The 144179-nt window shown below is 32.9% G+C and overlaps 1 protein-coding gene and 1 pseudogene across 2 annotated transcripts; both read right to left on the bottom strand.

The window, feature by feature from the left end:
• Positions 1-42226: 42226 nt before the first annotated feature.
• On the bottom strand, positions 42227-46300 carry LOC139897738 (uncharacterized). Of its 2 annotated transcripts, none has more exons than XM_071880431.1 (2): positions 44493-46300; positions 42227-42483 (listed from the first exon to the last, which is right to left on the bottom strand). In XM_071880431.1, exon 1 carries the CDS (start codon positions 46168-46170, stop codon positions 44497-44499), a length of 1674 nt encoding a protein of 557 aa, XP_071736532.1. In that variant the 5' UTR covers positions 46171-46300; the 3' UTR covers positions 42227-42483; positions 44493-44496. The 2 variants fall into 2 exon arrangements, with proteins under 2 accessions (XP_071736532.1, XP_071736531.1); XM_071880430.1 differs by having other exon boundaries at positions 42227-42486; positions 44493-46299.
• Positions 46301-47615: 1315 nt separating this feature from the next.
• On the bottom strand, positions 47616-125361 carry LOC139901370 (probable pre-mRNA-splicing factor ATP-dependent RNA helicase DEAH5; annotated as a pseudogene).
• Positions 125362-144179: the final 18818 nt, after the last annotated feature.

The following is a 144179-nucleotide window of genomic DNA, read 5'->3' as shown; positions in this document are numbered from 1 at the left end:
AATTGGGGACTTAAACTGTAACGAGGTTTTAATACTTTGTTTAATAATTACACCAGGTTATCGACTGCGTGTAACCCAAGGTTTTAATACTTTGTTATCAATTATGCCAAGTGTCCTTGTACATAATTTCACCCTTGTTTTAATAAGTCCATAGACTATTAATCCATTCCCGTGTCCGGTTAAATGAACTATTATTCGTACATATAAATATCCCGCCCATCATGTCCGATCGAGTATATATGATTATTTATAGGGACGTCCAATTGTAAATCTTTATATTAAAATTAACAAACTATCATTTAGTTAAACAAATATAAAGCCCATTAATAGCCCATAGTCTAATTTCCACAAGTGTCGTTCTTTTGTCCAAACCCCAATTATGGTACAAAGCCCAATTACCCAATTTTAGTAATTAGCCCGACATCATGATTACTTCGGTATTAAATAAGCATAATAATAACTTAGCTACGAGACATTAAATTAAAAAAGTTGAATATAACTTACAATGATTAAAAATAGTGTAGCGTTACACGGTCAGAATTTCGACTTACACCCTTACAACATTCGCTAACATACCCTTATTATTAGGATTTAAAATTAAAATTAAAATATAATATATATATATATATATATATATATATATATATATATATATATATATATATATATATATATATATACGTTTACATATAGATAGAGAGATTGATGGATTGTTTTTTTACGATCAAAATGCGTTGGCTTTTATAGGCATTTTTGTCCAGGGTCTCTCCGCGAGTCGCTGCATTTTTCCACTACAAACTTCGCAAGTCGCGGAGTTCGTAAAACCAGCTCACACAAGTTTGGATCCTAGTCTGCCGACGGTTTTAATATATAAATATAATATATATAATTTATATAATTAATTATATATTATATTATATTTATATACATTGTTAACTTGTAATTTTTAGTCCGTTGCGTCGAGCGTTGAGAGTTGACTCTGGTCCCGGTTCCGAATTTTCGAACGTCTTTGCGTACAATTTAATATCTTGTACTTTGCGTTTTGAATCTTGTACTCTTGTAATTCTGAGACGTTTCTTATCAATAATTGGAACCACTTTGATTGTACTTTGTACTTTTGAGCTTTTTGGTCGTTTGCGTCTTCAATTTGTCGAATCTGTCTTTTGTCTTCACCTTTTATTATTTAAACGAATATCACTTGTAAATAGAACAATTGCAACTAAAAGCTTGTCTTTCTTGAGAGATAATGCTATGAAATATATGTTCGTTTTTAGCATTATCAAACTCAACGACTCGAATGCAACGTCTTTTGAAATATGTCATGAATGACTCCAAGTAATATCTTTAAAATGAGCAATTGCACAGCGGAAGACTTCTTTCATACCTGAGAATAAACATGCTTTAAAGTGTCAATCAAAAAGGTTGGTGAGTTCATTAGTTTATCAAAAAGAATCACTTCATAATTTTTAATAGACCACAAGATTTCATATTTCCAATTCTCATAAACATACGTCCCATGCATAGAGACAAAAATATCATTCATATGGATTGAACACCTGGTAACCGACATTCACAATATGCATATAAGAATATCCCCATCATTCCGGGATCCTCCTTCGGACATGATATTAAAATTTCGAAGTACTAAAGCATCCGGTACTTTGGATGGAGCTTGTTGGGCCCGATAGATCTATCTTTAGAGTTCGGGTCAATTAGGGTGTCTGTTCCCAAATTCTTAGATTACCAGACTTAATAAAAAGGGGCATATTCGATTTCGATCATTCAACCATATAATGTAGTTTCAATTACTTGTTTCTATTTCGTAAAACAGTTATAAAAACAGCGCATGTATTCTCAGTCTCAAAAATATATATTGCAAAAGCATTTAAAAAGGGATTAATGAAACTCACACTACTGTATTTTGTATTAAAAATACATATGACGTCATTGAACAAGTGTAAGGTTGGCCTTGGATTCACGAACTTATATCATTCGTATATATATATATATATTAAAACATATAATAAAATCTCATAATTTCGTTTATTAACACATATGATTTATATATATATATATATATATATATATATATATATATATATATATATATATATATATATATATATATATATATATATATATATATATATATATATATATATATATAATGCTAAAAACGAACATATATTTCATAGCATTATTCCTCAAGAAAGATAAGCTTTTAGTTGCAATTGTTCTATTTACAAGTGATATTCGTTTAAATAATAAAAGGTGAAGACAAAAGACAGATTCGACGAATTGAAGACGCAAACGACCAAAAAGCTCAAAAGTACAAAAGACAATCAAAGAGGTTCCAATTATTGATAAGAAATGTCTCGAAATTACAAGAGTACAAGATTCAAAACGCAAAGTACAAGATATTAAATTGTACGCAAGGACGTTCGAAAATCTGGAACCGGGACCAGAGTCAACTCTCAACGCTCGACGCAACGGACTAAAAATTACAAGTTAACTATGTATATAAATATAATATAATATATAATTAATTATATAAATTATATATATATATATTATATTTATATAATAAACCGTCGGTAAACAAAGAGCCAAAATTGAGTGAGCTGTAATTACAAACTCCGCGACTCGCGGAGTTTGAAGAAGGAATGGGCCGCGAGTCGCGGAGCCCCAAAAACTGAAACTCCCTATAAAGCCCAACGAATTCTGATCAATTTTTCATCCAATATCCATCAATCTCTCTATCTATATACGTAATATTTATATTTATAATTTATATTTTAATTTTAATTTTAATTTTAATCCTAATAATAAGGGTATGTTAGCGAATGTTGTAAGGGTGTAAGTCGAAATTCTGTCCGTGTAAAGCTACGCTATTTTTAATCATTGTAAGTTATGTTCAACCTTTTTAATTTAATGTCTCGTAGCTAAGTTATTATTATGCTTATTTAATACCGAAGTAATCATGATGTTGGGCTAATTACTAAAATTGGGTAATTGGGCTTTGTACCATAATTGGGGTTTGGATAAAAGAACGACACTTATGGAAATTAGACTATGGGCTATTAATGGGTTTTATATTAACTAAACAATACCTTGTTAATTTAATATACAAACTTATAATTCGACGTATTTATATATAACCACATACGCTTGACTGGGTACGGTGGGCGGGATATCTATAAATACCAATAATTATTCATTTTACCGGATACGGAACTGGATTAATAGTTAATAGACTTGTTGAAACAGGGGTGAATTACATTCAAGGGTAATTGGTGTAATTGTTAACAAAGTAGTAAAACCTTGGTTTATACGCAGTCGATAACCTGGTGTATTCATTAAACAAAGTATTAAAACCTTGTTACAATTCGAATCCCCAATTAGTTGGAATATTTGACTTCGGGAATAAGAATAATTTGACGAAGGCTTTCGCTCTTTATATTTATGACTGATGGACTATTATGGAAAAAATCCGTATGGACATATTAAATAATCCAGGACAAAGGACAATTAACCCATGGGCATAAAACTAAAATCAACACGTCAAACATCATGATTACGGAAGTTTAAATAAGCATAATTCTTTTATTTCATATTTAATTTCCTTTATTTTATATTTAATTGCACTTCTAATTATAGCACTTTTATTTATTGTTATTATATTTAATTGCACTTTTAATTATCGTACTTTTTAATTATCGCAAGTTTATTTTATCGCACTTTTATTATTCGCAATTTCATTATCGTTATTTACTTTACGCTTTAAATTAAGTCTTGTATTTATTTATTATTTTACATTTGATTTTAACTGCGACTAAAGTTTTAAAATTGACAAACCGGTCATTAAACGGTAAAAACCCCCCTTTATAATAATAATATTACTTATATATATATTTGTATTTTTATAAATTTAAACTAATATAGCGTTAAGCTTTGTGAAAAGGATTCCCTGTGGAACGAACTGGACTTACTAAAAACTACACTACTGTACGATTAGGTACACTGCCTATAAGTGTTGTAGCAAGGTTTAAGTATATCCATTCTATAAATAAATAAATATCTTGTATACAATTGTATCGTATTTAATAGTATTTCCTGCTAAAATTTAAAAGCTATTTTATATACACCTCGCATAATATCAAGTATTTTTGCCGTCGTTGTCGGGGATTCGCTTAAAAGCCGGAAGCGCAATGCTAATATATAAAAAAAAGATTTTTATTTTTAGTTTACTTTTATAAAAATACATTTTTGTAAAAAATACGTTTTTAATTATTCGAAAATATAAAAAGAAAACAAAAATATAAATATTTTTAAGAGTTTGTTAAATATTTAAGTTTTATAAAGTTTCTTTATTTTTATTTTATAAAAATATAAGTTTTATTTAAATATTTTGTGTTTATTTAGAACATAAAAAAAACTGGAAAAAAAAAATTTAATATATATATAAATCTATTTTTAAGATATTTTTAAAATTATAAAGTAGTTCTATTTTTATTTTAGTTTTTAAATATAAGTTTTTATTATATAAATATTTTGATTTAAACAGAAAATATAAAACAGAAAAAAAAAACGCGTCGAATTTTAAACTGTAACTGAGTTGAAAATTGGAACCCCGCGACTCGCAGAGTTTGCAGCCTCGAATACCGCGACTCGCGGAGCCTCCCTGACACACGTGACAGAACCCTAATTTCGCATTAATTACGGATTTTATTATTATTATTATTAATAAACCCTAATTACTTAATTATTATTATAATTAGTTTAAGTTTTTAAATTAAATTGTATTTTAAATTTTAATTAGTTTTATTATATATAAAATTAATAGTTTTATAAAATAAATAATATAAAAATAATATTTTTATAAAAATTGTACTTTTTACAACTTTTAATATATTTTTATATTTTGTCCCTTTTTAATTGTTTTAGCGTAATATTTGTATTCTTCGCTAGTATTTAGTTTTAAACTTAGTTTTTGCCATAGTTATTTTTACTTCTAGATTTTTAGGCTTTGCCGTAAAATCTCTTAAGTGCTTTTTCTTTAGACTAAGATTTAGGTACTTTAGAATTTTGCGACGCCTTTTTAAGTTTTAGTTTCTTTTTAAGTTATTGCCATTTGGGATTTAGTTTTTCCTGTAAGCTTTAATATTTTTAGACGACTTTTACCTATGTATCAATTATCATTCCAATTAATAATCTCAATTTGCGATTATAATTTTAAGTTAGTTGTGGTAATAAGGTTAGGTTAGTCGAGTGTTTTTAAGTTTTATAAGTCATTTTTTTTTCTTTTTCTTATTTTTCGACGCCTTTTATTTTTCACCCCTTCTCTTTTTCGATCTTTTTCGACGCGCTCTTTTTCTTTCTTATTTCTCGCTATTCTAGTTTTTAGGACATAGATTTTTATTCTACTTCTTATCTAAATTTCTTAAAATTACGAAAATTTATTTTAAGTGGTTAAATTGATAGACATCAAAATTTTCTGGTTCGTAGTAATAGTTGAATTTGTACGTGGACCGGGTTATTGGAGCCAAACAGTCCTCAATTATATTGAGACCAAACGAATCCTGCCCTTCTGCTGCATCTTTTGGTTATTCGAAACGTGGGCAAAATCATAAAAGTCTATTAATTGGATAACTTATATAATTTTTCTTTCCTTTTTAAAAAAACTAATAGGATATTCAGTGAATGCACCAAGCAAGACGTTCACCACCTTTTGTACGTTCACCACCTGTAACTAGATCAAGACATTTAGCAAATATTACCGCGACCAAGTACTCCAGTTCAAATTTCCGATAATCCATTTTTTGAACCCGACCTCACAATTGAGAATCCGGAGAATATTCAGGGATGATTCGTAGATCCTGAACCATTAAATTTTCCTCCGGAACCACCAATCATTCAAACAGAGATTGTTGAGGAACGAACCATTAAATCAGAATCCTCTAGTGATTCCGATTCAACAAATTCAATTATGGAGAATCTGGAACCTTTAAGTATGGAAGACCAAATGAGAGCTAAACGCACTGGCCAAGGTCACGCAATTACTCATCCAGACATTAATGCGCCAGATTATGAAATCAAAGGACAAATTCTACACATGGTGACTAATCAATGCCAATTTAGTGGTGCGCCGAAGGAAGATCCAAATGAACATCTTCGTACCTTTAATAGGATCTGTACACTATTTAAAATCCGAGAAGTGGAGGATGAACAGATATATCTCATGTTATTTCCCTGGACTTTAAAGGGAGAAGCCAAAGATTGGTTGGAATCGTTACCTGAAGGGGCGATCGATACATGGGATGTTTTAGTTGAAAATTTTCTTAAACAATTCTTTCCGGCATCTAAAGCCGTAAGACTTCAAGCAGAAATTGTTACGTTTACACAGAAGCCAAATGAAACTCTATATGAGGCGTGGACAAGATTTGGAAAGTTATTAAGAGGATGTCCGCAACATGGTATAGACACCTGTCAAATAGTACCAATATTCTACCAAGGATGCGATATCACTACAAGGAAAGACATAGATATAGCAGCTGGTGGTTCTATTATGAAGAAAACCGAAACTGATGCTTACAAAATTATTGATAACACTGCTTCCCACTCACATGAGTGGCACCAAGAAAAAGATATCGTTAGATCATCTAAAGCAGCTAGAGCCGATTCTAGCCATGACTTAGATTCCATTTTCGCAAAGATAGATGTTGTTGAGAGATGAATGGAAAAGATGACTAAAGATATTCACTCAATACGAATTAGTTGTGAGCAGTGTGGAGGACCACATTTGACAAAAGATTGTCTCAGTATTGAACTAACAATGGAACAAAGAGAGAACATTTCATACATAAACCAAAGGCCGAGAAATAATTATCAGAATAATTATCAACCGCCAAGACCTATTTACAATCAAAACCAGAACTATAACAGAAATATTCCATACAACAACCAACAAGGTCCTAGCAATCAACAAGTATCCAATAATAATTACAATCAGCAAAGACCTAATTTTCAAAACAAACCACCACAACAAATCGATGATAAAAAGCCGAATTTAGAAGATATGATGACAAAGCTAGTTGAAACTCAAACGCAGTTTTTCACATCTCAGAAACAAACTAATGAACAAAATGCTCAAGCATTTAGAAATCAACAAGCTTCTATTCAAAATCTGGAACAAGAAGTAAGTAACCTAGCAAGGTTAATAGGTGAAAGAAAATCGGGAAGTCTACCTAGTGATACAAATGCTAACCCCCGGAATGAAACAGCTAAAGTCATTACCACAAGAAGTGGTACAACACTTAAACCACCTGAAATACCTGTAACTTCTGATGAAGCTATTCCTACTCCACAAGAACCACAACCTAATCAAGATAAGGAAAAAGAACCGGTAGTTGAAAAGGTTAATGAAGATAACACAGTTAAGGCTAAACCTTATGTTAAACCATACCAACCACCACTTCCTTACCCGAGTAAAATGAAGAAAGAGAAACTTGAAGCCGAGCAATCCAAATTCTTGGATATGTTTAAACAGATAAATGTAAATCTTCCTTTCATTGATGTGATTTCAGGAATGCCTAGATATGCTAAATTCTTGAAAGATCTAATCTCAAATAGAAAGAAAATGGAAGAACTCTCGGCTGTTACCATGAATGCTAATTGTTCAGCAGTGCTGTTGAATAAGATACCAGAAAAACTATCTGATCCAGGAAGTTTCACAATTCCATGTTTTCTGGGTAGTCTTAGTTCAATAGAAGCATTGGCAGACTTAGGTGCTAGTATAAATCTAATGCCATATTCACTATACGCTAAACTAGACCTTGGAGAATTGAAACCAATCAGAATAAGCATACAACTAGCCGATAGATCAATAAAATATCCTAGAGGGATAATGGAGAACATGCTAGTTAAAGTTGGTACTTTAGTATTTCCAGTAGATTTTGTTGTTCTGGACATGGAAGAAGATTCTCAAGTTCCTCTCATATTAGGAAGACCATTCTTAAACACGGCTAAAGCAATGATAGACGTGTTCGGTATGAAATTGACCCTAAGTATAGAGGATGAGAGTGTTACCTTTTCAATTGATAGAGCAATGCAACAACCACAATCTGCAGATGATACATGTTATTATATTCAAACTATAGATGCACATGCAGAATTATTAGAAGAATTTCCAGAATTACAAGGAACAGGAGAATGTTCTTTAGGAGAAGGAATAGAACAAATTGATGAAGCTGAAATGTTAGCTACACTTATAGCTAATGGATATGAACCAACAACAGAAGAAATTCATACGCTTATTTACATGGTGAATCTGAATTACCTGTAATAATATCGTCTTCTCTTACTGAAAATGAGAAATCACAACTCATTTCTGTGTTGAAAGCTCATAAACCAGCCATTGCATGGAAGATTCATGATATTAAAGGAATAAGTCCTTCGTATTGCACAAATAAAATCCTTATGGAAGAAGGTCATAAAACATATGTGCAACGTCAACGAAGACTAAATCCTAATATGCAAGATGTAGTTAAAAAAGAAATTATTAAACTGCTAGACGCAGGTCTAATTTATCCAATTTCTGATAGTCCATGGGTAAGCCCAGTTCAATGCGTGCCTAAGAAGGGTGGCATGACTGTCATTACAAATGAGAAAAATGAGCTTATTCCTACTAGGACTGTAACAGGATGGCGTGTATGTATTGATTATAGAAAATTAAATGACGCCACCAGAAAAGATCACTTTCCCTTACCTTTCATTGATCAAATGTTGGAAAGATTAGCCGGAAATAGTTACTATTGTTTTCTAGATGGATTTTCCGGATATTTTCAAATTCCAATAGCACCCGAGGACCAAGAGAAAACCATATTCACGTGCCCTTATGGCACTTTTGCTTACAAACGCATGCCATTTGGACTTTGCAACGCGCCTGCAACCTTTCAAAGGTGTATGATGGCGATTTTTCATGACATGATAGAAGAATGCATGGAAGTTTTCATGGATGACTTTTCAGTCTTCGGTGATACATTTGAAACATGTATGGCTAATCTTGAACGAATGCTTATTAGATGCGAACAATCAAATCTAGTACTTAATTGGGAGAAATACCATTTCATGGTTAAAGAGGGCATCGTTCTTGGACATAAAATTTCAAAAGAAGGAATTGAAGTGGATAGAGCTAAAGTAGATGTAATTGCTAAACTTCCACATCCCACCAATGTTAGAGGAGTTAGGAGTTTTCTGGGGCATGCCGGTTTTTACCGACGTTTCATAAAAGATTTTTCTAAAATTGCCACTCCTATGAATAAACTCCTAGAAAAGGATGCTCTATTCATCTTTTCAGATGAGTGTATCAAATCTTTTAATATTCTTAAAGAGAAACTCACTAATGCGCCGATCATGATAACACCAAATTGGAATCTACCATTTGAACTAATGTGCGATGCAAGTAATTTTGCAATGGGAGCCATTTTAGGACAAATGATTGAAAAACGATTTCAACCTATATATTATGCTAGTAAGACGTTACAAGGAGCACAAACAAACTATACAACTACTGAAAAAGAACTCCTTGCTATTGTCTTTGCTTTTGACAAATTTCGATCATATCACGTTCTAGCAAAAACGGTGGTCTATACCGACCATTCTGCTCTTAGATACCTATTTTCAAAACAAGATGCTAAACCAAGATTAATCCGTTGGATCTTACTCTTACAAGAGTTTGATATTGAAATCCGAGATAAAAGAGGAGCAGAAAATTTCGCCGCTAATCATCTTTCTCGTCTTGAAAATCCCGAAGTAGAAGTTCTAAATGAATCGGCCATACAAGACAACTTTCCTAATGAATATCTATTGAAGATAGATTATAAAGAAATTTCATGCTTTGCAGACTATGCAAACTACTTAGTTTGTGGATCCCTTGAAAAAGGATTATCGTACCAAAAACGAAAGAAATTCTTCAGTGATATAAAACACTATTTTTGGGAAGATCCACATCTGTTTAAAAGTTGTCCCGATGGAATAATACGCCGATGTGTATTTGGAGATGAAGCTAGTAAAATTTTAAACCATTGTCACACAGGACCAACAGGAGGGAATTATGGGCCTCAACTAACAGCAAGAAAAGTTTATGATGCTGGATTCTATTGGCCTACAATTTACAAAGACGCACACCTTCTTTGCAAATCCTGTAATGCTTGTCAAAGGGCCGGAAAAATAAGTCAACGTGATGAAATGCCACAAAATGTCATCCAAGTATGTGAAGTATTTGACATTTGGGGTATTGACTTTATGGGTCCATTTCCAAAATCTCATAATAATCTATATATACTTGTAGCCATTGATTATGTATCTAAATGGGCGGAAGCACAAGCTCTCCCAACTAACGATGCACGAGTTGTAGTCAACTTTTTAAAACGTCTTTTTGCAAGGTTTGGAACACCGAAAGCTTTAATAAGTGATCGGGGTACTCATTTCTGTAATAATCAACTTGAGAAAGTTCTTAAAAGATATGGAGTAACTCATAAAATCTCCACCGCATATCATCCACAAACAAGTGGACAAGTTGAAAATACCAACAGAGCTTTAAAACGTATTCTAGAGAAAACCGTAGGATCAAATCCGAAGGAATGGTCCATTAAATTGGAGGATGCACTCTAGGCTTTTAGAACAGCCTACAAAACTCCAATTGGAACCACACCTTTTAGACTTGTTTATGGAAAAGCATGTCATCTTCCAGTAGAAATTGAACACAAAGCATTTTGGGCTTTGAAGACATGTAATCTTGATTTACATGAAGCCGGACGTCTACGATTAAGTCAACTAAACGAATTCGAAGAATTAAGATATGAAGCATACGAAAATTCGTTAATCTATAAATAAAGAACGAAGAAATGGCATGATAAAAGAATCAGAAGTTTAAAAGAATTTAAAGAAGGAGACAGAGTTCTTCTTTTCAATTCACGATTCAAGCTATTTCCTGGAAAAATGAAATCAAGATGGTCTGGACCATTCATAGTCAAAAGAGTTTTCCCATACGGAATGATAGAATTAATAAATTCAAATGGGATTGAATTTAAAGTTAATGGTCACAGAGTTAAACATTACATACATGGTCCGATGGAAGAAGACAATGAAGTTAATCACAATTTCGATACCACAGCTAACTAAGTATAGGGGGTTTATGTATTTCTGTTAGAGTTAGATTGTCTATTTTCGTGTAGTTCTCGAAAATGGAACCCGAACGGTCTTTCCCTAGCAGACCCTAAAGAACTAGTCTTCTCCCCCCATTCTGAATTTTTATTTTTTTAGGAAATGAAGACTGCCTGTGAACTAAACCATGGTCTAATGCTACACGCTTTGATCACTAAACGTAATAATGACACACTTCCGAGTGAAATAGTATCAGTAATCAGAGAAAGATTGGACGGAGTTAGAAAAGAATCCAATTGCGAAGATAATAAGTTACAATTTGGTAAAGGAAAATCAAAATCCGCAGCAAAAAGAAGAGCACGACACCTAGAAAGATGTCACAAATGCGGAAAATGGTCACATGGAGGTAAATGTTCGAATAATCAAACCTATTCAAACACCGAATTTGTTACTTTATGCAGAGACGAACCGTTCATATGTTTAGAAGAAAAAACACTGAATGCTCGAGGTTACGCCTATGTAGCCATGGAAAACCAATTAAACCGACTATCTTATGAATGGGATAGATCATATAACTAAGAAATCTACTTCACAGGTATGTTTGTACAGTTTTTATTTTTTTATTTTTATTTTTAACCTTTTGATAATAAACGATAATTTGTTCGCTATAAAGTATTAAATTGGTATTGAATAAAATTAGGTTTGGCGACCGAAATTATTGATATCATTCAAAAATTTATTACATCACTGCGAAATTTAACGTTTATTCTTAAGGTATAAATATCTTTAATCAATCAACCCAAAATATTTCAAAAATTCCTCATGAGTTAAATTAGGTCATGAAACCGAAATTACTTTACCGAAAAGAGGGGAGCATATTTTTGATAATATTTAATTGATTAAAGTGGGATAAAAAGCCAAAAAGATTTTTAATTTTATTTTTACCATGTTTTTAAAATTAATATATAAATCTTAAATTAATATTGTAAACTTTGTAAAATCAATATATTTAAAATTGTAAATATTTGAAAAATTAATATAAGTTTGGTGTGAATTTATAATATGAATTTTTAAATTAAGTTTGGTATGAATTTTTAATTTTTAAAATATGAATTTTTAATTTTATGCATTTCAAATTTTAAGTTTGGTGTGAATTTTTAATATTAATTTTAAATTTTATATTTAAGTTGTGTGAATTTAAAAACAAAAATTTACTTTATCTCATTAAGTTAAAAATATGATTTTTAAAATTCGTCGTAAGTTGAAGACTAGGTCGTTGAACCGAAATTGCTTTACCCGAGGGAGGGACGAGAACTTTTATTATCATTATTTTTAATCTTATTGAATTAAAGTATCCCAAAAACATTAAAAAACTAAAAAAAAATCTAAGATTTTAAAACAATCGCTTGAAAAAGACAAATTTTAAAATTTTGTCGGAGGACGGACTAGGACATCGATTCGAAACGACCTCGTCCTAAAACAAAGGAAAACAAAATTTTAAATTTATTTTATATTTGTTTTACAAGTTAAGGTTTGTGTAAAAAAAAAAAAAAATACAAACTCCGCGACTCGCGGAGTTTGAAAGGGAAAAACACCGCGACTCGCGGAGTTCCAAAAATACCGAAAAAAATAAAAGGGGCAGAACTGATCAGTCCACAACCCACACCCACGAAAACACTGCGATAAAACCCGCAAAAACCCAAAAAAACACCCCCAAATTCACAATTTTTGACCGTTAATCATCAAATCTTTTACTAAAATCATGTTGAGAAAGATGCTATCAAGGAATTACTCAAGAAAAACGGTAAATTTCTACACCTAAACACCATTTAATCCGAAAATTAGTGTTCTTGAGCAATTTTTTCCCCAATTTGATTTTGATGCTTTTTAGTGTAATTATGCTTAAATTGTTTATGTATTATGCTTGTATAACCTAGATTGATGCTTAGAAGCCTTAAACTTCAAATTTTGAGTAATCTAGGGTTTGTGTTCTTGAGCAATTTGGGGCTTTTTGATATAAACAGGTTATGGCCGATTTTCGTCATGAATTGTTGCTAAATTAAGTAGTGTAACATGTTTAGGTAGTTAAATGATCCAAACTTTGAGCCTAAACATGATTTTGAGAATTAAAGTGGACTTTTTCAAGTCTAAAATTCATGAACTTGATTTTTGAGAGATAATGCCATTTGAAACTTGTTTAATTGCTAGTAATGATTATTTTGACATGTTATTTGAGTTGAATGCTTATGAACTTGGCGAACATTTTCGTATATGCTTATTTGAAAAAGTGTAGATTTGATGAAAATATGAAAATGAGCTTAAGTTTGATATAAATTGATCATGTCATTGTAATTATTTTGATTGATGATTTTGCTGACACTAATGCATATTTGGATGCACACAAATTGTGTTTGATGTGTTTTGCAGACTGAAAGGGGTGAATCTTCATCCCAAGCTCGCAATGCTCCTGCTGAGAATGCGGAACAACAGGAGGTGGATAACTACTACAAACAAGATATACCTCATCCAGTCATGACATTTTCTGATATGCACTTGGAAGATTTGCACCCGAACCTGAGATTTGACAGACTTTGGATAGATTATCCAAAATACCAAAGGGGTTTGCATACTCTTCATTCTAAAGTTGTTGAGGTACCTAGGGTCATAGAATGGGGACCATTGGAAGCTGTAGAATTGGCCGGGCCAATTAGGGAATTACTTGCACAGAGGTATGGTAATTCTACTTTTAACGACTAGGTACGTTTATTCACCATGCGTAGACCTGTATATAAAGTATGGTGTGAAGAATTGTTGTGTAGTATAGAATTAAATGATCGGGTAGCTAGTTTAACCGATCGATCTTTTATTAGATTTTTGTTAGGAGGTTCGATGAGCCACATGTCTTTACTAGACATGGCTCAGGCTTTACGTATATATACGCCTGAGGAGTTAGCATCTGCCGATTGTAGAGGGTTGATACTAAATGGTAGAAAGATAGATGAAAATTTTGATACACATGGTGTATGGAGTCAAATGACAAGCCATCACCGATTCAAAGGGGGAAATTACTCTTATTTGGATATAGATAGAGCTGAATTAAGAGTAATTCATAGGTTTTTAGCTAATTCGATTACACAAAGAGGTAAGAACAAGGAAAAGGTAAATGAACAGGATTTGTTTTACCATATGTGTATTCGAGACCCACAAAGCGCTGTAAGTATACCTTATTGTGTGGGTTATTATTTATCAGCTATGGTTAGGGGGATGAGACCGCATAGCATAATAGGAGGTGGTATATTTATTACTTTGATTGCTGAATATCTCGGTGTGGATATAAGTCGGGGGGGATTATTAGTCGAAGAACCAGAACCCCGCGATACAATAGGTTTAAATGTATACCATGATGCGAAAGTTTTGAAGAGGCGAAATAATGACGCAGTACAATACCATGGTAGACATCTACAGGTTGAGAGAAACCAATAGCAAGGTAATGTAGGAGGGGGAAATGAAATGCAAGAAATGCAAAGGTTTATAGCTTCACAGGAGTACGAAAATGCTAGACATAGAGCATTTGAAGATTGGCAAGTTCATCAAAACCAAATAATAGCTTATTGCCAACATATAGGTAGAAACTATATTCCTACTCCATCGCTCATATTCCCTCCCTGGTCTATAGAGATTCAACCACCGTATCCTACGTATAACCCAGCCGAAGCATTTTATAGCACCTATGGTTATGCATGGAACCCCTACTGGTATCAGTATCATCCCTAGTCTACTTAGTTTTATTTATTTTGTAATTTGTAATGTTGATACGTTTAATACTTATTTAATATTGTAATAGTTTTTATAATTTTCTAACTTTTATTCTTAGATTTTAATAATTTTTGAATATAGGGTAATATACCAAACTTCAAAAATATGTATATATGTATGCAGTTTATCTTGTGTACACAACAGGGTAAAACAACGCATTTTCAAAGACTGGCATTAAGTTCAGCAAAAGCAACTAATTTTGACGACAAGATGCAAAATATATGTGAAATAACAACAAGACGGAATGAACAAATGATGTGCACCATTTATCATTCAGCAAACAAACACAAATATGTTTGGAAACTTTGGTAAAATTTAATCATTTTCACACAAATCACCCTCAATAATTTAAATTGTTACTGATTTCTTGCAAATGAGGGCATTGCAAGATCTTAAGTGTGGGAAGGGGTTAAATTCTTTCGGATTTTAAAATTTTTACTTTATACACTTGGTTACCATTAGAAATACTAGTAAAGTAGTAGTTGTATTAGAATCTAGTGCTCTCTGATAATAAAGAATAGCCCTAGTCTTATATACTGACTACCCAATTCTAGTAAAATTTTTCAAAATTTTTAATTAAATGAACTCAAAATCATGTTTATACATATTTATGAATGATAAAACTAGGTTTTAACACCGAAATTATTGTTACCTCGGAAAGGACATAAATTGATAAACAAAAAAAATGTTAAAATTCATTTAAAATGGAATAGAGGACAATAAAAAGGAAAATAAAAGCCAAGTGTGGGAAAATTCTCCAAGTTATTCAAAACATATGTCACATATTTTTGTACAAATAACTGAAAATACTTTTGCTTTGGACTAAACTAAACTGTTTTACCCGATGAAAGAAAAGAAGAGATGGATCTACACGATGAATCAATTCCATCATTAAAAGGAAGTAAAGTCTTCCGAAAAAGAAACGCGCTTCTTGATTTAGGTCAGGAAGTTGTCGTCCAGACCAACTGTAGGTTGACGAAAAACCTAGAAAAGTCATCACTAAAATCAGCAGGAAATCCACGGACCTCAGCATTAAACAGGGTCGCCAAGTGGTCAGATTTATCCTAACCATGAGAAGGATTTATCTCGTACAATGGGGGCACCATGCAAATTAGCTGGATAAGACTAATGAATCAGATCCCCAGAAAGGATAATCTCCTTAAAAGATCAAAAATCAGCTTTTAAGCCTGATATTACTCAATCCTTGAGATTGACCTTAAAGATTGAGAATTACAAACTCATGGAATTCAATGATATCTAAACTCGAGCCTGAACGAGAAAATATTTTGATCAAAATTATAAACTGATTTGTTTTCTAAAAACCCATTTTCAATGCGTTCATTACCAATGAACGTAAAATCCTAGGAATTCACCTGGAATTCATTAGGTCACCTGAACCAAATCGGGTGTCAACAGTAAGAACGGTGGTTGCATAGTGGTCAAAGACAGGACCTTGTGCCAAACCTATAAATTATAAGGGTGAGCCTTACTATTGCTCCTACCAAGGATAGTAATTGCGTCTGACACGTTATAGACCATAATTAAAAGCATGTCAGGGGACATTGCCTTCACAGTTGCTTGTTCAACGCTTTCCTTTACAACCGGACGGTAGTTTACCGAAAGGTAATATACGGGACAAGTAAACTGGACGTGTTGCTTTCCAAATACAAGGTTAGCAAGTGGGTGATACAAAACCATAAGTTTTGAGCTAAAATTTTCAAATCTGAAACCCACCAAACCCACAAAAATATGTTGCAAACAACGGTGAAGGGTTATTCCGGAAAACTTATCTAGGGTAAAAACTAGATTTAATTTTCAAAAGATCAAATGTTTTCATAAAGATCCAATTTCCTTAATGGATCTAAATTTTTATAGTCATGTGGGACTGTAAACCATATCGTTACTACCATTGTTTATACCGCCGTATAGAAATCACTGATGTACAAAGTGTGAAGAATAAAGAAGTGATTCTAGTATTTCAATACGATATTGCTTGAGGACAAGCAACGCTCAAGTGTGGGAATATTTGATAATGCTAAAAACGAACATATATTTCATAGCATTATTCCTCAAGAAAGACAAGCTTTTAGTTGCAATTGTTCTATTTACAAGTGATATTCGTTTAAATAATAAAAGGTGAAGACAAAAGACAGATTTGACGAATTGAAGACAAAAACGACCAAAAATCTCAAAAGTACAAAAGACAATCAAAGAGGTTCCAATTATTGATAAGAAACGTCTCGAAATTACAAGAGTACAAGATTCAAAACGCAAAGTACAAGATATTAAATTGTACCCAAGGACGTTCGAAAATCCGGAACCGGGACCAGAGTCAACTCTCAACGCTCGACGCAACGGACTAAAAATTACAAGTTAACTATGTATATAAATATAATATAATATATAATTAATTATATAAATTATATTTATATTATATTTATATAATAAACCGTCGGTAAACAAAGAGCCAAAATGGAGTGAGATGTAATTACAAACTCCGCGACTCGCGGAGTTTGAAGAAGGAATGGGCCGCGAGTCGCGGAGCCCCAAAAACTGAAACTCCCTATAAAGCCCAACGAATTCTGATCAATTTTTCATCCAATATCCATCAATCTCTCTATCTATATACGTAATATTTATATTTATAATTTATATTTTAATTTTAATTTTAATTTTAATCCTAATAATAAGGGTATGTTAGCGAATGTTGTAAGGGTGTAAGTCGAAATTCTGTCCGTGTAACGCTACGCTATTTTTAATCATTGTAAGTTATGTTCAACCTTTTTAATTTAATGTCTCGTAGCTAAGTTATTATTATGCTTATTTAATACCGAAGTAATCATGATGTTGGGCTAATTACTAAAATTGGGTAATTGGGCTTTGTACCATAATTGGGGTTTGGATAAAAGAACGACACTTATGGAAATTAGACTATGGGCTATTAATGGGTTTTATATTAACTAAACAATACCTTGTTAATTTAATATACAAACTTATAATTCGACGTATTTATATATAACCACATACGCTTGACTGGGTACGGTGGGCGGGATATCTATAAATACCAATAATTATTCATTTTACCGGATACGGAACTGGATTAATAGTTAATAGACTTGTTGAAACAGGGGTGAATTACATTCAAGGGTAATTGGTGTAATTGTTAACAAAGTAGTAAAACCTTGGTTTACACGCAGTCGATAACCTGGTGTATTCATTAAACAAAGTATTAATACCTTGTTACAATTCGAATCCCCAATTAGTTGGAATATTTGACTTCGGGAATAAGAATAATTTGACGAAGGCTTTCGCTCTTTATATTTATGACTGATGGACTATTATGGATAAAATCCGTATGGACATATTAAATAATCCAGGACAAAGGACAATTAACCCATGGGCATAAAACTAAAATCAACACGTCAAACATCATGATTATGGAAGTTTAAATAAGCATAATTCTTTTATTTCATATTTAATTTCCTTTATTTTATATTTAATTGCATTTCAAATTATAGCACTTTTATTTATTGTTATTATATTTAATTGCACTTTTAATTATCGTACTTTTTAATTATCGCAAGTTTATTTTATCGCACTTTTATTATTCGCAATTTCATTATCGTTATTTACTTTACGCTTTAAATTAAGTCTTGTATTTATTTATTATTTTACATTTGGTTTTAACTGCGACTAAAGTTTTAAAATCGACAAACCGGTCATTAAACGGTAAAAACCCCCCTTTATAATAATAATATTACTTATATATATATATATATTTGTATTTTTATAAATTTAAACTAATATAGCGTTAAGCTTTGTGAAAAAGATTCCCTGTGGAACGAACCGGACTTACTAAAAACTACACTACTGTACGATTAGGTACACTGCCTATAAGTGTTGTAGCAAGGTTTAAGTATATCCATTCTATAAATAAATAAATATCTTGTATAAAATTGTATCGTATTTAATAGTATTTCCTGCTAAAATTTAAAAGCTATTTTATATACACCTCGCATAATATATATATATATATATATATATATATATATATATATATATATATATATATATATTTGTAGTTTTATAGAATTCCATTTAAAACATATATATATATATATATATATATATATATATATATATATATATATATATATATATATATATATATATATATATATATATATATATATATATATATATATATATATATATATATATATATATGTATATATATATATATGTATATATATATATATATATATATATGTATATATATATATATGTATATATATATATATATATATATATATATATTTGTAGTTTTATAGAATTCCATTTAAAACATATACTTATATTATATCTTAATTTATATGTTATATATATTTAATTTGTTTATATATTCAAAATGATTAATATTTATATAGTTATATTAATATATCCTTATTTATATATAATTGATTAGTGTTATATTTACAAATCAATAGTTTGTTATATGTAAATATTTATATAAATAATTCTAATATATATAATAATATGAAATATTATGATAGTTGTAATAAATATACTTTTATATAGAAAATGTTTATTTATTATAATAATTTTGTTAATATGAAAGTAATAATGATAGTAATAATAATAATTTTGATAAAAAAGATAAGTTTTCTAATAATGATAATAATAATAATAATAATAATAATAATAATAATAATAATAATAATAATAATAATAATAATAATAATAATAATAATAATAATAATAATAATAATAATAATAATAATAATAATAATAATAATAATAATAATAATAGAGATAAGATAAAAGTGTATACCCCCTTCCTAAGTTTTTTGTAAAAAGAAATGCCCATAGCCGGGCTCGAACCCGCGACCTCCCGCTCAACCACAACAATACCCAACTATTACTCCGTATCAATTAATCTGTTTATATGTAGGTTCGTTATATATATAACCCTTTCCTGTTCTTATCCCTTTTCTTATTTATATATATATATATATATATATATATATATATATATATATATATATATATATATGCTCCAAACCAGAATTGAACCCACGACCTCCTGGTAATCTAACAACACTCCTAACCATTCAAGCTAATTTGCCTTTCTATTTTTAATTCCCTAACCAATTATTTGTTTCTTTCATCTTCTAACAACCCATTATCATCAAGTAACACCATCATTATCTTAATCTAATATCATCCTTTATTTTCATAATCAAACCATCATTTTGTGTATTATATCTCTATTATTAAAACATAACCGTATCATATCATCAATATACTCCTCTACATGACATCATAAACTTGATCACCATCATACTTTTATATCATCTAATCATGATCATTATCAATCTCATCGTCTAATATGATCATCATAACATCATCATAAATTCATAATCATTCCCTAAACTTCATCACTAGGCGACATCATTATCATTCTCATCATCATGGAACATAATCACGAACATCATTATCATTTACTATCCTGTAATCATCAATAGCAAGTTTCCTAAGACTTAATGGGCCTCGACTGCTTCAACCCATCAAAAAGCCCAACATAATTAATTGGCCCAACATATTCTATGGCCTGAAATAAAAATAGCGACCCAACAAGAATACAAGCTTGGACCTGAGGTTTGGTTTTTAAAAGAAAGAAACAAATAGGAAGGATGCCAATTAGTCATGGGACCACTCCCATCATCCAGTCACCATCTCATTGTCACTATCAACTTCATAAATAAATAAATAAAAACGTAGAACGTACGTGCTGTAGCAGCAGCCTTCGTGTGTGTGTGTGTGTGGTCTGAGACCTACAACTGAGCAACAGTAGGGTGTGGTGGTGATGGTGTGCAGGTGGTGTGGGTGATTGAATGATAGTTAGTAGTTCATGGTAGTTGAGATATTCGTGGGTGATGGTTTGACCTTCATATCCGCAATCAGAAAAGAAACAGCACTTTAATGATGAATTAATGTGGTGGTGGTCTTGATGTCATGGTGGTGAGGTTTCAAGAAGGTGGTGGTTGTCCAAGGTTTTGTAGTTGAGACATAAAGAGAACGAATAATTGGGTTATGGTTTTGGGTTTGTAAAGCATCGAACAAAACACAACAAATATGCAGTAGCTTTACGGCTATGGTTAGGTGGTAATTTGTGACTGAAATACAGCAGTTGCACGTGGGTTGTGATGGTATTTGATGGCTGTTTTCAACCAAAGAAATGAAACATAAGGAGATAAAGGAGGTGAAGAGGTGGCGTGAGGTGGTGGCTGTGATCGTAGAGAGAACAAGCAGCAGCCTTTGACGGTGATCAGTGGTGGGTTTCAATTTGGAGAAGGTGGAGGATGGTGCTCCGATGTTGGTGCTAATCCAACGATGGTGGAAGGTCGAGGTGGTTTCGGTTTTGAAGGTTCTCGGTGGTGACCGACGGTTATGATGGAGAAGAGAAACAGAGAAGATTCTTATGGTTGATCTAGTTTGCATATGTTATATGTATATTATATATATGTAAAGAAATATAGATAGATAGAATAGATAATGGATAGTGCTGCTCGTACAGTACATACATATGATTTGAGAATTGATTTAAAGGAAACACAAATTGGATTGATTCCTTTTTTTACGGACTCCAAAACAAATAGAATAAAGCAACAATAGAATATTAATAATAATCAATTAACAACACTCGTGACTATTAATTGTACATATTCCACCGACAGTTTTCACGAACTGTATATCATGCTCAATTTGAAATTAGTGGCGAAGAAAAGTGTTCAGAAAAATCCCATATTTTTAAATTAACTATATTTATTTATTTTGGTCATTATGGTATAAAATTCGATCATTAACTATTAAATAAAAGTTACATTAATTATTCACTCCCATCCCCCAAGTAAAATATAAAAAGTTTTAAAATTTGACAAACAACTTCTAAATATATTATTACTAAGCCTAAAATTTATAAAACTCATTTTCGGATCACCGTTTATTTTAAAATCATATAAGTTCGTTTTATCTTGTTTACTATAAATTGAATGACAAATGAGTGCTACTATCGTTTACTAAATAAATTCGAAATCAAATATATATATATATATATATATATATATATATATATATATATATATATATATATATATATATATATATATATATATATATATATATATATATTCAATGTACTTTATTTATATATCTAGATACATTATAAGTTATAATTTATATCATATATTACTTTATTTCATAATTAATTCTAATAACTAAATAATATAATATTTCAAATTATAATTCGAATTAATATATATATTTATATATTTTTTTAAATATATATGTATCTATTTACAAATAGTGGTTCGTAAATCGTCGAGAGCAGTCGAAGGGTAATTGAATATTTGAAACAGTTTCAAAATTTTTGAGACTCAACATTACAGACTTTGCTTATCGTGTCGAATTCATATAAAGATTAAGTTTAAATTTGGTCGGAAATTCCCGGGTCGTCACAAATGTAGCAGCATACAGCAAGTTCACATAGCAGTAAAGGTAAGCAGTAGCATGCAGTAGTAGTAAGCAGTAACAAGTAAACGAGCAAGTTGTAGATTAGTCTTATTAGCGAATCCTACTCGGCTCGGTCAAGACTCACTAATGCAACCTAATTCCCTACAACCGATGCTCTGATACCAAATGTGACGCCCCGTACAAAACCATCATGTACGAATCGTCAACAACAGGTCCATTACAGGGTATAATACTACATGCTGTTTTAAAACAAGTTTTGTATTCATGAAAAGATAACGTTTTACAAAAGCTAACGTGACACAAAGGTCGTTACAAAGCCATTATTCAAAATAACATAAGTTGCGAATGCAAAATAAAAGTTCCATGATTGAGACATCTCTAAGTAATGCAACGGAAGTCTAACACAGCGAGTCTATAACAGCAAGTCTATAACACCAAGACAGCAAGTCTAATAGCGAAAGCAACAACGTCTAAGCACCTGAGAAATACACGCTTAAAAGGTCAACACGAATGTTGGTGAGCTATAGTTTGTTTGTAATCAGTAATGTAATGTAGACCACGAGATTTCGTATTCAAAACAGTATGAAAAGTATATGCTTAACCGTGGGCACCCGGTAACTATCTTAACGTAATAATACCCCCTAAAAGTACACTTGGCGAGTGCGTATATTCTCGAAGTATTAAACACCCGTTAAATGCTAGCGCGAATAGCCCAAGTGGGGATGTCAAGCCCTATGGATCCATATCTAATATTCGCGTTCACCGGTTCAAAAACCAATGATTAAACGTTACCGTGCTAAGGGGAATCTTTGTGTCGTTATATCACCCACACATATATAAAGTTTAAGTACTCGTGTCTAGTATGTAAAACATAAAAAGCGCATGTATTCTCAGTCCCAAAAATAGTTAGAGTAAAAAGGGAAGCTATAACTCATAGTAAATGTGCGGTATAGTCGATATGAAAAGTATGCAAGTAGTAAGTCGGTCCGAAAAGTCATCAACCTAAGTCAAAGGTCACTAAGTCAGTATATTTTCCCCAAAAGTTTAAAAGTGAATAAATTAAGTCTTAAGTATCATCATCATCATCATCATCATCATCATTCGTAAAAGCTAGAGTAAGTTTTCAACAAGAATAGAGATCGAAACAAAAGGCTGACTTCGGACAGCTGCTACGACCTCTATACAAACTGAAAAGACGCGTGGTCAGTGGCCAAGGCTCCATATGTGAGTCCTCTAACCGCTGTCCAATTTTCAGATCCTAAATCGATGTCGTTTGACAGTGACGACGGTTCAAGCGCGAGTAGGTCAGAATTTTTCAGCACGTCGTTATAACAGCGTAGTGACTTTCGGAAGGCTATAAATCCTAAACCGTATATCGGATTTAGGCGAGTCCTAAACTAAAAGTCATCTACTCTAACCGAACTATCTGAAAATCAATTTTCCAGAAGTCATAGGAGTCTGATCAGACCCCGAAAAACAGCAAACAAGTACTCCGGTGGGTTTCTTGGTGTTTGATGCTCATCACGGTTCTCATCCTTGATGCGCGTAAGCTTCAAGTGTACAACTCTTTGATGTTTAGCATCTCTTTGACCAAGTTTCAACCATCAACACACAACTAAGAGTAAAAGTCAACATTCTACAAGCTTTGAACATCAAGGTTGTCTCTTTATTGCATAAACACAATAAAGCTTCAACCTTTGTCCTTTTGACACAAGTTTATGCATCTTCATCATATGAGATGATGAAGACTTGATTTTTATCACCATAAAAATCATAAAAAGGTTCCAAGAAAGTGAGATCTACAATAATAACTTAGATCTTCAAATATTAAGAAACCCTAAGCTAGAAAGCTTGGATCTTTACAAGATTAATGAGACCATAAGCTAGAAAGCTAAGATCTAGTAAAAGTAATGAGACCATAAGCTAAAAAGCTAAGATCTTTAACAAAATAATGAAACCCTAAGCTAGAAAGCTTGGATCTTTAATGTTCTTGAATATCCTTAAAGCAAAAGGCTAGATCTTCAAGTTTCATGAAGATCATAAACACAAGTTTTGATCTTTTTAACAAAATAAAGGGATCATAAGCTAGAAAACTTAGATCCAACAAAGTAATGAAGATTCAAAGCTAGAAAGCTTGAATCTTTCATGTTCTTAAAGGATTCAAATCAAAGTTTGAATCTTCAAGATAATACAAGTTCAAGAAGCTAAAAAGCTTGATCCTTGTATGATAATGATGATGTCGATGCTATGAAGAAGAAAAGAAGAAGAAGAAAATTTAAAACTTACACTTTTTAGAGTGAGAAAGACTAGAGAGAGAATTAGAGAGTAAGTGTGTGTAAAATGTGAATGAGATCAAGTGTAAAATGAATGAGATTTGCCTGGTATTTATAGTGGGATGGGGTGGTGGTAGCCGTGGGTTTCAAGGGGGACAAGGGGGACACCTTTTTGCTTTTTGGTTAGTGGTAGTCTAAAGGTGGTGCTAGTTGTTAGGATCCCCTGCAACATTTGTGATTATGGTTAACAAAAATGCTAGTATGTTCCATCTTATAAATGGGTTTTTGTCCTACATTTATATGGGTCATAAACTTATTAAAATTGGGCTAATTAAATAGTCCATTAGCTAGAGTAGGATGGGCTATGTGACAACCCGGAAATTTCCGACCAAATTTAAACTTTAATCTTTATATATTCCCGACACGATAAGCAAAGTTTGTAAGTTGAATCTCAAGAATTTTAAATTGTGTTCATACATTCATTTAACCTCGACCAAATTACGACGATTCACGAACCATTATTTAATTGGATATGAATATGTATAGGTATATGTATATATAACAGTTGAGAATGTTAACAAAATATTAAACGTATAATACTTTATATGAACGTAATTGTTTCGATATAAGTTTAATATATCTATCGACGAGATTATAAGATAATATCAAATGGTTGAGTTATCAAGATTCATTGAGATATGATTTGCGTGTCTCTGTTGAGAGGTCCACTTTGAATTAGAAAACTTTTTCTTTTTAACGGTATTCGGAATAATTGATAAAATAAATTACATATAAGAACAAGGTGTCAATTAACGGGAACTAGACAAGGATTAGTGGAGACTCCTGTTTGATTTTCAATACATGCCTTACAATAATTTTCTCGTAACTATTGATAAGTGAATTACTAGGCTTTAATAATATTTTATCATGAAGAGAAAATAATTGGGATAATGTTCGTCGACAAAGTAAAACCATTTGTCATGTTAAGATGATTTCATACGTACAATTACCCATTTGACTTAACCCTACAACTCATGAATAAACTATAAGTTAATAACTTGAAACCTGTTATGATTTATATATTATTTTACTTTCTTAAACAAAAATGTTTTTCGATATAATAGACTTCTATTATTAAAAACATTTTATAACAATCTCTACTATTATAACCTTTTCAATAAAAATGATTTTTGAATGTAATATAATGTTTTTTATAAACGTTGGTGTAAAAATGAGTTATATCGTTATTAAATTTTAAAATACAAACGTTACGAAAGAATACTTTCTAATATTTAAACGATTTCTAAGTATATAAGTTTTGAATAACATTAGTTTTGAAAAACTATATTAAGTAAATAGTTCAAATTTATATTTCGAAATGAAAATATAAATATATATAACTTAGTCATAAAACGTTCTGACTTAAAATAATATATTTTGATAAACAATGAGTCACTGATTTATAGAAGCAAATGACCACAACGCTCAATTTTATAAATTACATTTTTTATAAGGTAATTTATTGATGAGTAAGTCAAATTATTAATAAGAGTACACGTCGCGTAACGTAAAAGGCTAGTTTTCTAAACGTACAAAAGTGCGCTCGAAAAACCGAAAGTGGTACATGAGTCGAGTGACAACGTACGAGTCATAGGAACAAAAATTACAAGTCAACTATGCACGTGAATATAATATAATATATAATTAATTATATAGATTAAATATATATTTATATATAATTTTAATCATATAGATATCGGTAGTGTAAAATGAAAACTTTGAACTGTAAATGGGGGTAGGTACAAGATATGTTCTTTAAATAGCTCGACTGAATTCAAATCACTCCATCTCTCTCGATCTTTATACACATATATAAATTATTTATATTATTAATATTATTAAGATTAATATTATTAGTATTAATTCTAATATTATTATTAGTAGTATTAGTATTATTATTAGTATTATTATACATAAAATACTACCACGAGGTCATGAGTGGGTTATTTCAAAAATGTATTTTTTATGAGCGGGATATAGCTAAGGAAATTATGAGTTATAGCTATGGAGGTTATGGGTGTAGTTCATGGGTGTGCTCATGAGGTCAATATAGTATTTATCATCTCCGTTGCGTCTATGTAACTTTCCTGCAATATTGAATCTCAATATTGATACGTTCGTGAATCCGAGGCCAACCTTGCACTTGTTCAAAGACGTTATATGTATTTTTACTACGAAATACAATAGGTGAGTTTCATTTGCCTTTTTACCCTTTATATTTTTGGGCTGAGAATACATTCGCAATTTTTATAAATGTTTTACGAAATAGACACAAGTAATCGAAACTACATTATATGGTTGAATGATCGAAGCCGAATATGCCCCTTTTTGCTTGGTAACCTAAGAATTAGTAAACCGATCTGCTAATTGACGCGAATCCTAAAGATAGATCTATCGGGCCCAACAAGCCCCATCCAAAGTACCGGATGCTTTAGTACTTCGAAATTTATATCATGTCCGAAGGAGGATCCCGGAATGATGGGGATATTCTTATATGCATAGTGTTAATGTCGGTTACCAGGTGTTCACCATATGAATGATTTTTGTCTCTATGCATGGGACGTATATTATGAGAACTGGAAATGAAATTCTTGTGGTCTATTAAAATGATGAAAATGAATGATTATGATAAACTAATGAACTCACCAACCTTTTGGTTGACACTTTAAAGCATGTTTATTCTCAGGTATGAAAGAAAACTTCCGCTGTGCATTTGCTCATTTTAGAGATATTACTTGGAGTCATTCATGACATATTTCAAAAGACGTTGCATTCGAGTCGTTGAGTTCATCAAGATTATTATTAAGTCAATTTTAGTTAGATATATTATGAAATGGTATGCATGCCTGTCAACTTTCGATGTAATGAAAGATTGTCTTTTCAAAAACGAATGCAATGTTTGTAAAATGTATCATATAGAGGTCAAGTACCTCGCGATGTAATCAACTGTTGTGAATCATTTATAATCGATATGGACTTCGTCCGGATGGATTAGGACGGGTCCTTTCAGTTGGTATCAGAGCGGTGGTCGTAGCGAACCAGGTCTTGCATTAGTGTGTCTAACTAGTAGTCGTTTGGATGCATTAGTGAGTCTGGACTTCGACCTGGTCTGCATGTCAAAAAGTTTTGCTTATCATTTTGTGTCGAAAATTATCTACTTATCATTCTTAGTCTAAGACACGTCTTGCTGCATTGATTGCATGAATAGTGTATAGACAAAATTCATATCTTAGCGTATCTGTTACTGTAAGCCTTACCTGGCGTATCCCGTAAATTCCTCCATAATCTACGAAACCTTTTGTTCTATATATATGGATATTCTATGTAATTAGAATACCATCCGTTAGCCAGAAAATCATTTCATATCTAAAAATTCTTTATTCAATCGTACGAAATGGAATTCGTCATTAGTTCAAGTCACTCGGATTCCGAAATGGAATCCCACTCAAGCTCCGAAAGCAGTGTGACCGGAATGGATCAACCAATTAGCCATCATTAGTTCTGGATAAATTGGGGATGAATTCGTAGTCGACTTGATCAATGGAGACGAGAAGAAGGTGATTCCTTCCACCCACCAACCAAATTGTCCTCTTGGCGAAGAACCTGAAGCAAATCATACTTCCAAATTTTTTTTTTTAGTTCTCTTTCGTTCTTAAATTTCCAACTCAGTTGCAAACAGACTAATTAGTGTATATAGGTTTTTAACTTTTCCTCAAAGTGATTTGGCTTTAATGATCAAGTTTCCACCTTTATCACAAATTTTAATAAATATATGTTTAATATTCGCCTTTATACTTTACTATTTGGACAATGTGAAACTGAACGTTATAAAGCCTGGTTCGCATTATAACACATGATTACAACAAGAAACTCGAGTAATATTGCATGCTACCAGTGACGGAACTTGAGTGATATTTTTTTTGGGGGGTAAAAATAATTGAATTGAATCCTTTAATAATATTTAAACAAAAAGATGCACTCTATTATGTTGAATGAGTATATAAAATTAGCTACAATTTTCTTATTATTCAACAACAAATTTATTAGTACTATCTTACGTTACGACACATTATGTAATCACTTATGATTTATAAATAATTAAATATAAATATACTCGGTAATACGTTATATAATGGTACTTCATATATGATATGATGTGCCATTAAATTAAGGTGAAATTGAAAAATAGTACTCTAGTTCTCCATAAAGTCAAAAAGAGCAGTGGGTTTCACATATTTCAAGGGGGAAAGAAAAAGAGATAAAAATATGCCCTCCTTTTTTTTTCAACCTTCATTCATAATCTCCATTTTCAATCATTCTTATTTTTTTTCCTTAAGAAAAGTTATCTCTACATATAATCTACTTCAAAATTATTTTAAATAGAACAGTAGTTACTCCAAATCAAGGGGGCGGGTGCCCCTTCTTGCCCTTGATGAGATCCGCCCCTGCATGCTACGTAGATTTAAAAAAAAAATGAAGGTAAAGTACAATAGTATTTTCTTTTTGGCTCCTTTTTCTTTTTCTTTGTTATATTTCTTTATTATTAAAGAAAGAAATTGGGATGAGCGATATCGACATTAACTAACCCATGTAATTATTTTTCAATATTTAAAAGGAGTTGATAATGAGTGATGTTGTCTTATGGACCAAGCTTGTCCAAAAACGATTGATTCAAATTTTCTTTTCAGTTTTTTTTATGGCCCTACCTGAAAAAAAAAAAAAAAACCAATTATTTACTCTGTGGCAAAGTCTAGTTCCTACTTAATAAATAATAAAGAATATTTAATACGAATAATTACTCTCCTTTCCAACTCACCATCTTCTTTAAAATCTAAAACCACTTCTCTTTCCTCAATATCAACAACCATCCCAATCTCTAAACATCAATTTGCTCTACTTTAAGAACTAACTATACATCACCTCCACTACGATTAAACTAGAAATCGCGTACAGATTCCACCAAAACAAATTTCATCCCAATCTCTAAACATCAATTTGCTCCCATGAATTTTTTCCATAAACTTCGCCGGAATCCGGTTTTCGGCTACCTCCTTTAAAATCCGGGCAACAACAAAAAAAATAATAAAAAAAATAATAAAAAATAATAATAATAATAATAATAATATAATAATAATATAATAATAATATAATAATAATAATAATAATGGAATTAGGGAGAGTGCTCATGTTCATGCATCAGAAATTCTTAAAGTTTTTTATTTAATAATATTGAATGCATACAATCAGCAAAAATTACAATACTGAACTTGATGGAATATATAGATAGATTTTAAAAACTTTAAGAATATATTTACAAGTATTAATTTTATTTAATAATATTATTAATATTATTTATATTTTGGGTATTTATAAAAAAAAAAAAAACAACCTAGTGAAATTTTTAATACTTTTTTAATCTTTTCTTTCTTGATCCATGAGCCAGGTTTTTTGGTGTCAGGAAATTTGTTTACCTGTTAATCTCGAATACTCCGTAGTAAACGTTACACGTGTCCTTTTTTTTTATAAGTACTCCGTATATTTATTTTTTTTTAAAGAAAATTCATGGTTAGTAGGAGTTTGGTCCTGTACTTTTTTTTTTCTTTGTTCCTACAACGTCGATAAATCGTTGATGATGAAAATTAAAATTAGAATTTTAATGAATCAAATCCACAGCGTTTCAAATGCATTTTAAATTAAAAGTAAACTTTTAATGCATAAATTAAACGTAAACTTCTAATGTACATCGCTTCTAATAAATTTTAGTGGTGGCTAGACATAGGTTGGAAATGGAGAGAGAGTAATCATGCTGGGTTGCGTACGTCAGAGTATGGGGTCGGATTACTCGCTCTCCCGGGTAGCCTGAATAGAGAGAACCTATTTTTTTTTAATTTTCGACATATTTTGTCTAACGAATTATTTTACGATTTACCGTTTACGAGGTATAAGGTGTTATGTCTTTTAGTCTTTACGTTTCAAGTTTTGCGTTTTAACATTTACGATAAACTCTAGTTTTAAATTTTACGTTTGCGTTTGCAAGTGTGTTAAGTTTACATTAACATTTTCTGTTGTATATTTTATTCTTACGGTTTACATAAACTCATCACACAAAGTTTAATTGTAAACTAAAAAGTAAAATGTAAACGGGAAATTTAAACATAAACATAAATGTATAACATAAAAATGTAAACCCCAAAAGGTTAAGTATAAAATAATTTTATCTTATTAATCTTATCAGTTTACAAAAATGAACTAATTGAGGCGGCATAAGTTAACTATCAACATAGGATGGATGGAGATTTAATTAAAAATTAATTAATAATTTGCAATTTAATATAATTTGTGAATAATAGTAAAGAAGTAATAATAAAAGATGAGACATAATACTGAATTAATCATATGCATTACTTTTTGACCTAGTTGGTTTTTTTTAGGAGCCTTGGTTTATTTATCTGAACCCTATATTTTTATATACGTAAAATTGTAGAGTTAAAGTTAATTATAGGTGTCATGAAACATGATTACTTAATAATATACTCTACATATTATTTATAATTTAATTATAGTGTAATTATTATCTAATTATATTATAATCTATAAAATAGTAAGTTTTAGTCCAAAGAAGTCAAAGTTTGGTCCAAATACATAAAGCCATTGATATTTCCAAGTCTAATTTTTATAAATCCATCAAATTTATTGTTAACTACCAAAAAAAAAAAAAAAAAAAAAAACGAATTGAACAAACTATGAAGAAGGCTGTGGACAAGTCACAAGGACTAAACCTGTAATCAAAGAATCCAAATAATTCGATTTCTGATGAAAATCCTAGAAGATATGTAATATTTTTACGCATTCTACATCCTTACATAAGAATTTTCCTCATTATCCTCCGATATTAAAAATTCTAAGATATTATCGTATCTTTCATTATAAATATCCTCGATATTTCTGAAGATATTTTCATAACTATTCTTATCTGAAATCATTTGTTTCTTCGCACTATCAGTGTTACATCATAAAGGAAACTGTTTAGTTTCTATATTCTGAAAACCTTCGAGTTTAAATTATGAATGTTTTTGAAGTAGTGTTAGGAACTGAAGCATGAGTTAGTATAATATAATGACACTTGATCAACGTGATTATATTAAAGTAAGTCATGCTGAGTTTCTAAATGGAACGTGATGATTCACAGATCATAACGTCATCATGTGCCATGTTACACGACTCTTATATTCTATTTAATCTCTAAAATATCAAGAAAATATTTCTTGATGATTTGGTCTTTTCCAGGGTATTCTGGTAATTTAACAAATCAAGATCTTGCCATTACCATTTCCTTCTTAGAACATTAACAATGTTCATTCCGAAATTTATATCTGCGAATTCTGGGCCATTACAAGCGGTGCTTAATCGCAAGAAGAAGAAACGAAAGGACAAAACTCCGAAATAGAAATTGGGGTATAAATCGCAGCAAATAAAAGATAGCATTAACTGTGGATGACAATGATTATAGAAGACAGAAGCAGAGACATTGAAATATAAGGGAAGATATAAAGCTCAACGACAAACCAGAAATTATAAACCATATATATCGATGCGTATGGCAATATAAAGACACGGGAGAAATAAAAACACCATAAAACCAAGTGTATAGTAGAAGTAAATAGATTCTTCTGGCGACAGATGAAAAAGAAGAATGACAGATATGAAAGTAAGGAGTATATTAAGAATCAGAACTGGATGGAGCATATTGACAAATACTTTAAAGTATGTGCTGAGGGAGAAAGAAGAGAAGGTGTGAGTTGTAAGGAAATGAAGGGAGTGAATTTATAGTAAAATATCCGACAGAACAATCAAAATGGATGATCGCATTTAAAGCGGATCTTAATTTCCTTAATCAAATCCTATTACGAAGATTTTCTCCAAATCTCTTAAACTTGGAAATCAATCCTATCTACGTCAAAAGATATGACGAATCTATAGCTACTCATTTCACTCTTTTGGTAATAGCTTCACTCGTACTCTTCACAAAATCAAATGGTTTTATTCATATTACTCATTGATGATAAAACCCTAATCTTCAGCTTATATGCATCATGAAAACATACTTATTGTCAGCCATGACCATTCCAATCAAATTTCGGGACGAAATTTCTTTAACGGGTAGGTACTGTGACAACCCGGAAATTTCCGACCAAATTTAAACTTTAATCTTTATATATTCCCGACACGATAAGCAAAGTTTGTAAGTTGAATCTCAAGAATTTTAAACTGTGTTCATACATTCATTTAACCTCGACCAAATTACGACGATTCACGAACCATTATTTAATTGGATATGAATATGTATAGGTATATGTATATATAACAGTTGAGAATGTTAACAAAATATTAAACGTATAATACTTTATATGAACGTAATTGTTTCGATATAAGTTTAATATATCTATCGACGAGATTATAAGATAATATCAAATGGTTGAGTTATCAAGATTCATTGAGATATGATTTGCGTGTCTCTGTTGAGAGGTCCACTTTGAATTAGAAAACTTTTTCTTTTTAACGGTATTCGGAATAATTGATAAAATAAATTACATATAAGAACAAGGTGTCAATTAACGGGAACTAGACAAGGATTAGTGGAGACTCCTGTTTGATTTTCAATACATGCCTTACAATAATTTTCTCGTAACTATTGATAAGTGAATTACTAGGCTTTAATAATATTTTATCATGAAGAGAAAATAATTGGGATAATGTTCGTCGACAAAGTAAAACCATTTGTCATGTTAAGATGATTTCATACGTACAATTACCCATTTGACTTAACCCTACAACTCATGAATAAACTATAAGTTAATAACTTGAAACCTGTTATGATTTATATATTATTTTACTTTCTTAAACAAAAATGTTTTTCGATATAATAGACTTCTATTATTAAAAACATTTTATAACAATCTCTACTATTATAACCTTTTCAATAAAAATGATTTTTGAATGTAATATAATGTTTTTTATAAACGTTGGTGTAAAAATGAGTTATATCGTTATTAAATTTTAAAATACAAACGTTACGAAAGAATACTTTCTAATATTTAAACGATTTCTAAGTATATAAGTTTTGAATAACATTAGTTTTGAAAAACTATATTAAGTAAATAGTTCAAATTTATATTTCGAAATGAAAATATAAATATATATAACTTAGTCATAAAACGTTCTGACTTAAAATAATATATTTTGATAAACAATGAGTCACTGATTTATAGAAGCAAATGACCACAACGCTCAATTTTATAAATTACATTTTTTATAAGGTAATTTATTGATGAGTAAGTCAAATTATTAATAAGAGTACACGTCGCGTAACGTAAAAGGCTAGTTTTCTAAACGTACAAAAGTGCGCTCGAAAAACCGAAAGTGGTACATGAGTCGAGTGACAACGTACGAGTCATAGGAACAAAAATTACAAGTCAACTATGCACGTGAATATAATATAATATATAATTAATTATATAGATTAAATATATATTTATATATAATTTTAATCATATAGATATCGGTAGTGTAAAATGAAAACTTTGAACTGTAAATGGGGGTAGGTACAAGATATGTTCTTTAAATAGCTCGACTGAATTCAAATCACTCCATCTCTCTCGATCTTTATACACATATATAAATTATTTATATTATTAATATTATTAAGATTAATATTATTAGTATTAATTCTAATATTATTATTAGTAGTATTAGTATTATTATTAGTATTATTATACATAAAATACTACCACGAGGTCATGAGTGGGTTATTTCAAAAATGTATTTTTTATGAGCGGGATATAGCTAAGGAAATTATGAGTTATAGCTATGGAGGTTATGGGTGTAGTTCATGGGTGTGCTCATGAGGTCAATATAGTATTTATCATCTCCGTTGCGTCTATGTAACTTTCCTGCAATATTGAATCTCAATATTGATACGTTCGTGAATCCGAGGCCAACCTTGCACTTGTTCAAAGACGTTATATGTATTTTTACTACGAAATACAATAGGTGAGTTTCATTTGCCTTTTTACCCTTTATATTTTTGGGCTGAGAATACATGCGCAATTTTTATAAATGTTTTACGAAATAGACACAAGTAATCGAAACTACATTATATGGTTGAATGATCGAAGCCGAATATGCCCCTTTTTGCTTGGTAACCTAAGAATTAGTAAACCGATCTGCTAATTGACGCGAATCCTAAAGATAGATCTATCGGGCCCAACAAGCCCCATCCAAAGTACCGGATGCTTTAGTACTTCGAAATTTATATCATGTCCGAAGGAGGATCCCGGAATGATGGGGATATTCTTATATGCATAGTGTTAATGTCGGTTACCAGGTGTTCACCATATGAATGATTTTTGTCTCTATGCATGGGACGTATATTATGAGAACTGGAAATGAAATTCTTGTGGTCTATTAAAATGATGAAAATGAATGATTATGATAAACTAATGAACTCACCAACCTTTTGGTTGACACTTTAAAGCATGTTTATTCTCAGGTATGAAAGAAAACTTCCGCTGTGCATTTGCTCATTTTAGAGATATTACTTGGAGTCATTCATGACATATTTCAAAAGACGTTGCATTCGAGTCGTTGAGTTCATCAAGATTATTATTAAGTCAATTTTAGTTAGATATATTATGAAATGGTATGCATGCCTGTCAACTTTCGATGTAATGAAAGATTGTCTTTTCAAAAACGAATGCAATGTTTGTAAAATGTATCATATAGAGGTCAAGTACCTCGCGATGTAATCAACTGTTGTGAATCATTTATAATCGATATGGACTTCGTCCGGATGGATTAGGACGGGTCCTTTCAGGCTAAAGTCCAACAAGGTAGAAAGTCTAATAAGACTAACTAGTGAGCATAAGTAAATTACTAAGCGTAATTAAGCAACCAAAAACCCAAGTAATTGTTATTAGGAAATAACAATTAGTATTACGTAGTCGTAATATTCCAATTACGACAAAAGTTAAACGTGTACCAAAACACATAGCTCGTTCTAAACGTCAAGTGACACTAATGGTCATAAAAGCATTCGGGGATCAAGTTAAGTAACTAAGTACTTAATGGCACGTTGTATGGTATGAACGAAAGTAGTTAATCATGAAATGAGATCCCGGAATATAAACCAACACAGTACGCAAAAATACGCAGTTTTGCAGAAAGTAACAAGCACAAAAGTAAGTCGAAAAAGTCGGGTCGTTACAGAAAACATAATGGAAATAAAAAGAATTTAATGAAAATTAACAATATTTTTATTTGATACACTACATCTAAAAACAAAAATAAGTCAATTAGAAAGAAATACTATGTTATTTCAATGTAGAATATAATGTTTATTGTTATTGTTTATAAATAAGTCGAGCATCCTTTAATTTCAGATTCTAGCTCTGCCTCTGACAATGAACTTGACGATAGAAACTTCCAAATTAAGCGACGTTCAATATTTTTCATTTTTGTACTCTTTAGTGTTATATTCAGTACATTAATATTTATCTACATCCGTTGGATGTGCCGATCCTAATCGTCATCTTCTGCCACGTTGTCGCATCATTTACAAATTTTCAATAAGCCAAATGGGTTGGATTTGGAAGTTATTAATATCCATTCGATCACACTACGCCAATGGACGTCCTTGTCAGTAGAAGAGATTGAGTGGTGCATATGTCTAAGAGTGTTTGACGAAGGTGATGAAGTGAACGTGTTGCCAAAATGTAACCATACTTATCATTGTGAATTTGTTGATAAGTGGCTCTCAACTCATTCCAGCTGTCTTATTTGCAGAGCTGTGATCCTGGTTAACTCACATGTTTGACTCGGTTAATATATTTATTTATTTAGTTTGTTATGTTATGGATGAAAATGAAAATAATCATGTGTATATTCAACTTTTTTAATGGATAATGGATACCTCATGAAGTTTAGATTTAGCTAGTTATTTATTATTGGTGATGTTGTTTAAGATTTGTTAATGACTTGATGTTGATAACCTTAATATTGGCTAAAAAGTCACGTTTTCACCCTGGTATTGAGGCCCAAAAACGATAAAATTCCAAGTTTTATCGCAAAAATACTCGCTTTGTCGGAAGAAATTGAAGATCAAGTGATTACAAAGCCGGTGCAAAAAGAATCAAGAGAATCGGAGCTAAAACGAAGATTCTATACCGAAAATGATGAAAGACAAGTTATGACCCCGGAAATCAAGTTACGATCCAGCAAAACATAAGACCAGGGCAGGCCATACGGCTTGCCATCCGGCTTGCCATACGGCCTGCCATGTATGGATACGACATGCCATGCATCCGGGCATAACAAACGGGCTGCCCTGCCATATGGGCAGGCCATACGGCTTGCCATCTGACTTGCCATACGACCTGCTAGCCGTATGCAGGAAAAAATCCAACTCTATTTAAAGGGCATTTGTCATCCATTTTTACACACACTCCAATTCACTTCTCTCTCTCTCTCTCTCTCTCTCTCTCTCTCTTTCTACAATACTAGTCATACTTTCAAGGTCTTCGACTCCGTGAGGGAAACCTAGTACCCGGAGAAGAACGCCAAAGATTGTATTAGGAGCGGTCTGGAGTTTGAAGTTGTCACTTTTGTATTCGGAACTCGTTTAATCTACTGGTACTTCTATCCTTTGTCTTTATATAATGTCTTTCATCATTATGCTTTGTGATATTGTTACCATGATTAGCGAGTAGTTATCTTTAGTGTATGCTGTGATGTAGTCAGTTATAATGCTGAAATAATATTATGGTTTGTGTATGTTGTCAAGATGCTTTCCGATTGTGGTTTAAACTAAATCGCTTTTCCAACTAATAGAACGTAGTTATCGCCTCTGTTATTGGGAAGTCGCGAACCCCTATTCAGAGTACACTATCTGTGTCACCCCTTGGTAAGAGAAGTCTATCGGATACAACGTAAGTTTAACTGAGGCACACCGGTTATAGTAAGTCCACCGAGCCTTGGATTCCAACTGAGGACTCTTTCGTAGTGAAACATCTAACTAGGCCCCTAGTATATTGTCGGTCCTAGACCATGCTAGTGTAGTCACCAAGCATATAAACTTCGTACGTGCACGCTGAAACACAACGGTTGTTGTAAGCTGTACCTCTGCTAAGTAAGGCCACGGAACCTGGTCAGTACTGATTAGTACACTTCACCATAACGCGACCTCAAGCATTGCACCCCGCTTGAGGGATTCTTAGTTAATTAAAGAACTGTTTGTTTAAACATATAAAGGATTGGACCGTTAGGATAACCGAACGTGTTCATGAAAGTCAAATTGACTTGGCCATGGTGTCCTTTATGGTTGAACTATTTTAAATGGCCTAACTATCTTTTTAAACCCAATCATCAACGAAAGCATCGAAACACATCACGTCTCTCAGATATGGTATACATTGTATTCTATTATGCTTAAGAAAGTTTAGACCTTTGTGGAATGTTAATACGTCACCCAACCGAGTCACTCAATTGAATGAGTCGTCTGAACGTGTATGCCTGTAGTCAGACTGCACGGGCGTCGGGGATAAGGGACGTTGCTGTCTATTCAAAATCTTCAATCCTAACATATTACCCAGTGACATGTCTTATGACAGGGGCGTTAGGACTAGTGTAATGAATACAAGGTCACTACCTATTCATGAGCCAGCATTCCATAATCTCGGCAAAGTAACTGACGAAACCATAGTATGCACTTGTTTTAACCTTATATGAATTACAAATTTTATCGCATTTATTTTATTTTATCTTATAAACTAGAAAAATCCAAAATTAGGTAATATACCACTACTCCTCCACTTTAGGATTATCTTACGCTTTAGTTATAGGTTCGATTCTACTGATGTCTTAAAAATACGACCCTAGGTCATACTTCCCTTACTCACCATAATAAGGAGTAGTACGATTTAGGCCCCGCTAAATATAAATTTAAAACTATTGCTCTCACTTCTCGATAGCTGATTCTGACGCCTTGCGGCCTAACGACACCGCATAAATAAAACCGTATGTTTCGGTCATATCAAGGTAGAACAAGTTTTTGGCGCCGCTGTCGGGGAACTAGTATCAGACAATACTGCTTTTAACAAAGAAAAAAATGTTTGTTTTGTTTTTGTTAGTTTTTTTTTCCTCAACTCCGGTCCGATTTTTTTTTTTTTTATTTTTTTGTGATTTCTCCTTTTCGGACTGCAGGGGAGTGTTAGATAATATGTAAGGTCCAAGTCCAATATGTATTATGAGCTTAGTGTCCATTAAGGTTTGATTAGGTTTGCAGTCTTACTCTATAAATAGGTTTAGTATTATCAATAATATGCACGGGGTTTACATTGTATTACGCAAACTGGGTCCACCAACCAATTGCGACGATACTTTTTGAGAATGTCGCGACAAATGAATTTTCGAATTTTCATTTTCATGTTCTTTCTATTTAAAATCTGGTCAAACGTTAAAAGTTCAATTGCGGATACTTTTATGCGCCGCAAATAGCTGTCGTTATATTTTTACGCGCTGAAATTTTCCTTCCAATCTAGTTTCCGCTTGTTTTTCCCTCCTTAAATGACACTATCGAGGCATGTCGCCGCATATAGTACGTCGCAAAAGGTATGTGGATATTTTTACAGCTTCTATATAATCAAGAACCAAATACATAATAACAATACTAATACTAATAATACTAATTTAAAAATGGAAATGGTTAGATGTCAATGTGGTCAACTTGCTGCTATCCAGACGTTGTGGTAGGATTGAAATCGAGGTCGACGATTCTATGGTTGTCATAATCATCCGGTATTGAAAAATTAATTTCAGTTTATATTTATGATCAGTAACGATATATTATATCGTCAACTAATTTCTTTTTAGGTGATTGGATTGGCTGGCATGATCCACCCGTGGGTAATAGGGCTATTCAAATTATACCTGAATTGTTGAGGACAAAGAATAATCTTGAAGCTGAACTCAAAATTTCACAAGATCAAGTTAGGAAGACGAAGCTGATGTTAGTAGTTGGGTAGTATTTGTGTTGTTTTTCGTTTTAGTGTTAAGTTATTCAATTTAATTAGTTATTTTCAGTTTCCGTTTGTGTAACGCTGTATTGTCTATTAGTTGAATGAAATTGTATGTAATTTTGTATTTTCTATCATTTGAATGAAAATGTGTAGTTAATTTCAGTTTCTAACAAATTTATTGTAATTAAAACATACTTTAATAAAAGCATCGCATGTCATACAAAGTTTCTACGAGAAATATTAAATAAAGGCTTCAACTACAAGCATCCGACCTAGTATACGAAGCTATTAAAGAAACAAACTACTAATTAACGACGAGCAAGACAACGAACATCCGACCTAGTGGACGAAGTTTCTGAATCTGAGCTCGATGCTACCAAAGTTTCAGCAACGAATGCCATGTTGATAGGCTCCGTAGTTATCGGATATCGTCCCACAACACCTTCAATGACACACCAATGCTTGCAAATAGTCGATTCTGGAACGCTTCGTACGAAAGAGGTCTTGTTTCTGCATAATGAAGCTGATTTATTCGAGAAGCGACCAAACAAGCAATATTTACTTCAATATTGTGAGTTACACACCAGTGAAGTCATCGACAAACGAGTGACATTTGGGTCACGGTAGTACATGTTACTCCTAATAATTGGATTTCTTACAGCATTTCCAGGACAGAGATATTCGTCAAGAATGCACGTACAAGGTACGACACATAAAGTAGAGTCATTTGATGTTTTGAAAAATTCTGAGGAAGAGTTTCAAGATCTTCACCGGGATAACAGTAATTAGTACCATCAAACATACGCCTAGTAATTTGATAACTAAAATTGAATTGCAAGATCGACAACATTGTGCGTACCGTTTGGTATTATTGAAGCATGTTTGGATTTATAAACTTTTAGCAGTAAAATTCTAGAATAAGAACTAATCAATTGTAAAATTATAAACAAAAAATCCAAAAAATTCAAGAACTTTAATAAAAGGAACAAATCATCAAAAGGATAAACGATAAAAGGTAAAAGAAGATAAATACATAGACCAAACAATTACCATATTCACTATTAGACAAAACTTATGAATACTACGAGGGTTATTTTCGTCTTTTCACCTTTTTTCCCCCTCCTCTTCTTTCTTTCAAGTAACACCACAAACGCCACCCACACTTTGTTCAAAAATTAAAATCGGCCCCCAACACAAGGGGTTAAAGCGTCAAATCAAAATTTTCATAAAATATCTTAAATAAACTCCACTCAAATATTTAACAGGTCATATCTTCTCGCTCGCAACGAGTTAAATTTTTCCGACACCATCCTTAAACTCGAAATAATTTTATGAACACAATGTCACTAACTATACGCAAAACGGACACTTTTAAAAAAACGCTAAATATTTAGGGTACTTTTCATGTATGTTTATTTTTCACTCGCAGGCTCCGTAACTAAACACAATAAAACACATTAAAAATCGAACCCCCGCTTTCGCGGCGGGTTCGAAAACTAGTTAGTATCAAAGAACATTATTAATATTATTATTAATTAATATTATTAATATTAATAGTAATACTTTATATACTAAAAGTGGTGGTAATTTCCGTCGTTTCAGTTATACCGGATTGTCGTTTTGAGTTTGCGTTCACATTACAAACGATCCCCCAACTTCGGCTATATTTACACAACAGCCTCTCAAGTTTACACTTTTTAAGTGTAAATATATAATTTTATTAAAATAAAAGAAACTAATTTCACCCGAATTTATAACGGGGCCTATCTTCTCGCTCGGTGCGAGTTAAATTTTTCCGAGACCACCGTTCAACTCGAAAAAATCTTACGAACCTAACGGGACTAACTATACGCGAAACGGAGACTACTTAAAAACGCTAAACACCTCGGGCTATCTCCAATACATTTCTTTCTGTTCGCCGCGAATTAAATTTTTCCGACAGCACCATTACACTCGGAAAAATTTATTGAACAAAACAAAACTAACTACGTTCGAAACGGATACTTTTTAAAAAACGCTTAACACAACGACATCTAACACGGCGCTTAACACATGGGCCGTGTTCCTCTCTGTAAATACACAACGCTACGTTAAATATGAATACGCAGGCCGAAAGCCCCCGCCACAACGCGCGGGCCAGTCTGGACTAGTTTACACGATTTGCATCCAAAAGAATATATCATATTGTCTCTCTAAAGCCAAACCCAATCTCATTTATTTCAACATTGCTAAATATATGAAAATTGCACTTTAAAACATGCATATAATATAGACAGATAACTACATGAGCTACTAACAAATGTCATTTTATTGAATATATAATGTCAACTTCAAATCTTCATACTCCTAACCAACTGTTACATGGAATGTATGCCAAATTGAATCACAAATGTTTCAACACAAATCAACTTCCGACACGAAACTGTTCTTTCATGATATCTAGTACTATAAACTCTAGCAGAAATATAATAAACAAATGAACAAAACAAATTTACAAGATGCTTTCAGCTTTTCCCGGGTATGCGCATCTTTCATTTTCATTGTAGTCTCAGATCGCGACAGATGCCCTCCTAGGCCACAAACGAACAAGTCAATATAGAACGTGCATAGTTGGTTCTTAGTTTCAAAGAAACCATTGTTAAAGTCAAAATAGGATTAAGCCCTTTCACTTAGTAATGATCAATATAAAAAAAGCGAGCCTCATAATGGTTCACTAACTTAGTGGCATATCAAACAATAGTCCACAAACACTTTAACAAGGAAAATAAATCAAACAATTTGATCTTCTTTTTCATCGATTGATGAAAAGATGAAAAGACTTCATTTTATGTCATTATTATTTTGCCAAAAAAAAAAAAAAAAATTAATGAAAAAAATAAAAATCAAACAATAGTCCACAAACACTTTAACAAGGAAAATAAGCTTATCAGTGTATTAAAATTGACACGTGTCAATCAGCAATGATAAAAAGATTAGTTTAGGTTTAACCTTCGACTTCAATCGAGATTACAAAGGTACATCACATACATTGGCAAATCTTGGATGAAAATTTAAATTGGTCATGAGTTTCTTTTCAAAACTAATATCATTTTAATGATACTTTAGTGGCTATTTAACTCCAAAACCATAAAACTCAAAAATTTAAGGGGTCCTATGTAATTAAATTCAGGGTAGTGATATGTACACAACCATTTTTTATCCACACACAAGCATAAACACTTTATGATGTTGTACAGTACAACACTGTAAAGCATGTGTAGTTGTGTATGAATAAAAAATGGTTGTGTACGGATCAACACCCTTAAATTACCCTTAAATTTAATGTGTCCTACACAATTTGAAGAGCACTATATAAAAAAAAATCCCAAACTAGTGGTGTCACCAAACACCATTCGTTATTATGTAGATACGCCATTGATCATATACAAAGATACATCGACACCCAAATCTATATTTTTTCTTTTTTTTTTTTTTTTTTTTTGAACGGCAAGATTGCATCAGTCCGGACCGAAGCCTAGTCATCATTTGCACACACACACACGTTCGGGCAGGAAACCCGAACCACGATCACAGGGATCCGAACCCTTAAACCATCCCGAGGGGCAGGCGGGCCGGACCTTAGTCCCGGATCGGGTCGGTAAAACCTTCCCTTTGGGCTGACCTCAATGGAGCCTATTTCAGTCCATGTTTAATTTGGTCATTCAGAAGCCAGGTTCGAACCCTGGACCTCTTACCCGGCGAGGGTGTTAAACACCACCGCGATACCACTCAGGCAAATGCCTCGGTGGTTATATTTTTTCTTTTGACTAGATAATATATAGATAGAGGTGGCAAATTCAACCTATTTTACTTACTTTAGGTTTTACTTATGATAGATTTATTCAGATTATCTTGTGTCTTTAACAAATCAAAGAGGTAACAGAAAACTGTTTGAAAGTCCTCGATGTGTAATTTTAACATATTAAACCTCCCAAACCTAGTTTTTTTTTTAAAAAAAAAAAAGAACTAGATTATTCTTTAAAAACTCATTAGGAACTCAAATTAGGTGACCACATTTCATTTTGAGATGCCCCAAATTAATTGTTCAATTTAAATTCAACCAATGAAAAACCTTTAGCTAGGTAAATAAAATTGTATTGATGGTACAGAGTTTTGATTGTAGTTCATAGAAACCACGTGCTTTTTATCAGTTGATACTTAATTTAGGACAAAAGGAGTAATATAATTTTCGTAATCATACACGACCGACATATTATCCTTACGGAAGTAAAAAAGTTCCGACAAAAGGTGTTCAACATCCACCTAAGCCAACCCCGCTTCAATCCCAAAAAAAAGTATCCATTTTGAATCAAATTCTTTACCAAACCAGTCCAGTTGGCCACCTTTAGATATTGAATCAAATTCTTTACCAAACCAGTCCAGTTGGCCACCTTTAGATATTGGCAATGCATGACTAATCATTTTTGCATCCTCAAATCAAACCACTTTATGTATTAATCTTATATAATCTACTCATGCAACATAACACATTTGAAGCAAACTGAACATAAGAAACGAAACATAGGATAACACTAACCTGGTCAACACGTATTTATACCATCCTTGCAGTCACTAGTCAAGTTGTTAAATGTCTCAACTTGTGTCTTTGCCCTGTAAAGCACCTCGGTATCAACCGCTACTCGCATATAACCATCAAACTCAACCGGCTTTCCATTTAAAACACTCGTCTCATTATACCATTCACTTGTATTTCCCCATAATTCCTTATAATCATCAAGCAAATGAACCTTATAATGTGATCTTAATCGGTCAAAGTAATTATAAAACGGCTCGTTAGTTGCAATATACAAGTTCCTCCATGGCTGTATAACACCTTGAAGCTTTGCAACTAAAGCGTCGGGAGATGTATCTTCATCAAGATGAGGCCACAATTCTTTATTTTGCGCTTTTTCTCCTCGAATTACATGAACGGCATCAAAATCCCAATCCATTTGCCCGCTAATTTCCGAAACTATGTTCATCAATCTTTTCGATTTCCACAATTTATGCCACGGCCTTTGAATGTAATTTGCAGCTCTACTTTCACAAACTCGGTACCAATAATTCTCGGGCTCGGGTGTATCAAATTGTCGCCAAATAATCGTACTCTTATCTTTCTTTAATTGCATCGGTGTAACCTTATACGTCGGAACTTTTCTCACCGGGATTTTTTTCTTATTATTCTTCTCCCATTTTTTCCAATCTTTTAAAAACTCGTCTTCTTCTACAATCGACGCTGTTTCTTTCAAATGCTCAAAATCAAAATAAAATCTAAAATCCTTTCCTTCTTCATCTTTACCACTTGACGTATAACTCGACGCCAAACAAAGACTCAAATCCATAACGAACGTACGATTCAAATATTGTGCTTCACCAAGTGCACACAAAAAACTCCAAATGTAATGATTCATATTCTTACAATAATCTCCTCCACGCGAGTAATACAAATACTTCCCATTCCTAAACGCACGATCCGAACCCAAAACCGGGATTGTATCATTGATTTCATCATCACGATAAGACGCAGAAACCCTAGCCTTTTCGCCGCCTCTAGTACCATTATATCTACTCCTAGTACGACGTGCATTCACACCCGAATGCCATCCTTTCGCCCCTACTATTTTATACCCGCAAGTATCCGTATACCCAATCGTAAACCTCCTAAAATCTCTATACCGTCTCCACGACTTCTCTTTCCGATTCCTGAACCGCCACGTCACATCACACTCATTCGGATTCGAGCCATTTACCGGCAACTGATACTCTAGAAACACAATCGACTTAAAATGTTTCATATTAAACCTCTTAATAGCCATCAAAACACCTCGGTCAGAACAATTTACCGGTCTAGAATCATCACAAGTACCCGAACTCAAGCTAGAATTGACAACATTGTCTTCCGATTTGACGATAATATCGTCGTTTTGCAAATCACTAGCCACAACATCAGCATCAGCAGGGGCTGCAGCTGGTGCCATCCCAACATCTTCCCCTGTTTTTAAGACCGAGGTATCGATTTGGAAAGTAGCATTTTCTAGATTGGTGAAAACCCTAGTTAAAGCTCTAGATGATTCCCATGGATCAGGTGGTTGGTATGTGATTGCAATTACAGTAATTACAAGAACGATGAATACAAATACAGAGAAACAAACATTACTTATGAGTTTAATCAGGTTTTGCCCAATTGGATCTGTAGTAGAATTGGCTTCTTTCATTTATTATATATTATTATTATTATTATTGTATCTAATCAATTTTTCTATATTCTGTATCATAAAAGGATACAATACAATAAGCCGATTGAAAATATTTGATGTTAAACGATGATTTAGGAAGTGAATTACCTTGGATCTGGAATGGATCTACTAATGGTGATAGAAAAACGTTTGAAGTGGGACTGAAACAGGGGAGACAGAGATACTTGCACCGACTTAAGTTGGAGTTGGTTGAAAAATAAGCAAAAACAAGCCAACTCAAGTCCACAAACACAAAAGTGATCAACAAAAAAACAATTTAGAATGTGACCTTCAACTATCATACTGTTTGCAGCCAACACCCTCAACCTTGTTTTTTTTTTTTTCTCTCTATCTAATTGCAAACTGTGTACTACGTATTTTTTAATTACGTATTTTTTAATCAATACTCCGTAATAAATATCATTTTAACAATTTTAAGTGTCACCTTTAAAGATTAACAAAATTTTAAGAAACTTAATAATTTCTCTTTTAACCGATAAAAGTTATAGATATCCACTAAAATCAATTTTCATTTGTTCAAATACAAAATAACATTTAATTTTAGACAACACGAACTGAATATATTAAATATGTCCTATCATAAAAAGATAATGACAATAACAATAACCGCCATAAAGAAACGATGATAGGGATGATAAGGACAACGACAAGGAGTATAATGATGATAATGATAAATTTTGAGGCAAGGAGGATGGAGGATGGCACCTCCACCACCTCTTCCTTGCGTTTTCTTGTCACATGGAGTGCACATTACCAGGTTTTAAAGACAATATATACTTTGACCAGATGTGCTCGAAATCTTTTTCTGGATTTGCTTCACATAGGCAACGCAAGCGGTACATTGAACATCAACCTACCCTCCTGGCAAAGAAAGAAAGGCGGGTTCGGGCGATTTATCAAAAACGATTGTTGGAGGTGGCCAACGATGGATGTGGTACTTGTTCTTTGGTAGATGTTGTGGTCCAGTACCCAGTTGGTGGTGGCCACTATAGGTGGCCGGAGGACGTTGACTTTGAGGTGTTGACGTTTGTGGATGTTGGATTGTTAGGAGTCATCTGCTTCCATGGTTGTGTATTAGGTCCCCGCCTTTTTAGTGACGCCTTCGGCTTTGGACCAGACGACGATCTCCCTATTGTAGATCTTGTCCAATCCGGGGTTGATCCGGTCTTTTGCAGGTTTGGCCTCTCGTTAAGATGGCTCGGGATGCTTGGTCTTACAGTGCGATGATGGTCAACGTTCTCCCAACAGTCGCCGCTTGTTATAACTGTATGTTTTGTTTGTTGTGCTTATTTATGCGTTTTAGTGAAATCGGTCGTTTGAGGTTCCTTCGTTTGACATACTTAGACTAGTTTTTTTTTTTTTTTTTTTTTGAAAGGCAAGTTGTTGGCATCGAATACTCTCATTTACCATGCACGCACGCGCTTTTGGGCAGGAAACCCGAACCGCATTACAGAGATCCGAACCTTATACCATACCGAGGTGCAGGCGGTCGGACCTGGGTCCTGAATACTAGCATCCCATTTAGACTAGTTTTGTTTTTTTTGCAAAATGCGTTTTCCACGTTGTTGGTGGAGCCGTTTTACTTGGGTCTCGATGTTGAATTGACATTGGAGGCAAGTTTTCTGAAATTTGTTGGCTTCCTCCAATACTGCAGCTGAGAGTTCTGCTCTGATGGAGGTGCATATTCATATTCTCCACTCGGGAAATGGGCAAGCAAATCAACTAAGGCTTTACTTTTAATTGCGTTGGGAGTTACACATTTCATGTCATAGCCTGCTAGAGTGAGGAACCGCCGAGCAGCTCTCCCTATGAGTTATGAGTAAAGCTCGAGACATTAAGTGTTTGATTGGGTCACATCTTGTCACAATATGAACTGTGAAGGACATGAAGTAGTGACGCAACTTCTGAGTAACAAAGACTAATGTGAGGCAGTGCCCTTCCACAACTGAGTACCTTGTCCCCGGACCTGTGATCACTCGGCTCAAGTAGTATACTGGGCATTCTTTCCTATCGGATGTTTAGTCGCTTGTTATTGCCAAGGTTTGAGTTTTCTATTGTATCGATTTTATTTGTTGATATTCGGATCCATAATATGTTATTATGCTTTTCAAGGAAATAAGTAAATAAATTATAGTAATTTACAATTTACATCAAGTACAGTCCATACGGCTCTATTTAGTCGACATCAATCGTCGATTTATTGGCGACTTGACTGACTCTTAGAGCCTAAATTAAATTCCAGGCAGGATTTAAAACCCATGGAAATTTGATTCTACCATTTTCATGGCGTCTATTATTATTTTTATTTTAGTTTTTTTTATTTTTTAAAAAAACTTTTTCCTACTTAAAGGCTGGAGGTCCTCTCGGAAGCAATCTCTTTATCCGTCGAATAAAGAGAGGGATGATTTTCTCTACTTTTGAGAGTGTTTCACTCTGGTTGGAGAAATGACTTGTCTTTATTCTCGGATAGAGGAATGATTGTCTACATATCACCTCCCCCGTAGACCACTCATGTAGTATTGGGTTTTGTTGTTGTTGTTGTATCAAGTACAGTCTACTCTTAACAACTTGCAATAAAATTTGGCAAGCATACCGCAAACTCAAGAACTTTAATCATAACATACTACACTACTACACTAGCATTCATTTTCTCATCACCAAATAACCCAATTCATTCTTAACCATTAATATCCATCATATCAACCTAGTTCATATCAACCTAGTGGTTTCTCACAAAAACGAACGATCACCTCCTCTAAATATATTTTTTTGTGAAATAAACGATAAATTAATGGGATGCGACTTGTACGAAACAGAGAATAGGTCAGGTCATTAAGGCTGTGATCAGAGTCATTTAAGCTATAATCACACATGACTATGGGGTATACCGTATATGTAATAAAAGATCACATATGATTCGATTAAAGTTGAACACCTCATTTTCAATTTATTTAACAAAATCAAATGAACCTTCCAAGTCATGTGCTTTTGTGTTTGTGCAATATGAATTGTACATGTTGCAGCATCCGTACTGGTCAAGCCTAATATTAGTTGTTTTTTACTTTTTTACAAAAAAAAAATTCGGGATATCAACTAATGCAACTTGAAAGAAACAATGCATGATAAAAACATAAGATTTGAAAACTTAGCATTGCTTAGGAACCCAATCTCCAATATATAATGCAATCATAACATGATGTGATTAATAAAAGATTAATTTACATATCACAAAGTTACCAACAAATCAAAAACACATAACTGTGTGTAACAAGGCGCGATCCAGAATAAGCAATTGATCACGTCTGTCGTTTGCTCAAACGCTACCAATTTTGTTTGTTATACCTTTAAAGAACCGTGGTGCCAGTTCCACAAGCCATTTTGGATCTACAGCAGTGACCTCACGCATGTATTCTTTAAAGAACCGTGGTGCCAGTTCCACTAGTTGGGTGTATGTAAACCAGTTTGTTCTCAACTATCGTACGATATCCCTCTTGTCGGTCCCTCGACGCAGCATGGAAGAAATACCCGGCTGTAATTGCCTTTCCTATCTTGGTAAAGTTGTTCCCGGCACTCACAACATCCAATTTATACCTAATCGGATTACAAGTGGTGGGTCAGCACATAAACTAGTGACCATATCATATTAAAAAAAAGTTCACATAACTCATTTAAACTTGGTCAAACTCGATCAAAACTTGGTCAAACTCGACCAAAACTCGAGATTACTCGGAAAATTGCTTAAAACTTGGACAAAGCACAAGGATTACTCGGAAAATCAGTCGGAATTGAGCATAAATCGGTCAAAGACAAACTTAGTCGACATCCGAGAACTCCCTAAAAAGTCCTGACAAGTATTTCCCCCACCCGAGCATAACACTTACGGAGTACTATATTTTTAAAGAAAAACTGAAAAAACATTTCACTTCCGAGTAGCGATATTTGCAACCTTGGCTAGTTCCCACTTTAACCAGTCTTTTTGAAGTTACCAAATAGACCCAGTAACCAAAAGCAAAGAACCTAAAACTACAGGTCAAATAACCGGAATGTATAAGAAACTAACTAGTACAACTATTATAGTTTTCACATTTGGACATAAAATCAGAAACAATCGTCGTATAAATATATACTAGTATACAAGTAATAATTAACGTAAACAAAGCAAAGAGAACATACTTGTCCATAATGAATAGAAGTCGGTTTCTGACATCGCGCGCCATCTTAAGCGATCTCGGCTGAACAAAATTCTCGAAACACCATTGCACCAAAAAGTTATTGGCTTTCCAAGCTTAGTAAACAGCAAGCAAAGTTAAATGATCTCCTTCAGATTGAAACAAATTGGCTTTTCTTTCATCTGCTTCGCCTTCTTTATCCCTAGGTCTGTAAAATATGTTTCCTACCGTAATAATCGCAATTATGGTCAATATCTCATCACTACAACCCAAGTCAACGCTAGCAATCAGCATCTTAGGTGGTGTTTGTTTTTCTAGTTGAAGACCTTATAATGTCTTATGTCTGCGGGCGGGCAGACATTTTCATTTAAGATGGTTTGTTTTTCTGAAGACATTAGCAATAATAACATCTTCAAATGTCTTCTAATGTGCAGCTCTAGAATATAGCTTCTTATTTTATAAGACATTTTGGTGGTGTTTGTTTTTCTAGTTGAAGACCTTATAATGTCTTATGTCTGCGGGCAGGCAGACATTTTCATCTAAGATGGTTTGTTTTTGTGAAGACATAAGTAATAATAACATCTTCAAATGTCTTCTAATGTGCGGCTCTAGAATATAGCTTCTTATTTTATAAGACATTTTATCTCTCTTTAATACCTTATCAGTTATCACTTCTCTCAATCTTTCCTCACCTACCTGCCCACCTCTCCCAACCTAACTAGACACCACCTCCGGCGAAGGCATAACAACCACTTCCGGCGGCGGCATAACCACCACTTCCGGCGGCGGCAGATTCACCAACTCCGGTCGTGGCAAAACCACCTCTGGCCACACCACACCCATTCGAACCATCCTTAGCTGCACTACCCCATGGCGATCTAAAATAGAAAACAAAACCATTCAATTTCTGGTAAGGATATGACCAATACACCATCCTTATCTCTCAATTTAACTCAACTTCGAATTAATTTGAACTAAACTAACCTCCACTGAATAATTGATATATGTGCAACGAAATGCTAAATGAAAAAAAATGAAGTAATTAAAGTAAATGAGAAAAATCAAGGTCTTTGGAGTTGCTTACGATATTATCTACTGTAACGATATAGATAAGATAAATGTATGTATATGGGCGAGATGTTTGTACTCCGTAATAGTTTGTACGGAGTAATTAGGTAAGACAAAATTACATAAATTGAGCTGTTGTATGTATATATAAGACATGTATGTATATATAGGATAAATAGGATGTTGAGCTACTGTATTATGTATCTGTGTTAAAAAAAGAAATGTTGAAAGTTCAATCAAATGATTTTTTTTTTCTAGGATGAAATATTTTAAATTTTAATGTTTTTAAATTTATATTAGTTCAGTAATTAAATTATTCGATAAAATAACAAAGTTACATAAATTGTAGATCGACTGTTGCAGACAAAAAAACAAACAGTCTTCGTTGTTCAATTTACAGACCTTCAGAGTACATATTATCTACAGATGTGGTTCGCAGATCTTCAGACAAAAACATCTTAAAAAACAAACAGCACCTAGACATCGGAGGTTCGAGGGGTAATTCTGCCATTTTACTACCAAATTTCGTTAAAAGTCCTTCTTTGTCAAGAGCTTGAAGATTGTAGAGATGTTCAAGAGCAGAAAACACCGTTTGAGGAGACAGTGGGTCCATGAAATCGAACGACATCAAATCATCTATCCCAATCGCTTTAAAATTTAACGTTATCGATCCAAGATTCATCCTTTGTATTTCTGGAATCGAAGTAGGCGGCATTTGATTATTAAACGCACTTTCAGTGTATAGTCTATAACATTTTCCGGCCCCGTACGTCCTGCGCGGCTAGCCCGTTGACTAGCCGATGCCTGAGATATTGGAGTAACGACAAGCGAATTAACACCTTGTTTCGCGTCATACACATTTTGCTTAACGAAACCCGGATCAACGATGTAAAATATCCCGTCAATCGTCAACGAAGCTTCAGCTACATTAGTTGCGACGACCACCTTTCTCTTCCCTGGTGGTGCGGGTTCGAAAACCCTGGATTGCATCTCACTAGGTACGCCACTATAAACCGGTAATACGATCAACTCAGGAACATAATTACCTAATCCTTTCATTCTCTCAAATAAATACTGGCAAGCGCGGTCGATTTCTTCGTTACCAGTTAAAAACAAAAGTATGTCCCCCTCGGGTTCTGTTAAATGGATCTGCATTATAGTAATCAAAGCTGCATCGAGATAATCGGTTTCTGGCTGTTTGGTGTATAATATTGTAACACCATAATTTTTACATACACATTTTTTTTAAACACTCACAGCGGAAGACTTCAAAGTTTACACATCATATATTACTACATAGTAATATGATTACACGAAATCACAGGTGTTACGTTATGAATACAAACCAGTTGACCTTATAGATTATTACAAAACATCAGAGTTATACACTGTGTCAAACATCTTCACTTGCCTTGCAAAACCTACCAAAAGCTGCTAATCTATATCTGCAGAGCAAAACACTGTGGGGGAATTAGCATATCGCTAAGTGAATGACAATATCTAAGTGGACATCACTATAAGCATCAAGCACAACTTAAAGGCACTGGTCACTAATCACTTAAAGCCATAAACAAGAGGACCGACAACCCATAGCTGATCAAGCTCGAATATACCAATAGTCCACAGTACTGAGTCACTAGTATAGTCTTCCAGACGTGATGCACTCGTCATTCACACTATACCACCAATCAGTAACGCTTGGACCTAATACTACTACCCGACACCAAGGTAAATAGCATTGACCTCTTACGTCGGGAACACCATCGACGTGACGCCGGAATTCACCCTCGACGTTAGCACTGGGTGCGCACACAATCACATATAGTCACAACACTGGTCACAGACTCATTACACAGTCTAATTGTAAGCAAGGCACGAATCACTATACTTGTCACTATATAATCACATCCATAAAGATAATCTCACTCACCTGGAAGCACAAGCACTCAGTTGTCTTATATCACAGAGTCTTCACCTTTTCGTCTATCACCTGAGAATCATCACAAAATATCTCAAGTTAGTATAGTGTTCAAGTGTTGAATCGCGCTTCACATTTAACAGAAAATATTCACAAAGCATATATACACATATTCCTTACTCAAAATCACTAAGATTTAATACTTATACACAAGATTTAGGATCAAAGTACCAAAATCCCCAATTTATACAAACATGAACCCTAAAATTTAAATCACCATTTATGCAAATTTAACACAAATCAAGTATACCCGAATCATGTATATAATATATAGAACTATAACCAAATTCAGTTTAAGCATAAACACATCAAACCACAAGATTTGATCACAACCCTATAATTATCAAAACTACTAAAACCCCATTTAATTACACAAGAATCTAGCCGTATGTATCTCCACTTTCTTGTTTACTGTTAATCCAACAAATCAATTATAAAATATCAATCAAGTTTTTGAATCTAAATATCAAGATTCAAGTAGTTAATCAAGTTTCATAAAAGTCACGAAACTCACTCAAATAACAAGATTAAATCTAATTGAAAAAATATTATATATACCTTGGTTTTTCTGTCTGGATCACGAAAACAATTCCCATCCAAAAAGCTTTAATTAATTTTAAGATCAAAGGTTAGATATTTGGTAGTAACAGTGTTTGTGTCGGTAGTTAACTTGGGTTATACAAGTGAAATAGAATACAGACATAAATATAATAGATACATACGGAATACTTAATAGGAGGGTAACCTCCTCAATTAAATATAGAGGTGTTTTATCCGTTATCTAAAACACAACGTACCTCGTTAAGCAGTCCTAACAAGGTCCAAATCACTCAAACATATATTTTCTGTGACCATTGTCATGAGTACATTAATTTAGTCACATAATAAATTATCAACTCATAATTTATTATTTCCCTCCTTATAATTAAATCATATTAATTACTCATAATTTAAATATCATATTTAAATTATAATAATAAAATAACACAATATACCTATTTCATTTAGGCCCATAACTAGGGTGTTACAAATTTACCCCCTTAAAAAGATTTCGTCTTCGAAATCTGGTCACAGTTAAACAGATGAGGGTATTTAGAGGTCATCAACTCCTCGGTCTCCCATGTCAGATTGGTGCATAAACTATGCTTCCATTCCACACGCACCATGGGAATCTGCTTTTTACGTAACTTAGTCACTTTTTTATCGACGATCCTCACTGGTTCTTCTACCAATTTCTTACTTGAATCTACTTTCAGATCTTGAAGCGGAAGAATTTGATTTTCATCGTCCACTTTACACTTACGAATATAGCAGATGTTGAACGTGTCATGAATACCAGCTAACTCTGGAGGAAGATCTAACACTACGGTTTGATCATTTAGCACTTGATGAATTCTAAAAGGACCAATGTACCTTGGAGCTAGTTTTCCTCGTTTGCCGAACCGAATTACACCCTTCCATGGTGACACTTTTAAATACACACGTTCACCCACGGTAAATGTCACTGGTCGTCGACGAGGATCTACATACATCTTTTGTCGATCTCTAGCAGCTTTCAGCTTTTCACGTGCAATAGCCACTTTTTCCGCAGTCTGCTGCACAATTTCTGGACCCGCAAACTGTTTCTCATGTGATGACCCGGGAATTTCCGACCAAATTTAAACTTAATCTTAATAAGTTTCCGACATGATAAGCAAAAGTTGTAATGTTAAAGTCTCATAAACTTTGAACTGTATTCATGCATCCATTCGACCTTTGAACTATTAATATGAATTCAGTTGCCCTTTGACTAACCCCGACGATTCACGAACCTTTAACGTATATATAGATGTGTGTATATAATATATATACTTATTAAGTGAAAACCTTAACAAAGTATTAGATGCATAGTACCTTACATAAACGTGTTTGTTTCGATATTTGTTCAACATAGTTATCGACGGAATCAAAAGATAGATACATAAATAAATGTATATATATAAGTATATATATAAATATAAACAAAAGTATATATAATAGTTTGAAATAATAAAATGCAATTTAATCAATTGAGATAAAATGTAAGCTAATGAACAGAATAATTAAATTACTATGAATATATATATTTAGAAGACCTATATATAAGTAATGGTATATGTAAAGTAATATATAAATAATTTATAAATATTCAATATTTGATAAAAGATATTATGGAATATATATTACATACTTATTTAAATATTACATCAAATTAAGTACAAGTCTAAAATTATAATTGTTATACTAATGTTATTATTACTCCATTATTATTATCAACATTAATGTCATTATCATTATAATTAGTAGTAAAAATTATAACTTTAGTTATTACTACGGTTAGTATTATTATTATCATTATCCTTAGAAATTTGTATTATTATAATTATCATTATTGTAAAAAAAAAATACAAATTATTATTATGGATAATATTATATTAATTATTTTTTTAAACAATATTATTATTCTTATTATTAATATTATTATAATTATTTTAGTTATTATTAATATAATTATAATTATTAATTATTAGTTATTAATAATAATAGGATAAGATCATACATATGGTATATACTGATATATGCATGCATATAACAGATATATATTTTTTTTATATATAAATATAAATACACTAACATATATAAAAAGCAGTATTTTTATTTTAACAATTAATAAGATAAATACATGAATATATATATGTAAAAGAATCCAAAAATCGTGTAACATCCCAATCTAGCTGTAGTATGTTTTTGTTTTTGGTCTCTAATATTTTTTCCAGTCAATATCAGATCACAAGCATCCAAATTCCGTTGAGTGTCTTAATCCACTTTTAACATTTTTTTTATATTTATTTTTTTTCTCCGATGGAGCAAAAATTCTGTCGACGTCCCTTTTTATATACAAAACGATCAACCTAGTTGTAAAACACTTCAATTGATTTTCTTTAATCATTCACTAACTCACACAACCACATTATAATAATTATACGCTGCAAATTCGAGTTATAAAATAGAAAATAAATCGATAGTCTCTGTCTTTGTATCTTTTTTCAAAAACTTCGAAATTTTGATTTATTTCAAAATCTATTAACGTAGTTCAGTTCTAATTCTTTCATTCAAACTTTCTGGAAAGTATCAAATCTCAATTCTTAGTGTCGAGCAAGAATTTTGGAGTCAAACTTTCGAATCATAAAGTCAAACGTTATGTTCTTCATAAAATTCGAGTTTCTGTTAATGTTTTTGGATCAATTAACGATTCAATAAGATTCAAGGATGGATTTACAACGTATTTCATGTAGAAATCTTTCTCTAAAAGTGATCGAATTTTAAAATCACCGTTGGAGTTCTTGAAAACTGCTGCGAACGTTTTTTTTCTTTTCTGTTAAATTCGTTCTGTTAATTTAAAATCACATTATAAGTTGCTTTTGTTTTAATTATATGTATTAAAAACAATAATCAAGTTAATAAAGATTATTGAGTTGGTCTCTGATCGATTTGCAAATGAAGAAGATGAGGAAGGATAGAAACAGAAAAAGAAAGACTTATAAACTTTTAGAGGGAATTAGTCTCAGAAAAACTGATACAGTCGAGTGGTTTAGAGTGTTGGTGTGTAACCGGGAGGTCGTGGGTTCGAGACCTGCAAGGGTCTTTTCTTTTTCAGATACGTTTTTAAGAGGTATTTCTCAAAATTTTTATTTATTATTATTATTATTATTATTATTATTATTATTATTATTATTATTATTATTATTATTATTATTATTATTATTATTATTATTATTATTATTATTATTATTATTATTATTATTGTTATTGTTATTGTTATTGTTGCTATTATTATTATCATTATTATAATTATGTAGCATTATTATAAATATTATTAATACTATTATTATTATTAAGTTTATCATTTTAAGTAGTATTATCATTATTATGATTATGAGTATTATTGTTATCATTAGAACTCTTATGATTAACATAAGTATATTATTAGTATTAACGTCATTTTTGAGTTATTATTAGTATCACTGTTAGTAATAAGATTGTTATAATTACTACTATTAAGTGTTAGGTATTAATATCAAAAAGTATTATGATCAATATCATTATTATTAAAAGTATTAAGGAATATAAAAATAAAAGTTTTAAAAATATTATTATTAGAATTATAAGTATATATTCACTATATTAATAAAGCATTTTAGAAACATTCATATATATAACAATTTATGTATTTTTAACATAACACTAAACAGATATACATATACATTAATATAACTATAAAAATATAAATCGTTTTGAATGTATACACAAAGTAAAAATATTTGTTATTAATATAAAAGTAGTATAATTAATAAATTTATATACATATTTATTTGATTATGATTATTGTAATAATGAATATACAAATGATCTAGGTTCGTGAATCCAAGGCCAACCCTATACTTGTTCAATGTCGTTCTATGTATTTTTACTACAAAATACATTAGGTGAGTTTCATTTACTCCCTTTTTAAATGCTTTTGCAATATATATTTTTGGGACTGAGAATACATGCACTGCTTTTATAACTGTTTTACGAAATAGACACAAGTAATCGAAACTACATTATATGGTTGAATGATCGAAATCGAATATGCCCCTTTTAGTCTGGTAATCTAAGAATTAGGGAACAGACACCCTAATTGACGCGAATCCTAAAGATAGATCTATCGGACCCAACAAGCCCCATCCAAAGTACCGGATGCTTTAGTACTTCAAAATTTATATCATGTCCGATGGAGGATCCCGGAATGATGGGGATATTCTTATATGTATATTGTGAATGTCGGTTACCAGGTGTTTAGTCCATATGAATGATATTTTTGTCTCTATGTATGGGACGTATATTTATGAGAAATGAAAATCTTGTGGTCTATTAAAATGATGGAAATGATTATTTATGTTAAACTAATGAACTCACCAACCTTTTGATTGACACTTGAAAGCATGTTTATTCTCAGGTACGAAAGAAATCTTCCGCTGTGCATTTGCTCATTTTAAAGATATTACTTGGAGTCATTCATGACATAATTCAAAAGATGTTGCATTCGAGTCGTCAAGTTTATCAAGATTATTATTAAGTTAGTTATAGTTAGATATATTATAAAATGGTATGCATGACGTCAACCTTCGATATAATGAAAGATTGTCTTTTAAAAAACGAATACAATGTTTGTAATATGTATCATATAGAGGTCAAGTACCTCGCAATGTAATCAACTGTTGTGAATCGTTTATAATCGATATGGACTTCGTCCAGATGGATTAGGACGGGTCCTTTCAGTTGGTATCAGAGCGGTGGTCTTAATGAACCGGGTCTGCATTAATGTGTCTAACTGATAAGTCGTTAAGATGCATTAGTGAGTCTGGACTTCGACCGTGTCTGCATGTCAAAAGTTTTGCTTATCATCCTTAGAAAATTACCTGCTTATCAATCTTAGGGAATCATTTGCTTATCATTTTTAGTTTAGACAAATCATAATGCAATGATTGCACGAATAGTGTATAGACAAAATTCATATCTTAGCGTATCTGTTATTGTTACCTTTGCCTGACAGATTCCGTAGATTTCTCCGTAACTTATGGGATTTTAGTATTATATATGCATATGTAAATTATGTATTGCAGGGTACTAATCTACATCCTATAATCTATTTCTTATAAAAAATCCTTAATCTGATAGTACGAGATGAATCCTGCAACCAGTTCGAGTCCCTCAGATTCCGATAGCTATTCCGATAGTTATTCCGACAGCTATTCCGACATAGACGTTCACCTAAGCTCCGAAAACAGCGTCATCGGCATGAATCAACCAATCAGCCATTATCAATTCATCTGATGGGTTCGTAGTCGACTTAATTAATGGAAACGCACAGAAGGCAATCCCTTCCACCAACCGAATTCACCTCTTGACAATGAACCTGAAGCGTTTACCGGCGAACCTGTTTGAGACACCATTTTCAGTCTTATTTCCAGAGTAACTCGACAAGATTATATTCTATCCACAATTCTGAACCTTATTCATCTGCTTGTTCCGACCGACAATCATCTTGGAATAATAGGAGAAGTCGACGAACTTCGCGCTCGAGTAATCAATCTGGAGAATATGGTACAAAATGTACCAGCTTTAGCAACATCATTGGCACCAACAGTACCATCAGTAACAGTACCAGTACCATCAACAATCCATGCCTCAACATCTCATTATGTACCTCGAGTATAATCATCGTTCTACGTATCGTTCTACATCGATTATCTTCTTTCTTCATGACGATTAAGTAATCTCTAAATGTTTTAGAGATTATGTATTCTAGTTCTAATGGTAAACCAAATGAGTTTAATATCACATTGACTCATTAAATCCATAATTACATCTGAAGAAAATATATATGTATATATGTTTTCATAAAGATTGTAATTAAAATTTTTATTGTACAAACTGTTAATGGTGAAAATATTTTAACGGGTAGGTAATACTCGAGGAATATTTAGATTTCGCATTAATAAGTTACACTGTACATTCTTTGAATCTGATTCAACAGTCATTTAATATCCTATTTACATCTACCGATATACGAATCCGTTCACCACAGAATAACCATTTTCATTCAAATTCAATTTCATATTTGGATTTTGACTTACCAGAATCCTACAAGTGGCATAATGAAGAAATAACAAACACAATAAAAATTGATTAGAAACAGACTAATTAACAACATGAAATTCTATTAAGAGTCCACGCTAACAAAATCCTAGCTAACTGCTCCTAGCTAACTGTTAATTCCTTATTACCATTTAATTTATTTATCGCAGTTTAATTATCGCAATTTATATTCTCGCAATTTTATTTATCGTCATTTAATTTCTGTTATTTACTTTACGCACTTTATTTATTGTCATTTAATTTCTGTATTTATTTTTCGCACCTTAAATATCGGGACACGTATACAAGGTTTTGACATATCATATCAACGCATTTATATATATTATTTGGAATAACCATACACACTCTATATGCAGTAATGATCGAGTTCTCTATATAGAGTTGAGGTTGATTCTACAATAATATATATAATTTGAGTTGCGATCGAGTCTGAGACGTATACGGGTCACGACACGTATTAATTAATTCGAATATTATATATGAATTATTGAAATGCTAACTGTGGACTAGTAACTGTGGACTATCAACATTGGACACTTAAAATGAATTAAAATATTGATTATAACATATGAAACTAAACAATTCTTCAAGTTTTCCACTTGATTTCGTCTTAAACCTCATTTGTATCTTCACGATTACATTCTGCGTTCAAACCTTTCATGATTCTTGAAAACACCTCAATCGAGAGGATGAACCAACCGCACTTCATCTACGGAAGGAAAGATTTATGCATATAGTTATGCACCTGAGAAACTCTCAGCAACTGAGTAAAAGTTTAACACGTAGCCGCGTCAGATCCTTTGGCATTTATTAGCAAAAATAATTTTTGCGATCCCTTTTCAAGGTAGCCAATTTTGTCACAGCTCCAGCAAGTCAACTTCGACTTTTCATTCGAAATAGCCTTACTATAATCCTGATATATACGATTACCCTTTTGATATCGGAGAATTCTTTTATATTCCACCATATTACCAGCAGACATACCAGCAACCTCGTTACTTCTTGGCTTAAATCTCTCTGACAAATTATTATATTTATTCATTGAAACCCTATCATATACTCATCCGCATCTTGTAACGAGAACTGCCATACCAATTACTGGGAATCAGCAATCAGTACTTTGAAAACTCACAGCATATCTACATCAACAGTTATATGTATGACATTTATCTCTTAGAATTATGATCTCTCCTTCTGGAATTCTGAAAAGCACTCAGTCACAAATCAATACTCTGAATGTTGAAAAAGCTGAATGAAGCAGCAGAAACCATAGACAACCGTAAACGACCATAATCATCGAAAGTTTGATGATAAAGAATAGTATGTTGGAAAAGCTCAGAAAAGTTGGAACTGGAAAACGGATTGAGCTAACCACGAAGGAGACTGAGGATAAATACAAGGACCATACCATATATTCAAAGAATCCAGGTAATTCTGGATCCGATGAAACCTTCAAAGAATATCTTGCTCCGATGTCATGTTAAAATCTTGCGGAAAATCTTTCTCCATCAACCATCGAACTTAGAAATTTCAAAATATCATCATCAATATCTTCGATATTTCTCAGGATATTTTCATAAATATTCTCGTCCGAAATTATATACCTCTTCGTACTTCCTGTGTATCATTATATTGGAAACATTCAATAGAAAATTTAGTACCGAAAAGTGGATTATGCGAAACTATGAAGGAAGCCATGGATAAATCACAAAGAATAAGTTTGACTTCAAAGAATTCAAAAGATTCAATGCCTGCTGAAGTCTTTAGCGAATATTTTGCTCCTTACTCTAAACCCTTACGGATAAATCTTCTTCATCATCCATTGATATTAGAAATTCCAAGATATCATCATAGCTTTCATTATAAATATCCTCCATATTTCTGAAGATATTTTCATAACTATTCTTATCTGAAATTATTAATCTCTTCCTGATATCAGTGTTACATCATATAGAAACTGTTAGTTTCTATATTCTGTAAACTTTCAAGCTTATAAATATGAATGTTATTGAAGTAATGTTGGGAACTGATGCATGAGTTAGTATAATATAATGACACTTGATCAACGTGATTATATTACAGTAAGTCATGTTGAGTTTCTAAATGGAACATGATGATTCACATATTATAACGTCATCATGTGACATGTTACATAACTCTTTCATTCTGATTAACTTCTGAACATATCAAGAAAATATATTCTTGATAGTTCTATTCTCAGTGACTCTGGTAATTTGACAAATCAAATCGTGTTATCACGTTCTTTCTTGTTTAGAACATTATATTCATTCGAAACTCCATACTTACGAATTCTGGACCATTACAAGAGGTGTCCAATCGTAAAAAAAAGAAACGAAGGGACAAAGCTCCAAAAGAAATAGAAATTGGAGTATAAATCGCAGCAAAGAGGAAGGAGTATTAACTGTGGATGACAATGATTATAGAAAATAGATATAGGGACATTGAAATATAAGGAAAGATATAAAGCCCGATAACAACACCTAAATTACAAACCGTGTATATCAATGTTTATCGCAACATAAAGACACGGGAGAATTATAAGTACTATAACCCCAAGGGCAAAGTTGAAGTAAGCAGATTCCTCTGGTGGAAGTTGGAAAAGAAGAATAATTGTTGCGATAATAAGGATGAGGACAAGGATCATAATCGGATTAAGCATTATTATAATCTTTTGGATATATGAACTGAGAAAGAAGGCATAGAAGTGGTGAAAACTAATGGAACGAAAGAGTTTAATTTATAAAGGAAATATCAGACAGAGTAATCGAGGCAGATCATGGTATTTAATGATAGAGATCTTAATTTCCTTACTCACCGAAGAATCAAATCTTATGGATTTCGAAGATTTTCTTTAAATCTCTTGAATTCTGGAATTCAACCCTGACTCTGTCAAAAGTTAAGACGCACCTTATTTTCTAAATTCAACCATGACTAGTCAAAAGTTATGATAAAATTTTGTCTATCTCATTTCATTATTTTAAGATAGCTTCACTCGTGCTCTTTGAATACTCGAATTATTTTATCTGTATAATGATAAAACTCTATTTATCAGCTCATATTCGTCAGGAAAACATATTTATTGTTAGCCATGACGACCTCACTTAAATTTCGGGACGAAATTTCTTTAACGGGTAGGTACTGTGATGACCCGGGAATTTCCGACCAAATTTAAACTTAATCTTAATAAGTTTCTGACATGATAAGCAAAAGTTGTAATGTTAAAGTCTCATAAACTTTGAACTGTGTTCATGCATCCATTCGACCTTTGAACTATTAATATGAATTCAGTTGCCCTTTGACTATCCCCGACGATTCACGAACCTTTAACGTATATATAGATGTGTGTATATAATATATATACTTATTAAGTGAAAACCTTAACAAAGTATTAGATGCATAGTACCTTACATAAACATGTTTGTTTCGATATTTGTTCAATATAGTTATCGACAGAATCAAAAGATAGATACATAAATAAATGTATATATATATATAAGTATATATATAAATATAAACAAAAGTATATATAATAGTTTGAAATAATAAAATGCAATTTAATCAATTGAGATAAAATGTAAGCTATTGAACAGAATAATTAAATTACTATGAATATATATATTTAGAAGACCTATATATAAGTAATGGTATATGTATAGTAATATATAAATAATTTATAAATATTCAATATTTGATAAAAGATATTATGGAATATATATTACATACTTATTAAATATTACATCAAATTAAGTACAAGTCTAAAATTATAATTGTTATACTAATGTTATTATTACTCCATTATTATTAACAACATTAATGTCATTATCATTATAATTAGTAGTAAAAATTATAACTTTAGTTATTACTACGGTTAGTATTATTATTATCATTATCCTTAGAAATCTGTATTATTATAATTATCATTATTGTAAAAAAAAATACAAATTATTATTATGGATAATATTATATTAATTATTTTTTTTAAACAATATTATTATTCTTATTATTAATATTATTATTATTATTATAATTATTTTAGTTATTATTAATATAATTATAATTGTTAATTATTAGTTATTAATAATAATAGGATAAGATCATACATATGGTATATACTGATATATGTATGCATATAACAGATATATATATTTTTTATATATAAATATAAATACACTAACATATATAAAAAGCAGTATTTTTATTTTAACAATTAATAAGATAAATACATGAATATATATATATATATATATATATATGTAAAAGAATCCAAAAATCGTGTAACATCCCAATCTAGCTGTAGTATGTTTTTGTTTTTGGTCTCTAATATTTGTATCCAGTCAATATCAGATCACAAGCATCCAAATTCCGTTGAGTGTCTTAATCCACTTTTAACATTTTTTTTATATTTATTTTTTTTTCTCTGATAGAGCAAAAATTCTGTCGACGTCCCTTTTTATATACAAAACGATCAACCTAGTTGTAAAACACTTCAATTGATTTTCTTTAATCATTCACTAACTCACACAACCACATTATAATAATTATACGCTGCAAATTCGAGTTATAAAACAGAAAATAAACCGATAGTCTCTGTCTTTGTATCTTTTTTCAAAAACTTCGAAATTTTGATTTATTTCAAAATCTATTAACGTAGTTCAGTTCTAATTCTTTCATTCAAACTTTCTAGAAAGTATCAAATCTCAATTCTTAGTGTCGAGCAAGAATTTTGGAGTCAAACTTTCGAATCATAAAGTCAAATGTTATGTTCTTCATAAAATTCAAGTTTCTGTTAATGTTTTTGGATCAATTAACGATTCAATAAGATTCAAGGATGGATTTACAACGTATTTCATGTAGAAATCTTTCTCTAAAAGTGATCGAATTTTAAAATCACCGTTGGAGTTCTTGAAAACTGCTGCGAACGTTTTTTTTCTTTTCTGTTAAATTCGTTCTGTTAATTTAAGATCACATTATAAGTTGCTTTTGTTTTAATTATATGTATTAAAAACAATAATCAAGTTAATAAAGATTATTGAGTTGGTCTCTGATCGATTTGCAAATGAAGAAGATGAAGAAGGATAGAAACAGAAAAAGAAAGACTTATAAACTTTTAGAGGGAATTAATCTCAGAAAAACTGATACAGTCGAGTGGTTTAGAGTGTTGGTGTGTAACCGGGAGGTCGTGGGTTCGAGACCTGCAAGGGTCTTTTCTTTTTCAGATACGTTTTTAAGAGGTATTTCTCAAAATTTTTATTTTTTATTATTATTATTATTATTATTATTATTATTATTATTATTATTATTATTATTATTATTATTATTATTATTATTATTATTATTATTATTATTATTATTATTATTATTATTATTATTATTATTATTATTATTATTATTATTATCATTATTATTGTTATTGTTATTGTTGCTATTATTATTATCATTATTATTATTATGTAGCATTATTATAAATATTATTAATACTATTATTATTATTAAGTTTATCATTTTAAGTAGTATTATCATTATTATGATTATGAGTATTATTGTTATCATTAGAACTCTTATGATTAACATAAATATATTATTAGTATTAACGTCATTTTTGAGTTATTATTAGTATCACTGTTAGTAATAAGATTGTTATAATTACTACTATTAAGTGTTAGGTATTAATATCAAAAAGTATTATGATCAATATCATTATTATTAAAAGTATTAAGGAATATAAAAATAAAAGTTTAAAAAATATTATTATTAGAATTATAAGTATATATTCACTATATTAATAAAGCATTTTAGAAACATTCATATATATAACAATTTATGTATTTTTAACATAACACTAAACAGATATACATATACATTAATATAACTATAAAAATATAAATCGTTTTGAATGTATACACAAAGTAAAAATATTTGTTATTAATATAAAAGTAGTATAATTAATAAATTTATATACATATTTATTTGATTACGATTATATGTAATAATGAATATACAAATGATCTAGGTTCGTGAATCCAAGGCCAACCCTATACTTGTTCAATGTCGTTCTATGTATTTTTACTACAAAATACATTAGGTGAGTTTCATTTGCTCTCTTTTTAAATGCTTTTGCAATATATATTTTTGGGACTGAGAATACATGCACTGCTTTTATAACTGTTTTACAAAATAGACACAAGTAATCAAAACTACATTATATGGTTGAATGATCGAAAGCGAATATGCTCCTTTTAGTCTGGTAATCTAAGAATTAGGGAACAGATACCCTAATTGACGCGAATCCTAAAGATATATCTATCGGGCCCAACAAGCCCCATCCAAAGTACCGGATGCTTTAGTACTTCGAAATTTATATCATGTCCGATGGAGGATCCCGGAATGATGGGGATATTCTTATATGTATATTGTGAATGTCGGTTACCAGGTGTTCAATCCATATGAATGATATTTTTGTCTCTATGTATGGGACGTATATTTATGAGAAATGAAAATCTTGTGGTCTATTAAAATGATGGAAATGATTATTTATGTTAAACTAATGAACTCACCAACCTTTTGGTTGACACTTGAAAGCATGTTTATTCTCAGGTACGAAAGAAATCTTCCGCTGTGCATTTGCTCATTTTAAAGATATTACTTGGAGTCATTCATGACATAATTCAAAAGACGTTGCATTCGAGTCGTCAAGTTTATCAAGATTATTATTAAGTTAGTTATGGTTAGATATATTATAAAATGGTATGCATGACGTCAACCTTTGATATAATGAAAGATTGTCTTTTCAAAAACGAATACAGTGTTTGTAATATGTATCATATAGAGGTCAAGTACCTCGTAATGTTATCAAGTGTTGTGAATCCTTTATAATCGATATGGACTTCGTCCGGATAGATTAGGACGGGTCCTTTCATCTCACCTGCCTCCAACCAACACGATGGAGTTCGACACTTTTTACCATACAACATTTCATAAGGTGGCATGCCAATACTTGAATGATAGGAATTGTTGTAAGCAAATTCGATCTATGGCAGATGATAATCCCACGATCCACCATATTATAACACACAAGTCCTTAACATATCCTCTAAAGTCTGAATAGTTCGTTAACTTTAACCGTCAGTCTGAGGATGATAAGCTGTACTAAGGTTGATACGAGTTCCCAAATTCTCTTGTAGACTATTCCAGAAACTGGACACAAATCTCGAATCTCTATCTGACACAATAGACAACGGTATCCCATGTCGTGATACTATTTCATTTACGTACAACTGAGCTAATTTGGTCAACGATGCTGTTTCACTGGTAGCTAGAAAATGCGCACTTTTGGTTAAACGGTCCACTATTACCCAAATCATGTGATTTCCTTTCTGGGTTCTGGGTAGCTTTGTCACAAAATCCATGGTGATATGTTCCCATTTCCACTCTGGAATCTCTAATTGACGCAAGGACCCATACAGTTTCTGGTGTACTGCTTTCATTTGGGTGCAAATATGACACTTTCCAACGTATTGCGCGACATCTGCTTTCATAGTTGGCCACCAATATAACACTTTCAGATCATAGTACATTTCGTACTACCGGGATGCACAGATAATCTCGATTTATGTGCTTCATTTAAGATTAAATCTCGCAATCCACCAAGCAACGGTACCCAAACTCATTCACGATAAGTCTTTAGTCCTCGAGAATCATTCATCAATTCTTCTTTTCTTTTCACCATTAACTCAGATTTCAAATGTTCATCTCGTAAGGCTTCGAGTTGAGTTTTCTTTAGTCGATCCATTAAATCAGACACAATCTCAATTCGCATAAACTTTACACTGTCAGCGAATTTCTTACGACTTAATGCATCAGCCACGACGTTTGCCTTGCCAGAATGATATCTGATTTCACAATCGTAATCCTTAATTAGTTCTTGCCACCGTCTCTTGCGCATATTCATCTCTTTCTACGAAAAGATATACTGTAAACTTTTATGATCGGTGCAGATAACACAATGCGTACCATAAAGATAATGCCTCCACAACTTTAACGAAAACACTACTGCAGCCATTTCTAAGTCATGTGCTGGATAATTCTTTTCACTTGGTTTTAACTGTCGAGACGCATACGCAATTACACGATCTCTTTGCATTAATACACAGCCCAAACCGTATAAAGGTGCGTCACAATACACAACGAAGTCGTTGGATCCCTCGGGTAAGGCTAACACTAGCGCTTGACACAACAAACTTTTTAAAGTCTGAAACGCAGTTTCTTGTTCATTACCCCACTGAAAAGACACATCCTTCTTAGTTAACTTTGTCAAAGAACTTGCAATCTTTGAAAAATCTTTAATAAATCGTCGGTAGTAACCGGCCAATCCTAGAAAACTCTTGATTTCTGTCGGATTCTTTGGTGAATTCCAATTCATCACAGCTTCAATTTTAGACGGATCCACTTTTATACCTTCTGCACAGATAATATGACCCAAAAATTGAACTTCACGTAACCAGAACTCACACTTAGAAAACTTTGCATATAGTTGTTCATGTTTCAAGAGTTCCAACACTTGTCTTAAATGCTCAGCATGATCGGATTCGGTTTTGGAGTACACTAAGATGTCATCAATGAACACGATAACAAACTTATCCAAAAACGGTTTACACACTCTATTCATGAGATCCATGAAAATTGCTGGAGCGTTAGTTAACCCAAACGGCATCACTAAGAACTCATAATGACCATAACGAGTATGAAATGCAGTCTTAGGAATGTCAAATTCAGCAACACGAACCTGGTGATATCCCGAACGTAAATCTATTTTTGAAAAGAACGAAGCTCCTTGAAGCTGATCAAATAAGTCATCTATTCTAGGAAGCGGATACTTATTCTTCACTGTTCTTTTATTTAATTCACGATAATCTATACACATTCGTAGTGTACCATCTTTCTTTTTCACGAATAACACCGGTGCACCCCACGGTGAAGAACTCGGATGAATGAACCGCGGTCCAACAGCTCTTGAATTTGAGACATCATTTCACGAATTTCTGAAGGAGCTAATCTATATGTAGATTTAGCAACTGGTGTAGCCCCTGGCATTAACTCGATCTTATATTCAACTTTCCTGATCGGCGGTAAGCCTGACAATTCATCTGGGAACACTTCTCTATATTCAGACACCACATGAATATCGGACACTACTTTCTTTTCCTTTTTTACATCGATCACATAAGCTAAGAAAGAATTACATCCCTTGGACAAAGATTTCCGAGCTTTCATCATCGACAATAATGGACAACGGAACCCACCACGATCACCACGAGCCACTACCCATTTTCCACCATCCACCGGAAAAGAAATAACTTTCCTATCGCACTTAATACTGGTCTTATGGTCACTTAGCCAATTCATGCCTAAAACTACATCAAAGCTTGATATAGGCATCACTAAACAAGTCACAGGGAAAAGACTACCCTCTATGTCAATAGTAATTCCAGACACTAACTTTGTGACTGGAACTGTCCTACAGTCACCCACTTCGACACTTAAGGGTTCATTTATTACACTAACAGGCACATTTAACTTAGCACAAAATGTAGTTGACACAAACGAGCAATTTGCTCCACAGTCAAATAGTACACGAGCCGGCAAAGAATTTGCTAAGAACATATCGGTGATTGCATCGTCAATAGCAGTGACAGTGTCTACTGACATCTGAAAGGCTCTAGCTTCAGGTTGTGGAGGATTCTTGCGCTTCTGCCCCACAAAGGAAGCAGATGATCCCCCAGCTGACACAGCACGTACCCCTGACCCGGACCCCACCTCGGAATAACTCTTTCTTGCAGCTGGACACTCTGCAGATCTGTGACCCTCTTTTTGACAATTCCAACACACATTATTCTTAAATGAACAATCTTGAGGCTCATGTCCCAATGTACCACAACGCAAACAACGTTTCGTCAAGGTTGTACACTGCCCACTATGCGAAGACTTACACATTTTACACCATGTCTTCTGACTGCTTGACACTAATCCACCCTAGCTAGATTGCCCTTTTGGCTTAAAATTACTGGCTAGACTGACTTGCCGCTGGTTTCACTTGGGACACACTTTCAGTTTTCACACTTCTGGCTGCCTTAATATCACTTTCAGTTATCTTTGCCAACATATGCACTTGTGACAAAGTCGTAGCAAGTCTTGCAATCATGCGATACTCAGGTCGCAAAATTTCTATAAACCGCTGCACTCTGGACTGTTCGTCAGGTATCCACTGATGCACGAACCTTAACTTGTCCGTAAACTACTCAAACGCTTCATCGACTGTCATTTCTTCAGTCATCGTCATTTGCATGAACTCTTGCTTCAATCGATTGATATTAAATGCGGTACAGTACTTGAAATGTCCCGTTCATATTGACTATAAACGTTCCATATTAATTGATTTCGTCGCGAGGTTTTGACCTCTATATGAGACATTTTTCAAAGACTGCATTCATTTTTAAAATAACCATAACCTTTATTTTTATCGAGAAAGGTTTAAAAAGCATTACGTAGATTATCAAGAAATGATAATCTAAAATATACCGTTTACACACGACCATTACATAATGGTTTACAATAAAAATATGTTACATCGAACTAAGATCTTGAATGTAGTTTTTACACAATATCATACAATCATGGACTCCAAATCTTGCCCTTAATTTAATATGCAACAGCGGAAGCTCTTAATAATCACCTGAGAACAAACATGCTTAAAATGTCAACAAAAATGTTGGTGAGTTATAGGTTTAACCTATATATTATCAAATCATAATAATAGACCACAAGATTTCATTTTTTCCATAAATATACATCTCATATCAGGCATTTCGCAAACTGCATAGAGATAAAAATTCATTCATATGTTGAACACCTGGTAACCGACCTTAACAGGATGCATATAGAATATCCCCATCATTCCAGGACTCTCATCGGATATGATAATTCGAAGTACTAAAGCATCCGTACTCGGATGAGGCTTGTTGGGCTAAATAGATCTATCTTTAGGATTCGCGTCAAGCCATTTCCCTAATTCTTAGGCTACCAAGCTAAAAAGGGGCATATTCGGTTCGATAATCCAACATAGAAAGTAGTTTTGATTACTTGTGTCTATTTTGTTAAACATTTATAAACTGCATGTATTCTCATCCCAAAATAATAGATTTTAAAAGTAAGACTATAACTCACTTTCACAGATTTTTACTTCGTCGGGAAGTAATACTTAGCCACTGGTCGATTCACGAACCTATAACAAATATGTACATATATATCAATTTATGATCGGAATAAATTCACAACATTTTTTATTACGTTTTTATGATTTAAGTTTGTTAAGTTAGCAGTCCTCATTAGTAACCTACAACTAGTTGTCCACAGTTAGATGTACAGAAATAAATCAATATATATATATATATCTTGAATCAATCCACGACCCAGTGTATACACGTCTCAGGCTAGATCACAACTCAAAGTATATATATTTTTGGAATCAACCTCAACCCTGTATAGCTAACTCAAACATTACTGCATATAGAGTGTCCATGGTTGTTCCAAATAATATATATAGATGGGTCGATATGATATGTCAAAACATTATATACGTGTCTATGGTATCCCAAGATTACATAATATGTATAATACAATATAAATTAGTTAGGATATGTTTAGTCTAGATTTGTTACAAAATTTTCGTAGTTAAAACTAGCAAGTTTATCCAATTTTGTTTTACCCGTCATTTCTTCGTTTCAAATCCGTTTTGAGTGATTCAAGTTGCTATGGTTTCATAATGACTGAAATTTATGAAACTAAACAGAAAAAGTATAAGTTTATAGTCAGAAATACAGGTTACAAGTCATTTTTTAAAGAGGTAGTCATTTCCGTCGAAAAATGACATCTTGATGACCATTTTGAAAAACATATTTTCACTTTGAGTTTAACCATGATTTTTGGATATAGTTTCATGTTCATAAGAAAAATCATTTTCTCAGAAGAAAAACTTTTAAATCAAAGTTTATCATAGTTTTTAATTAACTAACCCAAAACAGCCCGTGGTGTTACTACGACGGCGTTTGTCCGGTTTTACGGTGTTCTTCGTGTTTCCAGGTTTTAAATCATTAAGTTAGCATATTATATAGATATAGAACATGTGTTTAGTTGATTTTAAAAGTCAAGTTAGAACGATTAACTTTGTTTACAAACAAGTTTAGAATTAACTAAACTATGTTCTAGTGATTACATGTTCAAATCTTCGAATAAGATAGTTTTGTATATATGAATAGAATGATGTTATGAACATCATTACTACCTCAAGTTTAGTAGGTAAACCTACTGGAAGTGACAAAAATTGATCTAGCTTCAAAGGATTCTTGGATGGCTTGAAAGTTCTTGAAGTAGAATCATGACACGAAAACAAGTTCAAGTAAGATTTCCACTCGAAATAAGATAGTTATAGTTATAGAAATTGAATCAAAGTTTGAATATGAGTATTACCTTGTATTAGAAAGATATCTTACTATAAATAAGAAAGATTTCTTGAGCTTAGATGATTACTTGGATTGGATTAGAAAGCTTGGAAGTAATCTTGCAAACTTGATAGTATTCTTGATTTTATGAAACTAGAACTTATAGAATTTATGAAGAACACTTAGAACTTGAAGATAGAACTTGAGAGAGATCAATTAGATGAAGAAAATTGAAGAATGAAAGTGTTTGTAGGTGTTTTTGGTCGTTGTTATATGGATTAGATATAAAGGATGTGTAAGTTTGTTTTCATGTAAATAATTCATGAATGATTTATAATATTTTTTGTAATTTTGTGAGATATTTTATGCTAGTTTCTAAATGATGGTTCCCACATGTTTAATGACTCACATGGGTTACTAAGGAGCTGATGATTGAGTGTATATACCAATAGTATATACATCTTAGAAGCTGTGTATTGTACGAGTACGAATACGGGTGCATACGAGTAGAATTGTTGATGAAAATGAATGAGGATGTAATTGTAAGCATTTTTGTTAAGTAGAAGTACTTTGATATATGTCATGAAGTCTTCCAAAAGTGTACTAATACATATTAATACACTACATGTATATACATTTTAACTGAGTCGTTAAGTCACCGTTAGTCGTTACATGTTAGTGTTGTTTTGAAACCTTTAAGTTAACGATCTTGTTAAATGTAATTAATCCATTGTTATAATACTTAAATAAGATGTTAAATTGTTATGTTATCATAATAACATGGTGTATAAATATATCTTAACATCATATATATATGTTAAAATACTATTACAATGACAATCGTTACATATATGTCTCGTTTCGAAATCCTTAAGTTAGTAGCCTTATTTTTATATATGTAGTTCATTGTTAACACACTTAATGATTTACTTAATTATCATTTTATCATGTTAAATATAGTGTAACAATATCTTAATATGATACATATGTATTTAGTAAGACGTTGTTATAACGATAATATTTATATATATCATTTTCGAGTTTCTTAAATCAATAATCTCATTTGTTTGCATATAACTCATTGTTAACATATTTATGGAGATAATTACTTATCATAATCTCATGTTAACCATATATATATATCCATTTATATAACATCATGTAGTTTTTACAAGTTTTTAACGTTCGGGAATCGCCGGTCAACTTGGGTGGTCAATTGTCTATATGAAACTCATTTCAAATAATCAAGTCTTACCAAGTTTGATTGCTTATCATGTTGAAAACATTTAATCATGTAAATATAAATCTCATTTAATATATATAAACATGGAAAAGTTCGGGTCACTATAGTACCTACCCGTTAAATAAATTTCGTCCCGAAATTTTAAGCTGTCGAAGGTGTTGACGAATCTTCTGGAAATAGATGCGGGTATTTCTTCTTCATCTAATCTTCATGTTCCCAGTTGAACTCATGTCCTCTACAAGCATTCCATCACACCTTAACGATTGCTATTTTATTTTGCTTAAATCTTTTAACCTCACGATCCATTATTTCGACGGGTTCTTCGATGAATTGAAGTTTTTCATTGATTTGAATTTCGTCTAATGGAATAGTGAGATCTTCTTTAGCAAAAAATTTCTTCAAATTCGAGACGGGGAAAGTGTTATGTATATCCGCGAGTTGTTGTGGTAACTCAACTTGGTAAGCTACCGATCCGACACGATCAATAATCTTGAATGGTCCAATGTACCTTGGATTTAGTTTCCCCCGTTTACCAAGTCGAACAACGCCTTTCCAAGGTGAAACCTTAAGCATAACCATCTCTCCAATTTCAAATTCTATGTCTTTTCTTTTAATGTCTGCGTAACTCTTTTGTCGACTTTGGGCGGTTTTCAACCGTTGTTGAATTTGAATGATCTTCTTGGTAGTTTCTTGAATTATCTCTGGACCCGTAATCTGTCTATCCCCCACTTCACTCCAACAAATCGGAGACCTGCACTTTCTACCATAGAGTGCTTCAAACGGCACCATCTCAATACTCGAATGGTAACTGTTGTTGCAGGAAAACCCTGCTAATGGTAGATGTCAATCCCAACTGTTTCCAAAATCAATAACACATGCTTGTAGCATGTCTTCAAGTGTTTGTATCGTCCTTTCGCTCTGCCCATCAGTTTGTGGATGATAGGCAGTACTCATGTCTAGACGAGTCCCTAATGCTTGTTGTAACGTCTGCCAGAATATTGAAACAAATCTGCCATCCCTATCAGAGATAATAGAGACTGGTATTCCATGTCTGGAGACAACTTCCTTCAACTTCTCCATTTTATCATCTTCTCTCATTGGCAGAAAGTGTACTGACTTGGTGAGACGATCGACTATTACCCAAATAGTATCATAACCACTTGCAGTCCTTGGAAATTTAGTAATGAAATCCATGGTAATGTTTTCCCATTTCCATTCCAGGATTTCGGGTTGTTGAAGTAGACCTGATGGTGTCAGATGTTCAGCTTTGACCTTAGAACACGTCAAACATTCTCCTGCATATCTAGCAATATCGGCTTTCATACTCGGCCACCAAAAGTGTTTCTTGAGATCTTTGTACATCTTCCCCGCTCCGGGATGTATTGAATATCAGGTTTTATGTGCTTCCTTAAGTACCTTTTCTCTCACATCTTCAAACCTTGGTACCCAAATTCTTTCAGCTCTATATCGAGTTCCATCTTCCCGAATATTAAGGTGTTTCTCTGACCCTTTGGGTATTTCATTTTTCAAATTCCCTTCTTTTACAACTCCCTGTTGCGCCTTCTTTATTTGAGTAGTAAGGTTAGTACGAATAATTATATTCATAGCTTTTACCCGTGTAGGTTCTCTGTCCTTTCTACTCAAAGCGTCGGCTACCACATTCGCCTTCCCCGGGTGGTAACGAATCTCGAAATCATAATCATTCAATAACTCAATCCATCTACGCTGCCTCATGTTCAGTTTTTTCTGATTAAATATGTGTTGAAGACTTTTGTGGTCGGTATATATAATACTTTTGACCCTATATAAATAGTGCCTCCAATTCTTTAATGCAAAAACAATCGCGCCTAATTCCAAATCATGCGTCGTATAATTCTGCTCGTGAATCTTCAATTGTCTAGACGCATAAGCAATTACCTTCGTTTGTTGCATTAATACACAACCGAGACCTTGCTTTGAGGTGTCACAATATATCATAAAATCATCATTCCCTTCAGGCAATGACAATATAGGTGCCGTAGTTAACTTTTTCTTTAACAATTGAAACGCTTTCTCCTGCTCATCCTTCCATTCGAATTTCTTCCCTTTATGCGTTAATGCAGTCAAGGGTTTTGCTATTTTGGAAAAATCTTGGATGAATCTTCTGTAGTAACCAGCTAGTCCTAAAAATTAGCATATATGTTTCGGAGTTTTCGGGGTTTCCCATTTTTCAACAGTTTCAATCTTTGCCGGATCCACCTGAATACCTTCTTTGTTCACTATGTGACCGAGGAATTGAACTTCTTCTAACCAAAATGCACACTTTGAAAACTTAGCGTACAATTTTTCTTTCCTCAACAACTCTAGCACTTTTCTCAAATGTTCTTCGTGCTCTTGCTCATTCTTTGAGTAAATAAGTATGTCATCGATAAAAACAATGACAAACTTGTCAAGATATGGCCCACACACACGGTTCATGAGGTCCATAAACACAGCTGGTGTGTTAGTTAATCAAATGACATAACCATAAACTCGTAATGACCATAACGCATCCTGAAAGCAGTCTTTGGAATATCATCCTCCTTCACCCGTATTTGATGATACCCGAAACGTTAATCGATCTTCGAATAAACCGACGAGCCTTGTAGTTGATCAAATAAGTTGTCGATTCTCGGTAGTGGGTAACGGTTCTTGATGGTAAGCTTGTTCAACTCTCGGTAGTCGATACACAACCTGAATGTACCATCTTTCTTCTTGACAAACAAAACAGGAGCTCCCCACGGTGATGTGCTTGGTCGAATGAAACCACGCTCTAAAAGTTCTTGTAATTGACTTTGAAGTTCCTTCATTTCGCTGGGTGCGAGTCTGTATGAAGCGCGAGCTATTGGTGCAGCTCCTGGTACAAGATCTATTTGAAATTCAACAGATCGGTGTGGAGGTAGTCCCGGTAATTCTTTCGGAAATACATCGGGAAATTCTTTTGCGGCAGGAACATCATTGATGTTCTTTTCTTTGGTTTGTACTTTTTCGACATGTGCTAGCACAACATAGAAACCTTTTATTATTAGCTTTTACGCCTTCAAATTACTAATTAGATTTAGCTTCGCGTTGCTCTTTTCTCCGTATACCATTAAGGGTTTTCCTTCTTCTCGTACAATGCGAATTGCATTTTTGTAACATACGATCTCTGCTTTCTCCTTTTTAACCAGTCCATGCCAATTATTACATCAAAACTCCCTAACTCTACTGGTATCAAATCAATCTTAAACGTTTCACTAACCAGTTTAATTTCTCGATTCTGACATATTTTATCTGCCGAAATTAATTTACCGCTTGCTAATTCGAGTAAAAATTTATTATTCATAGGCATCAATGGACCACTTAATTTAGCACAAAAATCTCTACTCATATAGCTTCTATCCGCACCCGAATCAAATAAAACATAAGCAGGTTTTTCATTGATAAGAAACGTACCCGTAACAAGCTTTGGGTCTTCCTACGCTTCTTCTGCATTAATATTAAAAACTCTCCCACGAATGTGCCCATTATTATTTCCCTGGTTTGGGCACACAGTTTTGTAGTGGCCCTTCTTCCCGCATCCATAACAAATAATGTGGGCATTACTTGTTCCTTTACCCGATGGTTCATAAACTTCACACTTCGTTGCATCATGACCCTTTTTATTACATTTGGTACATGTTGTCGGACAAAAATTAGTTGGATGGTACCCTTCACACCTTAGACACGGAATTTTCTGATTTTGAATACCAGTGTTGATATTGAGCTTGTCGTTGGGATTGTTGTTGTTGCGGTTGGTATTGTTGTTGGGTTGATTGTTGTAGTTGTTGTTGTTGGAATGGTTTTTGTTGCGTTTGTTATTTCGAAAAATGGTGCGATTTTGGTTGTGGTTGTGGTGTTGATTGTTGAAGCGATAGTTACTGTTGTTGTGTTGATTGTTGAAATTGTGACTCTTGTCACTGGGTTCTTCCCACTTTCTCTTGACTTGCTTTGTTTTGGCCTCTTCGACCGCCTGCTCCTTAATTCTTTCCTCAATCTGATTTATGAGTTTGTGAGCCATTCGACTTGCCTTTTGTATGGAGGCGGGCTCGTGTGAACTCACATCTTCTTGAATCCTCTCCAGTAACCCTTTTACAAATGCGTCGATCTTCTCCTCTTCATCTTCGAACGTTCTTGGATACAATAGGCACAACTCTGTGAATCGTCGTTCGTACGTGGTGATGTCAAAACCTTGCATTCGTAATCCTCTATGCTCTACCTTGAGCTTATTGACCTCGTTTCTGGGACGATACTTGAAAGGACCCGTTCATATACATTATAAACGATTCACAATAGTTGATTACATTGCGAGGTATTTGACCTCTATATGATACATTTTACAAACATTGCATTCGTTTTTAAAAGACAATCTTTCTTTACATCAAAAATTGACAGGCATGCATACCATTTCATAATATCCACTATCCAACTATAAATTGATTTAATAATAATCTTTGATGAACTCAATGACTCGAATGCAACGTTCTTCGAAATATGCTATGAAAGACTCCAAGTAATATCTTTAAAATGAGCAAATGCACAGCGGAATATTTCTTTAACACCTGAGAATAAACATGCTTTAAAGTATCAACCAAAAGGTTGGTGAGTTCATTAGTTTATCATAATCATTTATTTCCATCATTTTAATAGACCACAAGAATTTCATTTCCAGTTCTCATAAATATACGTCCCATGCATAGAGACAAAAAATAATCATTCATATGGATTGAACACCTGGTAACCGATATTAACTAGATACATATAAGAATATCCCCTATCATTCCGGGATCCTCCTTCGGACATGATATAAATTTCGAAGTACTAAAGCATCCTGTACTTTGGATGGGGTTTGTTAGGCCCAATAGATCTATCTTTAGGATTCGCATCAATTAGGGTGTCTGTTCCCTAATTCTTAGATTACCAGACTTTAATAAAAAAGGGGCATATTCGATTTCGATAATTCAACCATAGAATGTAGTTTCAATTACTTGTGTCTATTTCGTCAAACATTTATAAAAGCGCATGTATTCTCAGTCCCAAAAATATAAAGGGTAAAAAGGCAAATGAAACTCACCATACTGTATTTCGTAGTAAAAATACATATAACGTCATTGAACAAGTGCAAGGTTGGCCTCGGATTCACGAACCTAAATTAATTATATATATTTATGTGTTGGTCAATATTTGTCTAACAAATTAGGTCAAGTCATAGTGTACCACAATCCTAATGCTCGAGACTAATATGCAAAAGTCAACAAAAGTAAATTTGACTCAAAATAATTTCCAAAAATCTATACATGATTAATATATAGTTTAAATATCGTCGTTTTATATTTTTAAATATTTTTAAAAGATTTATTAGAGTAAATAATATAATTTATTTATTAATAAATAAAATTTTATATTATATTTATATAATAAAATATACTTTTATATATATTAAGTAATAAAATTTATAGGGTTCATTTAATATTATAAAGATAATATGATAGGTATTATTAAAGTAAGTTATTACAAGTAGTAAAATATGTTTGTATCAAATATTTATTTGATAAAATAATATCTATAATGATAGTAAGTAAAAGTTGTATTATTTTGTATTAATAATTATTATTATAAAAATATCAATATTTATAATTACTAAGATGACATTATGATAAAATGATAATTCTAATTATGATAACTTTAATATTTACGATAATTTTTAATATTATCTTTAAAATAATAATTCTATTTAAAATAATAATAATATTAATGATATTTTATAGTAACAATGACATTTCTATTAAAATGATAATTTTTGTTAAAATGATAGTTTTAATACTAGCGATAATTTTAATAATAATAGTAATGATAAAAATAATAAGAACGATAATTTTATCTAAATCAATATCTTATAATATTTTAATTTCATCATGATACTCTTACCCATTATTTCCTAATCGTTTCGTTTAATAGCTTTTAATCGTCTTTTATATCGTGTTCATAATAATGATAATAATAGTAATCAAAATAATTAGGTGTTACAGATATTTGTTTTAATTACACTAATATTAATAATGATAGTTACTATAACATTATTAACGATAATACTAATAATTATCTTAATGATAGTATAGTAATAATAATAATAACAATAACAATAACCATTTTTAAATAATGATATATATATTAATAATGATAATAATAATAATAATAATACCAATAATAATAATAATAATAATAATAATAATAATAATAATAATAATAATTGGATAATAATAATAATACTAATTATAACTTTAACGATAATAACGATAGTAATAATAAAAAAAATAACAATTTTTAATGATAAATCCTTTTATTGATAAAGATAATAATAATAATAATAAGAATAAACTAGAACGACGATAATAACGACGATAATAATAATCATTTTTAATAATAATACAAAAATTCGATGGACTATAACTTCAAATCCGTTCATCGAAATCATTCGATATCTAAATGAAAAGTTCTAAATTTTTCGCTAGCTTTCCAACGACATGCATATCTTATACCTTATCTCAGTCGCATATATAACTAATTCAGGATTCAACATAACCTAACTAAAGGCAATATCAAAAGTACAAACATGCATAATCCTATATACTCGAGCACTAGTCAGGGATACACTATTAGTATGTAAAAGTTAAATTATGAGTACTCACGTATCAATATTGATATTCAATATTGCAGGAAAGGTACGTAGACGCAACGGAGATGATAAACACTATATTGATCTCACGAGCATACCCATGAACCATACCCAATCACCTCCATAGCTATAACCCATAATTTCCTTAATCCAATCCCACTCGAAAAACAATTTCGAAATCACTCGGACAGCACTCTGACGTAATATTTTATGTATACTAATAATATCTTGAAATAATACGGAGTAAATATATATATGTAAATCGATTGAGAGAGTTTAGAGAAAAATATTTTCAAGTTTCTTATGAAATAATGAAACCTATTGAATTCTATTTATAATAGATTTTTGAATTATTAAAGTGAATTATTAAAGTATGAATTATTAAAGTGAATTATTAAAGTATGAATTATTAAAGTGAATTATTAAAGTATGAATTATTAAAGTGAATTATTAAAGTTAAAGTAAAGTAAAAATAAAGTAAAGGTAAAGTTTAAGTATAGTAAAAGTATAAAACTATGTACGTATAATACGCGTATAAATATATATAATATTAATTTAAATCGTTATATATATTTAATAAAATAAAATATAACTATCGTTATCTTTATCATACTGGTTAAGTAATGAGTTGTCAAAAGTGGTTCTAGATATTTATAAAAGTTATATACGTTTTAATAATAAAGTTCTTTTTAAACTGAAAACGTTTTTGTACGTTTGAAACTAAATCAAATAAATATAATAATTTTGTTTTCCAAAACCAAATATATTTTTAAGAATCATTTTGTTTAAAGGTTAAAATAATGGAAATCGTTATATCATAAAATATTTTAGAAAAGTAGAATCATATATATTCATAATAGGTTTCAAGTTTTTAAATTACAGTTTGTTGGTGAAGCATGGGATAAAGTTCAAAGATTAAATAAACGTATGAAATCATCTTAATGAAAAATGTCGAGTTACATAACTTGTCGATATCCAACATCTAAGTTATTTACACTTCACGTTCTTACTTATAAATCACTTTACCATTTTCCGAATGTTGTCAAAAAGAATAGATTTCTTAAATCACAGTGGACCTCATAACATAGACCCGTAATCATATCATAATGTATCTGATAAATCAATCATTTGATATTATCTTCTAATTCCATCGATAAACATATTGAAACAAATACGTTCATGTAAAGTATTATACGTTTAATACTTTATTAATATTCTCAAGTTATAATATATATATATACATATATATACATATTTATTTATATATAACGGTTCGTGAATCGTCGGAATTTGGTCGAGGTTATAATGAATGTATGAACATAATTTAAAATTCTTGAGATTTAACTTAACAAACTTTGCTTATCGTGTCGGAATAATATAAAGATAAAGTTTAAATTTGGTTGGATATTTTCGGGTTGTCACAGTACCTACCCGTTAAAGAAATTTCGTCCCGAAATTTGAGTGGAAAGGTCGTGAATGATAATAAGTATGTTTTCATGATGCATACATGCTGAAAATTAGAGTTTTATCATCAGCGAATAATTTGGATAAACAATCCATTTATATGAAGAGTACAAATGAAGCTAACAAAGAAGAGTGAAATGAGTAAGTGTAGATTCATCTTATCATTTGACGTAGATATGATTGATTTCCAGATTTCAAGGGATTTGAAGAAAATCTTTGTAATAAGATTTGATTCTCCGGTAACAAAAGGAATTAGGATCCGCTTTAAATGCGATCGTCCATTTTAATTGTTCTGTCGGAGATTTTCTTATAAATTCACCTCCTTCGTTTTCTTACAACTCACACCTTCTGTTGATGCATTTTATGCAAGTCCCTAGACATCTACCCACGTCCATTGCAGGTACAACAGTTTACAGGCCACCATGATCGTTCGTTATTATCCTATCCGTGTTTGTATGTGGTTACAGCAACTGCAGGAACGAGATTTGGATGTTTGACTATGTTAGACTTAGTCAGACGTCCGAGTGAAGCCTCACTCATGCGGCTGACAGGCTCATACGCACGGTTGATGCTGAGCTAAGTCACAATTACAACCTAAATGAGAAGACACGAGTGAGTGATCACCCGTACGGCTGATGAAGCCAACTCGTATGTGTGATGGATGAATCGTACGGGTGAGTCAACAGCAGGGGTATATAAAGTCTTATGTTCTTCATTTTAGGTTAAGCCTCTCATTTGTTACACACACTCAGATCTGGTGAGCTCCTCCGATTCTCTCTCAACCCAAATCACCCAGGTGGTGAATAATAGCTCTAGGTGTTGATCTAATCACACTTGATTTAGTTGTGGTATGACTAAATTAATCCCAAAAAGCTTAACCTATTCACTAGAGGGTTTGATTCACTTATTCCGTCATTGTGTGAGTTAAATCTGTTGATTTCTAAGTTCCTAGTCATGTTTCATCACCTTCTATTCTTTTCCCCTCAACTCATATTTTAAAGTATGCATCAATATGCTCCATCCAGTTCTGATTCTCGATATACTTATAACTTTCATATCGATCATTCTTCTTTTTCATCTACCGCCGGAAGAATCTATTTACTTCTACTATACTCTTGGGTTTATAGTGTTTCTAGTTCTCCTGTGTCTTTATATTGCTATATGCATCGATATATATGGTTTATAATTTTTGGTTTGTCGTTGGGCTTTATATCTTCCCTTATATTTCAAAGTCTCTGTTTCTATCTTCTATAATCATTGTCATCCACAGTTAATGCTCTCTTTTATTTGCTGCAATTTATACCCCAATTTCTATTTCGGAGTTTTGTCCTTTCGTTTCTTCTTCTTGCGATTAAGCACCGCTTGTAATGGTCCAGAATTCACAGATATGAATTTCGGAATGAACATTGTTAATGTTCTAGGAAGGAAATTGTGATGGCACGATCTTGACTTGTCAAATTACTAGAATACCTTGAAAAAGGCCGAATCATCAAGAAATATTTTCTTGATATTTTAGAGGGTAAATAGAATACAAGAGTCGTATAACATGGCACATGATGATGTTATGATCTGTGAATCATCACGTTCCATTTAGAAACTCAGCATGAATTACTGTAATATAATCACGTTGATCAAGTGTCATTATATTATACTAACTCATGCTTCAGTTTCCAACACTACTTCAAAAACATTCATATTTTAAACTCAAAGGTTTACAGAGTATAGGAACTAAACAGTTTCCTTTTTGATGTAATACAGATAGCGCAAAGAGATAAATGATTCCAGATAAGAATAGTTATGGAAATATCTTCAGAAATATGGAGGATATTTATAATGAAAGATACGATGATATCTTAGAATTTCTAATATCAGAGGATGATGAAGAATATTGTCTGTAAGGGTTTAGTGTCAGGAGCAAGGTATTCGTTAATGACTTCAGCAGACACTGAATCATTTGGATTCTTTGAAGGCAGGTTCAGTCTTTGTGATTTGTCCACAGCCTCCTTCATACTTTGCTCAATCCGTTTTCCAGTTCCAAAACTTCTCTATTTCTGAGCTTTGTTAATACACTAATCTTTATCATCAAACTTTTTATTGCTAAGGTCGTTTACAGTTTTTGTTGCTTCATCAGCATTTCGAGAACTAGTTCGCGGTTCAGAGTGTTTTTCAGAAACTTCACATTCGAAGTATGTAAGCCTTGGAAATAGACGTTATGTATAACTGTTGGCGTCAACATGCTGTGAGATTTCAAAATACTGATTGCTAATTCCCAATGATTCGTATGGCAATTCTCGTTACAAGAGGCAGATGAGTAAATGATGAGGTTTTGATAAATATAAAGATTCTTCGGAATGCCCAAGATCAGTGAAGTTGTTGGTAAGTTTATTGCTAATGTGGTGGAATATGAAAGGTTCTCCGGTAACAAAAGGGTAATCACATATATCAAAATTATGATAAGGCTACTCTGAATGAAAAAATCGAAGTTGTCTTGCTGGAGCTGTGATATAATTTGCTACTTTGCAAAGGAATTGCAAGGTTATTTTGGCTAATAAATGCCAAAAGATCTGACACAGATATATGTTGAATTATGACTTTGGTTTCGAGAGCTTTTTAAGTACATAACTGTGGGTAATATGTGGTTGGATCATCATCTCGATTGCTTATTATTTGAAGTGTCTTCAGAGATTTTTGAAGGGTTTGAACACAGATTGTAATCGTTTGTATACATTTGATGTTCTAACACACTTTTGAAGTCAAAGTATAGATTTGAAAGATGTAGGAATCTAAAAGTGATGGTACCGGTTATATCTCGAATTGAATTCTGAGATTTTAAAATCAGAATATGTAATTGGGTTTGAATGAGTATGGTTGTTTTGATTTCTATGAAAGAATGTATATTATTGTGAAAGTAGGAAGTATAATTGATAATTTGCTTAACCTGATTCGAAGAATGTAACATATTAATTGTGAATTTATATATATCTCTCGGGTATTACCTACCCGTTAAAAATTTTTCACGATTAATATTTTGTACATAAGAATTTTATTACAGTCTTTATGAAAATATATATGTATATATTCTCCTCAGATGTAACATAGATTTTAATGAGTTAATACTAAATTAAACTCATTCGATTTACGGTTGGAACTAGAATTGAATAATTCCTTGAAGGCTTTAGAGGTTACATAAGTATTTCTTCAATAATATTGAAATTATGAATCAATACTTCGTTATTTGTTGAGATGTGATGTTGGTTTTCGTTAAATTCTTGTGAACTTCGCAAAGTACGAATGATGTTATCTGAAAAGTTTCGGTTACATCAATGATGAAGTGTAAAATCAAATATATACTTGATTTATTAGGAATTGGAACTTGTTGTATTGAGACAGAGATTGTAGTTAACGATGGTTAAGTTGCGGGCGAGGGACGTACATTATTGCATATTTGTAATATGAATTAACCGAGTAGTTAAGATTCACACACAATAGCTTAGCACGGAAAGATTTATTTTTTATTTCAAAATATATATATATAAAATATATATATAATTTCTTCAGAGGGAATGAGTTAATTCTTCATAACTTGTTGATACAATATACACGTTATTGATTCGTAATGATGTCCACAGTGATTCTTGAACTGACGGAGTTTGTGATGTTATAGGTGTTGTTGATTCTGATATTGACTGTACTGACGATGCTGGTGACGTTGACGGTACTGTTGATGCTGTTGGTAAAACAAGTTTAACTTGTTAATCACACACCATTTTTGTCAGGGTTTCTACTCTTCCTTCTATCATTTAGGTTCGCTTAACTGATTTATGGTTAGGGCTAGATTAGATAATCTCTAAGACTTTAGAGATTATATAATCGCCGCGGAATGTTTCTCCAATGAAGTTATGAATTAATACTTCGTCAGTTATTGTTGTTGGTACTCCTTGGTATCTATGGTGCGTATGACGTTGATGCTCGTGGGACAGATTGTGAAGTTGAGGTTTACAACGCGGTTGTGGTTGGAGGTGGTAATGGTACTGTTGGCGTTGATGATGGTGGTACTGGTTATGCTGCTGGTGCTGCTGCTGGTGTTTGTAATCTCTGCACCATATTCTCCAAATCCACTACCCGAGTGCGAAGTTCGTTGACTTCTTCTATTATTCCAGGATGATTGTCGGTCGGAACGAGTGGATAAATAAAATATAGAATTTAATGTAGTATATAATCGTGACGAGATACCCTGAAAATGAGAGAGAAAATGGTGTATCGAACAGGTTCGCCGGTAAGTGCTTCAGGTTCTTCGCCAAGAGGGCAATGTGGTGGATGGAAAGGATCGCCTTCTTTTTGTTTCCAATGATTGAGGAGGCTACGAACCCATCCCCAATTCATCCAGAATAGGTGATGACTGATTGGTTGATCCATTTCGGTCACACTACTTTCGGATCTTGAGTGAGATTCCATTTCGGAATCCGAGTGACTTGTACTGATGACAAATTCCATTTCGTACGATTGGATAAAGGATTTTCGATATAAAATGATTTTTCGGCTATCGGGTGGTATTCTATTTACATAGGATATCTATATATAGAGATCAAAAGATTTCATAGATTACGGAGGAATTTGCAGGATATGTCAGGCAAAGTTTAAAGTAACAGATACGATAAGATATGATTTAGCAGATACGCTAAGATATGAATTTTGTCTATACACTACTCATGCAATTAATGTAGCAAGATGTGTCTAGACTAATAATGATAAGCAGGTAATTTCCTGTGGATGATAAGCAGATGATTTTTGACTAGAAATGATAAGCAAAACTTTTGACATGCAGACACGGTCGAAGTCCAGACTCACTAATGCATCCTAAAGACTTATCAGTTAGACACACTAATGCAGACCTGGTTCGCTAAGACCACCGCTCTGATACCAACTGAAAGGACCCGTTCATATACATTATAAACGATTCACAATAGTTGATTACATTGCGAGGTATTTGACCTCTATATGATACATTTTACAAACATTGCATTCGTTTTTAAAAGACAATCTTTCTTTACATCAAAAATTGACAGGCATGCATACCATTTCATAATATCCACTATCCAACTATAAATTGATTTAATAATAATCTTTGATGAACTCAATGACTCGAATGCAACGTTCTTCGAAATATGCTATGAAAGACTCCAAGTAATATCTTTAAAATGAGCAAATGCACAGCGGAATATTTCTTTAACACCTGAGAATAAACATGCTTTAAAGTGTCAACCAAAAGGTTGGTGAGTTCATTAGTTTATCATAATCATTTATTTCCATCATTTTAATAGACCACAAGAATTTCATTTCCAGTTCTCATAAATATACGTCCCATGCATAGAGACAAAAAATAATCATTCATATGGATTGAACACCTGGTAACCGATATTAACTAGATACATATAAGAATATCCCCTATCATTCCGGGATCCTCCTTCGGACATGATATAAATTTCGAAGTACTAAAGCATCCTGTACTTTGGATGGGGTTTGTTAGGCCCAATAGATCTATCTTTAGGATTCGCATCAATTAGGGTGTCTGTTCCCTAATTCTTAGATTACCAGACTTTAATAAAAAAGGGGCATATTCGATTTCGATAATTCAACCATAGAATGTAGTTTCAATTACTTGTGTCTATTTCGTCAAACATTTATAAAAGCGCATGTATTCTCAGTCCCAAAAATATAAAGGGTAAAAAGGCAAATGAAACTCACCATACTGTATTTCGTAGTAAAAATACATATAACGTCATTGAACAAGTGCAAGGTTGGCCTCGGATTCACGAACCTAAATTAATTATATATATTTATGTGTTGGTCAATATTTGTCTAACAAATTAGGTCAAGTCATAGTGTACCACAATCCTAATGCTCGAGACTAATATGCAAAAGTCAACAAAAGTAAATTTGACTCAAAATAATTTCCAAAAATCTATACATGATTAATATATAGTTTAAATATCGTCGTTTTATATTTTTAAATATTTTTAAAAGATTTATTAGAGTAAATAATATAATTTATTTATTAATAAATAAAATTTTATATTATATTTATATAATAAAATATACTTTTATATATATTAAGTAATAAAATTTATAGGGTTCATTTAATATTATAAAGATAATATGATAGGTATTATTAAAGTAAGTTATTACAAGTAGTAAAATATGTTTGTATCAAATATTTATTTGATAAAATAATATCTATAATGATAGTAAGTAAAAGTTGTATTATTTTGTATTAATAATTATTATTATAAAAATATCAATATTTATAATTACTAAGATGACATTATGATAAAACGATAATTCTAATTATGATAACTTTAATATTTACGATAATTTTTAATATTATCTTTAAAATAATAATTCTATTTAAAATAATAATAATATTAATGATATTTTATAGTAACAATGACATTTCTATTAAAATGATAATTTTTGTTAAAATGATAGTTTTAATACTAGCGATAATTTTAATAATAATAGTAATGATAAAAATAATAAGAACGATAATTTTATCTAAATCAATATCTTATAATATTTTAATTTCATCATGATACTCTTACCCATTATTTCCTAATCGTTTCGTTTAATAGCTTTTAATCGTCTTTTATATCGTGTTCATAATAATGATAATAATAGTAATCAAAATAATTAGGTGTTACAGATATTTGTTTTAATTACACTAATATTAATAATGATAGTTACTATAACATTATTAACGATAATACTAATAATTATCTTAATGATAGTATAGTAATAATAATAATAACAATAACAATAACCATTTTTAAATAATGATATATATATTAATAATGATAATAATAATAATAATAATACCAATAATAATAATAATAATAATAATAATAATAATAATAATAATAATAATAATAATTGGATAATAATAATAATACTAATTATAACTTTAACGATAATAACGATAGTAATAATAAAAAAAATAACAATTTTTAATGATTAATCCTTTTATTGATAAAGATAATAATAATAATAATAAGAATAAACTAGAACGACGATAATAACGACGATAATAATAATCATTTTTAATAATAATACAAAAATTCGATGGACTATAACTTCAAATCCGTTCATCGAAATCATTCGATATCTAAATGAAAAGTTCTAAATTTTTCGCTAGCTTTCCAACGACATGCATATCTTATACCTTATCTCAGTCGCATATATAACTAATTCAGGATTCAACATAACCTAACTAAAGGCAATATCAAAAGTACAAACATGCATAATCCTATATACTCGAGCACTAGTCAGGGATACACTATTAGTATGTAAAAGTTAAATTATGAGTACTCACGTATCAATATTGATATTCAATATTGCAGGAAAGGTACGTAGACGCAACGGAGATGATAAACACTATATTGATCTCACGAGCATACCCATGAACCATACCCAATCACCTCCATAGCTATAACCCATAATTTCCTTAATCCAATCCCACTCGAAAAACAATTTCGAAATCACTCGGACAGCACTCTGACGTAATATTTTATGTATACTAATAATATCTTGAAATAATACGGAGTAAATATATATATGTAAATCGATTGAGAGAGTTTAGAGAAAAATATTTTCAAGTTTCTTATGAAATAATGAAACCTATTGAATTCTATTTATAATAGATTTTTGAATTATTAAAGTGAATTATTAAAGTATGAATTATTAAAGTGAATTATTAAAGTATGAATTATTAAAGTGAATTATTAAAGTATGAATTATTAAAGTGAATTATTAAAGTTAAAGTAAAGTAAAAATAAAGTAAAGGTAAAGTTTAAGTATAGTAAAAGTATAAAACTATGTACGTATAATACGCGTATAAATATATATAATATTAATTTAAATCGTTATATATATTTAATAAAATAAAATATAACTATCGTTATCTTTATCATACTGGTTAAGTAATGAGTTGTCAAAAGTGGTTCTAGATATTTATAAAAGTTATATACGTTTTAATAATAAAGTTCTTTTTAAACTGAAAACGTTTTTGTACGTTTGAAACTAAATCAAATAAATATAATAATTTTGTTTTCCAAAACCAAATATATTTTTAAGAATCATTTTGTTTAAAGGTTAAAATAATGGAAATCGTTATATCATAAAATATTTTAGAAAAGTAGAATCATATATATTCATAATAGGTTTCAAGTTTTTAAATTACAGTTTGTTGGTGAAGCATGGGATAAAGTTCAAAGATTAAATAAACGTATGAAATCATCTTAATGAAAAATGTCGAGTTACATAACTTGTCGATATCCAACATCTAAGTTATTTACACTTCACGTTCTTACTTATAAATCACTTTACCATTTTCCGAATGTTGTCAAAAAGAATAGATTTCTTAAATCACAGTGGACCTCATAACATAGACCTGTAATCATATCATAATGTATCTGATAAATCAATCATTTGATATTATCTTCTAATTCCATCGATAAACATATTGAAACAAATACGTTCATGTAAAGTATTATACGTTTAATACTTTATTAATATTCTCAAGTTATAATATATATATACATATATATACATATTTATTTATATATAACGGTTCGTGAATCGTCGGAATTTGGTCGAGGTTATAATGAATGTATGAACATAATTTAAAATTCTTGAGATTTAACTTAACAAACTTTGCTTATCGTGTCGGAATAATATAAAGATAAAGTTTAAATTTGGTTGGATATTTTCGGGTTGTCACAATACTGCTCAGTCATCAGGTGTTTGAATGCTGACCATGGTAATGCGTAAGCAGTATCTTGTCCCACTTTCTCGAGGTAGGTATTCCACCATGTTAACGCAGTACCTGTGAAGGTATCTGTAGCGTACTTTACTTTGTCTTCTTCAGTACATTTACTTATGGCAAACACCAATTCAACCTTTTCGGTCCACCATTTCAATCCGATTGGACCCTCGGTTCCATCAAATTCTAAAGGTTTGCAGGCAGTGAATTCTTTGTAGGAGCATCCTACACGAGTTCTTGTCGAATTTGTTCCACTGCTAGAACCAGAGTTATTGTTGTTATTTTGCATTTTGCACCGCAGCTATGTTCGCAGCAAGGAAAACAGGAAGTCTTCCTCGCTCATGTTCAAGTTCTGACGAGTAGTCAGTGCCATTTCCTTCAAAAATAGCCAAAAGAATTAAGTTAATCATATAGAATATTAAGAGTAGTCAATAGTATGTCGTAGCATAATATGAACTTATTTATAAAAGCTTTTTCTTCATATTAGCGTTTTATAGTTTTAATTCGGGTAGTACCTACCCGTTAAGTTCATACTTAGTAGCTAATATACAATTCAACTACTACAATTCTATATGAAAAACTGATTACAATAATATTTCCCGTTCAAACTGTAGTGACCCGTCCTAATCCACCTGGACGAAGTCTTCAACAGTTGGTCCCATTATGAGGTTCTAATCTCTATATGCCATGAACGACACCATGTAATATGAGCAAATGCACAGCGGAGGATTTCTTTCATACCTGAGAATAAACATGCTTTAAAGTGTCAGCTAAAAGGTTGGTGAGTTCATAAGTTTAACATAAAACAATAAAATTCATCATTTTGATAGACCACAAGATTTAAATCCTGCATGGTACAAATGGGCCCGAATCCTATACCCAACTGTAATGTACATGTGATATCTTTTAAATACAGTACACCTTTCTCGTGTATGAAACCATTTTTAACAAATCTTTGTAACCGTACACATATCTCGTGTACAAAATATCATACACATAACCTGTGTATAAAATCATTCTCTCGATATATAACATTCACTTCAATTGGTGGCAATTATCATGTCCACATAATTCAATGGTGGCAATTATCATGTCCACATAATTCAATGGTGGCAATTATCATGTCCACATAATTCAATAATAATCCGCAGAACTTCTGTCTGCATAATAATTCATTCGAGGAATGTTTTGCTTGTGTCTATCTCGTCAAACATTTATAAAAGCATTTCATGTATTCGCAGTTCAAAATATATTTCAAAAGCATTTAATAAAGCAGTTGTAAAAACACGCATGTATTCTCAGTCCCAAAAATGTAAAGAGTAAAAAGGATCAAATGAAACTCACCTAATGTATTTTGTAGTAAAAATACATATGACTATATTGAACAATGCAGGGTTGGCCTCGGATTCACGAACCTATATCATTTATATATATTAACACGTATAATGAACATATAATGGTATTCAACTCGGTTTATTTTTGTTAATCATATGATATATTACTTATTTAAAATAGTCATGTATTTATTATTTCAAAAGTTACATATAATTATATACATGTTGTTTTTGTATTAAAAATAGTAAATTGGATATACTTATGATATATGTAATAACTCTATTATTATATAAATATCTTTTTTTTGTATAAATAATAATTATAATAGTACTAAAATAATGATAATGATAATAATAATAATAATAATAATAATAATAATAATAATAATAATAATAATAATAATAATAATAATAAAGTTGTTATAATAATAATGATACTAGTAATAATAAAAATGATAATAATATTAATAATGTTAAAACTAATGATAAAAGTAATGTTAATACTAATAACTATAATAATAGTAATAATAATAATACTAATAGATTTTAATGATAATACTAACAATAACACTAATGATACTAATATTAATTATATTAGTGATAATAATAATAATCATGTTATTAATATTAGTAATAATGATAATCAATATAACAATAACTAATAATAATAATAATAATAATAATAGTAGTAATACTACCTTAAAGTAATAATCCTAAAAAAAAAGTATGTTTCTGCCGGGGCTCGAACCCGCAACCTCTCGTTCATCTGCAAACATACTCAACCCCTCTTCTACTTTCATTTTTCTGAACTAATACACGTTATGGTTATATATAAACCGTATCATTAAATTGCTTCTTCTTAACATCATCACCATGGTCATCATAATATTATCACTTAGATAAATAAAACAAATGGGTTAGTGTTTGATTCGCCCCATAAAAGGAACCAACAGCGACGGTTTCATCATCATTCTTTTCATCAATCCTTCATCAATTATCATCATTCTCGCCACCTTATGCGTAATACTTTGATCATTGTGGGTCATGGTTTTAACAGAACTATAAATAGAAGTTTACATCAATAGTAGGAGCCTTGTTTGTTTGTTTTTTTTTTCGTTTGCAATAGAAACCGGATCACGTGTAATTACAGCTTCAGCTGTAACTTGTTCGAAGCCCAATTGGCCAATTAAACTGGAGCCCAACTAGCGAATTTAATAAGCCCAAAAGAAGTGTTGGGTTGTGGTTGAAGATTTCGGCCATGACAAGGAAGAGATAAAGGGTATGTTAAATGGTTTCCAGCTGGAAAATGCCTAATCGTTTCAGAATTCATCCGGAATACATCACCACGTCTCCTCTTAACCTATTATCTAATTCCCAATCATCTTTCTTTATTAAAGTAAAAGGTTAATTTGTCTGCCATAAGATAATGAAAACAAGTACTAGTATTAAAACAATAACATTAACTTTTCATTCTTCACTCTCATTATGTTGGTTTCGTAAAGAAAATTATATCGTGGAGTTCTTTGGCTCATCATCCTACTTGCAAGTTAATGAATTTTATTGAATGGGTTTCGAATATATTAAAGGGGTGGCTCCATGATGTCATGGTTGTTTATGGGTCTAGTTTGATGAGTTTGGGTTTAAAACGAAATATAAGAAGTAGTAGCAGAACAACAATTATATTTGTAATTGTGAATTACAAGAAGAAAGAAAAGGAAAGGAGAAAAAGAGAAGAGAGAAATTAAGAGGTGTTTTAATGGTTAGGTTCGGTTTTCATGGTGGGGTGACTCGAAGGTTTGTAGATGGGTGGTGGTTTGTTTGTTCACAACATGAATAGGAAAACAAGGATAGAAGGTGGGTTTGTGGTGATGAGGTGATGACAGTTTTTATAGTGTTCACCCACCCAAAACATACAAGAAATAGCAGTAGCAACGAGGAACAAAATAGGAGCATAAACAGTAGAAATAATTGTAGTAGCTGCGATTAAATGGTGGTGCTTCGGTGAATGGTTAAACGGGATCGAAGACCGAGATTAAAACAAAGTGGTAGTGGTTTTGATGGTTCGATTAACAAACCAAAAGCCTAAGTAGGAAGTGGGTTTATGTGTGATGAAGGTGGTTGTTCTTGGCTTGGGGTATTCAATGGTAACAGAAAGCAAAACGTGCACTGCAGTAGCAACAACATCTAACACATTGAAGGTTATGATGTAATGGTGGTTTTGGTTGTCATGAAGAAAAATAAAAAAAAATGGCGTGATCATAAGGAAGATAAAGGTGAAGAAAAGGTAGTTGTTTAATGATGGTTCTTGGTTGAGCTAGGTGATTGGTATGGTGATTGTTTATCACTAAGAAGTAAATTAGGTGACGATATTAGTTAGTGGATTTGTACGGGTCTTGTTTGAAAGAGATAGAAATAGGAACATAGTAGTTGTAATCGTTGGTGAGGTTTGATAGAAGAAACAGAAATGATAACACAAATGATGGATGTCGAATGGTTATATTAGTTATGTGGTTTACGGCCATGGGATTTAAACAACAGCAACAGGTGGCTGCGTGTGAAGGATGCAGGAAAGAAGAAAAAAAAATAGAAATATATTGTGGGTGTTTGTGGTTAATAATGGTACTGAATGCTTAGATGGTTTTTCCACAAACACAAATAATGTTTGCTTTTTAGATGGATTCGTTGACAAGAATTAGACAAAAACAAAAATGAAGAAAGAAAAAAATGGAAAGTGAAATCGATGTTTAACTACATTTGGATCTGTCTGTACGATTTATAATTAATTAATATTACTGATTCATTATAAAACTGTAACTAATTTGGTAGTATTAATAATAGAGTTAATAATAATCATAATATTAGTAATAATAATAATATCAAAATATTAATACTAATAATAAATATAATAATGATGTTATAATATTATATCAAATTGAATGTGTCGAAATTTGCATATCTGTATATTATATATAATAATATTAATAATACTAATATAATTGTTAATATTGAAAGTAATAATAATATTACTATAACAATTATATCTTTAATTTATTATTATGTAAAACTTAATAACCACATAGTATGTTATATAATAACTTTTATTAAATATTTATTATTTATAAAATATATATATATATATATATATATATATATATATATTACAATATACATATAATAGTTGTACATAGAAATCATATATATATAATCATTTTAAATTATACTTAATTATTTTTTGTATCTTATTTTACATATTTACTTTTGTTTAAATTAAAATATCAAATTATTATATATACTTAGATATATATATATATATATATATATTTACAAAAAAAATAGTTCGTGAATCGTCGGAAATGGTCGAAGTCAAATGATTTCATAAAACAAATTCAAAATTTTGAGACTCAATATCACAGACTTTACTTATCGTGTCAAAATTAAATAAGGATTAAGTTTAAATTTGGTCGAAAATCTCCGGGTCGTCACAGTACCTACCCGTTAAAGAAATTTCGTCCCGAAATTTGAGTAAGGTCGTCATGGCTAATACTAAAAATGTTTTCATGACGAATATGAGTTGATAAATAGAGTTTTATCATTATTGATTAATATAGATAAAACGATTTGATTATATGAAGCGTACGAGTGAAGCTGTCACAAAAGAGTGAAATGAGGAATTTAAGATTTGTCTTAGTTTTGACATAGTCACGTTTGAATTCCGGAATTCAAGGGATTTAAAAAAAAATCTTGAAAATCTATAAGTTTAGATTCTTAGGGATTTAAGAAAATTAGGATCTCTTGAATTAAATGCGGAGATCTGCTTTGATTTCTTTATCAGATATTTCACTATAAATTAACTTCTTCCGTTCCATTACTTTTACCACCCCTATACTCAGCTCCCAAATTCAAAAGTTTGTGAAAATGCTTAATCCAGTTCTGATCCTTGTCCTTATCCTAACTATCGTAACAATCATTCTCCTTTTCCAACTTCCACCAGAGGAATCGGTTTACTTCTACTTCGCCCTTGGGGTCATAATGTTTTTAATTCTCCCGTGCCTTTATGTTGCGGTAAACATTGATATACACGGTTTGTAATTTATGTGTTGTTATCGGGCTTTATATTCTCCCTTATATTCGGAGCTCCATGCTTTTGCCTTCCTTTCCCGACTTCAAGTCAAGCGAATAATGAACCAGAATTTGTAGATATGATTTTCAAAATGATCAGAGTTAATGTTCTAAGAAAGGAATGGTAATAGCACAATCTGACCAGTCAAATTACCAGAATTCAAGAGAAAGATAGAACTATCAAGAAAATATGTTCTTGATATGTTTATAGATTAGATAGAATGTAAGAGTCGTGTAACATGACACATGATGACGGTAGGGTATGTGAATCATCATGTTTCATTAGAAACTCAGCATGACTTACTGTAATATAATCACGTTGGCCGGGCGTCATTATATTATACTAACCCATGCTTCAATTCCCAACACTTCTCCATAATTCATTCATAATTATACTTAGATTTTACAAAAATTTCCAATATAATGGAATACAGAAAACACAAAGAGGTAGATAATTTCGGACAAGAATATTTATGAAAATATCCTCAGAAATATAGAAGATATTTATGATGATATTTTGGAATTTTTAAGTTCGAAGGTTGATGAAGAAAAAAAATTATTCGCAAGATTTTAACATGACTTCGGAACAAGATATTCTCTAAAGATTTCGGCGGATCCAGAATTACCTGGATTCTTTGAATATAGGGTTTGGTCCTTGTATTTGTCCTTGGTCTCCTTCGTGGTCAGCTCAATCCGTTTTTCAGTACCAAATTTTTAATCGAGCGTTCCCAACACTCCATTCTTTATCATCAACCTCTTGGCCATTTAGGCCATCTACAATTTTAGTGTTTCGTCTGCATTTAATGTAGCCATATCTGAATCATCGGTTATCAATCCGAGGTGTTTTTAGGAGAATTGTGTTTTTAGATGATTAAACGCTGATGGTAGTATGGTGGAATATAAAAAGTTCTCTGGTAACAATAAATGAGCACGCATATATATCAAGGTTATAATAAGGTTATTTTAAATGAAAAGTCGAAGTTAATTTGCTGGAGCTGTGATAAAATTGGCTAATTTTGGAAAGGTATTGTAAAGTTATTTTTAGTAATAACACGCCAACGGATCTGGCACAGTTTTGAATTCAAAGTATGGCTTTGAAAGATGTAGGAATCTAAAAGTGATGTCTTCTGTTAAATTTTGACTTGGATTTTGATCGGTCAAAATCCGAATATGAACTTAAATTTGAATGAAAATGGTTATTCTTTGGTGAACGGATACGTATATCTGTGGTTGTAAGTAGGATAGTAAATGACCGTTGAATCAAATTCGAAGAATGTACAGTGTAACTTATTAATGTGAAATCTAAATATTCCTCGGGTATTACCTACCTGTTAAAATATTTTCATCATTAACAGTTTGTACAAAAGAATTTTTAATTACAATCTTTATGAAAACATATATACATATATATTTTCTTCAGATGTAATCTTGGATTTAATGAGTTAATATGATATTAAACTCATATGATTTTCAGTTTAAGCTAGAATAAGTAATCTCTAAAACTATTAGGAACCATATATTCTTCGCAGAATATTTCTTCAATGAAGTTATGGATCAATACTTCATCGTTCATTGTTGTTGGTACTCCTTTGTATCTATAGGGCGTATGACGTTGACGCTCGTGGGACAGATTGTAAAATTGAGGCTTGGGATGCGGATGTTGTTGTTAGTGGTACTGGTGCTGCCGGTACTGATGTTGGTGGCACTGTTGGTGTTGCTGATGTTGCTGAAGCTGGTACGTTTTTGCATCATAATTTCCAAAACCACTGCTCGAGCGCGAAGCTCGTTGACTTCTTCTATTACTCTGGAATGATTGGTGGTTAGAACGAGTGGATGGATAAGGTTTAGAATTGTAGATATTACGTAATCGTTACGAGATATCCTGGAAATGAGGGTTAATATGGTGTTTCGGACAGGTTTGCCAGTAAGTGCTTCAGGATCTTCACCAAGAGGTGATTTTAGTTGGTAGAAAGGATCGCCTTCTTCTCATCTCTATTGATTAAGTCGACTACGAACCCATCAGATGAATTAGGGATGGCTGATTGGTTGATTCATTCTGGTTACACTGTCTTCGGAGCTTGAGTCGAAATCCATATCGAAATAGCTGTCGAAATCCGAGGTATTCGAACTGGTTGAGGGATCCATCTCGTACGATCAGATGGAGGATTTTCGATATGAATTAAATTATAGGATGTAAATTAGTATCCTGCAATACATAATTTACATATGCATATATAATACTAAAATTCCATAAGTTACGGAGGAATCTACGGAAGCTGTCAAGCAAAGTCTATAGTAACAGCTACGCTAAGATGTGAATTAGCAGATATGTTAAGATATGAATTTTGTCTATACACTAATCATGCAATCAATGCAATAAGATGTGTCTAGACTAAGGATGATAAGCAAGTGATTCTCTAAGAATGATAAGCAGGTAATTTTCGACACGAAATGATAAGCAAAACTTTTGACATGCAGACACGGTCGAAGTCCAGACTCACTAATGCATCTAAACAACTATCAGTTAGACACACTAATGCAAGACCTGGTTCGCTAAGACCACCGCTCTGATACCACCTGTAGTGACCCGTCCTAATCCATCTAGACGAAGTCTTCAACAGTTGGTCCCATTACGAGGTTCTGACCTCTATATGCCATGAATGACTCCATGTAATATGAGCAAATACACAGCGGAGGATTTCTTTCATACCTGAGAATAAACATGCTTTAAAGTGTCAACCAAAAGGTTGGTGAGTTCATAAGTTTAACATAAAATAATAAAAATTCATCATTTTGATAGATCACAAGATTTAAATCCTGCATGGTACAAATGGGCCCGAATCCTATACCCACCTGTAATGTACATACGATATCTTTTAAATACAGTACACCTTTCTCATGTACGAAACCATTTTTAGCAAATCTTTGTAACCGTACACATATCTCGTGTACAAAATATCATACACATAACCTGTGTATAAAATCATTCTCTCGATATATAACATTCACTTCAATTGGTGGCAATTATCATATCCACATAATTCAATGGTGGCAATTATCATGTCCACATAATTCAATGGTGGCAATTATCATGTCCACATAATTCAATAATAATCCGCAGAACTTCTTTCTGCATAATAATTCATTCGAGGAATGTTTTGCTTGTGTCTATCTCGTCAAACATTTATAAAAGCATTTCATGTATTCGCAGTTCAAAATATATTTCAAAAGCATTTAATAAAGCAGTTGTAAAAACAGCGCATGTATTCTCAGTCCCAAAAATGTAAAGAGTAAAAGGGATCAAATGAAACTCACCTAATGTATTTTGTAGTAAAAATACATATGACTATATTGAACAATGCAGGGTTGGCCTCGGATTCACGAACCTATATCATTTATATATATTAACACGTATAATGAACATATAATGGTATTCAACTCGGTTTATATTTGTTAATCATATGATATATTACTTATTTAAAATAGTCATGTATTTATTATTTCAAAAGTTACATATAATTATATACATGTTGTTTTTTATTAAAATAGTAAATTGAATATACTTATGATATATGTAATAACTCTATTATTATATTAATATCTTTTGTTTGTATAAATAATAATTATAATAGTACTAAAATAATGATAATAATAATAATAATATAGTTGTTATAATAATAATGATACTAGTAATAATAAAAATGATAATAATATTAATAATGTTAAAACTAATGATAAAAGTAATGTTAATACTAATAACTATAATAATAGTAATAATAATAATACTAATAGTTTTTAATGATAATACTAACAATAACACTAATGATACTAATATTAATTATATTAGTGATAATAATAATCATGTTATTAATATTAGTAATAATGATAATCAATATAACAATAACTAATAATAATAATAATAGTAGTAATACTACCTTAAAGTAATAATCCTCAAAAAAAGTATATTTCTGCCGGGGCTCGAACCCGCAACCTCCCGTTCATCTGCAAACATACTCAACCCTTCTTCTACTTTCATTTTTCTGAACTAATATACGTTATGGTTATATATAAACCGTATCATTAAATTGATTTTCTTCTTCTTCTTCTTCTTCTTCTTCTTCTTCTTCTTCTTCTTCTTCTTCTTCTTATTCTTAACATCATCACCATGGTCATCATAATATTATCACTTAGATAAAGAAAACAAATGGGTTAGTGTTTGATTCGCCCCATAAAAGGAACCAAGAGCGACGGTTTCATCATCATTCTTTTCATCAATCCTTCATCAATTATCATCATTCTCACCACCTTATGCGTAATACTTTGATCATTGTGGGTCGTGGTTTTAACAGAACTATAAATAGAAGTTTACATTAATAGTAGGAGCCTTGTTTGTTTGTTTGTTTTTTTTTCATTTGCAACAGAAACAGGATCACGTATAATTACAGCTTCAGCTGTAACTTGTTCGAAGCCCAATTGGCCAATTAAACTGGAGCCCAACTAGCGAATTTAATAAGCCCAAAAGAAGTGTTGGGTTGTGGTTGAAGATTTCGGCCATGACAAGGAAGAGATAAAGGGTATGTTAAATGGTTTCCAGCTAGAAAATTCCTAATCGTTTCAGAATTCATCCAGAATACATCACCATATCTCCTCTTAACCTATTATCTAATTTCCAATCATCTTTCTTTATTAAAGTAAAAGGTTAATTTGTCTGCCATAAGATAATGAAAATAAGTACTAGTATTAAAACAATAACATTAACTTTTCATTCTTCACTCTCATTATGTTGGTTTCGTAAAGAAAATTATATCGTGGAGTTCTTTGGCTCGTCATCCTGCTTGCAAGTTAATGAATTTTATTGAACGGGTTTCGAATATATTAAAGGGGTGGCTCCATGATGTCATGGTTGTTTATGGGTCTAGTTTGACGAGTTTGGGTTTGAAACGAAAAATAAGAAGCAGTAGCAGCACAACAATTATATTTGTAATCGTGAATTACAAGAAGAAAGAAAAGGAAGAGAGAAAAATAGAAGAGAGAAATTAAGAGGTGTTTTAATGGTTGGGTTCGGTTTTCATGGTGGGGTGACTCGAAGGTTTGTAGATGGGTGGTGGTTTGTTTGTTCACAACATGAATAGGAAAACGAGGATAAAAGGTGGGTTTGTGGTGATGAGGTGATGACAGTTCTTATAGTGTTCACTCACCCAAAACATACAAGAAATAGCAGTAGCAGCGAGGAACAAAATAGGAGCATAAACAATAGAAATAATTGTAGTAGCTGCGATTAAATGGTGGTGCTTCGGTGAATGGTTAAACGGGATTGAAGACCAAGATTAAAACAAAGTGGTAGTGGTTTTGATGGTTCGATTAACAAACCTAAAGCCTAAGTAGGAAGTGGGTTTATGTGTGATGAAGGTGGTTGTTCTTAGCTTGGGGTATTCGATGGTAACAGAAAGCAAAACGTGCACTGCAGTAGCAACAACATCTAACACATTGAAGGTTATGATGTAATGGTGGTTTTGGTTGTCATGAAGAAAAATAAAAAAAGAATGGCGTGATCATAAGGAAGACAAAGGTGAAGAAAAGGTAATTGTTAAATGATGGTTCTCGGTTGAGCTAGGTGATTGGTATGGTGATTGTTTATCACTAAGAAGTAAATTAGGTGACGGTATTAGTTAGTGGATTTGTACGGGTCTTATTTGAAAGAGATAGAATTAGGAACATAGTAGTTGTAATCGTTGGTTAGGTTTGATAGAAGAAAAAGAAATGATAACACAAATGATGGATGTCGAATGGTTATATTAGTTATGTGGTTTACGGCCATGGGATTTAAACAACGGCAACAGGTGGCTGCGTGTGAAGGATGCAGGAAAGAAGAAAAAAAATAGAAATATATTGTGGGTGTTTGTGGTTAATAATGGTACTGAATACTTAGATGGTTTTTCCACAAACACAAATAATGTTTGCTTTTTAGATGGATTCGTTGACAAGAATTAGACAAAAACAAAAATGAAGAAAGAAAAAAATGGAAAGTGAAATCGATGTTTAACTGCATTTGGATCTGTCTGTACGATTTATAATTAATTAATATTACTGATTCATTATAAAACTGTAACTAATTTGGTAGTATTAATAATAGAGTTAATAATAATCATAATATTAGTAATAATAATAATATCAAAATATTAATACTAATAATAAATATAATAATGATGTTATAATATTATATCAAATTGAATGTGTCGAAATTTGCATATCTGTATATTATATATAATAATATTAATAATACTAATATAATTGTTAATATTGAAAGTAATAATAATATTACTATAACAATTATATCTTTAATTTATTATTATGTAAAACTTAATAACCACATAGTATGTTATATAATAACTTTTATTAAATATTTATTAATTATAATATATATATATATATGTATATATATATGTATATTATATATATATATATATATATATATATATATATATAAATATATATTACAATATACATATAATAGTTGTACATAGAAATCATATATATATATAATCATTTTAAATTATACTTAATTATTTTTTGTATCTTATTTTACATATTTACTTTTGTTTAAATTAAAATTTCAAATTATTATATATATATATATATATATATATATATATATATATATATATATATATATATATATATATATATATATATATATATATATATATATATATATATATATATATATATACAAAAAAATAGTTCGTGAATCGTCGGAAATGGTCGAAGTCAAATGATTTCATAAAACAAATTCAAAATTTTGAGAGTCAATATCACAGACTTTGCTTATCGTGTCAAATTAAATAAGGATTAAGTTTAAATTTGGTCAAAAATCTCCGGGTCGTCACACAAACTATTATACAATATTTTACAAACTTACAATACCGCTATTATACATATAGCATGAAATATAGCACACAATAACTTTGATACAAAACAGTTGTGACAACAATCCTAGTTAATACGCAAGTCGTTTAGCAAAGGCAATAAAAATACGTAATTCATAAGTCCAGAAATAAGTCATGCATTCTGGTTTTACTAAGACTACTTCCCATCCTTGGTCTTGTGGAACATAACAGTTGTGGCCGTTAACAAGACAGCATGTTGTAACGTCGTCAAAGGGACGAGGGTTTCGTAATGCTCAACAGCCCCGTAATAATCTAAAAATCTTGTTTCTCACCCCAACTACTGAATCCGTCACTTGTGGGAATGTTTTATTTAAAAGTTGAAATCCGATATTCTTTTTCTCACTTTGGTGAGAAGCAAACATCACTAACCAGTAAGCATAACATGCTTCTTTATGTTGCATGTTAGCAGCTCTTTCTAAAGCTCGAAGTCCTATGTTGGGATATGTTGAGTCAAAATAGATTTTTAACCCGTAGCGTAAAATTGCATTTGAGTTCCCCGCATTTAATGCTTTAAATAAAACACGGCGTAACTTACGGTCTCCCTAATGTGATATACCCCATCTTTCAAATGAAAGCCTTTTATAAACTAAGGCATGCCTGGAACGTTCATCAAATATTCTACAAACTAATTTTACCGTAAATAACTGTGCCGACGAATTTTGACCGACTTTAGACAAGATTTCATCAATCATGTCCCCAGGTAGGTCTTCTAAAATTTTTGGTTGTCTATCCTTAACATCCATTTTGTTTTTATACTGTAAAAATAGACAAGGGTTAGATTTGTAAAAGATAATTATCAAATAATACAAGCAATTTTCACATACAACATAATAGTACAAACACACTTATATTACATATTTTACACCTCATGATTACAACTCTTTATTCCGACTCACTTGTTTCTTCCTCTTCGGACTTGTTTCATTTTGCTAACTTTCTAGGGATATATGGTGCTCCCCTAATACGAGCCGTTCTTTTAACAAATGGTCTAGAAAAACCTGGTAGCTTAGAGGTTCCCGGGTTATTGTTACAACTTAAGAAATACGGGTGTTGATGATACATATATAGTTCATCGGGGTTGGAATCAAGTTTCTCTATTTTAATGTTCTTTCCCTTATTATTTTCTTTTGCTTTTTCAAATTGGGTTGAGGTAATTTCTATAACATCATCGGAATCCTCATCGGGATCCGATTCATCAGAAAATTGGTAATCTTCTCAATATTTTGCTTCCTCGGCGGAAACGCCATTGACCATTATTAATTTTGGTCCATTGGTTGAGGATTTTCTTTTATTTATCTGTTTTTAGTGGTCTCTAATATCTCCTCCCCCGGAACCTCTTCTTCTTCGGGTTCCTCTTCTTCCGGTTCCTCTTCGGGAATTTGTGAATCTTCCCAATATATATTCGACTCTTCATTATTATTAGATGAGTCGATGAGATTTGTATTAGAGGTAGACATCTAACACACAATATCAAATACGTTAAGAGATTAATATATCACATAATATTTACATGTTAATAATATATAGTTTCCAACAAAAAAAAAATGTTAAGCAATCATTTTTAAAGAAAACTGAAATGTCCCGTTCTTATTGATTAGAAACGTTCCATATTAATTGATTTCGTTGCGAGGTTTTGACCTCTATATGAGACGTTTTTCAAAGACTGCATTCATTTTTAAAACAAACCATAACCTTTATTTCATAAATAAAGGTTTAAAAAGCTTTACGTAGATTATCAAACAATGATAATCTAAAATATCCTGTTTACACACGACCATTACATAATGGTTTACAATACAAATATGTTATATCGAAATCAGTTTCTTGAATGCAGTTTTTACACAATATCATACAAACATGGACTCCAAATCTTGTCCTTATTTTAGTATGCAACAGCGGAAGCTCTTAGTATTCACCTGAGAATAAACATGCTTTAAACGTCAACAAAAATGTTGGTGAGTTATAGGTTTAACCTATATATATCAAATCGTAACAATAGACCACAAGATTTCATATTTCAATACACATCCCATACATAGAGATAAAAATCATTCATATGGTGAACACCTGGTAACCGACATTAACAAGATGCATATATAAGAATATCCCCATCATTCCGGGATACCCTTCGGATATGATATAAATTTCGAAGTACTAAAGCATCCGGTACTTTGGATGGGGTTTGTTAGGCCCAATAGATCTATCTTTAGGTTTCGCGTCAATTAGGGTGTCTGTTCCCTAATTCTTAGATTACCAGACTTAATAAAAAGGGGCATATTCGATTTCGATAATTCAACTATAGAATGTAGTTTCACGTACTTGTGTCTATTTTGTAAATCATTTATAAAACCTGCATGTATTCTCATCCCAAAAATATTAGATTTTAAAAGTGGGACTATAACTCACTTTCACAGATTTTTACTTCGTCGGGAAGTAAGACTTGGCCACTGGTTGATTCACGAACCTATAACAATATATACATATATATATCAAAGTATGTTCAAAATATATTTACAACACTTTTAATATATTTTGATGTTTTAAGTTTATTAAGTCAGCTGTCCTCGTTAGTAACCTACAACTAGTTGTCCACAGTTAGATGTACATAAATAAATTGATAAATATTATCTTGAATCAATCCACGACCCAGTGTATACGTATCTCAGTATTGATCACAACTCAAACTATATATATTTTGGAATCAACCTCAACCCTGTATAGCTAACTCCAACATTCACATATAGAGTGTCTATGGTTGTTCCGAAATATATATAGATGTGTCGACATGATAGGTCGAAACATTGTATACGTGTCTATGGTATCTCAAGATTACATAATATACAATACAAGTTGATTAAGTTATGGTTGGAATAGATTTGTTACCAATTTTCACGTAGCTAAAATGAGAAAAATTATCCAATCTTGTTTTACCCATAACTTCTTCATTTTAAATCCGTTTTGAGTGAATCAAATTAGTATGGTTTCATATTGAACTCTATTTTATGAATCTAAACAGAAAAAGTATAGGTTTATAGTCGGAAAAATAAGTTACAAGTCGTTTTTGTAAAGGTAGTCATTTCAGTCGAAAGAACGACGTCTAGATGACCATTTTAGAAAACATACTTCCACTTTGAGTTTAACCATAATTTTTGGATATAGTTTCATGTTCATAATAAAAATCATTTTCTCAGAATAACAACTTTTAAATCAAAGTTTATCATAGTTTTTAATTAACTAACCCAAAACAGCCCGCGGTGTTACTACGACGGCGTAAATCCGGTTTTACGGTGTTTTTCGTGTTTCCAGGTTTTAAATCATTAAGTTAGCATATCATATAGATATAGAACATGTGTTTAGTTGATTTTAAAAGTCAAGTTAGAAGGATTAACTTTTGTTTGCGAACAAGTTTAGAATTAACTAAACTATGTTCTAGTGATTACAAGTTTAAACCTTCGAATAAGATAGATTTATATGTATGAATCGAATGATGTTATGAACATCATTACTACCTTAAGTTCCTTGGATAAACCTACTGGAAAAGAGAAAAATGGATCTAGCTTCAACAGATCCTTGGATGGCTCGAAGTTCTTGAAGCAGAATCATGACACGAAAACAAGTTCAAGTAAGATCATCACTTGAAATAAGATTGTTATAGTTATAGAAATTGAACCAAAGTTTGAATATGATTATTACCTTGTATTAGAATGATAACCTACTGTAAGAAATAAAGATTTCTTGAGGTTGGATGATCACCTTACAAGATTGGAAGTGAGCTAGCAAACTTGAAAGTATTCTTGATTTTATGTAACTAGAACTTGTAGAATATATGAAGAACACTTAGAACTTGAAGATAGAACTTGAGAGAGATTAATTAGATGAAGAAAATTGAAGAATAAAAGTGTTTGTAGGTGTTTTTGGTCGTTGGTGTATGGATTAGATATAAAGGATATGTAATTTTGTTTTCATGTAAATAAGTCATGAATGATTACTCATATTTTTGTAATTTTATGAGATATTTCATGCTAGTTGCCAAATGATGGTTCCCACATGTGTTAGGTGACTCACATGGGCTGCTAAGAGCTGATCATTGGAGTGTATATACCAATAGTACATACATCTAAAAGCTGTGTATTGTACGAGTACGAATACGGGTGCATACGAGTAGAATTGTTGATGAAATTAAATGAGGATGTAATTGTAAGTATTTTTGTTAAGTAGAAGTATTTTGATAAGTGTCTTGAAGTCTTTCAAAAGTGTATGAATACATATTAAAACACTACATGTATATACATTTTAACTGAGTCGTTAAGTCATCATTAGTCGTTACATGTAAGTGTTGTTTTGAAACCTTTAGGTTAACGATCTTGTTAAATGTTGTTAACCCAATGTTTATAATATCAAATGAGATTTTAAATTATTATATTATCATGATATTATGATATATTAATATATCTTAATATGATATATATTCATTTAAATGTCGTTACAACGATAATCGTTACATATATGTCTCGTTTCGAAATCCTTAAGTTAGTAGTCTTGTTTATATGTATGTAACTCATTGTTAATATACTTATGGAGATAATTAATTATCATAATCTCATGTTAACCATATGTATATCCATATATATATCGTCATGTCGTTTTTACAAGTTTTAACGTTCGTGAATCGCCGGTCAACTTGGGTGGTCAATTGTCTATATGAAACATATTTCAATTAATCAAGTCTTAACAAGTTTAATTGCTTAACATGTTGGAAACATTTAATCATGTAAATATCAATCTCAATTAATATATATAAACATGGAAAAGTTCGGGTCACTACAGTACCTACCCGTTAAATAAATTTCGTCCCGAAATTTTAAGCTGTTGAAGGTGTTGACGAATCTTCTGGAAATAGATGCGGGTATTTCTTCTTTATCTGATCTTCACGCTCCCAGGTGAACTCGGGTCCTCTACGAGCATTCCATCGAACCTTAACAATTGGTATCTTGTTTTGCTTAAGTCTTTTAACCTCACGATCCATTATTTCGACGGGTTCTTCGATGAATTGGAGTTTTTCGTTGATTTGGATTTCATCTAACGGAATAGTGAGATCTTCTTTAGCAAAACATTTCTTCAAATTCGAGACGTGGAAAGTGTTATGTACAGCCGCGAGTTGTTGAGGTAACTCAAGTCGGTAAGCTACTGGTCCGACATGATCAATAATCTTGAATGGTCCAATATACCTTGGATTTAATTTCCCTCGTTTACCAAATCGAACAACGCCTTTCCAAGGTGCAACTTTAAGCATAACCATCTCTCCAATTTCAAATTCTATATCTTTTCTTTTAATATCAGCGTAGCTCTTTTGTCGACTTTGGGCGGTTTTCAACCGTTGTTGAATTTGGATGATCTTCTCGGTAGTTTCTTGTATAATCTCCGGACCCGTAATCTGTCTATCCCCCACTTCACTCCAACAAATCATAGACCTGCACTTTCTACCATAAAGTGCTTCAAACGGCGCCATCTCAATGCTTGAATGGTAGCTGTTGTTGTAGGAAAATTCTGCTAACGGTAGATGTCGATCCCAACTGTTTCCGAAATCAATAACACATGCTCGTAGCATGTCTTCAAGCGTTTGTATCGCCCTTTCGCTCTGCCCATCAGTTTGTGGATGATAGGCAGTACTCATGTCTAGACGAGTTCCTAATGCTTGCTGTAATGTCTGCCAGAATCTTGAAATAAATCTGCCATCCCTATCAGAGATAATAGAGATTGGTATTCCATGTCTGGACACGACTTCCTTCAAATACAGTCGTGCTAACTTCTCCATCTTGTCATCTTCTCTTATTGGCAGGAAGTGTGCTGATTTGGTGAGACGATCAACTATTACCCAAATAGTATCAAAACCACTTGCAGTCCTTGGCAATTTAGTGATGAAATCCATGGTAATGTTTTCCCATTTCCATTCTGGGATTTCGGGTTGTTGAAGTAGACCTGATGGTTTCTGATGCTCAGCTTTAACCTTAGAACACGTCAAACATTCTCCTACGTATTTAGCAACATCGGCTTTCATACCCGGCCACCAAAAATGTTTCTTGAGATCCTTGTACATCTTCCCCGTTCCAGGATGTATTGAGTATCTGGTTTTATGAGCTTCTCTAAGTACCATTTCTCTCATATCTCCAAATTTTGGTACCCAAATCCTTTCAGCCCTATACCGGGTTCCGTCTTCCCGAATATTAAGATGCTTCTCTGATCCTTTGGGTATTTCATCCTTTAAGTTTCCCTCTTTTAAAACTCCTTGTTGCGCCTCCTTTATTTGAGTAGTAAGGTTATTATGAATCATTATATTCATAGATTTTACTCGAATGGGTTCTCTGTTCTTCCTGCTCAAGGCATCGGCTACCACATTTGCCTTCCCCGGGTGGTAACGAATCTCAAAGTCGTAATCATTCAATAATTCAATCCACCTACGCTGCCTCATATTCAGTTGTTTCTGATTAAATATGTGTTGAAGACTTTTGTGGTCGGTATATATAATACTTTTGACCCCATATAAGTAGTGCCTCAAAGTCTTTAATGCAAAAACAACCGCGCCTAATTCCAAATCATGCGTCGTATAATTTTGTTCGTGAATCTTCAATTGTCTAGACGCATAAGCAATCACCTTTGTTCGTTGCATTAATACACAACCGAGACCTTCCTTTGATGCGTCACAATAAATCACAAAATCATCATTCCCTTCAGGCAATGACAATATAGGTGCCGTAGTTAGCTTTTTCTTCAATAACTGAAACGCTTTCTCTTGTTCATCATTCCATTCAAATTTCTTCCCTTTATGCGTTAATGCAGTCAAGGGTTTTGCTATTCTGGAAAAGTCTTGGATGAACCTTCTGTAGTAACCAGCTAGTCCTAAAAACTGGCGTATGTGTTTCGGAGTTTTCGGGGTTTCCCACTTTTCAACAGTTTCTATCTTTGCCGGATCCACCTTAATACCTTCTTTGTTCACTATGTGACCGAGGAATTGAACTTCTTCCAACCAAAATGCACACTTTGAAAACTTAGCGTACAATTCTTCCTTCCTCAATACTTCTAACACCTTTCTCAAATGTTCACCGTGTTCTTGGTCATTCTTTGAGTAAATAAGTATGTCATCAATGAAAACAATGACAAACTTGTCAAGGTATGGTCCACACACTCGGTTCATAAGGTCCATGAACACAGCTGGTGCATTAGTTAAACCAAACGGCATGACCATAAACTCGTAATGACCGTAACGTGTTCTGAAAGCAGTCTTTGGAATATCATCTTCTTTCACCCGCATTTGATGATACCCGAAACGTAAGTCAATCTTTGAATAAACAGACGAGCCTTGTAGTTGATCAAATAAGTCGTCGATTCTCGGTAGTGGGTAGCGGTTCTTGATGGTAAGTTTGTTCAACTCTCGGTAGTCGATACACAACCTGAATGTACCATCTTTCTTCTTGACAAACAAAACAGGAGCTCCCCACGGTGATGTGCTTGGTCGAATGAAACCATGCTCTAAAAGTTCTTGTAATTGGCTTTGTAGTTCTTTCATCTCGCTCGGTGCGAGTCTGTAAGGAGCACGAGCTATTGGTGCAGCTCCTGGTACAAGATCTATTTGAAATTCAACGGATCGATGTGGGGGTAATCCCGGTAATTCTTTCGGAAATACATCGGGAAATTCTTTTGCAATGGGAACATCATTGATGCTCTTTTCTTCAGTTTGTACTTTCTCGACGTGTGCTAGAACAGCATAGCAACCTTTTCTTATTAGTTTTTGTGCCTTCAAATTACTAATAAGATGTAGCTTCGTGTTGCCCTTTTCTCCGTACACCATTAAGGGTTTTCCTTTTTCTCGTATAATGCGAATTGCATTTTTGTAACAAACGATCTCTGCTTTCACTTCTTTCAACCAGTCCATACCGATTATCACATCAAAACTCCCTAACTCTACTGGTATCAAATCAATCTTAAATGTTTCGCTAACCAGTTTAATTTCTCGATTCCGACATATATTATCTGCTGAAATTAATTTACCATTTGCTAATTCGAGTAAAAATTTACTATCCAAAGGCGTCAATGGACAACTTAATTTAGCACAAAAATCTCTACTCATATAGCTTCTATCCGCACCCGAATCAAATAAAACGTAAGCAGATTTATTGTCAATAAGAAACGTACCCGTAACAAGCTCCGGGTCTTCTTGTGCCTCTGCTGCATTAATATTGAAAACTCTTCCGCGGCCTTGTCCATTCGTGTTCTCCTGGTTCGGGCAATTTCTAATAATGTGGCCCGGTTTTCCACATTTATAACAAACTACATTGGCATAACTTGCTCTGACACTACTTGCTCCGCCATTACTCGTTCCGACACCATTTGTTCCTTTCGTTCTATTAACCCCTGGTCCGTAGACCTCACACTTCGCCGCGCTATGACCATTTCTTTTACACTTGTTGCAAAATTTGGTGCAGAACCCCGAGTGATTCTTTTCACAACTTTGGCATAGCTGCTTCTGATTGTTGTTGTTGTTGCGGTTATTATTGTTGTTGGGATGATTGTTGTAGTTGCTGTTGTTGTTGTTGTTGTTGTTGGGCCGTTTGTTGTAGCTGCGATTGATGTTGCGATTGTTGGGATAATTGTTGCGATTATTGTTGTAATTGCTGTTGTTGTTGTATTGGTGATTCTTATCACCGTTTTCCTCCCACTTTCTTTTGACTTGCTTCACATTGGCCTCTTCAGCAGTCTGTTCTTTAATTCTTTCTTCAATCTGGTTCACTAGTTTGTGAGCCATTCTACATGCCTGTTGTATGGAGGCGGGCTCGTGTGAACTTATATCTTCTTGGATTCTTTCCGGTAATCCTTTCACAAACGCGTCGATCTTCTCTTCCTCATCTTCGAATGCTCCCGGACACAATAGGCACAATTCTGTGAATTGTCTTTCGTACGTGGTAATATCAAATCCTTGGGTTCGTAACCCTCTAAGTTCTGTCTTGAGCTTATTGACCTCGGTTCTGGGACGGTACTTCTCGTTCATCAAGTGCTTGAATGCTGACCACGGTAGTGCGTACGCATCGTCTTGTCCCACTTGCTCTAGATAGGTATTCCACCATGTTAACGCAGAACCTGTGAAGGTATGCGTAGCGTACTTCACTTTGTCCTCTTCAGTACACTTACTTATGGCAAACACCGATTCGACCTTCTCGGTCCATCGTTTCAATCCAATCGGTCCTTCGGTTCCATCAAATTCCAAAGGTTTGCAGGCAGTGAATTCTTTGTAGGTGCATCCTACACGATTTCCTGTACTGCTAGATCCAAGATTATTGTTGGTATATAGCGCAGCCTGTACTGCGGCTATGTTTGAAGCTAGAAAAGTACGGAATTCCTCTTCATTCATATTCACGGTGTGTCGAGTAGTCGGTGCCATTTCCTTCAAAATAGTCAAATGGAACAAGTTAATCATACAGAATATTAAGAGTAGTTAATAGTATTTCGTAGCATAATATAAACTCATCTATAAAAGCTTTTTCTTCATATTAGCGTTTTATAAGTTTAAATTCGGGTAGTACCTACCCGTTAAGTTCATACTTAGTAGCTAATATACAATTCAACTACTACAATTCTATATGAAAAACTGATTATAATAATATTTCGCGTTCAAACTTTTATACAATATTTTACAAACTTACAATACCGCTTATTTTACATAAAGCCTGAAATATAGCACACAATAACTTTGATACAAGATAGTTGTGAAGATAATTCTAGCTAGTACACAAGTCGTTCAGCAAAGGCAATAAAGACACGTAATTCATACGTCCAGAAACAAGTCATGCATTCTGGTTTTACTAGGATTACTTCCCATCCTTGGTCTTGTGGAACATAACCGTTATGGCCGTTGATAAGACAGCGTGTTGTAACGTCGTCAAAGGGACGAGGGTTACGTAATGTCCAACAGTCCCGTAACAATCTAAAAACCTCATTTCTTACCCCAATTACCGACTCCGTCACTTGTGGAAACGTTTTGTTTAATAGTTGTAGCCCGATGTTCTTGTTCTCACTTTGGTGAGAAGCGAACATTACTAATCCGTAAGCATAACATGCTTCTTTATGTTGCATGTTAGCCACTTTTTCTAAATCACGAAGTCCAATATTCGGATATATTGAGTCAAAATAATTTCTTAACCCGTTGCGTAAAATAGCATTTGGGTTCCCCGCAATATATGTGTCAAAGTAAACACATCGTAACTTATGGGTTTCCCAATGTGATATCCCCCATCTTTCAAACGAAAGTCTCTTATAAACCAAGACATTCTTGGAACGTTCTTCGAATGTCTTACAAACTGATCTCGCCTTAAATAGTTGTGCCGAGGAATTCTGACCGACTCTAGACAAGATTTCATCAATCATGTCTCCGGGTAGGTCTCTTAAAATATTGGGTTGTCTATCCATTTTGTGTTTTTAAACTGTAAAATAGACAAGAGTTAGATTCATAAAAAAATACTTATTAATACAAGCAATTTTTACATATATCATAAAGCATAAGCACACTATATTACATATATTACACCACACGAATACAACTATCTTATTCTGACTCGCTCGTTTCTTCTTCTTCGGTTTTGGTTCGTTTTGCCAGGTTTCTAGGGATATATGATGTTCCCCTAATACGAGCCGTAATTTTCCACATTGGTTTAGAAAAACCTGGTGGTTTAGAGGTTCCCGGGTCATTGTTACAACTTAAGGACTTCGGGGGTTGACGATACATATAAAGTTCATCGGGGTTGGAATTAGATTTCTCTATTTTTATGCCCTTTCCCTTATTATTTTCTTTTGCCTTTTTAAATTCAGTTGGGGTAATTTCTATAACATCATCGGAATTCTCGTCGGAATCCGATTCATCGGAGAATTGGTAATCCTCCCAATATTTTGCTTCCTTGGCGGAAACACCATTGACCATAATTAACCTTGGTCGGTTGGTTGAGGATTTTCTTTTACTTAACCGTTTTATTATTTCCCCCACCGGTTCTATTTCTTCATCCGGTTCCGATTCTTCTTCCGGTTCCGATTCTTCTTCCGGTTCCGACTCTTCTTCCGGTTCCTCTTCGGGAACTTGTGAATCAGTCCACGAATCATTCCAATTTACATTTGACTCTTCATTATTATTAGGTGAGTCAATGGAACTTGTTCTAGAGGTAGACATCTATCACATAATATCAAACGCGTTAAGAGATTAATATATCACATAATATTCACATGTTAAAAATATATAGTTTCCAACAAAATTTGTTAAGCAATCATTTTTCAACTAAACACGGTCGAAGTCCAGACTCACTAATGCATCCTAACAAACTCGATAAGACACACTAATGCAAAATTCTGGGTCTCTAAGACCAACGCTCGGATACCAACTGAAATGTCCCGTTCTTATTGATTAGAAACGTTCCATATTAATTGATTTCGTTGCGAGGTTTTGACCTCTATATGAGACGTTTTTCAAAGACTGCATTCATTTTTAAAACAAACCATAACCTTTATTTCATAAATAAAGGTTTAAAAAGCTTTACGTAGATTATCAAACAATGATAATCTAAAATATCCTGTTTACACACGACCATTACATAATGGTTTACAATACAAATATGTTACATCGAAATCAGTTTCTTGAATGCAGTTTTTACACAATATCATACAAACATGGACTCCAAATCTTGTCCTTATTTTAGTATGCAACAGCGGAAGCTCTTAGTATTCACCTGAGAATAAACATGCTTTAAACGTCAACAAAAATGTTGGTGAGTTATAGGTTTAACCTATATATATCAAATCGTAACAATAGACCACAAGATTTCATATTTCAATACACATCCCATACATAGAGATAAAAATCATTCATATGGTGAACACCTGGTAACCGACATTAACAAGATGCATATATAAGAATATCCCCATCATTCCGGGACACCCTTCGGATATGATATAAATTTCGAAGTACTAAAGCATCCGGTACTTTGGATGGGGTTTGTTAGGCCCAATAGATCTATCTTTAGGTTTCGCGTCAATTAGGGTGTCTGTTCCCTAATTCTTAGATTACCAGACTTAATAAAAAGGGGCATATTCGATTTCGATAATTCAACCATAGAATGTAGTTTCACGTACTTGTGTCTATTTTGTAAATCATTTATAAAACCTGCATGTATTCTCATCCCAAAAATATTAGATTTTAAAAGTGGGACTATAACTCACTTTCACAGATTTTTACTTCGTCGGGAAGTAAGACTTGGCCACTAGTTGATTCACGAACCTATAACAATATATACATATATATATCAAAGTATGTTCAAAATATATTTACAACACTTTTAATATATTTTGATGTTTTAAGTTTATTAAGTCAGCTGTCCTCGTTAGTAACCTACAACTAGTTGTCCACAGTTAGATGTACAGAAATAAATTGATAAATATTATCTTGAATCAATCCACAACCCAGTGTATACGTATCTCAGTATTGATCACAACTCAAACTATATATATTTTGGAATCAACCTCAACCCTGTATAGCTAACTCCAACATTCACATATAGAGTGTCTATGGTTGTTCCGAAATATATATAGATGTGTCGACATGATAGGTCGAAACATTGTATACGTGTCTATGGTATCTCAAGATTACATAATATACAATACAAGTTGATTAAGTTATGGTTGGAATAGATTTGTTACCAATTTTCACGTAGCTAAAATGAGAAAAATTATCCAATCTTGTTTTACCCATAACTTCTTCATTTTAAATCCGTTTTGAGTGAATCAAATTGCTATGGTTTCATATTGAACTCTATTTTATGAATCTAAACAGAAAAAGTATAGGTTTATAGTCGGAAAAATAAGTTACAAGTCGTTTTTGTAAAGGTAGTCATTTCAGTCGAAAGAACGACGTCTAGATGACCATTTTAGAAAACATACTTCCACTTTGAGTTTAACCATAATTTTTGGATATAGTTTCATGTTCATAATAAAAATCATTTTCTCAGAATAACAACTTTTAAATCAAAGTTTATCATAGTTTTTAATTAACTAACCCAAAACAGCCCGCGGTGTTACTACGACGGCGTAAATCCGGTTTTACGGTGTTTTTCGTGTTTCCAGGTTTTAAATCATTAAGTTAGCATATCATATAGATATAGAACATGTGTTTAGTTGATTTTAAAAGTCAAGTTAGAAGGATTAACTTTTGTTTGCGAACAAGTTTAGAATTAACTAAACTATGTTCTAGTGATTACAAGTTTAAACCTTCGAATAAGATAGATTTATATGTATGAATCGAATGATGTTATGAACATCATTACTACCTTAAGTTCCTTGGATAAACCTACTGGAAAAGAGAAAAATGGATCTAGCTTCAACAGATCCTTGGATGGCTCGAAGTTCTTGAAGCAGAATCATGACACGAAAACAAGTTCAAGTAAGATCATCACTTGAAATAAGATTGTTATAGTTATAGAAATTGAACCAAAGTTTGAATATGATTATTACCTTGTATTAGAATGATAACCTACTGTAAGAAATAAAGATTTCTTGAGGTTGGATGATCACCTTACAAGATTGGAAGTGAGCTAGCAAACTTGAAAGTATTCTTGATTTTATGTAACTAGAACTTGTAGAATATATGAAGAACACTTAGAACTTGAAGATAGAACTTGAGAGAGATTAATTAGATGAAGAAAATTGAAGAATGAAAGTGTTTGTAGGTGTTTTTGGTCGTTGGTGTATGGATTAGATATAAAGGATATGTAATTTTGTTTTCATGTAAATAAGTCATGAATGATTACTCATATTTTTGTAATTTTATGAGATATTTCATTCTAGTTGCCAAATGATGGTTCCCACATGTGTTAGGTGACTCACATGGGCTGCTAAGAGCTGATCATTGGAGTGTATATACCAATAGTATATACATCTAAAAGCTGTGTATTGTACGAGTACGAATACGGGTGCATACGAGTAGAATTGTTGATGAAATTGAACGAGGATGTAATTGTAAGCATTTTTGTTAAGTAGAAGTATTTTGATAAGTGTCTTGAAGTCTTTCAAAAGTGTATGAATACATATTAAAACACTACATGTATATACATTTTAACTGAGTCGTTAAGTCATCGTTAGTCGTTACATGTAAGTGTTGTTTTGAAACCTTTAGGTTAACGATCTTGTTAAATGTTGTTAACCCAATGTTTATAATATCAAATGAGATTTTAAATTATTATATTATCATGATATTATGATATATTAATATATCTTAATATGATATATATTCATTTAAATGTCGTTACAACGATAATCGTTACATATATGTCTCGTTTCGAAATCCTTAAGTTAGTAGTCTTGTTTATATGTATGTAACTCATTGTTAATATACTTATGGAGATAATTACTTATCATAATCTCATGTTAACCATATGTATATCCATATATATATCGTCATGTCGTTTTTACAAGTTTTAACGTTTGTGAATCGCCGGTCAACTTGGGTGGTCAATTGTCTATATGAAACATATTTCAATTAATCAAGTATTAACAAGTTTAATTGCTTAACATGTTGGAAACATTTAATCATGTAAATATCAATCTCAATTAATATATATAAACATGGAAAAGTTCGGGTCACTACAAAAACCCGGTCGAAGTCCAGACTCACTAATGCATCCTAACAAATTCGGTTAGACACACTAATATAAATTTCTGGTTCTCTAAGACCAACGCTCGGATACGAACTGAAATGTCCCGTTCATATTGATTATAAACGTTACATATTAATTGATTTCGTCGCGAGGTTTTGACCTCTATATGAGACGTTTTTTAAAGACTGCATTCATTTTTAAAATAACCATAACCTTTATTTTTATCGATAAAGGTTTAAAAAGCATTACGTAGATTATCAAGAAATGATAATCTAAAATATACCATTTACACACGACCATTACATAATGGTTTACAATAAAAATATGTTACATCGAACTAAGATCTTGAATGCAGTTTTTACACAATATCATACAATCATGGACTCCAAATCTTATCCTTAATTTAATATGCAACAGCGGAAGCTCTTAATAATCACCTGAGAATAAACATGCTTAAAATGTCAACAAAAATGTTGGTGAGTTATAGGTTTAACCTATATATTATCAAATCATAATAATAGACCACAAGATTTCATTTTTTCCATAAATATACATCTCATATCAGGCATTTCGCAAACTGCATAGAGATAAAAATTCATTCATATGTTGAACACCTGGTAACCGACCTTAACAGGATGCATATAGAATATCCCCATCATTCCGGGACTCTCATCGGATATGATAATTCGAAGTACTAAAGCATCCGTACTCGGATGAGGCTTGTTGGGCCAAATAGATCTATCTTTAGGATTCGCATCAATTAGGGGCCATTTCCCTAATTCTTAGGCTACCAAGCTAAAAAGGGGCATATTCGGTTCGATAATCCAACATAGAAAGTAGTTTTGATTACTTGTGTCTATTTTGTAAAACATTTATAAACTGCATGTATTCTCATCCCAAAATAATAGATTTTAAAAGTGGGACTATAACTCACTTTCACAGATTTTTACTTCGTCGGGAAGTAAGACTGGGCCACTGGTCGATTCACGAACCTATAACAAATATGTACATATATATCAATTTATGATCAAAATATATACACAACATTTTTTATTACGTTTTTATGATTTAAGTTTGTTAAGTTAGCAGTCCTCGTTAGTAACCTACAACTAATTGTCCACAGTTAGATGTACAGAAATAAATCAATATATATATATATATATCTTGAATCAATCCACGACCCAGTGTATACACGTCTCAGGCTAGATCACAACTCAAAGTATATATATTTTTGGAATCAACCTCAACCCTGTATAGCTAACTCAAACATTACTGCATATAGAGTGTCTATGGTTTTTCCAAATAATATATATATATATATATATATATGGGTCGATATGATATGTCAAAACATTGTATACGTGTCTATGGTATCCCAAGATTACATAATATGTATAATACAATATAAATTAGTTAGGATATGTTTAGTCTAGATTTGTTACAAAATTTTCGTAGCTAAAACTAGCAAGTTTATCCAATTTTGTTTTACCCGTCATTTTCTTTGTTTCAAATCCGTTTTGAGTGACTCAAGTTGCTATGGTTTCATAATTAACTGAAATTTATGAAACTAAATAGAAAAAGTATAAGTTTATAGTCGAAAATATAGGTTACAAGTCATTTTTTAAAGAGGTAGTCATTTTCGTCGAAAAAACGACATCTTGATGACCATTTTGAAAAACATACTTCCACTTTGAGTTTAACCATGATTTTTTGGATATAGTTTCATGTTCATAAGAAAAATAATTTTCCCAGAAGAACAACTTTTAAATCAAAGTTTATCATAGTTTTTAATTAACTAACCCAAAACAGCCCCCGATTTCACTACGACGGCGTATGCCCGGTTTTACGGTGTTCTTCGTGTTTCCAGGTTTTAAATCATTAAGTTAGCATATCATATAGATATAGAACATGTGTTTAGTTGATTTTAAAAGTCAAGTTAGAAGGATTAACTTTGTTTGCGAACAAATTTAGAATTAACTAAACTATGTTCTAGTAATTACATGTTCAAATCTTCGAATAAGATAGTTTTATATATATGAATCGAATGATGTTATGAACATCATTACTACCTCAAGTTTAGTAGGTAAACCTACTGGAAGTGACAAAAATTGATCTAGCTTCAAAGGATTCTTGGATGGCTTGAAAGTTCTTGAAGTAGAATCATGACACGAAAACAAGTTCAAGTAAGATTTCCACTCGAAATAAGATAGTTATAGTTATAGAAATTGAATAAAAGTTTGAATATGAGTATTAACTTGTATTAGAAAGATATCTTAATGTAAATAAGAAAGATTTCTTGAGCTTAGATGATTACTTGGATTGGATTAGAAAGCTTGGAAGTAATCTTGCAAACTTGATAGTATTCTTGATTTTATGAAACTAAAACTTATAGAATTTATGAAGAACACTTAGAACTTGAAGATAGAACTTGAGAGAGATTAATTAGATGAAGAAAATTTAAGAATGAAAGTGTTTGTAGGTGTTTTTGGTTGTTGGTATATGGATTAGATATAAAGGATGTGTAAGTTTATTTTCATGTAAATAATTCATGAATGATTTATAATATTTTTTGTAATTTTGTGAGATATTTCATGCTAGTTGCCAAATGATGGTTTCCACATGTTTAATGACTCACATGGGCTGCTAAGGAGCTGATGATTGAGTGTATATACCAATAGTATATACATCTTAGAAGCTGTGTATTGTACGAGTACGAATACGGGTGCATATGAGTAGAATTGTTGATGAAAATGAATGAGGATGTAATTGTAAGCATTTTTGTTAAGTAAATGTACTTTGATATATGTCATGAAGTCTTCCAAAAGTGTACTAATACATATTAATACACTACATGTATATACATTTTAACTGAGTCGTTAAGTCACCGTTAGTCGTTACATGTAAGTGTTGTTTTGAAACCTTTAAGTTAACGATCTTGTTAAATGTAATTAATCCATTGTTATAATACTTAAATAAGATGTTAAATTGTTATGTTATCATAATAACATGGTGTATAAATATATCTTAACATCATATATATATATATATATATATATATATATATATATATATATATATATATATATATATATATACTATTACAACGATAATCGTTACATATATGTCTCGTTTCGAAATCCTTAAGTTAGTAGTCTTGTTTTTACATATGTAGTTCATTGTTAACACACTTAATGATTTACTTAATTATCATTTTATCATGTTAAATATAATGTAACAATATCTTAATATGATACATATGTATTTAGTAAGACGTTGTTATAACGATAATCGTTATATATATATCATTTTCGAGTTTCTTAAATCAACAATCTCATTTGTTTGTATATAACTCATTGTTAACATATTTATGTAGATACTTACTTATCATAATCTCATGTTAACCATATTTATATCCATTTATATAACATCATGTAGTTTTTACAAGTTTTTAACGTTCGTGAATCGCTGGTCAACTTGGGTGGTCAATTGTCTATATGAAACTCATTTCAAATAATCAAGTCTTAACAAGTTTGATTGCTTATCATGTTGGAAACATTTAATCATGTAAAGATCAATCTCATTTAATATATATAAACATGGAAAAGTTCGGGTCACTACAGTACTGCTCCTGGACCTTTGCAGAAAATTGTTCCCACGTGACCTGATTGAGTTGCTCTTCGAACAACGGAGCAGTAATTGTATCCCACCAAACCATAGCTCGATTCTTTAACAGTCGGCTGGCATAAGTTACCCGCAATTCTGGTTCACATTTACAGGCTTTCAGTGCCCGTTCAACTTCCCTTAGCCAATTCATTGTCACAATCGGATCGCGATGACCAGAATACTCAGAGGGCTTGCAGTCCATAAACTGCTTGAACGTACATTTTTTCTTCTCCTTCACCACTTACTGAAACATAGGAGTTTGAATTGGATTCGTTATCGCGTACTGATATTGAAGAGGGTACTGGTATTGTTGAGAAGATTGATATGGCATTTGAGGTATAACTTGAGGTTGAGACTGGAATGGTTGAGAAGCACTACCCGATGGGCCATATGTATATTGAGTACCAGTAAACCCTGGAGGTATCGGTGGATCATTAGCTTCAGACACCACAGCTGAATGCCTGATGTGGGCCTCCAATTCCTTTACCTTTTCTCGAGTTTCCTGTAATTGACTTTCTAGCTGATGAACATATTCATCTGGATCACTTTCGGGACTATGTTCCACTTATGGCGCTCTAAATATTCCGGGTCCGGGAGTCACAGGGGCATTGTTATTTCTGGTCTGGTCAGCCATACTTGTCTGCAAACACATCATCTCACAAAAGCTTAGTTGATAACCTGTTAGCACCTATCACTAAGCACAATCACCTAGGCACATATCTCTACATTCACTTATTCCCCACTCAGATGTTTGACACGACACATTCATAAGTTTGGGAGTAAGTCACGTACACAGTGCACATACTGCCAAACCTTGCTCTGATACCAACTTGTAACATCGTAATTTTTACATATACATTTTTTTTAAACACTCACAGCGGAAGACTTCAAAGTTTACACATCATATATTACTACATAGTAATATGATTACATGAAATCACAAGTGTTACGTTATTAATACAAACCAGTTGACCATATAGATTATTACAAAACATCAGAGTTATACACTGTGTCAAACATCTTCACTTGCCTTGCAAAACCCACCAAAAGCTGCTAATCTATATCTGCAGAGCAAAACACTATGGGGGAATTAGCATATCGCTAAGTGAATGACAATATCTAAGTGGACATCACTATAAGCATCAAACACAGCTTAAAGGCACTGGTCACTAATCACTTAAAGTCATAAATAAGAGGACCGGCAACCCATAGCTGATCAAGCTCGAATATACCGATAGTCCACACTACTGAGTCACTAGTATAGTCTTCCACACGTGACACACTCGTCATTCACACTATACCACCAATCAGTAACGCTTGGACCCAATACTACTACCCGACACCAAGGTAAATAGCATTGACCTCTTACGTCGGGAACACCATCGACGTGATGCCAAAATTCACCCTCGACGTTAGCACTGGGTGCGCACACAATCACATATAGTCACAAAACTGGTCACAGACTCATTACACAGTCTAATTGTAAGCAAGGCACGAATCACTATACTTGTCACTGTATAATCACATCCATAAAGATAATCTCACTCACCTGGAAGCACAAGCACTCAGTTATCTTATATCACTGAGTCTTCACCTTTTCGTCTATCACCTGAGAATCATCACAAAATATCTCAAGTTAGTATAGTGTTCAAGTGTTGAATCGCGCTTCACATTTAACAGAAAATATTCACAAAGCATATATACACATATTCCTTACTCAAAATCACTAAGATTTAATACTTATACTCAAGATTTAGGATCAAACTACCAAAATCCCCAATTTATACAAACATGAATCCTAAAATTTAAATCACCATTTATACAAATTTAACACAAATCAAGTATACCCGAATCATGTATATAATATATACGAACTATAACCAAATTCAGTTTAAGCATAAACACATCAAACCACAAGATTTGATCACAACCCAATAATTATCAAAACTACTAAAACCCCATTTAATTACACAAGAATCTAGCCGTATGTATCTCCACTTTCTTGTTTACTGTTAATCCAACAAATCAATTATAAAATATCAATCAAGTTTTTGAATCTAAATATCAAGATTCAAGTAGTTAATCAAGTTTCGTAAAAGTCACGAAACTCACTCAAATAACAAGATTAAATCTAATTGAAAAAGTATTATATATACCTTGGTTTTTCTGTCTGGATCACGAAAAAAATTCCCATCCAAAAAGCTTTAATTAATTTTAAGATCAAAGGTTAGATATTTGGTAGTAACAGTGTTTGTGTCGGTAGTTAACTTGGGTTATACAAGTGAAATAGAATATAGACATAAATATAATAGATACATACGGAATACTTAATAGGAGGGTAACCTTCTCAATTAAATATAGAGGTGTTTTATCCGTTATCTAAAGTACAACGTACCTCGTTAAGCAGTCCTAACAAGGTCCAAATCACTCAAACTTATATTTTCTGTTACCATTGTCATGAGTACATTAATTTAGTCACATAATAAATTATCAACTCATAATTTATTATTTCACTCCTTATAATTAAATCATATGAATTACTCATAATTTAAATATCATATTTAAATTATAATAATAAAATAACACAATATACCTATTTCATTTAGGCCCATAGTGTTACAAATATCTCTACTGGAAATGTACTTACAGGAATTCTAAAGATACTGCAATTAAAAAAATATGAAGAAAATTTATCAGCATCTAATAATGTAGCCGAAGCTACTATTAACCGAAATTCGGGTCTTAATTTCAGTAAGCTTTTTAATAACCCGAAAAGTACATCAGTATGCATTGTTCTCTCGTGAGCTTCATCGAGCATAACGACTGAATACTGAGAGAGGTTTGGATCAACAAAAAGTTCCCTCAGAAGCATACCATCGGTCACGTACTTAATCACCGTTTCCGGACAGGTACAATCCTCGAAACTAATCGAGTAGCCAACTTCCTGACCCAAACGACAACCGAACTCGTCTGCAACACTCTTGGCTGCAGACATTGCAGCCACCCATCTAGGTTGTGTGCATCCAATCTTACCGCGAGTGGTGTAACCGGCTTCGGCTAGATACTGTGAGATCTGAGTTGTTTTTCCAGAGCCGGTCTCACCGATAACAACCAAAACCTGGTTATCATTCACAGCTTGAACAAATTCCTTTTTCAATTTATGTATAGGCAAGCTCTGTTTCTGTTCATGAAGAGAAACGTTTGACCTTTGACCAAATGTCAATGTAGACAAGCTAAGTCTGCTAATCTCTTGTGTTAAATGCCGTTCACCCAACTCATATTTAGGGATCGAATTAAGCACCGTTTTTTTTTGTTGTTGCTGGTCCCTAACCACTCTTGTTAAGTTAATAATAGATGCAAAGCCGACTCAAATGAACGTGTTCCTTACGTACGTTAAAGAAAAGAAATTAACAACTAAAAGAAACAAGGCAACAAACTAACGAATTAAATTAAAAGAAATCCTAAATGAATTTTATTTCTAAAAATAACTCAAAACTTAAGCAACAAGGCAACAAACTAACGAATTAAATTAAATTTAAATTAAGGCCACATACAATGGGCCGTGAAAGAGGCCCGCCACCGCCGCCACCTGGCTCACCGCCACCACCACCGTTCCGCCACCACCTCCGCCAGCCATATCCCTCACCTTTCTAACGGGTGGATTTGTGGGGCCCAGCTGATTTATTTTTTTTCTTTTTTTTTCTCCTCCTAACGGATACATGTTTTTTTCCTCCTCCTAACGGATACATGTTTTTTTTCCTCCTCCTCCAACGGCTACATGTTTCTTTTCTTTTTTTCCTTTTTTTTCTCCTCCAACCGCTACATATTTCTTTTTTTTTTTAAACCAATAATACACTACATTTTTCTCTATATATACATACACTCTCATTCCATTATTCACCCAACACTACTATCAATTCATATTTCACAAACAAAAAAAAAATATTTCAAATGGAAGTGGAAGATTTATTAAATTCTCAGAGTGAAAGCGAGGAGAGCGCGACAGATAGTGATAGCGCAGAGTCTAATTCCGATGAATATTTAATTCAAGACGGTCACAACGCGCTTAACTATCTCGATTTGCTTGATGCAATGGACCAAGAAGATGAAGCTCGAAATTCTCGTACACTCATTTTTAAACCAATAATACACTACATTTTTCTCTATATATACATACACTCTCATTCCATTTTTAATAATATAATGTTTTAATTTTATTTAATAAAATATTATTTGTATTTATTTATTGTATTTAAGTAATAATTTAAAATTGGTTAAAGTTGAAAATAGAGTGTATGATTGTGAGTGTTTAGTGAAATGAATGTGAAAGGAATGTTAAAGGGTTTGTGCTGATGTGGCGCTGATGTGAAGGAGAGAAGTTCAGTGAAAGAGGAGTATGATTGCATGTGGCCTAAATAAACTACTAAAAAGCCGCCCTGCTTGACTTCTATCTCGGCCCTACCCAAATTAACTTTAACCCGGTTCCACGTCCATTGCCGCCTTCTTCTTGATACATCATTCCTTTATTAGTTTCTTCGTCCGTACATCATCATCATCATCATCATCATCATCATCATCATCATCATCATCATCATCATCATCATCGGTACTCTTCTACATTAATATATCACACAGACAAAATAATAAAACGAACATTGTGGGAAAATGAAAACAAGAATAAATTACAGATCACTAACCTTCTTCTTCATATTCGACGTATCAAAAAACTATACTTAAATGAATTGATGCATTTTAAACTAACTCTGCTATCAGAGATTTTGTGTCTTTATAATTTTTGTTTAGATCTATTAGCAGTGGCGATTTCAGAAACAAAATACAATGGGTCCTCATTTCTTTCTTAGTACCAAATATATTTAAATGTTATTTTAATAGTCATTTAGTTTTAAAAAATTACAAATTCAAAGTATATATGAGATCCGAGTATCCGACTAGTTAAACTTAGTGGTATCTTATAGAGTTTAAACAAAATACTATAAATTCGAAATATATATCGGGTCCTGTAGTTAAATTTAGTGGTGTCTTATACATTTGAAAGAATATTTCTAGACAAAATTTTTAAACTAGTAGTGTCCCGTGACCCCACGGGTCAAGCTTTAGACTCGGCACTGTCTATTAGGAGCGTTTATTTTTAAAACTGATAATATAAGTAAGTTTTAGGAATATAATAAAAAGAATAGCATTATTTTTGCATTTAATTTTGTTGCTTAATAAAGTAATAATAATAATTTTGTAATTAGGAATGTTAATACCACTCGACTAGATGCGCGATGGTTATTTATTACATTTAAGGGCATTCTATCAGTTGAAAATGGGTTATTTGGATATATTTGGTTTGGGTTATTTGCGTTATTTGGATTCTGAACAAATACACAGAAACACAACAGTATAAACCTTCAATCATAGAAGGTTAAATTCTCCAATCCCATGAGATCAAAACTATGAACCAAAATTATTACAAGCAGAAACAGTAAACAAGTATTCAATCACCATATTTAGTATATCCTCACAAGTTTAGGGATGGCAATGGACGAGAAAAAACCCGTGACCCACGGGTACCCGATCCGTCATGGGCGGGTAAAATTATAAATCTTACCTGCAGACACGGGTACGGGTAAAAATTTATATCCGCCAACGGGTCGCGGGCGGGTTACGGGTACATACTACCCGTCGTGGGTAAAACCCGATCCGCTAATTCATGAGACTTTTTTTAATTTATCGCGAGCTTATACATACAATTATCAATTTAAAGAGATTTTACTTTATAATACAATAATGATAATGATTAAAAATATAATATTACATATAAGTAAAATACTTGACATTCATTTAATTTTACACTTGTTATTATACATATTGTTTATTGTTTATTATTGTTTATAATTAATAAAATTTCCTAATTCTTTTATTAAAAAATAACGAAGTTATATATAATTATTACCCGCGGGTTTACCCGCAGGTCATGGTATCCGCGGGTCACGGGCCCCGCGGGTCATGGTATCCGCGGGTCACGGGCATGGGCGAAATATTTTTTACCTGCGGGCGGGTAATGGGTCTGAACGACCAAAAAAATAACCCGACAGGCGGGTCGTGGATATATGAAACCCGTGCCCGTTGCCCACAGGCGCCATCCCTACACAAGTTCATCAAAGATAATGAATTTATCACTCAAAACAGGAACATATCAAAACCCTAAATTGAGAGAGAATCGATGATGAATCAGAAAAACAGAATGAATTAATTAATAAATTAAAAGAAATAAATTAAATATATAACTTAAGAAAATTGCATCCAAGTCCTCCAAGTTTTCGAGCTTTAATTCCAGCTAAACACACAAGTTTTATTTTTCAAGCTTTTGCCCTAAAATCAACTTTGACATAAAGACTGCAAGGTCCCTGCACATTACTTAACCCAGAAATAAATAAAAGACTTAACCAAAAAACATGTTTAGTTTGACACCATATAGTTTCAACATATTTATTTGGTTCGGAACATGTACTAACTAAACGGATGGAAAAAACAGATCTGAGACGGAGTAAACTACAGTAAGTCGTCGATAGTAGCGTTCAATATGAAAAGCAGTGGCACAAGTGCAAGATCCTGGGAAAATATTTCGAGAAGAATATAAAAAACAAATCCAAGTCTGAGTAAAAGGAACCGGAAAGCAACAGTGCATATTCTAGAAAATGTACAAAAACCACCACACAACCGATTATTGAAACCGTACCTAAACCACAACATGAAAACGAACAACAAAAAACCCGAAGAAAAGGAAAGAAAAAAGTAGGCGAATCAAGTGAACGTCGTAAACGTCAAATTATGCTTTTCACTATGAACGAAGAAAAATATAGGAAGAATGTTGGCTCGATGCTACAGAAAATCCGAAATTCGGAACCTCACAAATGTACGATTCGTTTTAATACGAGTGTAGCAAACTATAATCTTCTTATTTTAAATTTCGGTTTTTCCAGTATTTTGTGAAATTTCTCCATCCACTCTTGATCTTTGTTACCATTTTTTACCGTGTACGCAGTTATCCTTCTTTTTAGTCTACCACCAGAAGAATATCTGTTCTTCTATAATGCTCTAGGGGTGACAGTATTTTTAATTCTACCACTCCTCTGTTTTTCAATACTTATTGATATAAATGGTTTATGATCTTCCATGTTTATTGTCTTTTATATTCTGACCTATTTTTCGAAGACTCATGCTTTTTATCCAAGAAGATCTTCAAGTTTTTCTTCTATACATAGTCAAATAATACGGATCAATAGCTGGTGATGATGCAGAAACATTCGATGTTCATCGTCATAGTATCCGTTTTCACCTTGTTTTCTCTTCTCGACTTTAAATCAAGCAAGTAATGGTCCAGAATTCGTAGATATGAAGTTTCGAATGAACCTAATGTTCTAAGCAGAAAGGAAAGGTAATGGCATGATTTGATTTGGTAAATTACCAGAATCACGGAGGATAGAACTATCAAGAATATATTTTCTTGATATGTTCAGAGATTAAATAGAATGACAGAGTCATGTAATATGGCATATGATGATGGTAAAGTCGATCAAGTCTTATCATTCTCAAGTTTCATTAGAACTTCCGCATGACTTAGAATAAATAGGACCAAAATTATTCGTTTAAAGGTTTCAGCAGATACTGAATCATCTGGATTCGTTAAGTAAAGATTTAGTCTTCATGATTTGTCCACAGTCTCTTTCATGGTTTGTTCAATCTGTTTTCCAGTACCAAATTTCTATTGAGTGTTTCTAACACTCCACTCTTTATCATCAAACTTTTGTCCATTAAGACCATCTACAGTTTTGCCACTTCATCAGCATCATAACTGAATCACTGGTTATGAATCCGAGGTGTTTCAAGAATTTTGAAAGATTTGAAAGCAGATTGTAATCGTCAAGATACAAAAGATTGTTTAAGATGAAATCAAGTGGCAAAATTTGAAGAAATATTTGTTCTTCGGTAAACAGATACATATATCGGTGGATGTAAGTAGGATAGTTAATGACTTGCTGAATCAGAATTGAAGAATGTACAGTCTAACATATTCATGTGAACTTAGATATTTCTCGGGTATCACCTACCTGTTATAAATTCACACGTCATAGCTAATATGAAAATGATTTTTATTCCGATCCTCATATATATAAATATATATTTCCTTCAGACAAAAATAATGAATTACAATCTTATTAATCTCGCTTGATTTGTGGTCGAGATTGGGATGAATAATTTCTAAAACTTTCGAAATTATATAATCGCCGAAAAATGAAAATGGTGTCTGGGGTGCTGGCGCTCATGGTGCGGGTGCCTGTGCGTATGATGTTGATGCCGCCCGGGCTGGTAGTGCTGCTGGTGCCTGCAAAGTGCGCACCGTGTTCTCCAAGGCCACTACTCGAGCATGGAGTGAGTTAACTTCTTCTGCTAACCCTGGTTGGTTAGCAGTGCAAAAAAGAGGCTGGATAACTCGTAGAATTTTAGAGAGCACATACTCGTTGTGAGATATCCTCGCAAGGAGAGTGAATATGGTGTTTCAAATAGGTTCGCCGGTCAGTGCCTCGAGTTCTTCACCAAGGGTTGAGAATTGTTCGTGGAAGGGATCGCCTTCTTCTTGTCTCCATTGAGTAAGTTGTTCATGAACCCATCCCCAATTCATCCAGAAAAGATGATGGCTAATTGGTTGATTCATTCTGGTTACACTGTTGCCGGAGCTTAATTCGATCTCATATCAGAATCGCTCTCGTATCTCGAGGAATTAGAATTTTGTGAAGAATTCATCTTATACGTTCAGGTATTTAGGAAATGATTATTGGTATGGAATGATTGTGGGATATAAGATGATATTCTAGTTACATAGAATACCTATATATAATTCAAAGGTCCCGTAATTTACGGAGGAAATCAAGAAATATATCAGACAAAATCTAATATAATAATTATGATAGCGACAGGATTAGTCTATATGTAATCGGTGCAGTAATTGCAGTAAGATGTCGGTGGATCAAAAATGATAAGCAGTGAGAAGTAGTGATCGGTCGCGACTAGTAGTGAGAGGCGGCGTTGAGTAGTAGTAAGCAACGATAAATAGCAAGGAGTAGTAGTATAAGATGATGAGTATGTCCAGGCAGTGTCTTCGTAGTGCCAAGTAGAAATCAGGGGTGACGGACAGTGTCGAGTGGTGACGAATTGTGACGTGATTACACGCTCCTTATAGGTTATAATAACAATTAAATCGTACAGTGTAAATTTCTACTCATATTTGAAATTAAACGGTTTATGTTCTAAACGGTATTTATCCAAGTAACCTACTTGACTCGCTCCCAATTCCTTATTTTACGATGTTGGAACTTCTATATGAGTTACTGTAATGTAATCCCAGTCATTACATTACGCTATCTCACATTTCCATTCGACATCACTCCAAAAGTTCAAGATTGCGTAATCAACTTAATTTAGTTAAATCTCGCGTCGTGTGTACGTATGTGTTTTGTAGTATGGTGTTCAGTTCAAGTCCATATCATATGAGTATAAGGTGTATATGTACGTGATGTAATATGTAGCCCTACATGCAGCATAGTGACACATACAGTGTAAGTACGGTGCATAAAAGTCTTCCAAGACACACGGCTATAGACTAGACTTCACTAATGCGTCCTACGGTTAGACACACTAATGCATCCTAGTTTCCTATAGCCAAAGCTCTGATACCATCTTTAACACCCCATCAAAAATCCCTTTAACGGAATGTTAACTCTGGTCCCAGTGCTCGGCTTGACTTCTACGTAACAGCAATATCTTACAGCAGAAGCAATTAAAACCTGAGAATAAAACACGTAAAATGGGGTCAACAAATAATGTTGAGTGAATCTACAGGTTTTAGGTAAACACTACAGTATGTTTAAGAAACAATATTCCGGAAACGTTTATTAGTGGAAGACCACCAAAGTTTTATGTCAAAAGTTTGCATACAACAATGTCAAGTGTTAACTGTTCGTAATCAGTGATGTCAAGTTCCAAATGTGTGACATCAAAATAGTTTCATTTCATATACTTGTAGACATTACCATGTCTAGTTTTAAATCTTTGTAAACCACAGTTTCAAGTAACATATCATAGTATCTGAAAAACGGTTATCAAAAAAATAGTTTAAGTTCCTTGACTACGAGATTTTACAAGTACAACTCCAAGTTGCGAAACGTTTGCATAATCTATGAGCACCTGAATACTAGCAATGACCCGAGTATAGAATCCACTATAATCGCCTTTACCTCATAAAATGTTATACACTTGTTCGAGTGTATCTAATGTTCAAAGTAAATGCGCCACAGTTAATATTGTAGGGTGAGGTTGTCAACCTAACGGATCCCTCCATCTAAATTGTGCTTACACCGATCGTATTAAAAGTATTCAAGCTAGAGGCTTTGTGAACAAACTCAATATGCATATATAGTACTCGTGTCAATACAAAAAGCATTTGATTATATAAGTATAACAGCGTGTATTCTCATCCCTGAAAACATGTAAAAAGCGGGACTGTAGACTCACCTTTGAATAAAGCTCGGATTGAAAAGTGGACAATTAACTTGTACGGATTATAGCCGAGTAATGCAACCTAAGTATACGTATTTAAGTTGGTCAATAAATATGTCCTAAACAAATGTGGTTTCAGAGTATAAGTTGTCTTATTGCTCTACTCGACGCATTTCAAAGTAAAAGTCAACATATAGTCAACTAGATCATGCAAGTCAAACGAAGTCAACCAAAGTCAAACCAAAGTCAAACTTGGTCAAAGTAGTCAACTAAGGTCAACATCAGTAGGTTTTTATCAAATGTTGGTCAACATGTCAAACCTAAGTCAAACAACACGTTTTAGATCATGAATGGTCAATTTCACAATTTCAGTTTATCGTTGTGCACAAAGTTCATGTACATGTAGCAAACTTAGCATATTATCTTATAGTACAAAATTCATGCAAACATGGAAAACTCCAGATAATAAGTACATGTTATAAGTTTTCTAAAAAGTCTAAGCACACTATCATACGATTCCTAGAACTCACGTAGCATGCAACACAATCAAGTTCAGTTTCTGTTTGCGCATCAGTTTTGTAAAAATTCTCATTTAATTTAGAAAATAGAAATTAATGAACAGCTAATTGGAGATGACTCTAAACACCTAAAATTATCAGTGGTAAAATAATCAAAGAATTTCATTTAGCCAATTTGTACAATTTTGACCAACTTGACAGACTTTTTGATTTAGACAGAATTCAGACAATCGGTTTCCGCGCGCATGTAGCACATAGCAAACAAAGCATTTAGAGCTTAATATACAAACAATATATGCTAAGTAACACATATACTACTACATACCAGAAGCACAAAGTCCAATTCAACTCCTACTTCATGCTAGGCATTTATTTGTGCAAAATAGACAGATTCGTTCCTATTCAAATAGTCGTTTTCGGAGTCAAATATACGAATATTTAGAAACATTTATCATATGAAGTCTACATGAATTATCAAGTAATAATAATGTACTTTACATAATATAAAAGCTTGGTCATCAAAAAGCATGTTAAATGGTCGTTTGGTTCATAAACAAATTCCTAGTCAACACGTTGTAGCACGAACATTCAAGTAATCATAAAATGACTTTTACAAATCCGTTTACTATGATATCCTAGTCCATTTTATGTGTTTTTCAGTTCTATATCCAACCAATATCAGTTCATAAGCCAATTCATAACACACAAATTGTAGTTTTCGTTTTGTTGCATAATTACATACCGAAACTTCAAACGATCATAACTTAGGCTATACTAAACGAAATCATGCGATTCAAGTGAGCAAATTCAATAGTTTTTCGATAGCTATCCATCTAAACACTTTTCATTTGCAGAAAACCAAGTAACAAAACCAGTAGTATAGCAATACAATTCGTGATTAAACCCTAACTCGCAATTCAGACAATATAACGACTAATTACATGTACAAACACGGCCAATTGAGCAATAGAACATCTAAATATTATGATTAACAATTAAATTTGGAAAAATATAGTTTTTAATAATCATACCCTAATCAATAAATTGTTGGTATGGATGTGTAGAGCTTGATGAAAGGAATCCAAATATGTAATTTAATTGCTAGGAAAGAAGCTTGATGATGGTTAATTGATGATGTTTTTGTTTGATGAAGATGATGATGCTTTGAGATTAAGATGATGATGATGATTTGAGATTAAGATGATGATGATGGTACTAGTACCATTCGTGAGAAATAAAACAAAAGAGAAGAGATGTGATTTTTTTTATTGTGCTAAATGAACTAAATACCTAATTCCATATTATCTAGCTAATTTAATTATACATGGGTAAATAATTTAATTATACATGGGCAAATAAATAAATAAATGATGGCTAAAGCCTTGAGCTTTCAATTTAAATCAATGCCACATGTGGATTTTGTAGCGACCCGACAAAATCGTCATTGACGGCGCCGTCTACTTAGGTCCCGTTACATGGTCATAAGTCTTTAAAACAACGTTTGACCAAAAATATGTCGCATTCATTTCAATTATAAAGATGTTTTAAGGTTTACAAAGTAGGTTCGACGACATGTTATAACGTTTTAAGTCCAATTGAAACCTATGCGACACAAATTAAGTTAAGTCAAAAGACGCTCCACGTATGCATGTATACTTGACATCCAAGAAAGTATCAAAAGTAATGAGCGGAAGCATGTATCACAAAACATTCAAGGACTTGAGAAAAACATAGAAATCTGTCAACGAAAACGTTGGTGAAATCATAGGTTTAAGTAAGTAAGTACAAATGAACCACAAGATTTATATCATTGAAATAATAGTAAACCATTCTAAAATTTGTTATCACGAGCACCCAATTATCAAGGCTTAACTTTCCATCCATAGAACCCCATCACAATAGTGTTAGAACATACACTGTTTCTCGAAAATATATTTCATCCGAATAACGGTAGCGAACCGTCCGAATGAGGGTTTGTCAAACCCATATGGCCATACAACATAAGTTCTCGCTGACACCCGGCAAGTGTAACTAATGATAATCGATTTGAGGATTTTTGTTCTAACTCGTATGTAGAATGTTTGTTTTCGTACTTGTGTTCACTTTGTAAAATGAAACGTTTATGTTTTCTCATCCCAAATATAAGTTTAAAAGAGTAAAAGTGGGACTATGATCTCACCTTGAGTGCACGAGTAATAAAGTACTTCACAAGTAAACGTGTGCAAGGACAAATGCTAGCCTTGACCTAAACAAATAGGTTGTGTCAATATTGGTAAACACGGTCGGTCAAAGTGTTCAATTAGTCCTATGGCTTGATACGACTCGATTAATTAGCATGCGAATCAAATTTGTCAAGTTTCATGCAAGATACAAGTATAAGAGCAAGTTAGAATGATTGCATAAGTAATTGGTTAAGTTTGATCAAAGTCAACTTTGGTCGGGTCAAAGTCAACGAAATAGTCAACACGTTCGGGTCGGGTCCCGAACTATTTTTTTGAGGTTTTTAATCATATATAAGCATGTTAGAACAAGTTACATGTGAATCGGAGGTGCGTAGCATAGTTAGAATTAAATGGTAAACGGCCAACGAAATCAGAACCTGACAGTTCATCTAGACAGCATCCAGATTGGCTGGACGGCGTTCAGATGTGAAGGCCTGAACGGCGTCCAGGAATCTGGACGGCGTCCAGATCAGTGCACAGGTCTGATTGCTGATTTTGCACAAGTGCACGAACCAAAACCCAAACAACCACAATTTATGATCCGCAAATAATCAAAACATGTATCTTATACCGTTGAGAAGGTAATTTGACGAGGAAAACAACTAAACACATTTCATCAATCAATCTACCACTTTCAATAACCAAAACCGCATTTAATGCTCATCACTAATTGCATCCAAGTTCATAACTCTCATTTCATGATTCGGTGATCCATTTTACATAAATGATATGCCGTTTTGAAGGTAATTAAACATACATTGCAACTAAACACTTCAAGCAACATTGTCAAGCATTTAAGGCATCAAAATTCACATTGAAGACCACCAAACCCTAACCAAAAATCATAAACTCATAAATCATGTTATTGAAGTTTTCTTAATCAACCTACACATCAAAATGAAGCTAGTGATGCTAGTAACACAATTAATACCTGCACTTTAGCATATCAACAACATTTAATCATCCAAAACTCAAGATCAAACACACACTTTTCAAGTTCATGCTAGTTACACTAAAATAACGAGATCGAGCATACAAATCACATAATCATGTTAGACTTGAGCCATAAACACTAATTAACACTTCTATAAGTTAAAATTATCAAGAACACAAAATCTAGTGTTTTTAGAAAGTTACCCAAATGAAATGTAATCGGTATGGATTCGAAGAGGAAGATGTGAGGATTCTAAATATATAATTTGTTTGGATTGATGCTTGCTCGATTTGAAATAGATGATGATTCTTTGTTTGAAGGTTGAGAGAAAAGTTGAAGTAGTAAAAGAGAGAAAGAGGAGAATGAATGGAGGAGAAGACTTGTTGACTAGTTGACCTAGTCAAGTCTTTTGCCTCATGGCAAGTTTAGTCCCTCAAGTTCAAAAGCGGGTACGTGAATTACCTAAATGAGATATTTTAAAACGCGTATTAACGGAAGATGTTATAATTCTATAACGGACTTTAAATAACATAACGGAAGGTAAACGAAAAAAGGCGGGATGTTACATTACCTACTCCTTAAAAGAAATTTCGTCCAGAAATTTAAGTAGGCGTAGTAGTCGTTGTTTCTTCCTCGAGATCTTGCGTTTCCGGATCCAAGAATAAATGAGGGTATTTCCTTTGCATTTGATCTTGCCTTTCCCAAGTAAACTCGGGTCCCCTTTTGGCATTCCAACGGACCTTAACAATGGGCAGGGTTGAAAAAGATGCGAGAAGGGGCCGAAATGGTAGCGACCTCAAAACGTTGCAACGAAAAAACGGGGCCGAGACGGGGTCGAAACGGATGTTGACTAATGCCGACTTTTATATATATAAATATATATCTACACATATTTTAGAGCTAAAAAACCTTCGTTGACAAGTTTGTACCTATAATTGCTATTAGCGTTAATATAATACAAAATGGAATACTAAACTAAGTCAATTTTGATTGATTTGACTGACTTATGACCGATTTTAACAGAATTTCTGACTTTTGACCGGTGTTGACCCAATTTTTCCTGCATTTGACCTAACTTTTGACCGTTGACCGACTTATAAGAAAACGGGACGGGGTCGAAACGGTTTAGTCACCAAAATGCTGCAACGGCCGTCGCAACGGAAGCAACAGACGCCGTTTACAACAGTGACAATGAGGATTCTACTTTGTTTTAGCATCTTGACGGAGGTGTTCACAATTTCAACCGGTTCCTCCACAAAATGAAGTTTGTCATCAATAGTAAGTTCTTCGAGAGGGATGACGAGTTCAGGTTCGGCAAAACATTTCTTCAAGTTTGATACATGGAAAGTAGGATGAACGGAGCTCAGTTGAGGCGGAAGATCTAAACGATAAGCAACGGTTCCAACACGCTCCGAGATTTCGAAAGGACCAATATACCGCGAATTTAGCTTCCCGCATTTCCCGAAACGGATTACACCTTTCCAAGGCGCGACTTTTAACATTACGCGGTCACCGACTTGAAATTCGAGGTCGTTGCGTCTTTTATCGGTATAGCTCTTTTGACGACTTCGGGCCGTCCTAAGTCTATCTCGGATTTGAACAATCTTCTCGGTTGGTTCACGAATGAGTTCAGGTCCGGTGATTTGTGCGTCGCCTACTTTGGCCCAACAAAGAGGTGAACGACATTTTCAGCCATATAATGCTTCGAATGGTGCGGCGTTAATACTCGTGTGATAACTATTGTTGTAGGAGAATTCGGCGAGTGGCAAGTGCTTGTCCCAAGGTTTTCCGAAGTTGATAATGCAAGCTCGTAGCATGTCTTCCAAGGTTTGAATTGTGCGTTCGCTATGTCTGTCGGTTTGCGGATGGTATGCGGTGCTCATGTCTAAACGCGTTCCCAACGCTTCTTGTAAAGTACGCCAAAATCTAGAAACAAAACGGCCATCTCGGTCAGAAATAATCGATAAGGGTACACCGTGACGGGCTAAAATTTCTTTAATGTAAAGTTGTGCGAATTTCTCAATGTTGTCGGTTTCCTTCATGGCCAGAAAGTGTGAGACGGTCAATAATAACCCAAATAGTATCATAACCGCCAACCGTCTTTGGTAGTTTGGTGATAAAATCCATCGTTATCCTTTCCCACTTCCATTGCGGGATTTCAGGTTGTTGAAGTAGTCCGGACGGTCTTTGATGTTCGGCTTTGACTTTGGAGCAAGTTAGGAATTTTCCAACATAAGTAGCGACGTCCCTTTTAATGTTCGGCCACCAATATTGTTTCTTAAGGTCGTGGTACATCTTATTGGTACCGGGGTGAATCAAATACCTTGACTTATGGGCTTCATCTAAAATAAGGCTTCGTAGGTCCCCATAACTAGGTACCCAAATTCTTTCGGCGAAATATCGGAGTCCGATTTCTTTAACTTCGAATCGAGAGGTGAGGACGTTCAAGTGTTCGAGAGAGATGTTTTCATCCTTGAGAGCCTTGTCTTGGGCTACACGAATTTAACTATTGAGATTGGTGTGGATGGTGATGTTTAAAGATCAGACACGAAGAGGCACCGCTCTTTCTTTTCGACTTAAGGCATCAGCTACTACGTTTGCCTTCCTGGGATGGTAACGAAGCTCACAATCATAATCGTTTAAAGTTTCAATCCACCATCATTGTCTCATGTTTAGTTGTTTTTGATCGAAGATGTGTTGGAGGCTTTTGTGATCGGTGAAGATGGTACTTTTGGTTCCATAAAGATAGTGTCTCCACATTTTAAGTGCAAAGAAAACGGCTCCGAGTTCGAGATCATGTGTCGTGTAGTTCCGTTCATGAATTTTCAATTGTCGAGAGGCATAAGCAATGACTTTCTTTCGTTGCATCAACACACACCCAAAACCATGTTTCGAGGCATCGCAATATACAACAAAATCATCATTGCCTTCAGGAAGTGACAAGATAGGAGCGGTGGTTAGCTTTATTTTCAAGGCTTGAAACGCTGATTCTTGCTCGGTTAGAGGCTTGAAACGCTGAATTTCTTTCCCTTGTGAGTTAACGCGGTTAGAGGACGTGCAACCAAAGAGAGGTTTTTGATGAATCTACGATAGTACCCGGCGATACCCAAGAATTGACGAATGTGAGTAGGAGTAGTAGGAGTCTCCCATTTACTAATGGCTTCGATCTTTGCAGGATCGACTTTAATACCTTGATCACTTACAACATGACCAATAAATTGAACTTCCTTCAACCAAAATTCACACTTGGAGAATTTAGCATAGAGTCGTTCTTGTCTCAAGAGTTCAAGCACAAGTCGGAGATGTTGTTTGTGCTCTTCTTCGCTTTTAGAATAGACCAAAATATCATCGATGAACACGATAACGAATTTATAGAGATACAGTTTGCACACGCGGTTCATAAGGTCCATGAACACCGCCAGTGCCTTAGTAAGACCAAATGGCATTACAAGAAATTCATAACTACCATAACGAGTCCGGAAAGCAGTTTAGGAGACATCTTCCCCCTTAACTCTTAATTGATGATAACCCGAGCAGAGATCGATTTTCGAATATACACGAGATCCTTGTAGTTGATCAAAGAGGTCATCGATGTGAGGAAGAGGATATCGGTTCTTAACCGTCAATTTATTTAGTTCACGATAGTCGATACACATTCGTAGGGATCCATCTTTCTTTTTAACAAACAAAATCGGAGCGCCCCATGGTGAATGGCTAGGTTGGATAAAACCAGGGTCAAGTAGTTCTTGAATTTGAGCAAGTCTATACGGTGCACGTGCTACGGGTGTGGCTCCCGGAATAAGATCGATTTAGAATTCTACCGGTCGATGAGGTGGAAGACCCGGCAATTCGTCGGGAAATACATCGGAAAAGTCACTAACAATTGGCACATCATCGATATGCTTCTCGTAGATCTCGACTTTCTTAACATGGGTTAGAATCACGGAACAACCTTTACAAAGGTATTTTTCAACTTTAAGGCACGAGACGAGGTTGAGTCCGGTGCAACTCTTATCGCCATAGACAATCAAGGGTTCACCATTCTCGATAGGAATTTGAATCGTTTTAAGATCGCAAAGTGATCAAGCATATTTTCACGGGGTCAAGGTGAACCTACGCTTGAGTGCATAAAAGGGGTTTAAGGAATAACAATATTCGAACCTCCGACGCTTAGTCGTGGATAACCCGCATCGGTATCGTTTTGATTCCGATAGGGTGGCCGATTTGAGAGTCCACCAACAACCTAGCATACGAGGTTGAGTGGCCTAAAGACATGAAGGTTTTATAGTTCAATACATACCTAAAAATCTTTAGAGATCGTAATAAGCTTTGTTCGTACGATAGAGATTTGTATGCTGTAGTTTACGTATGAGTAAACAAGCGAGCGTATATATTCGTTAGGGTTTATGAGCTATGTATTTATAGGCTCACAAATTAGGGTTTCGGTAGAATCTCTTCGCTAATTAAATGCAATCTTATCCTTAACTAACTTTCGTTATTTTAAGGAAGAGAATTCGAATTGATTATACCGTACATTCTTCTAGAATGTACCGGACCCTTATGCAAGTATACGAAACTCGCATCAGACAATATAGGCGCACAATGTGCGGCTATACCCATGCCATACGCCTTTCATGGTAGTTTGTGTGCGGTTTAGGGATTTGGATGCGGAATCCGCACAGTCTTGCGGATATGCGTATCATTAAGTCTCCCCAGTTCGATGTTATATACAATGCCAATAAGTGTACAACGTCGAACTAATTTAATATAAAATAAAAGCACCGAATGATGCCCAATCATTACCTTAGATCTTAGGACTATGTATCTAAACGTATTAGCGATACACACAAGACATTATATGCGTGTATATGTTATCGACCGCCTTTTGCATTAAATGCTAAATATTCGTTTAGTTGAAAAATCGTCCTTTCGACTGTAATTCCTGCACCCGAGGTGACAGCTGTCACTATTCATCCTAGACATAATGATGAAAACATATGTAACCGCCTGGAGTTTCTATCGTACGCCGATTTTGTCAATCAACTTTATTGCAGATTGATACACGTGTACGCTCAAAATTTGACCGTGATATTTTCAAATTTGCTTTACCTATAAATAGATAATTCACCCTTTTTTGGGTTTTGCACGCTCCTCCCTTATTTCAAATTTTGCTCTTTTTTCGGCAGCCGTTTGCTTTTCCGTTCATATTTACCCAAAGGTTCGTGATTTCTTTTCTTCATTTTCCTTTTTTACGCTTTAAATCTTGCATCCATTCATCATGTCTTCTGATAAGAACGTGAAGGATATAGAATCTTCTATTACCGAAGCAGAAATTTGACGTATCATCGAACAATACCCCCCAATTGAAAAATATTCTCCGATTGCCCCTGCCAGCGACCAACGGGCGAACCAACCACCGGAGCATACGATTGTTGTTTATGACAAAGTGTTGGAGCTTGGAAACACCCGTATTCCTCCTACCCCTTTTTTCATGGAGGTTCTCCGTCATTACTCAATTGGTATTAGTCAATTGCACCCTTATGGTGCCAATCGTATTTCCATTTTTGAAATGTGGTGTCGTACCAATGGTCGCAAACCTTCTTTGTCCATTTTTACCAACCTATTTCGTGCCTTGATGAGTGATGAGAGTTGGTATTCTTTTGATAATGTTGCCAAATTTTGTGTTACTCCAAAACAGGGTGTGAAGGGGGCATGGAAAAAATCATTTTTCTTTGTTAAAGCTACTTGCATTTCTGAAGAGTTTAATAGCATTCTCGTCTGGTATTCTGGCAAGAAAGGGGGAGAAAAATAAACCTCTGCCGATTCCTACTGTGGAAGACAAATTTTATATGTCTTGCCTTAATCTTCAGCTTCCATCTCGCGTTTATCCCAATGTTCCCTTAGTTATCGGCTGCATTTCAACCCACTGGGCGCGTTCTGATAAGCGTCCTGTTATAATTAAGAACAAGAAGGGTATATCCCTTTTTTGATTGCATTACATAGGGTGTATGTTTAATTCCCTTCTTCTCATATTTGTATGTATTCATGTATTTGCAGAAATGGATTTGAACGAGTTCATGATGCTGAAGACATCCGATGGCGTTGCTTATGGACAGAAAGATTTGCATGATACTGACTCTGATGTGCACCCAGAAATTATCAAGGCTCCAACTAATCCAGCTGCTCCTGCCACTTCGAAGCGCAGGACAACCAGTCTACGTCAAGAGAGAGAAAACGACGTGTCTTCCTTTGTTGATATTCAGCAATCCCTTATTGTTGAAATTTCGAAAGCGGCAGAAAAAAGGCCAATCATAGGTAAACGCCTTGTATGCTCTGTTTTAGAACATTTATATTACTTATTTATTCATGTATTTTTATCGTAATTCCTTATTTTGCAGATATTAGCAATCTGATTGAAATCGACCAAGAGGTACAATCTGACAACCGTGCACCTGCTTCAGAAGCCCACGTGTCCCAAACTGTTTCAAATTCTCCCGTTCTCCATCAATCAACTGTTGATCCAAATGTTTCCTGCGAGCTTCCACCATTCCAAAGGCGCACCAACTTGTATTCGGACGCCTCTTCACTTGATACTAGCCGCAACAAGCGTGCTCGACTCAACATTCCGACCAACTTTTCTTTATCCCCTGACATGGATCTGGATTATTTTGAGGAGTTTTTTAAGATATCTGTTCCCACCTTTACTCAGCAGTTCATGCATCTTGGTGCATGCGCTCCTTCCAGTCTCGCTGAGAAGTTTGAGCATCTTTCTCCTGAGCAAGATCTTTTTGTTGATATGCAGGCCACGATGTTCAATCTTGCCAAAGATATTAGCCGTCTGAAACAAAAGTCTAATTCCATAATTCTTGATCATAAACATCTATCGCGTAAGCAAAGGGAGTTTACCAAGCTTGATGCGGAGAAACAACAAATTTCTGAACAACTTCATCATGAGGTTGCTGCCCGTTTAAAAGTGGAAGGTAGGAATACTCATCTTGAGGGTGAGTGCCAGCGTTTATTGAATGAAATCAAGCGCTCTGAAACTGTTCGTGCTGATCTTGAGTCACAAGTGAATCATCTGTCCCTACAACTTGGTACTGCATCATCGGAAAACTTCCAGTTTAAAAAATACTTGAGGAGTTGAATGTGGAGCGCCAAACAGTTGTTAATGAGCGTGATGATCTAAAGACTAAGTGCGCAGGCCTCCAAACTGAATGCTCAAGCCTCAAATCTGAATACTCGAGCCTGAAATCTGAATACTCAACCTTAAGGTCTGGTCTTCCTGAGATTGCAAAGCACATTATGGCTTGTCCGAGTAATCGCATTCCGTTTGGCAAGGCTATAGTTGCTGCACGTGCTCTTGAGCGATCGCGCTTCTGGGATGTTGTGAAGTCAAACCTTTCTGTGCCGGATATTATTCCGATACCAATTTCAGATGAACTTGTGGAGGATACTGATGGGAAGTGTATGGAATCCTGTGCGGCTTTAGCAAGTTTAAGGATTCCTCGTCTGGAGGAATTGGCTGAGAATCGAAAATTTTCCTCCCGTCAAGTGGTTGACGATGATTTGGTAGGTGGTGGGTTGGAGGGACAGTGATTGTTCGCTTACCACTGTGCTGTTTTTCGCCAGCGAGGGATGGGCCCGACAGTTTAAGGGTTTCGCATCCCTATATCTATATTTATGTTATATTTGTCTTCAAAGCAGGATATACGTCTGATCGCTGCGGGCAAGGATTGTATATTCTCCTTAGTGTTGGGCATCGTTCTAATTAAACCACCCTTAGTATATTAGTTGGTAATAATTATTTTAAACGATATGCGGAGGAGTAGAATTTTATCTGCCTTTTCTTATACGATGTTGGAGTATAAGAGATTTTTTATTTGCTAAAGGCATTTTAATATAAATATTGCTCTACTTATCGTGTATGAATGTTTGAATATATTTTGCTATATGCATTTCATATTTGTTTGCAAATTTGTAAGCGGTGTATTTGCATGCGCATTACAACATAGGAATAAATGTCATTCGCATATGACGGGAGCGAACCTTCTATATGCGCATGATCTTTTTATTCTTTCATATTATCAAAGCAAACCAATGCTTATATATATTATACTCTTGAGTTTTAAATTATTTGTACGCATTGATAAACCAATATCGAATCCGTCTATATAAGCAACCCAATGCTTATTTCAAGAGTCTTCCAGACAATCCAATGTCCGTGGAATGAACAAGTAACCAAACTTGTATTTTATAGTCATGACTTTGCAAGTCTCCGTCTTGCGCGATATACGAGCGTTTG

The sequence above is a fragment of the Rutidosis leptorrhynchoides genome, chromosome 3, assembly GCF_046630445.1.
Source record: "Rutidosis leptorrhynchoides isolate AG116_Rl617_1_P2 chromosome 3, CSIRO_AGI_Rlap_v1, whole genome shotgun sequence".
Classification (NCBI taxonomy): Eukaryota; Viridiplantae; Streptophyta; class Magnoliopsida; order Asterales; family Asteraceae; genus Rutidosis; species Rutidosis leptorrhynchoides.
This window is presented reverse-complemented; position numbering and strand designations above follow the sequence as displayed.

Bases quoted from the DNA above. Each gene is read 5' to 3' on its own strand.
- LOC139897738 (XM_071880431.1), bottom strand. From the start codon at position 46,170: ATGAAAGAAGCCAATTCTACTACAGATCCAATTGGGCAAAACCTGATT.